This window comes from Carassius auratus, chromosome 28, assembly GCF_003368295.1.
Source record: "Carassius auratus strain Wakin chromosome 28, ASM336829v1, whole genome shotgun sequence".
Taxonomy (NCBI): Eukaryota; Metazoa; Chordata; class Actinopteri; order Cypriniformes; family Cyprinidae; genus Carassius; species Carassius auratus.
Window position 1 is genome coordinate 13,472,792 of NC_039270.1, and position 142,786 is coordinate 13,615,577.

General features: G+C 39.3%; 11 protein-coding genes across 22 annotated transcripts; 8 read left to right on the forward strand and 3 right to left on the reverse strand.

The window, feature by feature from the left end:
* Positions 1–13,201: 13,201 nt before the first annotated feature.
* On the forward strand, positions 13,202–15,739 carry LOC113046853 (migration and invasion enhancer 1). The gene is made up of 4 exons (XM_074559825.1): positions 13,202–13,329; positions 14,571–14,668; positions 14,765–14,841; positions 14,943–15,739. Exons 1-4 carry the CDS (start codon positions 13,301–13,303, stop codon positions 15,024–15,026), a joined length of 288 nt encoding a protein of 95 aa, XP_074415926.1. The 5' UTR covers positions 13,202–13,300; the 3' UTR covers positions 15,027–15,739.
* Positions 15,740–16,702: 963 nt separating this feature from the next.
* On the forward strand, positions 16,703–19,078 carry LOC113046854 (migration and invasion enhancer 1). The gene is made up of 4 exons (XM_074559826.1): positions 16,703–16,858; positions 17,552–17,649; positions 17,795–17,871; positions 18,466–19,078. Exons 1-4 carry the CDS (start codon positions 16,830–16,832, stop codon positions 18,544–18,546), a joined length of 285 nt encoding a protein of 94 aa, XP_074415927.1. The 5' UTR covers positions 16,703–16,829; the 3' UTR covers positions 18,547–19,078.
* A 4,368-nt stretch (positions 19,079–23,446) lies between these two features.
* slc4a1a (solute carrier family 4 member 1a (Diego blood group)) lies at positions 23,447–34,939 on the forward strand. Its single transcript, XM_026207906.1, has 21 exons — positions 23,447–23,602; positions 25,037–25,102; positions 25,220–25,275; positions 26,289–26,386; positions 26,477–26,523; positions 26,608–26,773; positions 27,848–27,983; positions 28,208–28,277; positions 28,723–28,765; positions 28,857–29,041; positions 29,145–29,346; positions 29,812–30,015; positions 30,473–30,621; positions 30,723–30,917; positions 31,016–31,261; positions 31,419–31,508; positions 32,188–32,354; positions 32,613–32,854; positions 33,005–33,174; positions 33,862–34,035; positions 34,252–34,939. Exons 2-21 carry the CDS (start codon positions 25,076–25,078, stop codon positions 34,297–34,299), a joined length of 2,715 nt encoding a protein of 904 aa, XP_026063691.1. The 5' UTR covers positions 23,447–23,602; positions 25,037–25,075; the 3' UTR covers positions 34,300–34,939.
* A 699-nt stretch (positions 34,940–35,638) lies between these two features.
* Positions 35,639–46,579, forward strand: ubtf (upstream binding transcription factor). Of its 6 annotated transcripts, none has more exons than XM_026207907.1 (22): positions 35,639–36,594; positions 37,390–37,496; positions 38,998–39,048; positions 39,377–39,549; positions 39,742–39,825; positions 39,920–40,075; positions 40,370–40,434; positions 40,521–40,644; positions 40,736–40,846; positions 40,930–41,063; positions 41,443–41,584; positions 41,706–41,747; positions 41,846–41,959; positions 42,072–42,227; positions 42,325–42,471; positions 42,865–42,975; positions 43,058–43,146; positions 43,269–43,458; positions 43,538–43,585; positions 43,834–43,899; positions 44,025–44,135; positions 44,351–44,458. In XM_026207907.1, exons 3-22 carry the CDS (start codon positions 39,012–39,014, stop codon positions 44,456–44,458), a joined length of 2,208 nt encoding a protein of 735 aa, XP_026063692.1. In that variant the 5' UTR covers positions 35,639–36,594; positions 37,390–37,496; positions 38,998–39,011. The 6 variants fall into 6 exon arrangements, with proteins under 6 accessions (XP_026063692.1, XP_026063696.1, XP_026063693.1 ...); XM_026207908.1 differs by lacking the exon at positions 35,639–36,594 and adding an exon at positions 36,606–37,039; XM_026207910.1 differs by lacking the exon at positions 35,639–36,594 and adding an exon at positions 37,273–37,291.
* A 199-nt stretch (positions 46,580–46,778) lies between these two features.
* Positions 46,779–56,162, forward strand: atxn7l3a (ataxin 7 like 3a). 3 transcript variants are annotated; one of them, XM_026207915.1, is made up of 13 exons: positions 46,779–47,021; positions 47,633–47,750; positions 47,897–48,029; positions 48,876–49,047; positions 49,336–49,433; positions 49,558–49,580; positions 49,684–49,729; positions 49,851–49,888; positions 49,984–50,052; positions 50,302–50,345; positions 51,462–51,533; positions 54,390–54,526; positions 54,609–56,162. In XM_026207915.1, exons 2-13 carry the CDS (start codon positions 47,700–47,702, stop codon positions 54,854–54,856), a joined length of 1,131 nt encoding a protein of 376 aa, XP_026063700.1. In that variant the 5' UTR covers positions 46,779–47,021; positions 47,633–47,699; the 3' UTR covers positions 54,857–56,162. The 3 variants fall into 3 exon arrangements, with proteins under 3 accessions (XP_026063700.1, XP_026063701.1, XP_026063702.1); XM_026207916.1 differs by having other exon boundaries at positions 47,659–47,750; XM_026207917.1 differs by lacking the exon at positions 51,462–51,533.
* Positions 56,163–56,221: 59 nt separating this feature from the next.
* Positions 56,222–60,346, reverse strand: tmub2 (transmembrane and ubiquitin-like domain containing 2). Its single transcript, XM_026207918.1, has 3 exons — positions 60,199–60,346; positions 58,195–58,710; positions 56,222–57,655 (listed from the first exon to the last, which is right to left on the reverse strand). Exons 2-3 carry the CDS (start codon positions 58,692–58,694, stop codon positions 57,268–57,270), a joined length of 888 nt encoding a protein of 295 aa, XP_026063703.1. The 5' UTR covers positions 58,695–58,710; positions 60,199–60,346; the 3' UTR covers positions 56,222–57,267.
* A 516-nt stretch (positions 60,347–60,862) lies between these two features.
* On the reverse strand, positions 60,863–66,195 carry asb16 (ankyrin repeat and SOCS box containing 16). Of its 4 annotated transcripts, none has more exons than XM_026207921.1 (7): positions 66,060–66,195; positions 64,146–64,527; positions 63,796–64,063; positions 62,273–62,681; positions 61,876–61,959; positions 61,674–61,787; positions 60,863–61,499 (listed from the first exon to the last, which is right to left on the reverse strand). In XM_026207921.1, the coding sequence occupies exons 1-7, from the start codon at positions 66,060–66,062 to the stop codon at positions 61,314–61,316; spliced, it is 1,446 nt and encodes a 481-aa protein (XP_026063706.1). In that variant the 5' UTR covers positions 66,063–66,195; the 3' UTR covers positions 60,863–61,313. The 4 variants fall into 4 exon arrangements, with proteins under 4 accessions (XP_026063706.1, XP_026063709.1, XP_026063707.1 ...); XM_026207924.1 differs by having other exon boundaries at positions 64,146–64,432; positions 66,060–66,177; XM_026207922.1 differs by lacking the exon at positions 66,060–66,195 and adding an exon at positions 64,779–65,077.
* LOC113046857 (uncharacterized) lies at positions 65,446–76,311 on the forward strand. 2 transcript variants are annotated; one of them, XM_026207920.1, is made up of 6 exons: positions 65,446–65,950; positions 66,075–66,274; positions 70,510–70,616; positions 70,750–73,566; positions 73,711–73,928; positions 74,863–76,311. In XM_026207920.1, the coding sequence occupies exons 2-6, from the start codon at positions 66,091–66,093 to the stop codon at positions 74,963–74,965; spliced, it is 3,429 nt and encodes a 1,142-aa protein (XP_026063705.1). In that variant the 5' UTR covers positions 65,446–65,950; positions 66,075–66,090; the 3' UTR covers positions 74,966–76,311. The 2 variants fall into 2 exon arrangements, with proteins under 2 accessions (XP_026063705.1, XP_026063704.1); XM_026207919.1 differs by having other exon boundaries at positions 65,447–65,950; positions 66,066–66,274.
* Positions 76,312–76,922: 611 nt separating this feature from the next.
* Positions 76,923–79,009, forward strand: LOC113046860 (probable E3 ubiquitin-protein ligase TRIM8). Its single transcript, XM_026207926.1, has one exon. It carries the CDS (start codon positions 77,462–77,464, stop codon positions 78,353–78,355), a length of 894 nt encoding a protein of 297 aa, XP_026063711.1. The 5' UTR covers positions 76,923–77,461; the 3' UTR covers positions 78,356–79,009.
* Positions 79,010–79,438: 429 nt separating this feature from the next.
* Positions 79,439–105,286, reverse strand: vat1 (vesicle amine transport 1). Its single transcript, XM_026207927.1, has 6 exons — positions 104,837–105,286; positions 98,726–98,933; positions 91,846–92,016; positions 90,121–90,210; positions 87,590–87,831; positions 79,439–84,305 (listed from the first exon to the last, which is right to left on the reverse strand). Exons 1-6 carry the CDS (start codon positions 105,284–105,286, stop codon positions 84,036–84,038), a joined length of 1,431 nt encoding a protein of 476 aa, XP_026063712.1. The 3' UTR covers positions 79,439–84,035.
* Positions 105,287–113,714: 8,428 nt separating this feature from the next.
* On the forward strand, positions 113,715–135,148 carry rnd2 (Rho family GTPase 2). Its single transcript, XM_026207928.1, has 5 exons — positions 113,715–114,083; positions 118,077–118,164; positions 125,399–125,508; positions 133,536–133,670; positions 134,598–135,148. The coding sequence occupies exons 1-5, from the start codon at positions 113,982–113,984 to the stop codon at positions 134,865–134,867; spliced, it is 705 nt and encodes a 234-aa protein (XP_026063713.1). The 5' UTR covers positions 113,715–113,981; the 3' UTR covers positions 134,868–135,148.
* Positions 135,149–142,786: the final 7,638 nt, after the last annotated feature.

Here is a 142,786-nt window from a genome sequence, read left to right on the forward strand (position 1 = left end):
TGCATCAATAATGTTAGTCTGTGATTTTTTTTCCCCTCCATGACAGAAAGTGCTGAGAGTGAGGAGCGATGATCCTTTGTGCTGATATAAGCTTTAAAGGTAACCTAGACCTGTAACATCAGCTTACCAATCCATTAAAGCCGAGCAAGACCTTTCTTAAAGTGGTCTTCCAATAGTCAGATCTACAGAGACTGCTGACTGGCATCAACTCACATCTCAAGATCAAATGACACTGGCATGGGGCTTCGGAAACTGACCGTCTGTTTTACACTTGTTAAAGAGGATTCCAAATATCAGTTCATCAGTGATGGGAAAACTGCTTTTTATCCGTCAGAGCAATGTTTATCTGGCACAGAAACAATGAGGAACTCAATTAGGGTGACATCATTTATAAACATTTGAACAGATTCATTTATACTACCTCTAAGATAACATCATAATTTAAATCAATGATGAAACCGTGAAATGGTAGTTTGCATTCATTTAGACAGCCTGGTGCTTCATTAAATATTATTCAAATGATAATGAATTCAAAAGAATTCTAATTGCATGTTTAATCTTAAAGTTAGTACAGACACTTTTGGTGGTTACTCGACTATAGTCAGTTACAACTGGTGAGATTCAAAGTGTAAATGCATGTGACAATGAGTCTTTAGCTGAACCATTTGGATTCCAGCCTAACATCATCACCACTTTTACAGTCTGGATAGTAGGTGTTTTGAAGTCTGAAGTGTAAGTTACATTAGCTCTGGTATCACTGGGACTATATAGCCAGTCGGAAGCAGTTCTTCATCGATCTGTTAATTTATCAATAAATCCACATCCTACAATGTCAAAGATGACCACCACTACCCCTCTACCCACACACACACACACACGCACACACTCTTGAATTAACTCACTCTCTGAAATTAAGACATCTTGGAAAGAGCTTTGTGATCGATGAATAACAAGCGAGCAGTCAGGAAAGACAGCAAGTTCAGCCTCTTTTTTTCTTGCCAGTGCAATTAATTCAGTCTGGATAATGAATCCAGTCAGGATAAAATTAAATCTGTCAGTATATATTGATGTTCCTTAGCGTCAGAGACATAAAAGAACAATATAATACTCATAATGCACAGTTTGTATTTGAACAGTTTTTTATTGATTAGAATAGTCTTGATATCATCTGGCTCTTTTATCTTTTCTGTTTTAATAATAACACACAGGCTAATTGGGTCTGGTATTACCACGGATTTCTTAGTGCAATCAGAATAGACAGTGTGTGTTTTATAGTTTTCTCCTGCTTTATATTTAATGGTGTAGCTATTACCATTGCTGTCTTGTCTCTTCAAAGCCCTCTCTCCCCTGAGAAAGGACAAGTATGTCCAGATGGAGACCTATTACTCTCATTACAGCAGATTACATGCACCGCATGCCTAAACTGAAAATAGTACACAGCCGTTACATTTGATCTCTCTTAGCAAATATAGATAAACGGCTACACGACTATATGCTATATAAGTATGAATATATGAGTTAGCCGTTTATCACGGCTCCAGTATCAACTGACCTGCTTTATCAGCAAAAAAAGCAACATCCACGACCCATTCTGCCAACATGTGTGTTCAATCTAGTATGAAAAAAGCAGGATTCTTTAGTCCACTATTTGATCTGCAGCCATAGTGTTTATGCATTTCTTTAATATCATCACAGTCCATTGTCAATGAGTTAATTGACAGCAGAAGCAATAAAACAGAAGATTTTAATTGCCATTGTGGAAGGGAACTCTTGAGAAAAATTGAGGGAGTTTTAGCAGATTGGCAATTGCTTGATGGACTGACTTGCAAATATAATAAGACGTTTTCTATTGTTGCTATGCACATATTGATTTTGTAAATGCTTGCACGCTGGCCCTTTCAAGCCAACGGTCTGTTCTCGTGACAGATATGGATCACGCACAAACCTATTTAAAAAAGTTGTAAATATGGGAGCATTGCCAGTGTTCTCCTGAATGCATGCAGCTCACACACACTTGTGGCGTCATCTGATTGTGCCTTCTTATTCATCATCAGTTCATAAAATACAGTTTGTGGGTCCCGCAGGTTGAGCATAATTTATGTGCTGAGTGTTCGCTATAGTGTTGCTATATTTGGACCAGGGAAAGAGCAGGTTATATTAAACAATCAGCTGACACTGTCTATAAGCAACATTAAGACTGTTATCGCCGTAAGCATAACAGAATCTCTTACTGTTTAACACTCCCAGCACACACAAAGAGCCGAAGATAAATATTCTCCAGACAGCATTGCTTCCAACGTTCCCACTGCTGCCTGTTACAAATAATCCACACTACAGATGTGGAGTTTTCCCACCCGGAAAAACTATGCCTCTTTGATTCCATCCATATGACAGACGGATCTAAAGCATGCCGACCCCATGATGCCTTTCGCTTTGCCAGTTATTGCAAACCTGCAACAGAAATGGGTCACCAGCAGCGAAAGATGGTGGTCATGTCCCATCCTGTGTTGTGGCTGAGTGCCAAAGTGATGAGTGAGTGCATTCACAGACAGCTTTTGGTTGCTCATAGATGTTCATGCTCCACTGCACTATTCAGCTGTTTAAGAGAGTCAATCATGGTCTCCTTTCCTATTGGTAGCTGCCACCTACATCAATGCTCATTTTCATGAAGTTCGTTCATGCTTACTTTTATTTTATTTCTTTATGTACATTTATAACACTAAACTTTGTCTTTTATTGCCTTGACATATGGAAGTGATGGCAAATTTAACATCTGTCTCTTGACCAACGAAATCAATCTTTCGATATTTTCCCTCCTTTTGTAATACACGACTGTAGATATTTATCTATCGTGATGACTTCTGTGCCTGAGAACCCTTGAAAGGCAAAAATGGTCCATTCATTTTTCTTCAACAAGCAGCACAATATGAAGGAGCATATCTGAATATGCAAAAACACTCTTTAGCTTGATTATATCTGTGCATGTAAATATGTGACTCTGGACCACAAAACTAATTTTTTGAAATTGAGTTTTTTACATCATCTAAAAGCTGATAGTAAATAAACTTTCCATTGATGTATGGTTTATTAGGATAAGATAATATTTGGCTGAGATATAACTATTTGAACATTTGGAATCAAAGGGTGCAAAAAAATCTTAATATTTAGAAAATCGCCTTTAAAGTTGTCCAAATGAAGTCCCTAGAAATGCATATTACTAATCAAAAATACAATTTCCGTATATTTACAATGGAAAAAGTATCAGATATCTTCATGCAACATGATCTTTCCTAAATATCCTAATGATTTATTGCCAAAAAAGAAAAAAACAAAATTTTCACCCATACAATGTATTTTTGGCTATTGCTACAAACCTATACTTATGACTGTTTTTGTGTTCCAGGATCACATATACTTGTGTGAGCAAGAGGAGTGTTTCTGTTAGTTGAGAGAAAGAGAAATGTGCATCCAAGCGTTTATATCCACCACATGAGAGAGAACATCACCTGTGACTGCTTACTGAAAAGGAATTAAACTTGATGAATATTCCTTCTTTCACAAACTGTGTGTATGTGTGTTTCTGAGTGGAGTCCAGCCAAGCTGTAGGAGAGTGGGAGAGTATCTTAAGAGCACATACATTACCATCTCTTTCATCCTAACTGTTTATCATGCTGTCATTTTCTAGGCCCCCTTATACCTTATCTGAAAAACAGAAGGATAGAAGGAAGAGCAGAAAAGAGGACTTTGGTAAGTGACGAACCCATCAAAGTTTCATCATTGCTTTCCTGTGTGCTTTTCTGTGTTTCTTTCCCCTTTCTAGATATCTCTCTCTCACCAGCACACACACAAACACGCGTTCATCCAGTCACTGCAATTGATTACATGCAGTCTGATGAAATGTTGTCTCTTTTGCTTTGCCATGCAAAATAAAGTGGTTTACACAGATGGTACAATGATTTAAATCAGTGCAACAGTGTTATTTTCAGCTGTACATGTGGTTTGCTCTTATTTGTGCTGATGAAGCAACATTTCTGGCCACCTCAGTTCAGATCCATTGTATTCTCATCCTAAAACATGGTGTGAGGAGGGTATAGACAAAAAAATGACATCGCTGTGATTGGTTGATCATGCTGTGAATAGCATAACGCCCATTTATGACATTCATAACGTGCCTTCAGACTTTCCTGACTGCTTCAAAATGGTGAAAATGGATTGATTACAAAGCAAACAACTCAACCACCCTCACTATTCATCATGTCTGAATTGAAATGAACTTGAAATGAGATGAAACGCATAATGATAAGAACAACATTCATTAACAAATAAAATAAAGCTGCACCTCCAATCCTATGTCCATCAGTGCAAGAACTGGATGGTTAATAACCAAACAGTTAGTGAATATTCATAATAATGTCAGTTTTGCTGTGAAAATACAAAGTAAAAAATGTTTTTCAAAGTTGTTAATAAAACAAAGATTATTGGAATACGATTTCATTTCATCCAAATTTTGCATTTAATAAAATGTTGCTGTTACTTTGTAATTGACTCTGTATTTAATTACTGCAAATAAAAAAACAATTACTAAAAAAGATTTCAGTGTATTTTTATCAGTTCTCATTTTCCATGTAATGTAAAGTTGTTCATGCAAAGAACATGCTGAAAATTAAAATTCAAAAAATATATTAATACAACAAATGTCCGCTGTTGTCTCTTTATGTAGATGCTCCCACACTAAATATAGTCACATTTATTGTGTTGGGTTGTCACTTGATAGCCAGTAAAAAATCTGAGTCCTGAATCAAAACCAGTTGAGATTCTCAGTAGGAAAAGACAACATTCATAAATATCAGAAACAGCCATCAAAGCATTAATCGTGCAAACAATTATACTTCCTCTTCTGGGGTTAAATCAGTTCAGCATATTGCTACAATCCATTATGCTAAACTTCTTTTCTATAGTGTATGACTAATTATCCGGCCTCTGTTTGATGACTGGATAAAGCTTTTATTACCAAGCTCATGATATCTTATTCCATGACTGAAAGTTCACGCATGACATGTAGCCTGGTAATTCTTCGAATCGGTCATTTCTATCGTGTTCCAGACCATTTCCCCCCAATTTGAGCCATAAGGAGAATACACACATTTACACACACACACATATGAGCACCGAAGAATGTCTTTTACTAAGGTATATTCTTGCAGTCCCTCCAGGTCATCCGTTTCAATTGCAGCCAGACATATATTGAGATGCAACATCAAACACGCTGACCCCTTTACAATGGAGCATAAACTTTTCGACTGCATTATTTATGATTAGTCTCAGAGAATCAACGCAGTGAACCTAAAACGCAAATATGTCAGGATAATATACAGGATGGGATTTAATTTACCATCTGTGGAAGGTGTGTGTATCTGACTGCGTTCTGCAAAGGTCAGATGTTTGAATCTGTTATCTCACACACACATACACGCAGAAATAAAAAATAAAAAATACTTGAATGGCATTGTGATCCAGCAAACTATCAGTGAAAATATTACCGCTATCAAATCTATTGCTAAAGCAAGCTGATGCACTGCTGTGTGCTTGTGTTTATGTGTGAGTGTCAAATGGAAATGTATCTTAATAAACCTCATGACCCCTCTGACACAGGTAATATGAAAGGTGAAAGGTCAGGTGTAAGGCGTAGTGGGAGATGAGGTGAGAAGTTGTGAGGGTCAAGGGCCATGCTCATCATGTTTGAGCAGCTAATATGTGATGTATGTCATTCTTTTATATCATTTTCCATTCTTTCGTTATTTATTTCCACCTCAGATTTATTTGTGAACCTCATTTTCTATTATTTAATTGTATTTATTTATTTATTTTAAAGTGGCTTTGACTTTTCTTTGTGAGCTTTTCTTTCATTATGTGTCTTAAACATGTGTGTGTGTGTGTGTGTGTGTGTGTGTGTGTTTGTCTGTCTGTACATGTGTGTGAGTGTGTGGTCTCATGCCTGTGGTCTCCAAACCCCCTGCTGGTGGAACAGAACACGTATCCTTTCTGCCAAAGTTACACACACCATTAGACACCACACACAATCAGTCACATGACTACAGCAGATTACTCCAAAACTTTGTGCAATATGATGAGTTTTAGGGCTGTATATATATATATATATATATATATATATATATATATATATATATATATATATATATATAGGGACTGCATATTTTACTTTTACAGTATCATTTAATATGTTACTTCAATATTACTATACTTTTAGTAAGTTACATATATATATACACACAAATTCATAATATTTTAGTAATTATTTGAATAATTATGATAATAATAATAATAATGTCAAAATTAATCAATTAATTAAAAAGCTAATTAATAAATACCTAAATATAAACTATGTAATAACTGAATATAAACTATATGTAGTTATATACTTTGTGTGTATATATATATACACACACACACACACACAAAGTAACATTTTATTATAATCATAATAATAATAACAAATGAAGTTAATAGAAGTAAAAAATAAAAATAATAATAATATGAAAAAAATGAAAAATGACTATCAAACTTTTTTTATGGAGATATTTTTAAATGTTCAATGCAATTTTTGGGAGAAAGTAAAATTATTTGTGAATTATTTTAACAAATGGGGGAAAATACAATTTGGCTCTTTCTTTTTTTGTCTTCATTTTAGGATGCTTTCACACCTGTAGACTGATTGCTTTGTTCCGAAACAGGGTTCAAAATTATTACAATGTTGCTTTTTAATCTTGGTGTGGTTCACTTTCACATGCAAAGTCTCTAAATGGACCAAATTTGTTAAAACAAGTCACACGCGAGTAAACTGTCCTGTCACTGGTCAAAGTTACATGGTTTATTTTCCGGGATTTCGCTGCTATCCACAGGATGGAACGACAACAGCTTTGCGGGCTTATTATTGCTTTTTTGTAGCTGTCATTATATTAATTTATAATTTTAAGCAGGAGTCCAGGATTCATTGGGAAAACATTTTTAAAATGCACCTACTAGGAAGAAGAGCAATAAAAGTGCGCTATGATTTTGAATGGCGAAGACGTGCTCACCCACAGACATTCACAGGTTAATTCTGAAGTATTAGCAAACCAGCAAAGCTAACGCTTTTCACAGAACTTACGTAATTACCCATTGTACATTGTGATATAGCCGTGTTCATTGGTCCATCAGATCAGATTGATTTCTCACTACAACCAAACTGCTCCAGAGTTAATTTTCAGTTGAGCTGAAACCACCTCGTTCAGGATCCGTGCGCGATTGCAGTGTTCACATATGCCCAAACGAACCGAGGTAAGGTGGGAAACAACGGGCCAGGTGTGAAGGCACACTTAGAAAAGAGCGTCCCAATGGGCCTATATGGTGGTATGTCTGACAGTGGTGGTAAGTCAGTTTTTAAATGAAGTTAATTAGTGTTTCGTTTAAAGTGTCATAGTGTTAAATCACCCTGTCCTCCCTGTCCTCATGAAGACAGTCAGAACTTCTGGATAGGTCCAAGTCAAAGAGAAGGGGAGGCTGCTTGTTTCTCTCAGGTTTTGAAGATATTGCTGTTGAGGTCAATCGGAGGCCACAGAGAGCACACAGTATCGGGGCTAAAGAGGTGGTCACAGGCGTAACATATCAAATATCCATCTGACACTCTTCTATCCCTTTCCTCTTCCTTCCTTCCTACCTTCCCCCAATAACACCCGATCTCATCGCTCTGTGCATCCTTCACTTTGCATTCGCACAAAGAGTGAACACTGTAGCTTGGGGAAGCTGGTATCAGATGCTTTGATAGAGCCAACCCTTTTAGATGGGTTACTCCAGAAAGACATTCTTTGGAGAGTTTGTGTCTGTAATCAAACTATTAGTCAAACAAATGTCTATGTTAATGGACTGTCTAAATATCAACAGGCCAATTAGTTCAGTTCAGCTTCTTTTAATGCACATATTGATGAAGCATTAAGTCGCTGAATACAGTCAAACAATGCTAATTGCTGGCTCAATGCTTACATAAGCACCCTACAAGCTGCATCAATCCTGTTTTATCTGTCTTCTGTACGCAGCATCCAGGTAAATGATCTGGATAAGAGATACTGTAGTGAGCCTTGAGATCAGTAGATTACAATCTATGGATGTTTCAGACGTTTCCAAGTGAAGAGTTGGTTGTCTGATGCTCATCAGAGCCGAAGTAACCTTTAGGGAGCACCAATTCCACTCAGCCATCATGCTCTAGTGGGTGCAAATGCTCTGGAAATCCTCTGTGTGTGTGTGTGAGAGAGAGAGTGTGTTCAGGCCCCCTGTCTGATGTCTGAACTGCCAGATTTATCCAGATTACATAGAAAAATGTGTCTTTGGTTTCCTTTCTCTAATTCTTTCAAGTTTACCTTCCTATACAGAGCTGCACAAACAAGCCACGGATCCTACAGAAAGGTACTTTTATTATATCAGAAAATGTATCTGAAATGCTCAGCAAGCAAGCAAGCAAGCAACTTTATTTATATAGCACATTTTTAAACAACAGACGCTGCCCCAAAGTGCTTTACAAAATTAATAAAATTAAAATCATACAATAAAATAAACATACTTATTCAAAAGCTAAAGAAAACAAATACGTTTTTAAATAGGACTTAAAAGTTGTTACCGATGGAGCTGACCTCACATGGAATGGGAGACTATTCCAGAGTTTGGGACCTACTACAGAAAAAGCTCGATCTCCTTTTGATTTTAGAGCTTTAGATTTGATTTATATTCAATTAGATTAGATTTATATTCAAACCTATTTATGATCATATGTGATTAGATATGAGAGAAAAAGTTATACAAACTGGAAGAACCGAAGTGCATACCACAGATACATTCTGAACTGATTTAAATACTATATTTGTAAATAATATATAGCATTCAAAACAGTAGGTAATATTATGACTGACCCTTGACAAAAAAACACCCTCCTTAGTTATTGTTGCTATGTCCACCAAGCCATGCCGCTCTCACACTACACATCATGTTCTCACTCAAGTTAAAGTACTCTCCTAACTGATTTGTTTGTCGGACAAAATAGCAGATTCTGCGTTATGATTGGTCAGATCGCTTGTCAGTCAAGCTCTTTGCAAATAGTCAATTATTTAGTTTATGAACTAAATCAGGATGCATCTTACATGTTTCCAACAGTGCTATGCTACATTGTTGTCACATTACCTTATCATAACATGGTTAAATAACATTTTTAGACTAACTTTAGGCAGTGTGGTCAAAGCAGAGCAGAGTAAATGTTAAGGCTATGATTTAGCTTAATGCATAATAATACATATACTGCAAAAATAGTAAAAGTGGTATATTTGTATGCTTTAACACATATTGCCAGTCTTTTAGTTTAAAAGTGAGGAAAGGTATGAGGTGTATATACACACAACCACTGAAGAGTTTGGAGGCAAAGATGGAGGCAAGGATGCATAAAATTAATCAAAAGTCATAATAAAGACTTTTACATTGTTACAAAAAAAACAACAACAAAGGTTTTTAAATTAAATGTTGCAATCTCTAAAAAATGTATTAATCAAAGAATCCTGGATGGGAAAATGAATGTATGTAATGCACACAAAAATAATAATAATAATAATAATTACATTTATATATACAAATAAATTCTTGAGCATCAAATCTTCATATTAGAATGATCACATGATACTGAGGTCTGGAGAATTGATGCTGAAAAATCAGCTTTGCCATAATAGGAATAGATTATATTAAATTACAACAAAATGAATGCAGTTTTGCCTCTGGTGGGCATAAGATACTTCTTTCAAAAACATAAAAATTCTTCCTGACCAAACATTTAAAATGTAGAGCATATATTACTCTAATACTGTACTGAAGTAAATTAGATTTGTTGACAGTAATTCCCCTGTGCTTCAGGTATACAATAGCCATCAATAAAGAACATGATCTCAACACTGCCACAGGATAAGATGAATAAACGTCCTGGCTCAGCCAGTGGTGTGAGTACCTGTGTGTCCAAACAATAGAAGACAGAAGAATGATTCAAACTGGTATTTTTGCTATTTTGATTCTTCTAAATACTTAGTCTCAATTAAAGGACGTGAATAAAAAGTCAGTTAACTGAGTTCAAAGAGTTTTCCACATTATTCCCGACCGTATGATTCCTGGTTACAGTTAGTGACTGAACGCACAGAGCTGAGTTTTCATGCTGCCCTGTTATTTACAATGCACACATGCTTGTCTGTTTTTATTTAATCTGAACTATCTAATAATCATTGTCATATGAATTAAGAAGACAGGGCATGTTATAATGAGAAGGGCATTAACATTTCCCCCCTGGAGAGGGGTTTTCCATTTCAATGATAAATAAAGAGCACATATCAGATTAAAATGAGAGAGAGAGAAAAGCAGTGCCTCTTTAACACTGTTGCCATTCAATTCACATGGGAACACTCAAATTAAACTGGCATTATTCAAATTTGACATTTGCCCTTCTGAATCACCAATGTAACATGTAATTGAACAAACTCACTGATTGTGTAAATCACAGACTGGAGCTCAAAGTGCTGAGTCGCCTTAACAGTGATCCAGCCTTCACTCAAAACCTCAAAGCTGGTCTAGACTCTGCTATCCCACCACCTATAACCACCCATAATTGCTTCCTGACCTTTGCCCTGACAGCCTGACTTTAACCTGTCACGTCCTGTTCTGGTTCCCAAAGGTTGTCCAGTTGGGGGTCAGGGTGGGGGACCCCTGAGAACCAGACATGCTAAAAACAGGTCCCATAGTCTTAGTTAGGTTTAGCGGGGTGAGATATATGGGCGCTGGAAAGCATGCTGGGAAAATGCAGGCTGCAGGTGGCTTCTGTGCAGACTAGAGGGTTTCTGATGGTGGGAAAAGTAAGGGTCTACGTTTGTGAAGCCCCTCTAGAGGCCGAAGCGGCAGGTTTAGAGGTACATAAATGGGACAGGAGAGGCAAACACGCTATTTCAGGGGTTCCAAGTAAAGCGGGCCTTTGAGACGGGCCTCTCCTGTGGGTTGTGGCACACAGACAGGAAGCTGAGGATGGATGACTCTTTTTCACCAGGGTCTAAATCATCCCTCGTTCTCTCCCTCCCTTCCTCCCTCCCTCCTCTCACTCCACCTGGAAAAACAGAGGCGAGAGAAATGTGATCCTGACGGAAGGGTAGGCTGTGGAGGGGTGTAGTTGTCTAAGCTGCTTCACGCCATTACGCTAATGGAGATAGATGCGGGCTGGAATCGTCTTCCCGTCTTCACTGCTGGATGGAGAGATTGAAAGAGAGTGAGAGAATATCTGCTTTGATGAGCCGTGAGGGCTGGTGCGAACGAATGTGAGAGAAGGGAAGCTGCTGGGAGTTGAGGACTGATTGTCCATCTCCCATCTCATGCACTTTTATAAGTCTTCACACATTCATGCAGGGAAAGATTATGGCCCGGGCCGATGGAGAATCGGACTTCAGGGGCCTCAAGCTGAGAGAAATCCAGTAATGAAAATTGATTTTACAATGGGTAATAAATGAAGAATATATGAAATATATGAGATATTACCTGTTCCTACTGTCTCCTTAATCACTGGCTGTGTCCTTAAAGGCACAAGTTTGTACCTTATTTCCCCTTTAAAGATGCATACTACTACCGTAGCAATGTTTCACATGTTTGACTATGTAGGAACATACGAATATGATGGTAAATAATAAAAAAGAATATGTAAGTATTTTACATCTAAAGGATTCAGCTGACAAAAAGGTTTGGGAACCCTCTCTTTACAGTACAAATGTCTGCTTATCATACTACTATGACCCTTTTATGAGTTAAAAGGATGCAAAGATGTCCCTTTAACAGGTAATGACCCAGTGATAAGATAATTTTTGCACTTCTTTTCTGAGAGTGTAGATGTAGTTCTTCCATCTTTATTTCTCATATATTTGCAATATCATCTCTTGTTGTTTGGATATACCTGACCATTATTTGTCATTTTTTAATCAAACGCAGGAGAACAATTGGAAGATATAAAAAAAAATTAAGCTAAAAATATGAGGCATCTGTGCCTCTCAAACGGTTCACTTGGCCTGTCAAAACCATTGCGGTGTGGTGTCAGTCGTGAGTCCTCTATGACATCATCATAATGAGTCCATAATGGTGTAATGCTGCTCCAAATCACCGTGTCTCATTTGAAACCCACCTGGCCCTTAATGACAAATGACACAGCAAATCAGTGCACTATTCTGTGAAAATGACTTCAGGAGTGAGTCATCGGTAGAAGCGAGCCGTGTTCAATCTTAACAACAATCGAGCCCAATTTAACAAAAGCTTTAGCCTCTTTTTTCTTTCGTTCTTTCTTTCTTCCTCTTTACACAGGCGGTGATGGAGAAAATGATTGGTGCACGCTTGAGATCTGGTGCTATCATATATTCTCTTGATGTCTTTGCCCCATCAAGGACGTTTTGGATGTCCTACATTATTTTTTATGAGTTATAAGCAGGGCCGTTGCTTAAATTAGTATGCTGTCAAGAGTGTGCTTCAGTTTGCTACCATTTTAAGATGAGCTTGTCTTGTCTGAATTCAATTAACGAGACAAGTAGAAAGTAATTCTACAGTAATAAATCTCTTAATCTGACTTACAGACGTTTAAAAATTGCTGTGGCGTAAATATCACTAATAAAGGTGCATAAAAGTTTCTTCAAATCTTCAGCGATGCCATAGAAGAACCATTTTTTGGTTCCACAAAAGAACCATTAAGCCAAAGGTTCTTTAAAGAACCATCTCTTTCTTACCTTTTTATAATCAGAAGAACCTTCGTATAAAAGAACCTTTTGTGAAACAGAAAGATCCTTCAGATGCTAAAGGTTCTTTATGGAACCATTTAGACAAAAGGTTTATTTTTTCATCTATTTTACCTTTATTTTTAAGAGTCTACCCCTAATTAATAGTAGAGAAACCAGGCATACAACAATTTAAGTGATTTTCTTAAACTGTTTAATATGTTATGTGTTACATGTCATTTTTATTTGGTAAAATACACGGGCTCACTCACAGAAGAACTTGGGATGAAATGTTTTAATAGCTGCTGCCATCGTGTGGCTTTTCAACGACAAGTCTCTGAGTCTGTTGTGCTGCCCTTTTGTCTTCAAGTAATGCCTCTTCCAGCTGATAGAGGGCGCTCGAGGTGTAACGTTAGTTTGATATAAGAGCAGTCAGACGCGGAAGCACACTAGTGTAAAGCACGCAGTGGTGACGCAGCTGGGCAGATATGGGTGTGCAAATAAAGGTTGAATACTGGTGAGTGCTTTTACAATAGGTGTATCTGTAAATAGTATGTGAATTACAAACGTGATTCTCTATTCGAGTAAAATTTCTGCACGAATGTGGTAACGTTAGATTAAACCGCTCATGCAGATGCTCACGCTGTCTTTGTTATTGATTGTCTTTGTTACTTTTCTTTATCTCCTTCCTTTCCTTCTATGTAACGTTGTTCATGATTAAATGTCGTGTAATATACATCATGTTTTAATGTGATGTTCTCCAAAATTCCCGGCGTTTCTCGTAAACCGGTTTGAAAGGGGTTTAAAGATAGGAGCTGGTAACGTTAACTCCGAGATTTAAGATGATCCATCTATTGTGGGATTATAGCCGGAAGACTAAATCCTAAACGGTATATCCATCAGGAAAGGGATTTTCAATCTCTACAGAGTAAAGGAACCTCATCCAGACTCCCAAACAACCCAGGAACCCCTTAACATGCTATATTTACTTTATAGTAACATTCTATAACCCCCTTCCTCAAATCTTGCCCCTGGAGGCCCAATGCTCTGCAGAGTTTAGCTCCAACCTGATGATTTTCTGATGATCCCTTGCTCTGGTGTGTTTGATTAGGGTTAGAGCTAAACTCTGCAGGAAGGTGGATCTTGAGGTCCAGATTTGAGGAACCCTGTTCTATAAAAACTTATTCATTCTGACACACATTCCAGTGAGTGATCACAGTGATACTTCTGGTATTCAGAGTCTGCTTACCCTCCCATAAAGATTAGTGGTCTATATGGAAGCCCCTTTGTATCTTTGAATAAAAAAGGTAATTATGACTTCTTTATCCCCTCTCAATTCTGAGAAAGTCTAAAATTGCAGGATCTAAATTTAGAATTTGGTGATATAAACAAAGGAAAAAGTCATAATTTCCTTATTTATTGTTTATTCAATAGTGGAGTGTTAAATTTGTAAAAAAAAAAACAAAGTAATGTGAGACGTAAATCTAAAAGTAAGGGCTCCTACAGACCTTTTCTGAATTTCTTAGTTTTCCTCAGAAATGCAGGAAACAAAGACCAAATTGTGAGATAAAATGACATAATTATTGAAAAAAATATTTAGTTTATTATTATTACTATTATCCTGCGGCAGAACCAAGCTTCCATAGTTCTAGTCTTCAGGTTAGACAGACAGACATAAACTCTGACACCAGTTACCACCCATTGTCTGTTTGCCTGGATCCAGACATTTGTCAGCTTATGTTCACTGTTGTGTTGCAGCGGCGGATGAGGGTACGAGCCCCGCTTTCAGGAGCTCAAGCAGGTTGTCACTTCTGAGTTCACTGATGCGGACGTGAGTGGCTTCGTCGGCCGCCAAGGTACCTTACACATTTATAGCCTTGCAGTGATTTCCATCTAACATGAAAATATGAATGTGAGCAAACATCATCAGCTCTCCTGTTTCTCTTTTCCAGGGAGCTTTGAGATCGAGATCAATGGAAAACTGGTTTTCTCAAAGCTGGAAACCAGTGGCTTCCCCTATGAGGATGATGTGAGTAAAAAAAAAAACTCCCGCTGTATAACGTTTTCACCTATTAAAAAGTTTGATTTTTCACGTGTATGTGTGCATCTCTCTTTCATCCCATCAACAAGATAATGGATGCTATCCAGAGAGCCTATGATGGCCAGCCGGTGGAGAAGATCACCAAGAGCCGGCCTCCTTGTGTCATCCTCTAAAGTTTCATCACTTGACCCTTCACTTCTGGCTCTGGAAATGTCAAGATATTAAACGGTTCTGTAAACATAGCTTAAACATCTAGAGAAAGGGTGTATTGATGTGGGATCCTTTAACGTCCCCTTCCTCTTCACTCCTCCGGTCTGGGTGCTGGACGTAAATGATTACTGTAACTCTAAAGTGAGCAGTTACTGTATGAGGCCTGCAGTCCACACATCCTTTAAACTGGAGGAGCAAGATGAGGGGATGTTAAGGAGGAAGCCAATGGAAGGGTTAAGGTCTTTTGTTTCTTTTTTTGTCAAAGCCACATTGCCTATTGGGGTCACTTTTTGTCTTTTTATTTTTTGTAGGGGGGTTGAAGAGAATATACTAATGAACTACACCACCCCGTATCAGCATGAAGAGATATCAAATAAATGAATTTTATATGGCTGTATTTGAGTACTTGAATGCTTGTTTGAAGTAATGTAAGGGCACATTCTAGACCAACTTGGCTTGGTGTCAATGCTCAGGTGTTTAGGCTCTTGCAAGCATTTTGTGCTGTAGTTTTTTTAATTATTAATATTTAGTGTTGTAGTTTTCTATCCAAATAGTTGGGCATTTATCTGACTTGCAGGCACTGCAGCAAGTTTTTGTCTGTGTGTGTTTAGAAACTACCGAAGACCCTGTTTTTTTGAAACGACACTCATGTGGTTAATAAAATAATGAGCTCTCATCTGGTTTTGTCCTCCAGTTGTGTTGGGATCTCTTGTTGTCTGGTTGTGCCTGTACCTTTGCTTTTTACATAACATTGTTGCATGTGTTCTGCATTCACCTGTAGTCTGTTAATGTGTGGTCAAGCAGAACACTGTTACACAAAATCTTTTCTTTCAGAGGTACTGGCTTTGGTTTGTGTCATAGAGCAAATGTTTGATTTGACCGTAGAATTAATATTGTTAAGGTAATAGGAAGTTACATAAAGCAATGAGTAGTGTTTTTCAGTCTTTTTAATTGAGGCGGTAGATCAAACCTAATTCAATATAGTGCAGTGGGACGGAGGTTGTGAGGACAGTGATGTTTAGCTGTTTAACTTGGTCCAACTGGTTCTTTAATTTGCTAATATTAAAATACACTGTTCAATTTATGTGAATTCTGGTTTGATGATATGTTCAGTGTGTTAATTTACAGTAAGATTTTTGTTAGCTTATCCTAACTTAAAGCAGTAATTGTCATTTTAAATACATATTAAATCTGTATGTGAACCTTGTAACACACGTCTTTTATATCCAGTGCTACATACTGCGAAAAACAGCTTAAACCTTAAATGCTTTATTGCATTTTAGCTGCCAACCAGGAAAGCATCTGAATGCTGGCATGTCAAACTAGCTTAAAGTGATCTCGTCGACTTAATTGCACAGATATATTTGAACTGAACTGAGCTGGATGATAATATCACTTAACTCGATGAACGTGTTTGCTATTGTGCTTTAGCATTATTGACACACTATTTTCCTATTTGATACTGTAAGATATTTTGACATAATCTGTATTAGCGCTATATAAATAAAGGTGACGATTGCTTAAGAAGGCATGTGTACCCTAAAAATACACATAAATGTTGACATTTAGGCTATTTTGATGGAACAGTGAACTGTAAAGAGGATCATTGATGAGCAGTGTAATCTGTGTAGGCGTGTCGGACAGGTGAAGGTGAGCAGGGTGTAGTCTCTCTGACGCAGTTGTCTCGGTGGATGTGTTGTTTTCTGTCTCCTCGAACAACCAGGTAACCATTAACCTTCTCGGGTCAGAATCTAAAGACAGGAATCATGGCGGTCAAGATTAAAGTCGAATACTGGTAAGTTTCTTTAATTAAGTAGGCTATTCGAGTGCATCTAGCTGTCTTTAAATTACTGTTATTCGTTAATATATATATATTACATTTTTCGTCAGTGTTTCAAAAACCATAGGGAGCTGCATGTGACATATCTGCTCACCAAACACGCACTTTGAAGTAGATGTGATGCCCGAAAAATAAAGTGTATGCGGCATACTCGGAACGAGTCTGGCGATTAAGAACATTTACTGGGAATCGGTTCTTTTGAACAGTTCGGTTAAAGAGCTGGTTGGTTCTAACGCCGATCCACCTCGTCGTGTGGTCCCTGACATCACAGGCTTTTTTTTTTTCCAAGTAAACTCGTAGAATGTGGTCTGATATTTGATCATTTTTCTTTTATTAATAATGGTGTTTATTGTATCATGAGTCCAAGTTAAAGTTTGTCGCAGCTATGATTCAAGAAAACGGTTATCATTTCAATTTACGTTAAACAGTAGTAAAAGTGCAGCGTATTTACAATTAAGTAGGGGGGAAATGACCCAAAGGAACATTCCGTTCGTGAATGGGACATCGCTGGTGTTGTTATCGTGCGATATGGAAGAACCGGTTTAAGCAGTTTTGTATCGCAGCTTCTGAAAATAAAAAAGACGGTTATGCATGCAGAAATGACTTCGCATTTTCCAAACTGAAGTAATCGCCTTCTGTGACCCACAGCGGTGGATGAGGCTACGAGCCTCGCTTCCAGGAGCTGAAGCGGAGCATCTGCGCCAAGTTCCCGGATGTTGAGGTCTCAGGCTTCGTGGGCCGAAGAGGTTGAGTACACCGAGTCCTTCTGTTCTGACTGTCCTCATATATAGACACACTGATCCACATTTAGCATGCTTTACATAAATTCCTCATGAGCTAGCTTGTGGGATACTTGTGCCAGTAACAGTATCACCTTCCTCTTTCCTGCAGGAAGTTTTGAAATACAGATCAATGAACATCTGGTCTTCTCAAAATTAGAAACAGGAGGATTCCCTTATGAAGAGGATGTAAGCATCAGGGAATATCACATTTTGTGTGTGTGTGTATGTGTGTATTGTGTATATTAATACTTTGTAAAGTGTATTGCTATACTTGTGTCCTTTTGGGTTAAATAGCATACAGTAGCCCAGGATCAGGAATACTTTTTAAAGACAATCCTTGAATTTTGCTTGATATACAAAAACGTATAAAAGTGCGATCATGCTTTGTCACATAATGTAAGTTTATTTCTGTAAGACAACATTTTGAAATAAAACAACACAAATTGAATTATGAGACTAGTGGCAAAAATGTGACACAATTTAAAAGTAGATTTCAACTATGGACATTCACTCAATAACCTCACGAGGTACATTCTGGGATGCCATCCCTTTAAACCAAAGTTTTGTCTGAAAAATCTATAGTTTGGTGCAATTTTCCATTGTCTGACTAATTTCAAGCATTTAATGAAAACCTTTAGAAAAGATATTAAAGAGATATTAAAATGATTAATATAATGAAAAAAATACAATCGAGTCGGTCTACAATTGTACCTAGTAGTGTTGTGTGTTGTTTAGTTGTTTTAATGTGCATGATCTATTTTCTTTGTCTAATCTCTGTAGATTATGGAGGCCGTTGTTAAGGCTAAGGATGGAAAGCCTGAGAAGATCACCAGAAACCGTAAAGAGTGCATCATCCTCTAAAGCCCAGTAGCATCTCTTCTGCCCGGTCCACACCAGCATCTTAATGCTCTATTGCAGAAAATGGTTTAATTGTTTTTGAAGCTCTTCACTTGTCTCCTTTATCACTCTAGTTTTTTGGACATACATGATTGCCGTAGTTCAAAGTTCAAAAGTTATGGTATGAAGCTTTAGTCCAGAAAACTCTGAACCTGTGATAAAGAAGATAGTGAAGAGAAGAGTACTTTTTTCATTTTACTTAATGGTCTGTTTTCCTGAGACAATAATCAATTTATTCAGGAGATATGAGGCACATCTTATTCTGATACTTAAAAATTACATTTATTGAGTAGGATTTAAAATATAAAGTTATAGAATGATTTTTAGTTGATAGAAAGACACAAATATTTTCAGGGTAATTGCTAAGTAACTGGTGAAATTACTTAATTTGGGAGAAAAAAAAGTTTTTCTTGGAGTACTGAAACTGTTGATTTAACTAGCTCAAAGATAATTTTGGTCCACGTAATGTAAAAAAAAAAAAAAAATCAACCAATAAATAGTTTCTGAAAATATTTGCAGATTGTTTTTGATATGTTGTCACAAATGCCAACCTAACGTTTAACTCTCGTGAAGTCTTGTCTGCTTTATTCTAGTAAATTTATAGACCTGATACATTTCATAAGTTATCATGAATTATGAATCATATAAGAGTTTTAGGCAGACTAGAAATCCTTCAGGTTGTAAACATTTCTGCCAGCAGTAGAGGGCGTTTCTCTCTGGTGCTGTGTTCTTTCAGTATATTTGCTATTATCTCAGTTTACACTTCATGCATTAACAAAACCTGTATATTTGGAATCATCTATAGTGATAATTTCTTAACTAATTGATATGATTTTTTTTTTTTTTTACCAGCAATCAGTGGTATTTCAGAAGAGTCAGGTGTGTATTAGTGTACTATATACTTGTGCACTAAACAAAAAGAATAAGTATTTGATTAAGTACAAGTCAGGAAGGCCCAGAGTCAATATAACAAGACAAAACACATCTAGGGCATAGACAACCAACATTTGATTATACCAGAGTGTTAAAGTACATGTAGTAATGGTGCATACATGCTTATTAAGGCTAAGATAATATGAGGAAAATTCAGTTAGGAGTTTCCAACACTGCACTGTAATTTTCAAAAAGAAAATTGTGTGAACGCCCTTGAAGCAGCGGGTGATAGTTTGTGTGTATGGTTATCACAGAACAGTCAAGCTGGTGTGTTTTATCATAAAACGCCAGAGACTGGAGGAGGGACACACCTACACGTACACACTGTGTGCTGTACAATGTTATTTGTGCAGTATAGCATGAACCCTGGGGAATAATATCATACAAACACTCTTTCGTGGAAAGGCACACTGGGGTTATTGTGAAGAGCAAGAATACTTTAACAGCAGTGTCAAATAAAAATACATGACAAAGAAAAATCAATTCATTACAGAATTATAATCATTCTAATAATGTCCAATATATTATGGATTCATTTCCTAAGCAAACTTCAAATCTTGAGTCTGTGAATGTCCAACTGCATGTTTTTTTAGCAAGATTTTTCAATGTGGTTGTAAGTTAAATCGTCTATCTAGTTATTATATTGTTGAAAATAACTAAAGTAAGACGGGGTAAGATGCCCCTCCACCTTCATTTTTTTCTTCTTAACTATAGATGGCAGAAAATCTCATCTCAACTCTTGATGAATGATTACACTGTTTTAAATTTTGTAATATAATCTGAATATCAGCATTTTGTCAGATTAAGTCAGTCTAAACCGTTTTAAGGTAATCGATTCAAATGTATGACTCTGGAAAATAGTGATCTTTGACAGCATTTTTTGTGTTTGTTAATTATGGATTTTTGGACACATTTGTGGAGTAAAAGTGGATTTTATTTTGATAGAAAACAATTAAACTAAACTTTTGGGGTAAGATGATCTCCCTGAATTGGCAGAAGGCCCAAGTGGCATGTTTACAAATCTTAAGATTTTGGCAATTAAATATTTAAATATCCATATGCCTGTATCTATACGTCATAGAATAAATTTACCTTATCCCAGACGGGGGCAATTTAGCAACTAAAGCGATAACTACATTTTCAAGCGTTTCCTGTTTCCTATAATAACACATTGGCTGATGCATCATCATCCTGCATTTGCTAAACTTATATCTAAATATGTTACACTTTAAAAGTAAATCCACATTGTTCTTAAGGGGGCTACCAAAATAATCAAGTGTAATCGAATCAAACCCAATATCAGATTCTGTGACGCATTACAGTGAAAACTGTAATCAAACTGAATCATTAAGAGTAAAAAAAAAAACATATTCACATTAGTTTATCCACCTTATTTCTAACACAACAGCCAATATGTCTATTTGTAACTTGAATATGGCAGACGTCTGGTGTCACTTGCTTCCAGTTAATTAGCCTGCACATTATCATTCTGTAATGCTGTTTGATACTACAGACTGGCATTTGTTTTATCATTTCTATCATTTTAAATTAATTTATTGTAGTAAATAGACATACATTGTAGTATGTGTAGTAAACATACATTTTTGGTATAGTATTAAACTACAATGCCTTAGCATTTACACACAGACACACTATATAAACCAAACTTCCTCTCTGGCTGTCTCAGTAATGATGGTTGAGCTATTGCTCACGGGTCATGTGACGCTCCTCTCTGGAGATGCAGTTATTCCATCCTTTAACAGCTCTCATAACTGCAGGACTGAGCATTAATTACTCTTTTAGTCCTGAAAGGTCTCTAGCCACATGAATGCTGACATCATAAATGTGTTGTCAGTGGACTGTAATCATTGCCTGATGTCCCCAGTGAAAACGTGCTCTCATGCACCTGGTATAAAGGTGTGTATTCCTCCCCATGGACTTTAACAATGTAGATATTATTTTAAATGAACACTAGGTAAATTCTAAGTTGACTATATATTATTAGATGTTGGAGAGTGTGATGTTTACCACTTTCCTTTCATTTGGCATTGTCTTTTTCTTAGTTTTCAGTTCTCAGGCAAGACAGCCGCATGATAATTGCGGGGACAGACCTGTCCAGTCCTGCTCATGAAGGCCAGCTCTCTGCAGAGTTTTGCTGCAACCTGTCTCGAAGTCTCTGGTAATCTTGCAGACCTTTATTAGATGGTTCAGATGTGTTTAATTGGGGTTGGAGCTAAACTCTCCAGGAAGGTGGCTCTCCAAGAGCAGGGTCGCTTGTCTAAGAGCAACCTGCCTTGCTCGAGGGCACATTAGGAATAAAACAAGAGGATGACAGAAGTGCTCTGTTTATTGAATCCGTGTCTCTTGGGATTGAACCTTCAAACTCTAAATGGCAGCCCCTTGACCACACAACCACCATCTCCATGCTCCAGGTAATTCATCACATTCGGTCACAGAAATTGTTGTTTTGGATTGAAATACTGAAAATGATAATTAGTTGGATTGAAAGATAGAAAATGTGTGCTTGTGTCTAAAAGCTTGTGGCAATTTGAGCGCAGTCATAAAGTCATGGGGTCATGTGTGGATTGATAATGGGTTTGATTCCAGGTAACTGCTTCTTTCAAAAATCATTTTCCCAGTTGTGCTTACCTTTAACCCAACGTACCATGGCCAAAATTGCTGTAAAATTAGTGGACAGTTTTCCCTAATTCAGAGTTGGGGGCAGTGTTTTCACCCCACGGTCATATATATGTGGCCTCATTATTTCACCTCTCTCAGAGTTTTTTTTTTTTTCCGTTCGAATTTAAATGAATATATTTTAAATATAATTGTCAATTTTGGTACTTTCACTAATGAGAGCAAGTGTAGTTGAGAAGATTTCATCAAAAGTTAATATTTTTGTACTTTTTGCCCTCATTACAGCGCTGAAATATTAATAAGGCTAATGTAAGTGTAAAGAAATACTGGCAAATCATGATCTGTTTGAACCGTGAGACCAAAAACTCTGCTACAATGCCCTCACTTATGATCTCGGAGAGATTAAACTATTATTGTTAAAGGGGGAAATGTCATAAAACTGACTTGAAAGTGAGGGAATAAGGCAAAATATGCATTTTCAGAAAACACATTAAGCATCTGAGAAATGAACCAAGAATCATCACTCTGGATGAAAAGGGGAAAAGATTATTGGCTTGTTTTCTTTATTTCCAGGACTTGAACGAGCTCTCATTGGCTCGAGGGGCAGCAGTGTTTCCGTGACACAGCAGAAAAAAAGGTGACATATCAAACTGATGTGAGGGCCGTGGAGGGGGAAAACCCTGAAAGCACCCCCCAGCCACCTTTACAGGGGTGTCCACCAATACTCTACGTGAAGGGAATCCCAAACCTCTATGCTGCTTGACGTCACAAGGCAAGATAGTTTTACTGATTACTTTTACCCTATACTGATGATGAGCTCCACATTAAAAGTGGAGTAATTAAGCCCTCTCTCTCTCTCTCTCTCTCTCTCTCTCTCTCTCTCAGTGTGTCATAATTTGGCCTTTATCCAGGTTAACTGTTTTCTGGGAGTGGCGTAAACAATGGGTTGTTTAAATGTTATATTAATGTTTTTTGCAGATATCTTTTGACCTGAGGAACTAGCATTAAAGTGCACGATTCACATGAACCCATGCCTTTTGAATCAGTTTAATGAGGATACAGAGTTAACTGGGACAGGTGTGTACCACCAGAGGCCTCAAACTCTCTCCGCCTCTCTTGCTATGCTCTGTCTTGGACTGGGTTGAAGCTGACTGTTTTTGGGAGTGGTGTTAGGGTTGGGGTATTCCTGCTGTAAGGTGGCCCCATCGATAAGGCTGTTTCTCTGATTATGGGGGTCTTATCACTCCCTCCCACTCCTGGGTGCTCTACGCATGCCGACGCTTTTCGGGTTGCCGCGCACTACGTGACTTTACGTATTTCTCTCTTTTTCCATTACCCTCCATCCCCACCCATGCCTTCTGAATCGATCCGAGGTCAGTCTTGAGTTGGGCGCTCAAAGTGTAGACGCGGAAACCCGGCACAGAGACCCGCCAGGACCACCTGGGCTCAGGTAAGGGTGTGCTGCTCTCTGTTAAACTGTCAAATTAAGTGTTTATGAGAAGGAATGCAAGCGAAAACAGTAGGGTTAAAATGAGACACCTGCTAAAGGTACACTGGGAAACAAAATCCAAATAGAAATAACACAAAGATTATTAAAGTCTGTTTTACAGGAAAATACTAATTCAGTTTTTCTACTTAAAAATGTCATGGTTAATTCAGTGTGTTACTCGCTGTGTCTTTGTAATTGCTTGTGAACTATACCAGCAATTTCTGAGTGAAATATTTCTACACCATTTTTGTTTTATGTTTTCAGATCTCACTGTTACTTGCAGCAGTAATTTATCAGTCATTTTGGAAGGACTGCTGGAAAAAACTTAATATTCTATATTTTCTCTATAAATACTTGTATTTCTAAAAGACTGAGACTGAAAATAATGAGCTTTCATACTGGAGACCGTGAAGCTCACATAAAGGAGTTACATGTTTGTTTTATAACTTCATATTTGCCGTCCATTTTTCAATTGCTAAAACTGCTAAGTTAAAGATTTCACAAATTTTGACAAATTTAAATTGGTTTATGTAAGTAAATCTAAATGTTACTAATGTTGATCTTACTGAACATCATTTGTCTTTCTTTAAAGTGGTGCAGTCTGGTGTGTTTTGTTTATTGAAAAGTTGCACACTGTGTACACTTCTGCCTATAGAGAAACTTTCTTCAGTGTATTGGTTGTTTATAAGCTTCTTAATTAACCTAGGGAAAGTCACATACCATATTTTAATAATCATTCTAATAAAAACATTTTAGGATGCAGTGTTCTTCTCTCCACTAGGTTTTTTATTGCTTAAATCCCAACTTATGTGGAACTTTAACACATTGGAAATAGTTGATAGTAATTTTCTAGCAAACGTTGATAAGACTTTTGTTCAGTGAGGAATATATTTGTTTACCAGCTTGGTCAATCTGATGTGCTCTATCTGCCTCTGTCCATGAGGGACAGAAGAGCCCTTATCATTCACGAGAAGCTCAGGCTTCAGATAATTGTCTGTTTGAGGCTCTCACACACCCTTGTGCTAGTTCAGGGTGAGTCTCGGTCTCGAGCCTCTGAAAGACACAAAAACTGGGATCTGATCCTCAGCGCTTGTGAACGGAGGCCTTGATTTATTTTCCCACTTATATGAAAACATACAGAACATTAAGAACTGTATATTTTTATAATTCGTGTTCATGTATGTTATTGCCAATACACTGTAAATATTCAATGCAAATCATCTGAAGTCAAATTTACTGGTAAAACTCATACTAGTCAATCATACGCTGTCGAAACGTGTTTGTTATGTTGTCTTCAGTAATACTTTAATAAAGGGGAGTATATGAATGAGCCTGTAGCAGGTGTGCAGTTCTTACAGTCTGACTGTGTTATTTTGTTTCTCTGTGTGAATGAAGGTTGTGTGTGAGTACTGGGACAGAGAGAAGACAGTCTCAATGATGGAAGCTGTATCATTTGAAGAGGTGAGGAGCGTCTTATCACACGTGAAGTAGTTGATGAAGTTCAAGTGCAAGATGTTTTATTGGCATGACATTTGTATCATAGGATGAATAGATATCTCTCTTTCTATCTCTCTATAGGACAATGACATGTCCTATGAGGACAGTGAGTCACCTCTACCATCTCCATTCACTTTGTGAGTATCACACGACGTAACACACACTGATAGAAATAAAATAAAGTTGCATCTGCTTCACTGCATTTCTCAGCCACAGTTAGAGATTCCTGCTGTCAGGTGTAGCAATTAAAAGACGGGTATATATTTTTTTAAAAATTATTATAATGATTAATACCCCCAAACTGTCATTACCATGGTGCATCTAGACAATTTGATGATTATTTTATTAGGTCCTTATGATATAATCTCTTTTTATATGTAAAGTAACTGTATGTAGTTTGCAAGCGTTGCCTTTTTTGAGGAATTTCATACCCATTGACCAAACTTATATACTCCCAGAACAGATGTTTTTGGGGGAAGCGTTCGCTTTAGTAGAAGTACCATCAGCATGATTTTGAAAACTGATATTTCTAAGTAAAAAATAATTAAATAAATAGAAACACTTAGGCCTGCAGTTGTTTCAAATTATCATGAAATAAACCAAACATGGTGTGTAAAAAATGCAATTTTGTAATTTTCATGTTTTTACTTTACAACAATGAGAATAGGATTTTACAAATTAATAAGATATTGACAATTAATAATTGTAAAATTATTCAGACAAAGTTGTCAATCAGAAAATCGGGGGAAAAGACAAATTATTTAAATCTCTAACAGTCAGAAGTTATTTTTTCACTTTAAACTGCAATGTTGTGTGTGGTGATGAATGATCACAAGCCCAACTATGTGCAGTTTAATAAATAAATACAAATAGTGGATTACAGCACACTACAGTAGGCTTCTTCAGGATTACAGACAGTAGCCTAAAGTTGTAAAACATCGCACCCTTGTGGCCGAACAGGGCAGTGCGAGGGCTGGACAGAGTGAGGTTTATGTTTCTTGTATCAGGCATGGCTTGAGTCGCTTTGTAAGAGGATGGAGTTCATTCTGCCCTTTGGTGCATAAGATATGGTGAGTGTGTGGAGCCGTGACAGTCGGGTCTGTACCCTGGTGTGTGTGTTGTAGTGTTTGTTCTCTGTCGCCCTCTATAGGACCCCTGCGGGACACAAAGGCAGCTATGACTTAGAGCAGATGAGGCAGCAGGAAGAAGAGCAGCATCAGACCTTCACCTTCTCTAGAGACTTAGAGGGTGTGTTGCAAATATATCAACAAAATACAAATGCATACATAAATGCAAACCTTACACCTTACTGATTTACTACTCATTTCCCTTCTTCAGCTGCACGAAATACCAACACCAATGCCATCAAGAGAGGAGATGCAGAGGTGATGCACACAAACACATTCATTTACTTACTCTTAGCTTTGATTCTTTGTAAAAGCCTTATTAAAAATTCTCGCCCACACTAGGCATACGTTGAGCTAAATGAGCTACGTGGGGAGGTGTGGCAGGAAATGGGACGCTGGCTGGGTTATGAGGAGAACTTAAGCCCTGCCACGGGACAGTGGAGTCAGCCCCACATTCCCTATCTCACCTTCAAAAGTCTCATTCAACTCCGCAAGGCCATGAGCACAGGTGAGACTACAAGTGACATGTTTCCTCTGGCCTTCAGACACTTTCATTAAATAAGAAAGTAGAGAGAGGAAATGGGTAAGTGTGGTGCCCACATAAACACTGAAATATGCTTCTAACTGAAGCCCATATCTCCACCAGAGCATGTTCACCTCAGTGACTGCATCGAGACAAACACACCAAGCTAATCAAAGCTTCTTTCAGAATTGTTACAATGACATGACACTATAACATGGTATACTGTGAATAATGTCAAGCAAACATGATATCACAGTTATATTTTTTAATAGTGCTGTCAAAAGATTAATTGTTTTACATGTCTATATTTATAATCATAAAACTGGCAGTTTTTTTGCATTTTTGTCACACTTGAATGATTCAGATCATCAAACAAATTTCAGTTTCACACAAAGATAACAAGATTAAATATGAAATGCAGTTTTAAAATAATGATTTCATTTATTCAGGGAAAAAGCTGTCCAAACTCACCTGGCCAGGCAGGTTTGGACACCTTTTTCCCCTTAATAAATGAAATCATTATTCAAAAACTGCATTTTGTATTAACATGCAATTTCTTTTTGTGTTATATTAAAATTTGTTTGACGATCTGAATCATTTAAGTATGACAAATATTTAACAGCACTGCATTTTATATTATAAATAAATATATTTAATATATAAACATAACCTATTTTTCTGATATACATGCATGTGTGTGTATTTATATAGACATGATAAATATACACAGCACGGATACATATATAATGCAAACAATTGTTTTTTTTTTTTTGAATGCGATTAATCACAATTAATCATTTGACAGCACAATTTTTTTTAATTATGAATAACTTCTATGGCAGCAGTTCTGAAAATTTTGATTCCACACTGATCACAACAATACTTGAACACCCCCCCCCCCCCCCCCTGTTGATTTTGATTGACCGATTAAAAAAAAGGAGGTCCAAAGATTAAAATTAGTAACTAAAATAGTTATAATAAAAATGATATAATCACATTTTAGAATTCCAGGTTTTAAGTTTTTGGGTGACACATGTTCTTTATGGTGACTGTAACCAGGGGCGGTGCTGCTAGATGTTGATGACAGCAGCTTATCAAGCGTTTGTCAGAAGATGGTGGAACAACTCCTGCTCAAAAAAGAGATCCGGCCCACTGACCGCGACACTCTTGTGGCCGTACTGCAGCGCAAGCGCAGGTCAGGCTCCATGCCATCTGTGTTGATCTGTGTGCGTGTTTGTGTTTATGTGGAGGAAAGTTACTTCAGTTTTTATCGCTGTATAAAGTAGTCCTGGAAACTGTTTCTTTGTATTTGAGAAATCCCCATTATTTGCTATATGAGTCACAAGGGTCTATATTAATAGCCAAATATGACTGTATATGACTATCAATTTTATATGACTTGTTGTATCTGCTTCACAGTCAAATAGAGCCCACTACAGCTCCTGGTTCAGCAGACATAGAGCTGCAAACATTCTCAATCCCCAAACAGGTATCTGTCTGTCTGTCTGTTTATCTGTCTTTCTTTCTTTCTTGATGCTCCTGCAGCAGTCACATCAACCATTCTGATGTTAGAAAAGGGTAGAGCTGATGTTAGGACACTGCATAGTTTATCATTCCCTCTTAATGTTATCTAGTTAAAGTTTAGGATGAAGACTATGATGACTTGATAGGACTGTTGTTCCAGGACCACCAAAACATTTTGATCTAGGATGTCCTACTGGTTAAAATCACAGTCACACTATCCTTTTGTCTTTTCAGTTTTAGAATTTAAAGTCAGATTCTTGGACGTGACATGCAGATAATTAAAAAAGAACTAGCTTCTGAATAAACATGAAAAATGGATCATTACAGTACAGTTTTCCAGGCCTGTTTTAAACTGAAAATACTCTGACAGTTTCAACTACTGACTTTTGGACTTCTCTGTTCCTCCTCAGCGAGACATGGTTGATCGTGTGGAGGCCTCTGTGGTTTTATCAGGTGAGAGTACATCCATTTAGTGTTCTATAATAACACTTATTATTTTGCTGTATAGCATATTTCATGCCCTTGTTTCTGTACCACTCTTAAGGGGTTGTGGAGAACCTCCAGAAACCAGTGGTGGCTCTTGCACGTCTACGGGACTCGGTGGTGATGGAAGGGGTTCTGGAAGCTTCCATTCCTGTTCGTTTTGTCTTCTTCCTCATGGGTCCCAGTCACAGTGGCATGGACTATCATGAGAGTGGCCGGGCCATGGCGTCTCTGATGGCTGACTGGGTAAAGAGGAGCTATGGACTGGCACTGAAATATTATTAAATAAATCATTAAGAAAAATGAAGGCTTTTCCAATGTCTCGTCTTACTTCTGTACCTGCATACAGGTGTTCACTCTGGAGGCTTACTTGGCTACAAATGAGAAGGATCTGACCAATGCCATGGCAGACTTCATGGACTGCAGCATTGTGATCCCACCCACAGAAATCCAGGACGAGAGCATGCTTAAGCCACTCATCAACTTTCAGAAAAAGATGCTGCGAGATAGAGTCCGCCCATATGACACCCGCCTCATGATCGGGGGCAAAGGTCAGGCTTTATACAATAACAAGGTGTTAACGCTGGTGTCACTGCATTCATTCAATTTGAACAAATCCTTCAGTCCTGTTGTGTGCTTGTTTTTATTAATAATCCGAATATTATATTATATTAAGCTCACAGTTATTTAGCAGACACTTTTATCCACTTGGGGAACGACCAATGTATCATGGAAGAGCCAATAATGTTTTAAATACTGCATTGGCAAGCTTCTTTAAATAAGACTTAATCATATTCATGTTTTTGGCTCTTCATACATCACAAGTATGTTTTTTTTTTTCTGTACACATCTTAAGGTTTAATTATCTTAAAAATAACACCCTTAAAAACTTCAGACTAGATTTAGATTTATCACTAATGGCTACATGGAACAGTCTTCCTCTGCGTCTATCTTGGCCATCCTAGTGTAAAATCTGGAATTGCATGGAGTTAACTGTGTTTAATTGTGTTTATTAGGCCCATCTGGACCTGAGAAGCCACGGGAGGATCCACTGGCCCGTACCGGCTATCCGTTTGGCGGTATGGTCAAAGACATAAAACGCCGCTACAGGAATTACCTTAGTGACTTTACCGACGCACTGGACCCTCAGGTGCTGTCTGCTGTCATCTTCATCTACTTCGCTGCCCTTTCACCTGCCATTACCTTCGGAGGACTTCTTGGTGAGGACATTCACTGCCAGCATAGACTAATCACACCACTGAAAAAGATCTAAATTGGTCGCATTTATCGTAAAATCTGGCATTTTATCATATTATGGCCAAGAACTGCCCACCTAGACTGGATGAAATTAAAAAGATCATTAAAAAAAGAGTGCTTCACCCAAAAATGGAAATTCAAACCCTCATTACATCTTAGATGTACAGTATATGACTTTCTTCCTCTGGTGAACACTACATATGACATACATATGACTGCAACAGATGAACCGACCTTCTGAAGCAAAATTTGTGTGTGTGTTTGCGTGCGCGCGTGTGTAAGAAAAATCTGCTGTATGTTTCCTTGAAAAACCATTGGAAGTTTTCCATCCAATGCTTTTCTATATTGGAAAAAGGTTCTGCAGATTTTTGAAATGTTCTTCAAACTGAGAAAAACTTTTTCAATCTTTCTATGTTTTAGCGGACAAGACGGATCACATGATGGGGGTCTCTGAGATGATGGTCTCTACCTGTGTGCAGGGCGTCATCTTTTGTCTTTTTGCGGCTCAACCAGTACTTGTCATTGGGTTTACTGGTCCACTGATGGTGTTTGAGGAGGCGTTCTTTCAGGTGATGCTTTTATTGGTGTGGATTGTGACTAAATAAAGTAGATTATCAGCAACTGCATGACTTTTCTCATCCATCTAAATGCATTTATCTTTCCCATTCAGTTCTGCAAGGCTAATGGCTTTGAGTACATCGTGGGCCGTGTCTGGGTGGGCATGTGGTTGATCGTCATTGTGGTGGTGATTGTGGCAGTGGAAGGGAGTTTCCTTGTCCGTTTCATCTCACGCTTCACCCAAGAGATCTTCTCCATCCTGATCTCTCTCATTTTCATCTATGAGACCTTTGCCAAGCTTATCAGGGTATATTCAGTCTTCCAAATGGGCACACACTTCATTTGATTAATTCATATCACATGATTTGTCACCAAATCTTCTTCTTCTCTATCAATTCTTCGCAGATTTTCCAATCGCATCCTTTGATTTTGAACTACGAACACTTGAATGATACTTTGGAAGACCCCTTCCACCCTATCAAAAAAGTCAACATCACAGTTCATCCTGATGGCAATATTACTGAACATCATGAGATAATAGAGAGGGCCTATCCCAACACTGCCCTGCTGTCCATGTGCCTTATGTTTGGCTGTTTCTTCATTGCGTTGTATCTCCGTGGGTTTAAAACTAGCACCTTCTTACCCGGTCCAGTAAGTCTGCTCAGTTTACCTTTTTTAATTTAAAACTCTTATACTGTTTAGCCAAAAATAGGTTTAAAGGTTCTGGATTTTAGGCATTTATTATACCATCCAGCCAAGCCTTTAAATGTACTGATCATGTTACTATTAAAATTCTATACACCACCAGATCCGTCGAATGATTGGAGATTTTGGTGTCCCCATCGCCATCTTCTTCATGATTGCTGTGGATATCAGCATCAGCGACGCCTACACACAGGTTTGACAGACACTAATCATTTGGCGTAGTTTGCTATTACAGGTTTTCTCAATTAAAAGTAGTAACTCAAACTATTATATTCTAGCCTCAAAAACAAATGGCACCATTTTTTTTGTCATTGTGTGAGCTGTTCTGGTATTTTCAAATATTTCAATGGTTTTTACAGTGGCAGTCAACCTTGGAAATGTTTGTTATACACAAATTACATTTTTGTTACAAAGAAAACTAACTACAGGTTGCAAAACCTGGTGTGTAGGGCTGTGATGTTCCTACATGTTCAAAACAGAAGTGATTGTGCTATATGACAGTTTCACTAAGAATCAACTCATCAGTTTTGCACAGCAAGCCACGTGCATTTAGTTATTGCGTAAACTGTGGACAGCTGTACTTTCTCTTTTGCACACAGTTACCAAAACACATACAGTTCGCTTATACTAATTAAAAAACAAAGCAAATCTGGTGTGAAACAAGAAATTAACTGGTTGAGAGATTTGAACTTAGCGCTTGAAGAACAAATTAAAATGAAATCTTATTAGATAATTGACCCATGCAGAGTGAAATGAAGATAAACATGTTTTGTGCATCTTGACCCATGGCATAAAGGACTCAATGGGATTTTGAACATTATTATAATGGATAGTTCCATTCATCTGTGCAAATAATAACCTTCCTGCTTTAGAAACTGGTGGTGCCAAAGGGGCTGACTGTGTCCAACCCATCTGCTAGAGGCTGGATCATCAGCCCATTTGGTGAGAATAAGCCATTCCCTATCTGGATGATGTTCGCCTGTGTTGTTCCTGCCTTGCTGGTCTTCATCCTTATTTTCCTCGAGTCCCAGATCACTACGTGAGTGTGATATTCAGAACAGAACACATTTCAGTTCACACTAGAAGATACGATACTATGACACAGTGAAGTTATTTTTGATAGAAGTATTATGCTCACTGACACTGCATTAATTTTATGCAAAAATACAGTAAAAACAGGAATATTGTGAAATGTTACTATAATGTAAGATGCAATGAAGATTTGTGCAAGGATTTTGGTTGTCATAACGTTGGTGTGGCTACTGCATTAACCTCACACCTTTTCCTTACCATCCAGCCTGATCGTGAGTAAGCCTGAGAGAAAGATGGTCAAGGGCTCTGGTTTCCATTGGGACCTCCTCCTTTTGGTGTTCTTGGGAGGAGTTTCCTCGATCTTCGGTGTCCCCTGGCTCAGTGCTGCTACAGTGAGATCTGTCACCCACGCCAATGCCCTGACTGTCATGACCAAAGGCCCCAGACCTCAGATTGAACGCGTCATAGAACAAAGAGTCAGTGGTATGTTGGTGGCTGTGATGATTGGTGAGTTGCAAGCTTTTTATCTGATATAATGACATTTAATAAACACAGTTAGATTTTAATTGCCATAATAAAATACAAATAAATCGACAATGATACATAACAAAATTGTATTGAACAATGCACAGAATCATTCTAATTCTTTCCCCACAGGGGTCTCAATTCTCATGGAGCCCATCCTGAAGATGATTCCTATGACGGCTCTGTTTGGCATCTTTCTCTATATGGGTATCACTTCGCTGAGTGGCATTCAGCTTTGGGACCGTATGCTTCTTCTTATTTCACCGAAAAAGCATCATCCACCTTTTCCATTTGTCACCCGTGTAAGATTTAATTACAGAAAAATATATTCACTACGTGGATAAAAGTGCACTTTTGTTCAAAAGTTTGGGGTCCATTCACTTTTTTTTAAGAAACTGACACTTTTATTCAGCAAGGATGCTTTACATTTATCAAAAGTTACAATAAAGACCTTCATTGTGATAAAGACTTTTACTATTACAAAGAAATGCAGTTGGTTTGCACTTTATATTCATAAAAGATATGTATCACGATTTCCACAAAAATATTAAGCAGCACAACCACTCTCAACAGTGCTAAAAAATATAATAGAAAAATCATTAGAATGATTTCTGAAGGATCATGTGACACTGAAGACTGGAGTAATGATGCTCAACATTCAGATCTGCCATAGCAGGAATAAATTCAATTTCAAAATACATTCAAATAGAAATAACTTTTTTTTTAATTAGTCATATTTTACAACATTCCTGTTTTTACTGTACGTTTGATTCAATAATTGCAGCATTGGTGAGCATTATAGACTTCTTTCAAAAACATAATTAAAATCACTTATCAACAACAACCTTTTGAACATGTATGGTGACACCCAAACTCCAAACAACAATAATTTTAACAATAATAATCTGTCAATCAATTGATCCATCCATCTACAGCATCTAGTTACTGATTTCTCTCTCTATCTCTTTCTGTTGTGTGTTTCTATACAGGTGCCCACTATGCGTATGCACTTGTACACTTTGATCCAAGTGATTTGTTTGGCGATTCTGTGGGCAATAAAATCTAGTGCGTTTTCACTTGCCCTGCCCTTTGTCCTGATCCTCACGATCCCTCTGAGAATGTTCATGACCGGTCACGTCTTCACTATCATGGAAATGAAATGTGTAAGTATCTCTTATATAGGCCTAAGAGCCCTAGGCCACCATGTTTTAATAGAAAACAAAGTTAAAATGTGCTATATGTACACATTATATATTATTTTATACTGAGTTTTTTTCTTTATTGTTTTATTTTTCAGTATAAAATTTAGATGACAATTACACCTATGGGTTTTTATTTGTCTATGTTATGACTGCATATGTTATGTCATATTTTTGCAGCTGGATGCAGATGATGCAAATGTGAAGTTTGATGATGAGGATGACTAAAATAACCCCAAAACACCCCTGGACAACTTTCTTGAGCCACTATAAATTCATCTTACTGTGTGCATTAAATGAGAATATTTTGCTTATATTTTTTAACTGTTGTACATTCAGTTCTTAGCTTAACCAGTCAATGTTTCTTTATACCATTAAAGTTTTAGAATGCAATTAATGCACACCTAAAATTCATAAACTGTTCATATACATGCCATAGTTGTTTATCACAATCTTCTTTCTTTTCTTTTGTGTGCTTGTGTGCCTGATAAGATATTTGTTTTTGTTTTTCATTTGGGATCTATACATCCTGGTGTTTGTTTGTTTTATGTATTCAAGGTGTCATGCAAGAAATCTCATGTCACTGTGAAGCATGTCAGCTACACACCAGCCTGATTGTAAATCCAATCCTGTTTTAACAGGTGATGCCTATGCAAAATGTGCCTTCATATAGAATTTCAATGTTTCAGGGACACCATACCTGTAAATATTATAGGCTTACAAATACAGAATGTTAGCATAAGTTACTATTGCAAGGATTTGCTACTTTAGAGTATAAATGAATATTTGGTTTTATGTATGCTTGGTCTGTTATGGTGTGTGATTATGTGTGTTTAATGATTAAAATTCTTTAAAACATCTACAATAATTCTTAGTAAAGAAAGCCTTACATTTGTGTCCTAAATTAGTCCTGGGAGCTTGCAAACACATCCACTTTTTCAGCAGGCTTGACTTCACAGGAGCCCTGGGCGGGACTGTCCCACCCAATCATGAGCTTGGCCCACCCTGGCAAGAACCCTCCACCCACCTTCTCAAGTTTCCAGCCCATTCTGAGAGTCCTACCACCTTCCTTACATGTTAAAGACGGACCTGCTTTACTGAAAATTAAAAAAGAAGAAAACTAAAACAGTGATTCACAACCAAGGATACTTTAAGAAGACCTTTTTTTTTTTTGCAGAAAATGTAGAAAGACTTCAAATGTAGTGTTATCAAAAGGTTAAAATAATCCCTTTTTAATTTTTTTTTTCTGTAAAGTATACATACTTTACAATTCAGAGTAGGAGTTAGTATATGATTTTTTTATATTATTGTTTTGAAATACCAATGTATTCTTTCAGATAATTAACAGTAAAAGGTGTAATTGTGTGAAATATTAGAATTGAAAATTACTTTTAATTTAAAACATTTGTATATCATATATGTTCAGCCATCTAACATGAGAAATCAGAAATCATTCTAATAATGCTGATTTGATGCTCAGGAAATATTTATTATTATCAGTGTTGAAAACAGTTTTAATAATCATAAATACATTTCCTTAGTATCAAAACTTGAAAAAAAAACTAGATCATGTGTTTTATTGAAGGGAGATCCTGCAACAGTTTAAGTACTGATTGGGTGAATAGTTTGTATTGACGGTGCTAAATGATTTCAAATATCTAGTGAGTTGATTTTTGGTTTGGTGGCAGTGCAGATGTAACGTTACCGATAGGTCTGTAGCACTATAACAGCCAGAGGCTTGGAAAGCACTGGCCGGTGTGTTGTTTCCGGAGGCAGGCGCGCTCGATCGCTGCTGGACTGTGGCATCCCAATAAAATGCGCACGTCACTGCTCTGATGTTTAACGAATCAGCGCGCTCATTGGAAAATCATGTTTTCCCCAAATCAGAACGTTTTGATTGGACCGCGCAGGTGACGCCCACAAACACACAAGGTGGAGTTTAATTATTTAACGAGACAAAAAGATGTAGCTGTCAGACTGAATATACCAAAAAGATGTTTAAAGTACACAACAGTAGCTCACTTCTAACATCATGCATGCACGTGGGGAGTTTGAGTGAATTCAAGAAAACTGCTTTTCTTTCTTTATTTAAAAAGCATAAATCAAAACAGAAATCACTCTGGAACATATTCAATCAAATTCACTATTTATAAAAACTTCATATGGTCATTACGGCTACACAAAATGTGTTCAAAACAAGCCCGAGAGGCTACATGCGCATGCAGGTTTGAGAGCGCCGAGTTTATAATCCAAATGGAAGCGAGACCCAGGCGACCCATTCGTGATGAGAGCAGCTATAGCAGCGGAGAGATTGAAAATGCGGATGTCTCTCTGGAAAGAGAAATGAGCGGATCGAGAGAGCTGCGCGCTGACTGGAAGGAGAGCGAGAGAGATGGAGGCGGGGGGAAGTCTCTCAGCTCTGCGGGGACTGGAGCGCCCGTGCCCTGGACCGGCGGCGCAGTGCTGGCTAACATTCAACCCTCCCCTTGTTCCACCACCAGTTCCACACACAAGCAGCGACAGGTAAGAGCTAACCAGCGCCTCATCCTACCAACCGTCGGGTAAACAAACCTTGGGGGGAAAAAGAACTTAGATCCAACGCAAAAATTCTAAACATTCTGACTTTAGAACGTTGGTGCGCTTTGTTTTCGTAAAGCCGCCTCGTTTAAAACCGCGTTGACTTGGTGCAAAGCACGGTACATTCCGAGGTCGCCTTACCCGAATTTCCCGTCTTGTGACTCGGGGAAAAACATTATCCGTTTATCTACCACATTTTAATTTCCGAATACAACTCCAGGAGCCGCTATCCTCGTTTTAAGCGCGCTTTGTCGTGTTTGGAGCCCTCGCGGTCGCCTTCATTTCCGAGTCAGGACTCCATGAGTAAAGGGAAGAACCAGCCGCCTCTGGTTCGCCATCTGGGAGCTCGGTTATCTCACCGTGTGTGCTTGTTTTCGCGTGCGCCTGCCGTGTAAGCAAAGTTTGCGATTACATTTGACAGTTTTTTGTGTGTTATCTGTGTTTGAGGAGCGTATTGGGTGAGTTTTGAGCCGTTCACGCTCGTCTTTCTCTCGGTGGAGGAGGTGAATTAGGCTCGCGGCAGCAGCGCATGGAGGCGAGTATGGCGGCTCTAGAACAGTCGTCACGCCAGTGAAGCGTCCTCTGTCTCGGCTGTTGCGTTTTTCCATTGTGACTAGGAGCTAAATGACACGTTTAGAGACCAGTATGATTCATTTCTAAACGAGTGGATCTCGCTTTTCATAACCGTGATTCAACCACCGCGTACTCGGTGAAATTAATCGTATATTTCTTCCATTTTAGTTTTTCAAGCCTTTGAAGACCCTGCTGCCATACGGCTGCACAAACCGTCCTCTCACCCCGCATTCCTCGCCACTCGAAATCGGGGTAAACCACCGGATTTCTTCACGGTAAGAGGACAAATGGACGCCGCTTACAAATTATTTTTATCAGCGTATAAGGCGGCTTGATTTTAGCCGCGTTTTAGGGTTATTTTTAACGACTGTCGGTTCAGCTTTCACCAGGACTTTAGGGGGATTCAGTGCTAGTTATAGCCGACTAGCTCCGGTGTAGGTCGGTTTAACAATGTATTTTTTTTCTTCTCCTCATTAAACGCATTTTCAGACATCTCCGAGGCTATCATTTGTAGCACTTCCACGCGTGGACACAATGTTGTCGAGTTTATAATTAAATCAGTAAAGCGTAACTTTAAACATCCAACAGCAACAATTATATAATTTAATGAGGTTTTGATATGGAAATGTTCTTAAGTTTAAGCATTTTAAAATGGACTCTTATAAATACTTAAACACTTCGACGTTAAGTAGAGCTTTTTACTCTAAATTAGATTCTTTTGTTCAATTCTTTTGTTCATAAATGCGCTTAAAATATACAAAATAGATTTCCTGAGCATTTCTATCGTAGTAACGCTCAATTCTTCTCAAACGGGGTCTGATTATCATGTCACCCACTTTATTTAGTAACATTTCATGGTGGTGGTAAAAATGCCCTTCAGCTAGGGTCTATTTTAAAGCTGGACTCTGCTGGCTCACGCGCCGCCATGACACATTCAGCGCCTCGCCCTGGAAAAAGAGTCGTGCCATTTTGTGACTAATTCGGTCGGCGCACTCGTTCGCTAAAAGACATCCGATTGTGACTAACCCTCCATACTCAAGCATTTTAAAACAGTCGCTATGCATCAAAGCTGGCGACCCTGAACGCGTCCGTGGCGGAAGCAGAGCCCCGCGCCCCGTCGGTCTGGAGGCAGACTCTGGTGCTGCATGCTGTAGCAGTCACTCATGATGATCCCTGGCTGCGTTTCCCCCTCGCTCTCGACGCAGACCGAAAGCAGATCCCGATCCGTGGTCAGCTGGTCCGTCTATAGACAGCCGCAAACGCTGCTTCCTCCTCCTGTAGTACCTCCCAGTATCCACTCGTCCGCCGAAAATATGCTCCAGTTTCGCCTCGAAAAGCGCGCAGGAAGCAGGAGAAGCCGCTGCAGGTCTTAGTAGTGTAGACAAAATGGAAGATTAGACGGATTGGCTGCTCTTGCTGGTGTCGACTGCAGAGTTATTTGAGATTTGAAGCCGTCACAAGCAATGGGCTCTGTCTCATCATGGAGCGTAAACGCTTAGGGGCGGTGTAATGAACATCAAACATTATGTGTCGGGCTGGAGCTCAATTCCACTCTTCACGTATCACTTTTACGTCAGGGGAATAAAAAACTAATTTTCACAGTATAAACACGTTTGAGTCATTTGACGCAAAATAATTGATATTTAATTTATAGTTACTGAAAATAAACTATTATAGGTTTAAAGCCACGAAAACATGATTTTCAACTTTTGTAGTCCTTAATATAAAGATGGAAAGCCTTATTTGAGCCTCTATTTTTATTTTTTATTTATATAGCGTGATTCCAGACAATGAATGGAGAAATGGACCCCACTGCTAAAGAACCCGGTAAGAAACATGAATCGTTTAGATCAGTGGTTTTCTAAATATCTGTTGAATTGATGGTTCAAGCAGTAGAGCAATGCCAAAATCATTGGTTTGATTCCCAGGGGATGCATTTTCTGATCAAATATATACCATGCATGCAAAGTAAGTTGCTTTGAATAAATGGGTTCATACTCCTGGCAATAATCGCCTTGTAAAACAAATTGTTCTTGGCATAAACCATTTTTCCCACTGCATGTGAACCTGTGTTTAACCTTTGTGTTTGCATGAAGATTGTGTGCATTCGATCTCAGAAATCTTTTTTGCCATAATGTTTTTTATTTTTTTACAGTTTGGGAGCAGGATGACCTGTTGAAGCTGTTGGAATGCATGAAGGTGAACCTGCCAGAAAAAGATCTGTCGAAGTACAAGACGTCCGAGTCCCATTTGGACTGGGAGAAAGTGGCTTTCAACTCCTACTCTGGGGAGATGTGCAAACAGAAATGGCAGGAGGTTTCACGTGAGGTAGGCTAGTCAGTAACCTGTGGGTTTCAATTGTACTGACGAAAAGCTTCAATCAAAAATGTTAGTTGTTGATCAGTAGATACTAGGATTTGAATATTTGATTAAAAAAAAAAAAAAAAAACATTTGTATGTGACAAGCCATAGGACAATGATTATGCAGTCATCACATTAATATTCCCGTTCCTCATTCAGATTCGCAAATTCCGCACCCTTACTGAGCTGATCGTAGACGCGCAGGACTACGTCAAAAATCCGTACAAAGGAAAGAAGCTGAAGGTAGACGATCTTAATAGCTCCGTGCTGAAAGCTTGGGTTAAAATGATAGTGTTTTTTAGCAAATACTAACTTTCTGTCTTTGTCCCCTCCACAGAAACACCCAGACTTCCCTAAAAAGCCGCTGACACCGTATTTCCGTTTCTTTATGGAGAAGCGTGCCAAGTACGCTAAACTACATCCAGAGATGAGCAACCTAGATCTCACAAAAATCCTGTCCAAAAAATACAAGGAGCTCCCAGAGCGTAAAAAAGTGAGTGCAATAAAATGAAAAAGAAACCTCACTTAAATGCAGTCTGTAACATTTTTAAGAATAACTATAAAAGAGGAATTGATATGGATTTAAGCAAATGGGAAATGATACTGTAATGGTCTATTAGCTAAAGGTTTAGGATTCATCGGCTGTTTAGTGGATTTCAGATTTGTGGCTGCTCTTTTTTTAAAAGAAGCACATTTTTCTATTTGGTCTGGATCCCCTATTGTTTTGAGTTGTTTCTAGATCAGTCAACAAAGCAGGCATTGTTTTGACTGAACCTTTTGTCAACAGGACAAATATGTGAAAGACTTTCTCAGAGAAAAGGAGACTTTCATGCTCAGCATGATGAAGTTTAAGTAAGTGACTAACTCACACTTTACCATCACATTTACCTTGTTAAATCCTGGCTTTTCTTAAAGAGTTTGTTTGTGTTTCTTAATAGGCACGATCATCCCGACCTTCTAGAGAATGTTAACAAGAAGTCCAATGGTCCAGAGAAGCCCAAGACGCCCCAGCAGCTGTGGTACTGCCATGAGAAGAAGGCCTTTCTCAAAGCACACCCAGATGTACGCTCTACACACACTCGCACTCATAAACAATGATGCTGGCTTCTTCATATACATGAAGACCGTAAAACACTTCTGTTTTAACCTCAAGGCGACTACCAAAGACATCAAGGACTGTATTGGCAAGCAGTGGCCACAGCTCTCAGACAAGAAGAGGATAAAGTGGATCACAAAGTCTCTGGAGCAGAAGAAACTGTATGAGGTAAAACGTTTGCATTTTACGTGGCACATTTTCCCGTAGTAGCGGCTTCTTTGTAACCTCTCCTCTTTCTCGTCGTTGTTTAGGAGAAGATGCGCGAGTATATCCAGCAGCACCCGGAGATGCACATGACGGAGGAGAACATCGTCAAATCCACTCTGACCAAAGCAGAGCGACATCTCAAGGACAAGTTTGATGGGCGGCCAGACAAACCGCCTTCGTAAGTTCACCTGAGAAGAAGTTTTGTATTCTTTCTGCCAAATATGATTTCTTTTTTGGGGAGTGAAATTAGACCTAGAAATCTTTGCGTTGGTTTTGTATCTGTTTCTCTTGTCAATATTAGTTAAGTATTATTAATGTATTTAATTTAATCCATTTATAATCTAATGGTCATTTTTATGTGCTTTTGTCATGGTTTTATTTATACATTTATATTTAGTAATTTTATTATTTAAAATTGTAAATGTTGCACTTCAACCAAAATCAATTGAATATTGTTATATTTAAATAGTTGTCGTAACAGTAACAGCGTGTTTTTTTTTTTTTTGTTGTATAAGTTTATATATGGTAAGTGATGTTTTTCCTCATCTCTCTTTCAGTAATGGTTACTCTATGTTCTGTGCTGAGCTGATGTCCAGTATGAAAGACGTTCCCAGTACAGAGCGTATGGTCATGTGCAGCCAGCGCTGGAAAGTCATCAAACAGAGTGAGAAAGATGCCTACCAAAAGCGCTGTGAGCAGGTATGGAACACATTGCCTTCCTTCTGTTTGTAACATAGTTATTAACGTAAACAAACCAACATGGATGCGTATGAAAGTTTGTCCATCTCGTTCATTCTTTTTTTTCTTCTGCTCTACACAGAAAAAGAAAGAATATGAAGTTGAGATGAATCGTTACTTATTAGTAAGTACACTTTTATAACAACAGACTCTTGGCTCTGCATTGTTTTGCACCATTTTCTGTTAGGTCTGCATTTTAAACATGTTGTCTGTGAATCCCAGAGCATCTCCGAGGAGGAACAGCAGAGAATCCTGTCAGAACAGAAGATGGGCAGCTTTAAAAGAGGAGGTGGAGGCAGTAGTCCCGCTTCCAAAAAGAAGAGCTCACAAGCAAAGGTCAGTTCAGCTGTCAGTCATTTTTGGGTAAAGTAAAGAATTAGTATTTTAAGTGAGCTTTAGTCACTTAAGCTTCACTTCTTTAATTCACCTTTCCTCTTTAATTTTACAGTCCAGTGCAGAGAAGCCCAAGCCTCCTGTGTCTGCCATGTTTATTTTCTCTGAGGAGAAGCGCCCAAAACTTCAACAGGAAAGGCCTGATCTTTCTGACATGGAGCTCACCAGACTACTGGCCCGCATGTGGAATGATCTTACTGACAAGAAGAAGGTAATCATGACACTTCAGTGACCCAGAGATGTTAATGTCCTTCTGTTACTGTATTAGCCAGTTCAGTTGTGTTCAACTTCTGTGATCGTTCTTGTAGGAGAAGTATAAAAACCTGGAGATGACGCTAAAGGCAGAGTCGGAAAAACAGAGCAAAGAGGACAAAGGGAAACTACCAGAAACGCCCAAAACGGCTCAGGACATCTGGCAACAAAGCGTTATCGGAGACTATCTTGCCCGATTCAAGGTATGGAATCATAATTGCAAGAAATTCGGTGGAAAGAGCTTGGGTCGGTCTATTTTTATTTATTATTTTTTTTTATGTTCTTGACTAGAAGTTTCTTATTCCCACCAGAGTAGCATTTAGTTGCTCACAAATACACTAAAAACCGTAACATGAACAGAAGTAATTTGAAATAGAAATCTTTTGTAACATAAATGTCTTTATTGTCAATTTTCTGTCACTGCTCTCAACTGAATAGACAACATGAAGCAGGTATTAAAAAAAACAGGTGCAAAAAAGCATTTAACAGTTTTTTACGCCAATATATCCTGTTATACCACCCAGCACTATATGAAAATAATTTATTATCAAGTAATAGATTATCCACTGATCTCTCCCTCTTCTTTGCTTTCTCAGAATGATCGAGTTAAAGCTCAAAAAGCCATGGAGGGCACCTGGAACACCATGGAGAAGAAAGAGAAGCTCATGTGGATCAAGAAGGCAGCAGAGGACCAGAAGAGATATGAAGTGAGTCCAGACACATCCAAACATTTCTACATCTCTGTGTGTGCCAGATTTCACACTCCGTTTATTCTTCTGTTTTGTTCAGAGGGAGCTGAGCGAGATGCGATCTCCTGCCCCAGTCTTCACCCCTGGGAAGAAAATGAAATTTGAGGGTGAACCTAAGAAGCCACCCTCGTAAGTTTGTTCTGTGTGTGTTGGTTATCTGCAAGTCTTAAAGCTGTTGGTTTGTTTGAGGCAGCTCGCTTGTCTTCCCATCCCACTGTTTCTGCTCATGGCCTCTTCACCTGTGTCTTCAGGAACGGTTATCAGAAGTTCTCTCAGGAGATGCTGTCAAACGGCGAGCTGAATCATCTTCCCATGAAAGAGCGCATGGGGGAGATCGGAGGCCGCTGGCAGGCGCTTGCTCAGAAGGAGAAGGACCGTTACAAAAGACTGGCAGAAGAGAAACAGAGGCAGTACAAAGGGCTCCTCGAGGAGTGGCTTGCGGTATGTAGCTTTACTCTTATTTAACTAGCACAAATAGCTTAATATAAAGATCTAAAATCATATTTTTTCCCATTCACAGAGTTTATCATCACAAGAGAGAGTTGTTTATAAAGAATATAATTCTCTGGTGAGTCATACATTTGGATCTACTCAGTATTGTAGTCTAACTTTTCAAAGTAGACTTGAATTATATACCTGAAGGTTTTTTTTGTGTTTTTTGTTTCTCAAATCAGTGTTTATATTTTGTATTTAAAATAATTTAAGAAGAAATATAACAGTGAAATGTTTCATTTCAGTAAATTTGGCTCTTCTGTAACACTCCCTGCCTGCAGTTCTGTCCATTTCATGTGTTTTTTCCTAAAATTTGTCCTGCAGAAACGGAGGAGCACAGCAAAACCAGGTGGGACCGCTGCGAAAGCGAAACCCAAGGCCAAACAGTTGGTGAGTTTGATCAAGCATAGTCTTAAATCACTCTTTATCGCGTTTATCAGTCACGGTTTACATTTCTAGCAGCTTGTAGGCCTTACTGATTGATTGTTCTGTATCAATTGTGTCCTTGTCCAAAGGAAGTGGAAGAGGATGATGACGATGATGATGAAGAAGAGAAGGAATCTGATGACGGATCATCCTCCGATGATGACAGCGATGATGATGACGACGACGATGATGATGATGATGTAAGATTCATAGCGTGCTGGTCACATTGCTCTTTTAGCATGTGTATATGATATAGGATCAGCCTTTGATTTTGCAATATTGGTTTTGTCGTTGATCAAAAATATGGAGAGCAGCAATTGGGTTCCAGAAAAATACTATTAGTTTTCTCCATAGGGAATTTTTAACAACAAACCATATTCTGAATGAAAGATCATCTCTCCAAATTCCCTTCCAGAATGACGAAGACATTGAGGACGAAGAGGTTGAGGATAAAGAGAATAAATCGGAAAGCAGCAGCAGCGCTTCCAGCTCTGACGATTCATCGGGCTCAGACTCGGACTGAGCTCACAGACTGCCAGACATGCTGTGAACTGAGCCATGAGCCGGGGGTCTGAGCCTGCTCTGCACTGAGCTCTTCTCACCACAGGAGGGGCTCACCCCGCTGTCACACCTCTCACACACTCTTTTATTCTGTTCTGTTCTCCCCTGCACTTCTGCTTTTATTTGTAACTCCCTCGATGAATTGGCTCGGCAGGTTTTAAGGCATTTTAGGCAACGTGTACGAGGATGTATGGTCTAAATTCCTCCCAACACTGAAGAAAGGGTGCAGTGCTCTGCTGTTGGCTTGTAGTAGCGGTGAAGCGTTATTAGGACGCCCCGTGTTTGTTTTAGAGGACAGAGAGAGCACCAGGTGTCATTTTCTTTTCCGTGAATGAGCCAAAGAGTCTCTTAGTTTCACAGATTATTTCGGGAGGTACAGGGGACCAAATAATTGCACTCTGAAGAATGTTTGCTTTCTTTTTCTTCTGTCTGTACCTCTCCTGTTCTTCCTCTCCCTTCTCAGCTCCCTCCATTTTGGCTTTGGTGTTTGTCTTTGCTTTTTCGGTTCAAAACATTGTGGTATTTTCAGGAACAATGAAGCCATTTTGAATGTGGCCGCATGGCCCCCGCTGGTCTCGCACGCGGTTCTTGTTCAGCAGGCGTTTGTGTGCTGCCTTTACCTGCTCCTGATGAGGGGTTCATGGTGAAAATGGACTATTTATTTTTGTCCTGTTTTAGGAATGCTGCCCGTGACGGGTTTGAGTTTGCTGTTCGTTCAGATAATAAAACCGACTGATGTTACATAACGAGGAGGACTTGTTTATCAGTTAATTGTTTGGCAACGCAAGCAATGTTCTCGCAGAAATATGCTTGTCTTGTTTTTGTTTTTTTTGTGGATAGGGCACCAACATATTTCTCTCATTTGTTAATAATGGTTATGTGTTGTTTGAAGCTGACTTTTAGTTTCTCTTTCCAACCACTGTTTTATTTGGTGCTCCAAAGAACTGATTTTCTTTTTAAAAACAGTATGTTTTAAATATGCATGGATGTGAGTTACCCCACAATTCAGTGCACTTATGATGGAGTCCCTTGCTCACAAGCCCTGTGTGTTTGTTTTTTCAGTATTCTTCTTTCTGCATTTCACTCATTCGCCCATAACCTCAACCACTTCACAGGTCTTTCACGCACCAGCTCAAGGAATGTAATGGAGATGTTTTATTTAAGAGAGGGATAGCGTTATTTGTTATGCGTTCGTGTGTGTCTGTGTATATATATGAGCAGTTTTGAGGGTGACTGGTATATTCTCTCATTCCAATGCTCTGGCCTGAAATGGCAACTAAATGTAGTTAAACCCACAACCCAGCATCCTCTGCTGAGCTACCACCTTTTACTCAGTATTTTTATGCAGCCCTCAATTTAATCGGGGCAATGTAAGTGATTTTTTTTTTTTCCCCCTCTGTCTAAAATGTTGAGCCTTGGTAATTTGCATATAAAGACAAGTGTATAATTATTATTATTATTATATATTTTTTATTTTTTTATTTTTTTTGTGTGTGTGTATTTGCTGTACCAGACATGTGACCTTTATTCTAGGCACCCGAAATAATTAAGGCCTGTATCATGCAAAAAGTTGTGTTCTTTCAGTTTGAGAAACATAATTTGATTCTAGATGATTTGAATGATGGGCCGGGATAAAAAAAAACTCCTGTGGACCTTTCAAGATTTGTTAATATTTTATAGGATTTTGAGTCTCGCAAATAGATTTGGGTTGGGTTCAGTGCTGTTGTAAGGTATTTGTACATATAGCTTTCTCTTTTTCCTTTTTTTTTTTTTTTTTTTTTTTTTCTTTGTAATGAGTGAACATTATTGCGTTTTGTATTTTCGGTTGGCTAAGCAATATTCTGCTATAGCCAAAATGAGTGTGTTTGTCAATTAGGGACATGTTTTTAATTTGGTAAGGTTTAGTTTTTTTTTTTTTTTTTTTTTTTAAACCCCTTTCCATGTTTGTTTATTTGTAGAAATGGCAAAAAAATATATATACATTTGTACTACAGATTTGAAACATTTGGACGTTTTCTATAGCAAGAGATGTTCTTTCCCTGCAATTTACAATTTGAGCAAATAAACCTTCTCTTAAACAGAATTTGTGTTTGTGTTCTCTTTGTGTGTGTACATAATTGATATATATTTTATTAGCAATTACATACTTACGTAATTGTTTTATTTATGTGACTGCGCCGCCACATGTATCGGTGTACGTATAGTCCTCATTCGTCAGTGTTTGTGTTTACGTACTCACGGTGATACGATGTTGGACAGAGTTCGAGGCAGATCAATCGATGTGTCGTCTCAGATCGGTGATAGGCTAGTGATGTCTAACCGGAGCCAAAATGGCAGCGTTGTTTTATTTCCAAACATCATCTGTACTCAAACGACTTATTCAACCAGGCATCTAATCATTTTTGTTACATAATATTCTCGCTATTTTCATATGTACGTTCGTTTTGAGGATGTTTGTTGTATGTGGTCGTTGATCTAGAGAGCAGCGGGTCCGTGAATGACAAGACCCGGCCCGTTCAGTCTTGGTAAGTAGAGATACAATTTAAACAAGAGCGCAACAAAATATGCTTTTCTGCGCGCGGTGTCAGTTTCCTACTTTGTAACAGTGTTTCCCAAACCCGCTCATATGGAAAGTAATATAACAGAGAAGACAGGGCTGTGCCACAGTTATACCTGTCAGATGTGTTTACAATGACATATGTGCTTTCAACAGTTTTATTCGGTTTAAATATAAACGGGTTATTAATTACTGGAGATCGTTTATATTATTTGCCTGCTGTTTTGCTGAATGATTGCTTGTCCCGCCCATTTTCACAGTATTCCCGTTATGTATCAGCTTGCCGAACATGAGACACAATTTATAAACATAACGCATATTATAAAATGGACCTTTTATATCCTAGAAAATGCATTTGAGTTTTAAGAACAAACATTGAGTTGACAACATACTTCACAATATGATCAAATGTGGTTATAAACGGCTTTTTAAAAAAAAATTCTGTTGCTTTTCTTATTATTTTGATATGTTGAATCTCTCTTTTTGTGTTGAAAAAGCATACTTTTATCTTCAGGTAGTAGGATGATGATATTATGATGTCACACATGATGTAATGTGCCTTTTGTTTGTGTTTTTCAGTGTTTTTCCAAATTCTGCTCTTTCAGCATTGTCGACAATGAGAGCTCTCCTACAATAGTTGCTGCAAATGAGAATGGAGGATATGTCTCTGTCAGGCCTGGATAACACCAAGCTAGAGGTAAAGGGTTGCAGATAATGAGTTTAATATATGATACATACAGAACGGTGTATATTTAATCTTTTATCTCAGGTCCAATAACTAGCCTGTATCAGACAAATAAGATGCATGATGATAAGTTTAACATTTCTCTGCTGTTGTTGTAGGCCCTGGCTCATGACATTTACTCGGATCTAGTGGAAGATGCCTGTTTAGGGCTGTGCTTTGAGGTGCACAGGGCGGTCAAACAGGGCTATTTCTTCCTGGATGAAACGGACCAAGAGAGTATGAAGGATTTTGGTGAGTCAGTCATAAAAATAAACAATTGAAATTTTTCCAAAGCCTGGTTGCATGCTTTTACAGTGACTACTTTTACATGAACACTTTTTTGTTCAATCGACTGAATTCATTACGATTGATGAATCTGATTGTAGTGTTTACATGAACACTAAATAAAGTGATCGGGTTGATGTGTGGGTTTATATGTCACAAGCCACAAATCGGAATAGATTTTTTGACGTGCACACTGCTCAAATAGTGAAAGTGACATAGATAACATAGAGTTTCTCACCATTTGCACATAATAACCACTCTCCTACACGGTTTCTTTATTTGTTTTAATATTTACCTGTTTATGGATAAATATACATGTAAACCACTTTGCTGTGCTGCTCATATTTATCACGCAAAAAAAAAAAAAGCCCCTCCCCACGCCCAAAACAGGTTTCCTGTGGATGAGTCTCCAAAACAAGGTTGTCCTGCTCACTTCACAGCTGCCGAGTGAAAGAGTTTTATAATGACAGGACACACATTTATTCAACACTTAATTAAAAAGGAAGAGCTGCTTGTTCTGTGTGTCATACGTCATTACGATATTTCTGCGTCATTGCACATGCACAATCCTTTCAGTTTCGTGGTTCAATCCGATCGAGTGTTTACATGCATGCTCAATCGTATTAGAAGAGGAATAAACCACCCCCTTCAATCCGGTCGAATTTAATTCGGATCGAGCTCAATCGGATCGATTTAGGTGTTTATATGAACGTTTTTCATTCTGATTGAGCCGTCTATCCGATTACAAACAGATTATTTGGGTTCATGTAAACGTAGCCAGTGTGTCTCTACCTTATGTTCCCTCTGATGTAGAAATAGTGGACCAGCCTGGTGTGGACATCTTTGGGCAGGTGTACAACCAGTGGAAGAATAAGGAGTGTGTGTGTCCCAACTGCAACCGGAGTATTGCAGCTTCTCGCTTCGCTCCTCATCTGGAGAAGTGTCTCGGCATGGGCCGCAACAGCAGCCGAATAGCCAACCGCAGGTCAGCGGGCTGTGAGCTCACACCAATTAGCTCATTATTCAGTGAAGGGAATGCTTAAAGCAATAGTTGACAAATGATTTACTCATCCTAATGTCTGACCTTTGTTGTTTTACTTCAGTGTTTTAGTCTATTGCCATGTACTGGTGGGAAAATGAGTTGGGGGTGTCACATTTCTAACATTTATTTTCCAAAGATTGCACTTTCTGCCAGACAAAGAGATTTTATTGTTCCCTGAGGGGAAAATGCCATTGACGTTTCAAAGCATTGATCGTTCTGCTGTTTCTACAGAATAGCCAGCAGTAACAACACAAGCAAGTCAGAAAGCGATCAGGAAGACAATGATGATATCAATGACAATGACTGGTCATACGGTTCAGAAAAGAAAGGTGAGTTTAACTATTTCCTCTTACTTCCTACACCACTGTTCGTCTCTAAATGTTGCTCTTTTTTTATCTATCATAGGCCTGATTTTAATAACTAATGATAACGTGTAATCTCTTATTTTCACAGCCAAGAAGAGAAAGTCAGAAAAGGTATTAAACGTTTAGCAGATATGAACGTGTGGAAAATGCAAGCCAAATATTCTAAATGAGAATACATTGAAAATGATATTTAAAATAGCTCTGTGTGTTTTAGAATCCAAACTCTCCCAGGAGATCCAAATCCCTAAAGCACAAGAACGGTGGGTTTTGTTCGTACTGAATCTAGCTTTCAGGAGTTGTTTAAAGGTAGTTCACTGCATGACAGACAGCAGGCTTCACTTGAATGTGTTGTGAGTCTTTTTGTGTGTTGTCGCTCTGCAGGAGAGCTCAGCAGTAATGTCAATCCAGACTTATATAAGGTGAGATGATTAATTACTTTAATATGTATAACACTGGTTCTTGCTTTCTCTTTTACATCAGTTACAATGGTTGTTTCTCTGTCTCACTCTTGCAGTATAACTACAGCTCTGGCATCAGTTACGAGACTTTGGGACCTGAGGATCTGCGCTCCATACTGACTACGGTAAATTATTCTAAATTATTATTATATTCTTACATAGAGAATATATTATTATATTAAGAATATATCATTAAGGGTATATTATATTCTTATATAATCATTTGATTTCATTTAATATTATATAGACTTAATTTATCTTCAGTGCACAGTACTGTTGCACTATGGGTATCCCAAATTTGAATCCCAGCTGGAGGACCTTTGCTGATGCACTGGAGTTTACCTCTTGCTAACATGCTCTCTCTCTTTCCTCAGCAATGTGGGGTCGTATCAGAGCACACAAAGAAGATGTGTACTCGGTAAGAATTCAGTCCATATTTGTGAACCAACAGGAAACCATGAAAATAAACATCTGTGATTTATTCTTACAAATGCGCACTGTGGTACACTCACTGGCATTTAGAGTTTGTTTCCATTACCTTATTGACTGAAAGTCACCAAGTTTGTTGTCTTCCCTGCCAGCAAAGAGTAAGTATTTTTCCACACCAGGTGTATATTATGAGAAATAAAAACTTACTGAAGGCTGAAACATCTGTGAAACCAGTCTAGGAGATAAAAGGGCTTTGCACATTTTATGCCTGGCCTAAACATCTTTTTTATTATTATTCTATGTTAAGGCTACTTATAACCCTGCACTAAGGAACATTTAGATGTATAGATGTTTGTAGCTTTTGAAGTGTTCAGCACTTACTGTATGAACATATTTTCATAACAAAAAAGAAGAGCATACTGTTGTAATTGTTTAAAAAAAATCACTAATATGATATATTTGACAGCATGAAGATGAATAAGTGATTAAAATGCTAATTTTTGAGTGAACTATTGCTCTAACGAAGTCTGTCATGTGATCAGAAGTACAGTGAAATGGTACAGTCAAAAGGGATGTAGTTTTTCACTGTTTCACTGAGTGTCAGGAATGTGTAAGTGTTAGTGTGTGCTGCTGCTTAAGAGCCAAAGATTGATTGTGCATGTGATGTGTGAACGCATGATCTTTTTCATTCATGTAAATGGAAACGATCATGTTATGTTGGGACTGATTTTACGGAACACAACTGGCAACTACATATAAACCCCATATTTTTGATTGGTGTTCACCTTTCAGTTTTCTATCCCGTGTCATTTCATTTGGCCTCACTTTTGTTAAAAAATGTAATTGAAATAATCTGTCTCCATTCCAATTGGACATAAAAGTGCACCATAATTTCTCAATTGGACAGTCATAGGTTGTTTTAAAGCACTGCCTGTTTTACGGAGCAAGAGACTTCTTGAACCTCAGCCAGCACTGAAACCCTTTTCCCTAAATGCTAATATCTGACCCTAGAGCCCCCTTTCCAATCCTGCTGGTAGTGTTCACCCAGTCTCTTGCCCGTCATTGTCTCTGGTGCAGTGCATAATGCCACGTTGTGTCCTGGCAGGTCCCAGCGGTGTCCCCAGCACACGGACGAACAGAGGAGGGCAGTCAGGGTCTTCCTCCTTGGGCCGTCCGCGTGAGTTTCACCCCTTCTCCCAACCCTGACCTCTTCCTGTCAGAAAACAATTAGTGTACCCACCTGCTTTCCTCTCCTTTCATCTCTCTCTCTCATAATATACCTCTTTTCATCAAGCTTGCGATCATTTGTAGCAGCTGCCCAAACATAAAGGTGAAAAACTAAAAGGTCCTAGTATTGAGACTTGAGGCACACCATCTGGAGTCAGTGTACAGCTTAGTCCGCTGTGATTTTTAATTTTTACAAATAGGTTTTATTTGTTGACAAACTAGTAATAAACAACGCAAGCATTTATTAACCTTAGTTGTTACATTTACTAATACTCATAAGTCAAATGAGTCAAAATTTGCATCTATTGTTAACATTGGTTAATGCATTGTGAACTAAAGGCTGGAATACACTACTCAATGTTTTCCCAGATTTTTTTCACAATCTGCAGTCTGGAAGAGTCAACATTAGTTGGAGAAAGCCACAGTCAGTCTGCAGATTTTGGGCAGTCAAAAGCTAACAAATTTCACAGGAAATCATGTAGTGTATTGTGTGCAGACTTCATGATTCCATCCAGACGGTGCATATCAAAGATGTTAAATATTTTGAGCCAATTTTCGAAATCACTGTTTTCCATTTAAAGGTGTTTCCTAGCAACAAGAACGGTTTCACTGTGATTTTGTGGTGTTCTGAATGCCTTTAAACTTTAAAGGTTTAGTGAATGAAAATTGTCATTTATTACTCACCCTCATGTTGTTCCAAACCTGTAAAACCTTCATTCGTCTTCAGAACACAAATTAATGGGGGTCATATGATGCGATTAAAAAAATTCCTTTCTCTTTGGAGTGTTACAATCTCTTGGTTCATAAAGAAGATCTGTAAAGTTGCAAAGACTAAAGTCTCAAATCCAAATAGATATTCTTTATAAAAGTATAATCAACCACACCCTCCTTTAACAGGTTGTTTAAACATGCCTCCACATGTCTACATCATGATGTAGGAAGATTTGCATAACGCCGACCAAATGTTCAGGCAAAGAAAGAAGGCGTAGAAATTAGAAATCAGTTGTTAAGTTGTATTTACAACACTGTTCCGGAACAGTTCAACCCAAATATTCAGATGTGTGCTGCGCATTTTATGGAGGATGAGGACTGTTTCCTGATCCAGTAGCCTACAATGTGTCTGTGGCACAAAGGCTATTTCTATAAAGTGTTTCTGACTCAAAGCATATAAGTACATTTTTAAATAATGTAATAATTTCCAATGATGATCAATACGCCTAATAAGTTTTGAGCAGTGTAGAGTAGCGTTTGTCGTTTCTCCAGTCACAAATGCAGACATTGTTTATGCAGTGTGATAAGCAACTCAACACCTAAAAAGACAGTATAATTCATTATAATCAGTAATAATGTCCCCACTGGATGCAACAAATGCCTAGTTTGTTATGGGTTTTATTGTTTTTGTCTCGTCTAGTGATGTCCAGATTGTGAATGAATCATTCTATTTAACTTGATAGGGTTTGATAGGGTTCGCGTCTCCAGTATGCAGTAATTCCGTTCCTGACACTCCCTCTGATGCGAAATAAACCAATATCCCAAGTTATTCAGTTACTCTTAACTACATTGACTGAACTGCTAAAAGAGAACCGATGATGGGATGTACACGAGCAGAGCAGCTGGACTGAGTCTTGTCCTGCTAGGACACAGCATCACAGTACGTTAAGGGCTGTAACATTTCCGTCACATGCTTGAGGGATTCACAATTCACTGGCTATGACCAATCAGCACACACCTCGCTTTTCAGAACGATGTGCTTTGTAAAAATCAACGCGTTTCAGAATGGCAGGGCATAGAAGAGAAACAATAATGTACATTATATGTAAATTATTATTTTTTTTTTACTTAATTGTAAACAGCTTGTGCTGTTCTGTGGATACGTTGTTTTCGTTCAGACCGCGTGGAGCAGCTGACACAGAACAGCATACGTTGTTTATATCCAGTGGATACTCTCCAAAATGGTGCCAGTATGACATGGAGGAGACAAATTTCTGAATAAAGTCGTAATAATTTAATTTTATTTTTTTCACACAAAAAGTAATCTAATAGCTACGTAAAATTACGGTTGAACCCCTTATCTCACATGGATTATTTTACCAATGTCCTTTCTATGTGTCTGAGCCTTGATTGAGGTAATTACATTGCTGTCTATGGGAGGGACAGAGAGCTCTCAGAATTCATCAAACATATCTCAATTTGTGTTCTGAAGAGGTCTTACGGGTTTGGAGCAACATGAAGGTGGGTAATGAGTGACAGAATTCAAATTTTTGGGTGAACTATCCCTTTAAGGGGATGATGCAAAGTTTTTCTCAGTAACCATTTATATGTTGGCAAATGTTTAGTGCATTTTTGATTAGTATAAAAATCTGTTAAGCAACTAATAGTCATATAATGTATTCCAGACCCAACATGAACAATGAACAACTGTATTTTTCTGAACTAATATTAACAAAAGTTGATGTAAAAAATGTATTGTGAATGTTTTGTGCGTTGTTAATTCATGTTTGCTAATACATTAAGTGATGTTAACAAACTTTTTTTCCAAGCTTTTGTAGACTCATTTACATTTAAGGCAATTTGCAGATGCAGTTATCCAGAGCAAGTTCAAGATTTTAATAATGCTTGATGAAAACTCAATGTGCCATATTAGCCTGTGAAATAAAGGGTGACGAAAGAAACCGTGGCAGCTCATCTGCAAATGTCTCTTTGGTTTAAAATCCACTGATTGTTTCTTTAAACTGAGGTCTTTGTTAAATATGTGCTTATTCAGTATTTGTCTCCATGTAGTCATATCTTGCTTCCTGCTTGATAGGTCGACGCTGCCCGACTCTGAAACAATGCTGGAAAACGACGGCTATGATGCCCCTGATGGCCAGCTAATAATGTCTCGCCTCCAGTGGGACGGCTCCTCTGATATCTCGCCATCAGACTCTGCATCTTCAAAAGCCAGTGAGTTTTTCATGAACGCTTTTAAAAACGACACACTCTGTCCATGTTTATTTCCCCCACTTATTCATCGTCTCGTTTTCAGGCACCAATAACTCTGAGTCTAAGAGGCCTAAGAAAAAGAAAAAGCCCAGTACACTGACTCTGACTACCACTGGAGGTGGAGGAGAGCGGGACAAAGGGCAGGAGCGAGAGCGAGGAGACCGAGAGAGAGCAGTAGGCAGTGGGAGCGGGAGCAGCAGTTCCCAGAACCCACAGGGCCTGTCCATTCGGAAAAAGCGACCAAAACTGCCCATTCCCCCAATTCCTAGCATCTACGATGACCTGAACTGAGGAACAGGCAACATATTTACACACAGAGTTTGTGATCATAGCTTTGATGAGTTCTTATGTGATCTCCGGTCTCCACCATTTCAAGGTTTATGAACCAGATGAGACGCCTCTCTGTTGAATGTGTGTAAGAGAGAAAATATCTGAGGACCATTTCAGACATTTGCATCTGGGGCACAAGAGAGTGCATTTGTTATGGCACAGTGTTGCACAGTGAAAAGTGAGTGTTTTTGTGATTTTTTTCTTTTTAATATATTTTTTTATGTGGATGTGAGCTGGAGCAAGCATTTGTTTTTATTTTACTATGCAGCTCACTGTCATTGTGTTACTGCTTACTCGTGTGTGTGTGTGTGTGTGTGTGTGTATACACATGAGGTATGGTTTACAGTGACTCTGAAAATGTGACATGGTGTGCATGGTGAATTTTGGACAGATTGTATGAATGTGAATGGGATGTTGCAAAAATGTTGTTCCCTGGTGGCTCTTGTTTTACTGTCGGTTCATCTGTGCAATGTCCTCTACTGGTTTTAAAGGGTATCTCTCTTTCATATCGTCTCCCTAATGATACTGCAACCTGTTGATCTCTTCTCAGCTGCTTTCTGCAAGCGAAACTACTATTCATACTCTGCTAAATAATGGACTTGCATAGTTAGTGCCAGTGACAGCTTTCTGCCAAATCTGTGGATACACAATCTTTTGCCTTTTGTGTCTCTTTTGAAGTTAATATTCTTTTTGTTGTCATGGCTAATATTCCTTGTCTGATACTCTATTTATTTAGTGTCAATGTATTTTTTTTTATTATTATTTTAAAATCATGGCTTTTTGACTGCTTTATCTGTTACATATGCATTTTCTCTGAATACAAAGTTGTACAAAGAGTACAAAGTCTCTGAATATAAATGGCTGAAGAGTTCAGTGAGCCTTTATAGCACTTATGTTTGATGTCAGCTTGCTTTGTATAAAATATGTTTGGTTAAAAAAAAAATCTGAAATGAAAATAGCAATTGAAGATGCACTTAAATGGATAAAATCCAGCCCTCATAGGCGCTTTTTTGTCTGTCTTTTCAGTAAAAAAAAATTGTCATTGAGCTGTCATTTGTGAATTTTGTTGCTGAACATTTAAATGATCTGAGAGTTTCTCTGAATGTGAATTCAAATGTCTGCATGATGGAAAAAAAAAAAAAACTTGGTACAACTTCTGATATACCATTGCTGTGGGTGGATGTTTCTTCTATGATGCTCAGTTATTGCTCTGATTCTCAGTGAACTGTAGTAGCTCTGTAATAGTCTAAATAAACATTTCTCAGGATTCGATGTTCTTACACTCATTCTGTGTGTTTGTGTGCGCATCAGAAAAAAAAAAAACAATTCAAAGATGAGCAATTTTATTCTGAATTACTGCATCAAAGCAAAAACAAAAAGCATTTTAATGAATGAGGTGCTAGTTGCCTGTTATAGCAAGAATGAGAAGCTAAGACTAGTTTCCCCATAACATGTAAATATTGCTGACGATTCTGAGAAAAGTGACCCATTCATACAAGAACCATCAAACTTGTCAGAGAGCATTAAGGTTCCTCTACGCCCGCTTTGATTTATCTACAGTAAATTGCTTATATACAGACTTTACACAGGAGAAAAAATATTTGCTTTGCTATCGGCGTCACATTTGAAATGCCTTATGAATGCAGTGAGTTTCCAGCAATCTCTTTAGAATACTCCAGTATGTTTGCATTTAAAATCTTCATCATGTATAAAACTATTATGTCCTAAATGATAAGCTGTAACTCGCAGCAGACATGCCAAACCAGACTGTTATGTAGAAATAAGTGTGAAATAAATACAGATTTCAGTGACACTGGCAAAAGAAAAAAATAAATCCTTCTATCACAAACATCAAAAACGAGGTTGAGTAAACTGATGCCTCAAAATATCAGCTAACTAGCACATCACATCTGTTATTTGTGTACTGAGATCTGAACAGAAGACATTTTTTGTTACTACGGAAGATAGTGCTGCTATTACCAGTGAAGAAGACCAGAATTGATAAAACCCAATCAGTCGACACAAACTGTGATTGCTCTAAATGAAAAGCCCAGTCAGACGTGGGATCCTTACTTCACTTCACAGAGAAGCTACACTTTAGGATGAGCTAAAACAATTATAAAGCTATGTTTTCCCCCCAAAAAGCTAAATGACATAGCAGTGTTACTTTGTGCTGCTCACAAATGAAGCTGCAAGCACTAGCACACATCCCCCCACACACACACACAACTTCAGTCTTCTGAATGGCACCAGGACCCTCGAGGGCTCCCTGAGAACTTTCTCGGCTATCACTGATTGGTTACTTTCAAGTCCTATCGTTTCGTTTTCCTTCTACCCTAATATTGGCTTCATTCCGCTGTTCATCCGTCTTCTCATCGACTGTGCATGCCAAAGATGAGGAAGCTGAAGAAGACCGTGACCCCGACCAAAGAGATGGTGGCCGGGGCAGTGAACAGCTGGCGGTAGTTGATTCGGAAGTACCAGATGACGGCGAGCAGCACCACGAACACAGGGACCACCAGGCTTCCAGTGCTGAGAGCCAGGCCGGCCGAGCGCAGCCCCCCGCTGAGCCTGGAGCCCCTCCCAGCTCGAGGGCTCTCCTCTGCGGCCACCTCGCGCAGAGCCTGGGCTTGAGAGACGTGACAGTGGAGGACGCTGTTGTGGGTGATGTTGAGGGACAGGAGAGAGCGCTGAGGGTCCTGCAACAGCTGACCCTGGTAGATGAGCTTAATCTGATGCTCCCGGCCAGAGAAGTATTTACTGATGGAGAGACACAGAGGGAGGAATCATTTACAACAACAGAGCTGTGTGTGCAATTAAACCCAAACATGTCATTTTAGAAGAAACACATAAAGATCTATGTGTATTCTGAATACAAATACCAAGACAATTAGATTTTTTCTTTTTTTACAGTAGGATGCATAAACTGCTTAGATGGTCACACTTTAAGGTCGTATTCTCGCCATTAACAAACCATTTTGCCTCAATAAACTCCTAATTTGATGCTTATTAATAGTACATAAAGTAGCGGTTACATTTAGGTACTGGGAAGGATTAGGGGTGTAGAATATGTGCTTATAAGTACTAATAAACAGCCAATATGTTAATAATAAGCAACTAGTTAATAGTGAGAACCGTTCCTTATAATAAAGGGTTTTTAGATATTTTATAAGAACTCCCCTATGTTTAAAGTTTAAACAGAAACTTACGTTCAAATCAGATTTTAAAAGAAAGTCTTTTTGGGATTTGTCCAATTCCTCTATGAGAGTTAACTTTCTTTTTGTGTGTGTTTGTCTCACCTCTTCAGCAGTCCAACGGTGTCCTGTGGTCTGAGTACTGCCAGCTCCTCCGTGTCATTCAGGAACTTCAGTCTCACAGTGATACTGGCGGCCTCATCCTCTGCCTCCTCTTCGGTCCCTTCCTCCTTCCCCTCTTCTTCTTCTTCTTCATCACCCTGGACATAGCTCACTTTCTTCCTCCCACCCTGAATATCCAGCAGCTCCTCTCCAGGCACATCCTCTCCCTCTTCCTGCTTCTCCTCCTCCGCGGGCTCTTCGTCCTGCTGCTCGCTGGGCTCGGAGCTGGGCGGGGGGCTCGCGTAGCTGTCGTGACCCCCGAGGCCGATGAGGGAGGCGTGGGCGCCCACGGTGAGAATGGTCCCCAGGATGTGATCTCCACGGTCGGCCACGTGGGTAGACAGCCAGGCAAAAACCATGGCCAGGAACAGGATGACCACGCCGCCCAAAGCCGTGGCCTCCTCGCCGAGCCCGTCAAGCACAGTTAGAGCACACACCGCCATCCCAGCCCCTCTCCACCTGCGCAGACAAGAAAGAGAAAGACCAAGTCAACCTTAACCATCTTCACAACCCTCTGTACTTCCATCGTGTGACAAATTACCAATCAAAGCAGGATATTTAATTTCACTGCAAAAAGAAGAAGAAAAAAAAGGCTTTTCTTACTTGTCTTGTTTCTAGTCAAAATATCTAGAAAATCTCAAATGAAGATGCATTTTCTAGATGAGCAAAATTACATCAGATATTTAATCTTGTTTCCAGGGGGGAAGCTAAATTAAGTGCATGTGTACAACTATCTCTGACTGGTAGATAATTGTACTTGTTTTAAGCAAACTGCACTTAATTTAGTTCCCCCAACCACCCCTGGAAACAAAACTAAATATCTTGTGTAATTTAGCTTATCTAGTAAATGCATCTTAATTAGAATAAGAACTTTTATCTTATTTCTAGTCAAACTATCTACAAATTCTAAGCAAGTTGTGTCTTTTCTGCAGTGTAGTCAATATTATCCAATTGGATAAATGAGGCTCAGTGATGTCAGCCAAAAGGGAGGTTGTTTTAGAGTTGATTTCTGGATGTGAGACAGTACTCTGAAATAGGGGTTATTAAGGTTTATTAAAAGTAAAACCTGACGGAGGGGAAAAGAAACACGGTTTCTTGAAATAAAATATACATTAAACAGACTTATAGACATAACAGAAACTAATAAAATCAATGACCACACAAACTTTAACTGGAATTCAAAAGAAAATGAAAACTAATTCAAAATATCAAAAACTATTCATAGCATCTCAACGGATCTATTGAGAAGTCTCTCATAATAAGACCAGAAAAGTGCATTAAAAAGCAAATCAAGCTTAGAAGTCATCTGAATTTTAGTGACCTGCTTGAATCTGTCATCTAAACTAGGTAATTGTTGTTATTGAATGTTATTGGACTTTAATTATGAGTTACACTGTTAGAAAGCATCAACTGTCTGGCGGTAAAGCATCGGTCGGGGTGTGTGTGTGTGTGTGTGTGAAGACCCGCAACTCTTGTTACCTAACACAAAGTGACACACTTCTAGGCTGCATTAGGAAATAAGCCCGATGACATTAAGTACTGAGTGACATATAGATGTCTTGCATTTAAACTATAATTATCCTCTGTTAGCTAGGTTTTATATTAGTTCATTAATAATACATTATTATCAGACAGTTTGTACATTTAGATGTTCTCTCGCGATTTCCGCTCAAGCCTTGAAATCTTGATCAAACCTTCATCTTTACACGTTTAATGTCACCCGCAGGGCCTAGAATGATCTACAGTCGATACAAGACACAAATGAGACGAAATGCCGAAAAGAAAAAATATATACATTTAATGATAAAGTATCTGCTTTGTTTTGTCTGTCTGCAAGGGAAGGAAGCTAACCTAATCATGTAACGTTAGCGGCGATGTAAGGGCGACCTTGGTTCGCAAGTTTTAACAGAACATGTGTTCTTTAAACAGACATTATAGCACATTTACCTTCTCTTAGTTCAGATCATTCTGGATCGACGCTGTTTTAATCCCTACACCGGCTGAAAGACGAAACGCTTGGCTCAGAAATAAATAAACACACGTACGACCTCACGCGCACGCGCACGCATACAGCTGACGCTCCGTCAGGGTAGGAAGGATCACATGGTTGGCGAAACAAAAATTCTGAATGTCTCACATTCTCTCTTCAGTCTTAAATAAATTAATAATAATAATAATAATAATAATAATAATAATAATAATAATAAGAAGAAGAAGAAGAAGAAGAAGAAGAAGAAGAAGAAGAAGAAGAAGAATAAAACGTAAATTAAAAATTAAAATAAAAGTTTTTTGTTTGTATTGGCAGATGTCTCTAAATTATATATAGAAATGTATTTATATAAATAAAACCACACTCAAGGACAAAAATGGTTGTATGAGGCCCTAAATTTTAATTAAATTTCAAAATGACGCAATAATAATTACTTAAAACTTTAGCTCTTTGTTTGTTTGTTTGTTTATTGATTGATTGACAAATCAAAACTTCTATTTCCCAAATGTGGTAGTTTACAAATAAATCTGGTGTAGATCTACAATATACAATATAATTTCTTCATTTTTCAAAATGTAACAAATAAACTAGAAACTGTGATAAATAAAGAAATGGCACTGCAACAGTGAGAGTGTATATTTGTATACAACATCAAAATAATAAATACATTATAAATACAGCAATAATGCATTCAGTTAGTGCCAAGAGTGCATTTTATTAATTTATTAATAACACTTTGTTTATTTCACATTGTGAGAGCCGCCACTGGCACATATTAAAGCACTTCCCCACCTATCAGTATCAATATTACATCTGCAGTGCTTTACTTCTGTCTGTTAAGCCGCTGTGGTCCTCTCAGTTCAAAGCCACTGATGGTCAAAGTCCCCAGGGCACTGTCCCATTTGGCCCGGGGCCATTAATCCTCATTACTTCTATTGTCAAGAGGCATCCAGAAAGATCTGAAATCATTAAACATCAATTTATAACAACATATGTTTATCACAGATGCTAAATATTGTGCAAAACAAATTAAACCCATTGTCAGCTATTTCTGTTTGTCAAAAAATGCAGCTCAGCGGAGCAGTCCCTCATTACGCAGCAGGAGATAATCTTTTAAAGTGCTGGGAATGTTGAGCTGGACTATTGCGAGGTGACACAGTGACCGGAGGTGTCTGCGGAGCGCACAGCGGCAGAGGTGCTGAAGAGAGCGCGGCTGACCTATCATCTGTCTGACCGCGTCGAAGAAACACTGATGCTCCTGAGAACACAACAAGGGTTTTCTTCATTAGGATGAGATATTAGTTTCTGAATGAAAATACAAACAGCTCGACCACTGTTGATAAAAACAGCAGGCAATAACCAACCAAAACGAAAAGTAAACTTACTTTATAAAATGCAACTAATAATACTTATACAAGACAGACAGACAGACCTTTAGTAGTTCCTCTGGTATGTCCTCTAACCACTCCTCACACACTGGGATGACTGGGTAGCAGTTCAGCATTACCTCCAAAGTGGCAGGAGAGGGCAGGCAGAGTTTCAGCATCTGGGATAAATACAGGCAGATATATAAAATAAGGATTCATAGCAAAGTGTAGGTAAAGTAGGTAGGACACATAACAGTCTGTGCTCACTCTAGGGGAGGGTGGCTGTGCTCCATAGTTAAGAAGAGACTGAGCCACGAGCTCTGGCTGCTGGTCTGGGTAATCCTCTATTACCTGCCAAAATACAGAGAGAAGAATTCAACCTTTTGGATTATGTTTCTTATGTTCAAATTAAAAATAATTGTTTTCTATTTGAATATTTCTGTAAAAGTAATCTGTTCCTGTGATGACAAAGCTGTATTTTCAGCATCATTACTCCAGTCTTCAGTGTCATATGATCCTTCAGAAATCATTCAGCAGATTTCAAATTTTGGGGTGAGCTGTGTTAATAAAAGTTGCTCTCAATATTTTATGGAAATCAACATCTAAAAGTAAAAACAGGATCTTGCAAAAGTCTTCACCCTCTATCCCATCATCATCATCGCACCTGTAACAGGCAGTCCATGGGTGTGTATCCAGCACAGTTAGCTACGTCCGCACGAGCCCCATGTTCCAGCAGCAGCTTTACTATGCGGGGACAACAGTTTCCACAGGCGTTGTGCAGGGCCGTATGCTTCTTCCTCCCAGCAGTCTGTGCATCAGCCCCGGCCGCTAGCAGCTTCTGCACAGTACGCAGATACCGTCCTGCATCTGCAGGTCTCTCCGCCCCTGCGCAGGCTGCGTTCAAGGGCGTTTCGCCCTCTTGGCTTCGAGCTGTCACGTCTCCTCCATAGGACAGGAAGAGCTCCACGTGGTCCTCCAGTCCTCTCCTGCAGGCCACGTGAAGAGGGGTGAGACCAGAGTCTCGCTGGGCCACATTCACCAGCGCACCACCCGTCACCAAGTGCTCAGCACACCTGCAGAGCAGATGACAGTGTGGCATATTGTGTGCCAGAGGGAAAAAAAAGATAAATGTTGAAATTGGAAAAACATTTTTAATGTTTGCATTGAGAAAAAAAAAAAGCTCTGAACTCATGCCAATATCTCTATTAGTGTTTCACAAATGAAAGACAATAATACAGGTCAGAGTGATCATTCTAATTCACTGAATTGGTGCTCAAGAAACATTTCTTATTAAGGTAAACTAACTTTAAACCCAGTTTATAAATGCTGAAAACGGCTGTGTATTTTGGTAAATAAAAGGCTCTAAAGAACCACATTTATTTGAAATGGAAATATTGTGTAACATTGTAAACAGGGGTTTATAATCAATAAAAACTAAGACCATAAACTAAGACCATAAAAAAAAAAAAACTGTTGTTTCTTGAAATAAAATATTACAAAGAAAAAAATAAACCTTCGGTAACACTTTACTTAATGGCCTTATTGCATTATAAAGGGTTAAAGTGTATAATGCATTATAATTATTCATAATGTGCGTTTTAATACATGATATATTATTGTAATTAATCAGAACCAAATTTAAAATGCATAGTGTAACAATGAATTGATAAGTGTGTTAATTGTATTAACTGTTATTACAATTATTCATGAGATTGCACAATGCATTATAAAGTGCATAATAAGGCATTATTATTGCATTAAAACCCATTTTTATAATGCATTGTACATAAAACCTTTAAGTAAACTTTCACCTAGTTGCCAATGCAACATTTCAATTTTACAAATTTATCGTGATAAAATAACCAAAACTGAAATAAAATAAAAACTTAATAATAATAAAAAATATAGATATAGAAAAAATAGTATGAATGGCAAAACACAAAACAAAATTAATGAAACTCTAACTAAAATTACAATAAAAACTAAAATGATTATAAATGTCTTTACTGTCACTTCTGAACAATTTAATTTAATTAAAATAAATAAATAAATAAATAAATACAAATCTTACTGACCATTAACCTACTTTACATTTAGAAAATGTTCTTTAATCATTCATTTTGTTTGTTCGTTTTATTAATTACATTTGACATTTTGTTTCCTCTGACTGTGTGGAGGCCAACTCACTGATATGTTTCTGCTGCATTACAGAGGTGCAACGGGGCATTGCCGTCTACAGCAAGCAGGTCTGGATCAGCCCCGTGGTCTAGGAGCAGGCGCACACAGATGTGATGGCCTCCAGAACAGGCATCATGTAAAGCTGTACGGCCGCCGGGGTCTGCATCCACCTCTGCTCCCCTGAACAGCAGCTCCTCGACACAGCCGGAGTGTCCCCTGCTGGCAGCCAGACGCAGCGCAGACGTCTGCTTTACCTTCGAGGTAAGAGTCCACATTCCTGGAAAAAATGAGTGGAGAGAATTCACCCAAATGCTTATGTTTGTTTGTGTGTGTGTGGTGGCCGTCTTTAAGAGTCCTACCCATTTCCGGTGCCCACACCATCTCCTCATGTACAGTCTCCATCAGTGCATTCACCATGCCTGCGTCTTTGAGGACCGTATACACTCTCTTCATATCTCCACACATAAAGATGTTATGGATGGCTGCGTCTCTGCACTGTATTTGGGGTGGTGGAGCACGTACCGTCTGGATCCTCTCGTTTCCATGTCGGAGTCTGGGGGCGGCGGGTAACGGACGTCTTATCATAGCCCTCCTGTGTGCCAGAGCCCGCCTGGCGTCCTCCCAGTCCTGCAGCTCCTGCTCCAGCCTTAAGGAGCGCAGAGAGGCAGAGGTGAAGGCAAAGGTGTCCCGGGACATCCCAAAAAGAGCTTTTGTGTTTAGAAGCCTCCTAGAGTTGTGCGCCTAGAGCAAAAAGTATTGGCACAGAAATTGTGGCCTTGTGCTGTAGGAGTGTTTTAGTAAAGCAGCATTGCCCAAGAGGCATAACCTTTCCAATCAGCCACAGGAACACAGTTGAGTAAGTAAAACTCATATATATGGTACCCTGCAAGTTTTGCTTCTGAGTATAAGGAACAGACTAATAAATCACATTGACAGCATGCAATAATAACACTGAGAACAGTGTATATGCTCTAAAGATAAGGTCTTCCTACCTTGAACGCTCTTCAAGATTCTCAATTACTGGCAATACTCCAATAAACAATGATAAACTTGCTTAAAACATTTGTTTGGTATTTGTAACAGGCAAGGCTGGAAATATTTTCAATTTCTGTTCATAAAATGACCGCATGCCCCTTCGAGAACGAAGCTGCCTGTCACAAGATATTGTTGACCTGACACATGGTGGAGCTCTGAATATTAATAGACTAGAATGTGAGCAAAAATGTCCCTGCACTAGCACGATATCGCCTGTAGATGGCGCGTCGAATTATTGTTTTGTCATATCATTTGTCCTGCGTTAAATTCAAAACAAAACATTTGTCACTGGCCAAATATGGGTGTTGTGGTTCATGAAAATTCAGTACGCAGTCACTGCAAACTATTTAATGCATTCAGCAGAATAATACTTATTATTATAACTGTATTAAATGTATAATACCTGTATAAAATGATTTATGTTTTTGAGTTAATGTTTTTTTTACAAAGGCTGTAGAAAACTAAAGATTTGTGCCTTGACATGCTTAAGTGTACCTTTTGTGTTGTAATGTTTATATATTCATAAGAAACTACAGAACTTTTAAAAGTAGTAGCATGAATAATATCTCAAATATTTGTGCTTATTAATTTTATGTAAAAGACATTGCATGTTGCTGACCCATTTTCTTTTCTTTTTAATGGCTGAGGGGTTTTAAGGGTAAAATAAGACACGACATGGGACATTAATAATTTATAAAAATAGATTATAAAATAAATAATGGGGAAAAAATAATACAATAAATAACTAATGCATTAGGCGCACGACTTTTACTCCTGATTTTCCAGTTTGAAAAAGAAAAAGCTTGGAAAGTGGGTCAGTCTAACCATTTCTCATCGTCTGCGTTCTTACTTTCACTTTTATTTCTCAAACGCTGCCAGGCATGAAATGACGAAATATTTTTTTTAGGGGGGAAAAGGGTAAATCCTCTCTTTTAAAATAAGAACAGAACGACGAGACACAGGTGAAAAAAAAAATACATCGCCTAATCATCTTTAAAAAAACGACGGTGTAACGGAGTCTCTTCTCACGAACTGTTGTTAGTTACACTTCCTGTGCGCTCGAGCTCCGAACACAAACAGTGGAGAGGACAACGACTTTTACGTCCTTTTGGTTATTGCAATGAGGAAGGTAGTAACTGACAAAGCTGTAAAATATATTTCGATATTTTTCTGCTCAAATGGCTTGTTTGGTGACACAATAATAATTATACCACCCTTATCTGCTCGTGTTTACTCACCATCAGTGTTTATAGGTGGCAGCCCTGAAGGATGGCAGAGGAAGGCCGTACATTGTGCGTTCACGGTTTGCCAACAGACGTGGATCACGAACGGCTCCGGGACAAACTTCTGATTCACTTCTTACGCCCGAGGAACGGAGGAGGAGAGGTCACGTCCGTCACCATCATCGCGCGGACACCTCCACGTGCCCTCGTCACGTTTGAGGAGAGCGCAGGTATTTACAAGACTGACGATGACTGCTGTTCAACATCAGAGTAGTGCTGTCAAAAGATGAATACATGAATAGTGGTGAAATGACTAAGGAAAAGTGGGGTAAACTGTGCCACTTTACAGCCTAAGTTGTCCTCTAAATATTAACACAGATAGTTGTTTTTGCAAAACAAATGTAATTTAAAGTTGAACATCCTGCAAGCTAAATAGTTTCATTTCACTAGTCCATCTCTTTTATTTATTTGCTTGTTTGTCTGCTTGAACCATAACTTGAAATTGCAGGGAAAAGTTTCTTCAGTTATTGAACTGAACCTCTGATTTATTTATTTATTTAAGCAATAGAATAGTCCACATCATGCAGGGTTGCTACGTCATAAAAATATTAAAGGAGTCATCAGATGTCCATTTTCCATGAGTTGATAATATTATTTAATGTTTTAATGAAAATTCTACATAATTTGGTTAACATTTATGAGTGGTAATGTAAAACACCCTTTTTACCCTGTCAAATACAGCTCTGTTAACAACAACCCGTTTTGATGCAAGTCCCTTTAAATGGTAATGAGCACTGCTCACCCCGCGCCTTTCTAATGTTGGTTGATGAACCATTCTCTGAGACAGAACTTGCTAACTGGCGCATTATTAGGAAAGGTGATTCACTTCTTCTGGAGGTGAAGCTGGATCACGAATGATTTGGGCACACACACATGCATCTAAGTTGATCGGGGGGTGCATTCCCTTGAAAAACAAATGTAATCCTCTGTGTCTTCAGCGGCTCAGATGTTAAGAGTAAATGACGACTGCTATGTTCATTATTACATCCGACAAAAAAAGCCCTCAATTGCATAGGAGCCATACTTGTTTACAACCAATTTCAGTGTGGAAACAATGGTGGACTGTTGAAAGCTCACTCAGGGTGGATATGTGCTAAAACGCAGTGTCAGTCAGCAATCATGGGAGGGGCTTGTGCAGTACTACGTCAGTCTGCCAAAAATCTGTGAGCGGCTTGATTTGAGAAAGGGGTTATGATTTATGATCCACTGGGTGGATTTTTATCATCATGGTGGTTGTGTACACACTACACACACTGCCAAGATACATTGTAGAATTTTGCATCCGTCGACCCCTTTAAGGTAGGGCTGTGCGATTAATCGGAATTGAAATAAAATCGCGTTTTGAGTGTGCACGATTTCTAAATCGCTTTATAACATGATTTTCCGCAGCCCCGACCTCCTGCAGTATGTTATCTGAACCAATCAGGATGCAGTGCACCTAAGTGGAGTGCGAGAACAGAGCTCCAGGTTCACACACTCTGTCTGTTCACACACTTTCGAGCCCATGTTAACGGAACAGGACATTCACACTGCACGCGGTAAAAAGATGAGAACAGAAAAGGTTATAAATAGAAAGGTGCAAAAAGATTTAATATCTTGCGCATGAGCACAGAGAGAGTTGTGAGTGCACAGGTCACAGGTTGAGCAAGAGGAGACACGTGCCTTATACAGTCTATGATCTGAGCACGTGCATCTGGTTTTGTTAACAGTGCAAAATAAATCTGCGTGCGAGCGGATAGATTCGCGCTCGTGCATTAATTTAATGTGCTTTCGCGTTACAATAATGCGCTCTTGTTGCTGCTACTGAACCGCGTACACATAACTTACTGTATACGCACTGCAGACAGAGTACGTGTGAACCTTGGGCAATAAATATATTGGGCAAAACATATTACACCTGAGGCACCGCTACAGCGAGCTTTATGACCGATGCATGGCAAAAAAAAAAAAAAAAACATCCTTGAACGTGGGTTTTATTTTTATTTTTTATTATAATTTTTTGCCATATGTCTAGATTTTGTTTGACATCTTTGCTTAGTGATTATTTAGACTTAAGTCTGTTCTAGAGACATGTTACAACTTTTTGATAAAGCTCTCATTGGTTTTCTTTTGGAAATATGTTTCAAATTTATACTGAAGGCATTTATGACTGTAAAGCATGTCTGTGTGTGTCAAAATCGTGATTAAAATCGAAATTGCAAAATTGATCAAAAAATCGTGATAAACGCAAAATTGATCAAAAAATCGTGATAAATTTTTTGTCCATATCGCAGTCCTAAAGGGTTGTATCTAGCCTACATTACCTTAATTTACTTGCAGCATAATTATAAAAAATTTTTTTTTAATGACTATTCAAAAGCAAAACAATTTACATGGTTTTATCTACCTTTTCATCAATACGGAAGTAATCGAGTGTGTGAGAGATTTCCAGTTCATTAACTGTTATAGGAAAATAACTAAAAAGAATAACAACTTGCAGTAAATGGTAAAAGTGTTTGCACTACAAACCAGTGTGATAAATAAGGTAAATACATCACAATAATATGGTAGGACCAGAGATGTATAAAGTACTAGAGACCCAGACTTGAGTAAAAGTACAAGTGCTCTATCAAAAAAGTGACTTGAGTAGAAGTTGAAGTGCTCTTTAAGCACCACACTTAAGTAGAAGTACTAAAGTATTCAACATTTTTTGTACTTAAGTATTGCAAGTAGTCTATTTTAAAATTTACTACTCAAGTACTGAAAGTAAAAGTAGAAGTATTGTGTTATGTAGCTATTAAAGAAAGTAGTCAAAAGTTTGAACATATTGTTTTTACTATTTCAAATGATTAACCTAAAGGACAATCACAATTCATTTGACTGTAACTTTTTGTAAACAAAAAACGGTTAACGTTACTAGGGTTAGTTCGCCCAATTTGCAAAATTATGTCATTAATAACTTACCCTCGTGTAGTTTCAAACCCGTAAGACCTCCGTTTATTTTTGGAACACAGTTTAAGATATTTTAGATTTAGTCCGAGAGCTCTCAGTCCCTCCATTGAAGCTGTGTGTACGGTATACTGTCCATGTCCAGAAAGGTAAGAAAAACATCATCAAAGTAGTCCATCAGAGGGTCAGTTAGAATTTTTTGAAGCATCGAAAATAAATTTTGGTCCAAAAATAGCAAAAACTATGACTTTATTCAGCATTGTCTTCTTTATTCAGAACTGTTTTCTTCAACTGGTTTATTGAATCGAACAGTCAGAAAGAACTAACGTTACTGGTCATCCGAGAACCGATGCAAGTGCAACCGGTTCTTGACTCGTGAACGAGTCATTATCTGGCTTGGCTCGGTGTTCATTTCTCTCTTCGCAGCAGTCAGCAGTCTTAATCGCTTGTTTCGCTCAATGATGTGCCAGCTTCATCAAACCTGCCATCTACAGTTCTGGCAGTGGTTTGTAATGGAATGATTCGTAACATTTTTATAATTGTAACGAGTAATGATACAGCAAATAAAAAAAATATCGGAGTAAAAGTATTAAACTCAGCGAAAATATGTACCGAAGTAAAAGTGGAAGTAGGAGAAAAAAATAATACTCTAGTAAAGTACAGATACCGCCTTTTAGTACTTAAGTATAGTAGTGAAGTAGTTCTACTTCGTTACTATACATCTCTGGGTAGGACACACCAATTTTCAATATCGAGCAGCAAAACAAGCTGGTTTGTACAGCTTAAAACAACTGGACGCATATGAGACCGGGAGCTTGAATTAAAAAAATGTCTTGCCTGCTCTTACAGGAAGAAAAAGGTGGAATTTACAACATTTTATGAGACTGTATATTTTAGTACCTGTATATGTTTGCATTGCTTTTTTCTTTGGCATTTTTAGTTTTTAGCATAAAATGTTGACCAAACACACCCAACTTTTTATATTTCTGGTATATACATGAATGCATTTTAATGTCATTACCAAAGTAGCTGGTAGTTGGAACAAATCCAAAATGCACTGATTGGCAGCCAAATGGCTGCCATATACCTAATGAAGTCTCTGGCTCTTGCTAGACGATCAGTCTGCCAAGGCAACATTTAAGTTGTGTAGTCAGTTTGCTGATAAAGTGTGTGTGTGTGTGGGGGGGGGGTTGGGCAGGTTGTGACAGGGTATTCTTTATGTCCTGTCAAGCTTGATTAAAAGTGAGTGAGTTTTCACTGTGCTTGTGTGTGTGACTTGCAGCAGAGTCAGATAAGTGAGAATCTGTGTCTTTAGTGAGACAGAGAGAAAATGGCAATTGATACTTTTATTGATCAGACTTTATGAAAAAATAACTTACATCTGTGTGTGCAAACATCTTATTTGTTAGTGTATAGACTGCTGAGCAAGTATTTGCAATTCAAATGAGATTGATCCTCTCTTTCTGGTTTTATTTAGTGGTCCAGAGCGTACTTCGTCATCATCCTCACATTTTACTGCTAGATGGTATGAAATATGAACTTTCCCTGAGTCTACCAAGACAAGACTCCCAGAGTCTGAATAAGGTTTGCTGACTGTATTAACCTTGCAATTCACTGATAAAAAAAAAAAAAAAAATTCCATTCCTCAATCGTATCTAGTCTAGTATTCATTTTGTTTTGACACATTCACAAAGTTGATGTTTTTGCCCTCCTTTAGGTGATCCTCGATATCACTGTGACTATAGATTGCAGTCAGCTTCCTCGCGGTGCAGAGACTCTGAATGTACTGCGCAGTGAGTTTCCTGGTGTACGTATACAACGTGGCTTATTGCAGGACACGCGCACCTTGCAAGGCAACTACTCTGATTTTCAAGGCGCCTTTCCTTATATGCAGACGTTATTTAATAATAACCTTTCAAAAGGCGAAAATCCTGATTTTAACGGAGACAGAGGTCAAAGTCTTGAGAAGAGGGAAGACCTTGCGAGTGTAAAGAAATGGGTCAGCTTTGCATCCCGGTCTTCAGGAGATGTCAGCTCTATATCCATGGGAGGCTTAGGACATGTGCACTATGACCGGCAAGACAGCAATGAAGCCCTCACTGAACGCATTACTCGGACTAAGAAAAGCAAAATGGACGAGGGGGCAGAGTGCAGGATAGATGAAGCTAATTTGGAGGATCTTTCGATCATCATGGAAGCTGATGTGTTTGCGTATCTGCAAAGCATTAAGGAGTACAAACAAATTCTGGATATTCATGGAGTACAAGTGGTTCCCCTTACATCCGAGGGGGTCACCACCCTGTACCTACAGTCAGAGGTCCCAAGCGGGTCGGGGGTTAAACAGAACATGTGTCAAGCCCATAATGAGCTCAGGCAGCTTTATCAACAGATAGAGGGTGGTCTGAGAAAAGACCTGATTAAAAAGGATGCTCTTTACATGCCAGACGGACTGAATACGGCATTAAAAAAGGTGCAGTCAGTACTGCCTAATGTTCTGCTTAGTTATGACCGGGACAGCATTTATATAGTTGGAGAAAAAAGTGAGGTGTCTCAGGCCAAACAAATGCTACTGCTTGCGGGGGAGGAAAACGTGATGAGGAACTTGACAGAAATGCCAGCATCCTCTTCCAGTTCTCCATCAGCATCCCTTGAATCCTTAGGGAGAGAGCAACAGGTTAAGAGAAAAAGTGAAGTACACACTCCAGTGCCCCCTAAACTAATTGGCTCCAGCACTGAACGAAAAGGGGACATTGGGAATACAAAAGAATACAAACTAGCGGCTCGGTTTAAAAGCTCTGGGCTAGGAGAGATGGGTGGCGACATAAAGAGTCTCACAACTAAACTGGACATGCTAATGTTAGACCCAGCAACACCACCCATAAGATCTTCGCTTGGCACTGCAGGCATACTCAGTAATGAACTGACCAGGGAAGGAACTGAAACATTCAGGGTGACAAGTCCAAGCTGTACAGGAGAGGATGTCCTGTTTAAAAACCAAGACCCGCTATCTGGGAATACATTTGGTGGAACCACCTTCAACACATCCAAGGCCAAACCAGCCACTGCCGCTGGACTCACTTCAACATTGACCACAGGAGTCACCAAAGTTTCAGTGAACACAAGTGTGAATGCCCTATCAGCCAGTAACACTGAAGTGAAGACAACTTCTCCCTCCTCAACATCTCTGTCCACTTCCAAATCCCCCTTAAGGAGAGCCAATAGTTTCTCAGGTCGGCCCCCCCTAAAAGATCAGGTGAAAAATAACCAGATTACAGCTAAGCCAATGATTAGCACACATGTTTATCAAAGAGCAAGATCCAATAGCCTCAGTGGTGGAAAACCCAATGAAGATTCTCCGATTCCTACAGTAGAAGCAGAACTTACTGTGTCTTCAGTGATGTGGATGTACATGAAGGAGGTCTACTACAAGCAACTGGAAGCCATGAAATCTGGCTTAGAAATGACTGAGCAACAAGCAGGCAAACATGAGACGAGCGTGACACTGAAGGGCACAGATTCATCAAAGGTTGGAGAAAGTCATCGGCAGCTTCAGAATCTAGTGGCTATGATAGCTAGTGACTTTTGTACTCAGGAGTTGAGTTTGACAGAGCTTGGCGTGGTTGAAAAAGATAAACTGTTTGAAACCTGCTGCTTGAATGTGCGGTCACGTTTTCGCAAGGTCTTCTTGCAAACCAGGAGGAACAGCATTTACTTGCTTGGCCCAAAATTGCTCTGTTCTCAAGCCAGTGATGTATTTAAAGACATATATCCAGGGCAGAAGTATCCTTCCTTACCACAGATGAAGACCTTGCAGGAGGGTGTAGATCAAGGAGCAGCCAAGTCTTTTTTGAGCATACGGTCAACAAAAGCTGATCACTCCAAATCTGATCACAGTCTGAAGGAGTTTTCTTTCCAAGATTCAACTCAAGTGGCTCAGTCTAACAGTAGTCACAAGAGTGAAGGACTATCAACCAAACCAAAATCATCTACATTGGAAAGGTTGGAAAACCATAAATCTACTAAGGATGAATTAAGCAAGACAAACTCACAAAGCCAATTTAATTACGCCAGAGAAGACACAACAAGACAAAACAATGATCGACCAACTTCTTTACCACTTGAAGCATACAAAAAACAAGATACCTCAATGACTTTAAAACAGACCAACCTGCTGTCACATAGTGTTTCAGAAGAATGCGTGTGTGGAGCAAAAAATGCAAATGTGAAACGGACCTCCTGTGGTGTCATCCTTTGCTCTGACTGCCTACACCTGCATAAATACTGCCGAGTGTGTGGAAAAGAGGAGTTAAACTCTGGGAAGAAGTTTCTAGGGGATCCGGTTCAAAGTTGTAGCTCGAAAGATACACAACAGGAACATCTGACTCAAGAGCAGCATTCACGACAAGAGGACAGCACAGAACATAAGGGCATCCAAGGCACTATGACATGTGTGGAGATGACTTTTAGTCTTCCAGGTTATAACAAATACACAACGGCCAAGATCACATACTGCATACCTGATGGGATTCAAGGGGTATTCGCTTTGTGTATTATATCTTAGTTTATTAAAGTAAAGCATTGCAGACATATAGTTTACAATTGTGCGAAGTATATTATAACATCAGTTATATAATATAATATTACCTTTTAATTCCTGTGCCTTACAAATCTCTTCTAGGATAAGGATCCCTGTCCTGGGTCACCATTCGAGGGTGGTCAATTTGTGGCTTATTTGCCACTCAACCCAAAGGGGCGGAGTTTATTGCCTCGCCTGGAAAAGGCATTTAATCAAGGCCTAACATTTACTGTTAGCTCAAGCAAGAAGGCTGGTGGTGATGCAAAAGTAACCTGGGGCAGGATCCCCCACAAGACCAGGGTGGATGGAGGGAAGAGTGGGTGAGTCCAGATGCTAAGCTGAACAAACACTACGCTTGCAAAGATGGCTGGTGGCATAGACATGTTGATGTGGGATTTCTATGATTTAAGAGAGTGCTAATTATCTTATTACTTATGCTATTACTTGTTAGCTAAACCACAAGGGTGTCTACAAACTAGGATCTCTTTTGTAGTAGAAAGTAGTCATTTTTATTATTAGTTAATAATCTGTTACATGACTGTGACAGGATATCCATAGCGTGGTTAAAGCATTTGCTGTCACTCAGACATTGCCAATTGAGGTGTCATGCTTTTTTAAAATTCAAGTTACATATTTGAATTAAAATTAAGTTCGCAAAAGGGAATCAGTTGTAATTTAAATTTGATAAGGAATTAAATTCAAATAGATTTATAGAATGTAAAATACATTAACATATTTACTGTATGTACTTACTAAAAAATACCTTACAGTTGTACTTTTAGTATATTAAACTGTTATATACTTATACTTGGTGTCTGCTAAATTGGAAAAACTATTATTTACTTAATGCACTTTAATTGTGGTCCAACTAAAGACATGGGCTACTGAAGTATATCTGATTGTGTATACTTCAGGTACACTTTAAATATCTTGAATTTAAAGACTGATATTATAAAGAGATCATACAGTCCTTATTAATAGTGATATTAAAATAAGTTAGCCAAAATATTATGAAATTTGCATTGTGCAATAAAGAAATATTCCAAAAAAGTTTCCTTATAATTTTGTGTCAGTAAGTCTTGAGAGATGTGTCACTAAATATGTTATTGGATTTTTAGTATAGTTAGTGTGATATAAATATGTTTTAAATAAACAATGGGATAAGGTTTTTTTTACTAGGGGCATTCATTTGACATTTAAAATATCCAATTCCGCTTGTTGTGTGAATGTGAAATATTTGTTTGTGTGCAACAGTGGATATCCAGACTCGACATACCTAACTCAGTTGTGTGAGGCACTGATGGCTCATGGGATTGAAGGAGTACCTGCAATTAATCAAGATCAAGCCAAATCCTGACCTTTGAGAGTAACACAAATCATGAAAAACATGGCATACTTCTTTTTGTACATTTCCTAGAAAAGTAAATCAAGTAACAATCAATGTAAATAATCTATATATAATACTGATTGTAAAAGACTACTTCATCTTTTTATTTGAATTATTATGCAGTATTTCTGTAAAGTGATTTGTTGTTTGTTTTTGTACTTTTATACTCATTTTAACGTGTCATTTTTATTGTATAATCATGTCTTTAATCTGTATAGCATCAGTAATGCTCATCATAATGCTCTGTATATTCGGAATCAGTTGAATATGCTTTTAATTGAACAATGATCTTCTTTGAGGGTGTGTTTGTTAGTCACTTTGTAATTCAATTCAACAGTCCAGCAAATCTCTGATCTGTCAGACTGTTTCACCTACTCAGGCTTTTGTGAGTGGTATGAATATTGAATCTGTGTATTATTTTGTTGTAAAACCGTAAGGAAAGTGCATCATAATATGTAATAGATTTTCAATAAGCAGTAGGTGGCTCGCTAGATTTTATTTTATTTTATTTTTTTTGCAAAACATGCAACCACAATGCTAGGGTGTTTTATAGTTATTTTGGCATTGCAAGATTTCAAAGGTGCACTGAATACTAAATAGTTATCAACTCTAAACTCTTGTCTAAAATTACCTTCTTAATTTTTAATAACCCTGCTTAATGAGATGGCTCATATGCCTGTATGGTGAATAAAATTAATTCCAGTAAAATGAGTTTTTACTGTGCATCATACCGTATACACATGAATCTTATCCATATTTTCCTTGTTCCTTCTTTCCAATGTACAAAAACAAGTACAGCAACATTCCTGTGCTTTTTCCTAAAGTGTCAAAAGCAATCTCGGCAACAGGGTTATATTCGGCTTTTCTCTGTCTTTCTTTTTTGAATCGGTCCTAATCCAACATAGGCTCATAGAGACTGGCTCAGTCATTGACTGTCTGGAGCTTCTCCAGGATGAACACTGCTGTACGGACTGCATCAGCAAGAAGCGACCGGGCACAGCTGCCCTAGTGCAGAAAGACATAACACTGACTGCTACAGCCATCAGGACATTTAAAGAGACAGCTTAAAAAATTCACCCTCAAACAAACCATTATGTTGAATGTAGTGTCTGCAAAAGGACAAAACCCAACTGGGCATATGAAGTCCGCGTTGAGCTCTTATCTCCATAAACTTATGGAGCTGCTGGAGTTTAACTGAAATATCTGCATGAATCAGTATTAATATTTGTGGCCAAGTCAGTATAGATTAGATAGATAGACAGACAGATAGAAAGATATGTATAGATAGATAGATAGATAGACAGACACAGAGAGATGATATATATCAGATAGATAATAGATAATGATATATATTTCAAAAGGAGCACGTTAGTAGCTTTCCAAATAAATGAAATGTTCAGCATTTATTTCAAATAAACTTGATATTGTGTCATCACATATTGAACGTGATCAGTTTGTACCCTCTGGGATGTTATTTTCCCAGCCAGCACAGATCCCACACCCCCAGTCCTCTGCTTTCATATTCCTGGTCTGTCCACTGCATTGTCTTCATCAAAATGGCTGAGCTGAGAGATCTCAGCGGTCCTGCACCGATTCCCTGTGGACAGTGTTTGTGCTTGGACTGCAACAGCAGCTGCTGGCGGCACAGAAGCCCTGCACTTGTGTGGGGTTAATATCGTTGATACACTTCTCATTTGGAACATTGTTACCACACATTGAAGATTTTAATAATTTTACAAATATAGCTACAACATTGTTTTAACAAATTATTCTTGATTTTATGTAAATTAACACTATGCACTTGATTACAGTGTTGGCAAAACTGAATTCTGTAGCTGTGCGATGTTACACAGGAGGCCAGTTTCAACAAAAGATTTGTTTTTCAAAGACATGCTATAATATACATTTTAATAAATTTATATAAATGTAAGAATCATGAAAATGATGTTTCCCTAAAAAATATTAAGAAACAGAATTGTTATGAACATTGATAATTGAGCAGCAAATCAGCATACTATGAGTAGACTCAGCAAGACTTGAGTAATAATGTTGAAAATTCAGATTTGCATCGATCTATCTGTCTATCTTGCAAGCACAAGAACAAGGATAACTGTTAAAGAAGCTCAAAATAAGTTAGTTTAGATTTTTCCCCAACATTTATTTTATCTAAAAATAAAAAAAGCAACCTGTTTTTTTTAGTAGTTTTAATGACCTTTCTAATCTAAAATGTAGGTGGGGTATGTCAAAAGTTTTAGCTGTTAGTGTATATTTTCCAGGAAAAGCAAATGAAAAATACTTTGTTGTCGGCTGAACCGGTCAAACAGGTTCCTGTACACTAAACACATACCCGTTTGTTTCTCTTGCACTCACTTGCTCGGTATGGAACTTGATTACGTAGCTTACGGTGAAGTGAGAGAAAACTGAATTTATTACAACTAATTATTAGTTCATAGATAACTGCGTGAAATGGCAGAGGAGTGTTTTGAAGACCTCGATCCATTCAACTGTCCCATCTGTCTGGAGGCACTCCAAGATCCAGTGACGATTCCCTGCGGACACAACTACTGCATGAGCTGTGTTAAAGACTACTGGGATAGAAATGGCAGCAAAGACACGGGCTACAGATGCCCTCAGTGCAGGAAGACCTTCTCGCCTAGACCTGTCCTCAACAAAAACACCATGTTTGCAGAAGTGGTGGAGCGGTTTAAAAACACAGGCCTTCAGGATCCTCCACCTGCACGTTATGATGGACCTAGACGCACGGAGAGAGAAATCCACACAGCAACAAACTCCAAAAACGTCAAGATGTGTCCAGAAAGTGAGGATTTGTGCTGCAGGGCCCAGCTGAGATACCATAACCGTGACTATCCCAGAGAAAAGCACACAGTTATTGTTGTAAACGGGGAACCTAAAGGAAATATTTGTTTGCAGCACAACAAGCTACTGGAATTTCCTTGTCGGACAGACCAACGGTTCATCTGCCCACTGTGTCTTAATGAAGCCCACCAAGGACATGAAGCCTTTTCATTGGCACCTCAGAAGACAAAAACACTAGAGTGCAGTATGACTCTAGAGAAACGAGAGCACAGGAGTAAAGACAAAACAACTGGACATGGTAGGGGACAATGTAAAAGGAGGACTCATGGCTCTAGGCATAGACATGGACACAGGAGCGGACAGACCCGGGGCTCACGTGCTAAAATAGGGCATCAAACTCACCGGCATAAAAGCAGTAAACACAGAGATCAATTGCATGGGCACAGTCATGGTGCTGGACACCAGAAGAGACGACTGGGAATCATGGTCATGACAGGACCTGGCACTAGAAGAACCTCTGCGGATCAATTTAGAGCTGTTTGAACCTTGATTTTGAGCACAATGTTACAAGTGCATTTTTGTTATCTAGAGGAATGTTGCTTATGCTGGATTCAGACATGGACTGAAAGCTTGCGTCATTTATTTTGTGAGTCAGCAATCCATTTCTGGATGCATTTTAGGTTCATTCTATTGGATTGCGCATGATTGTTTGATGCTGTTTGTTCTCAATTCAGTGAAACACCCAACACATCTAAAATAACTAAGATCACATTTGTTATTAATACTGAAAACAGCCAGTTTTGAAGAGTTATGATGTTTCCTGAATGTTGTATCGGTTTTATTTTTATTTTTTAGCACATGTATTAGGGATTGTTTTCTTTGCAGCTGCTTAATTACTAAAATGGCTTGATTTTGTGACAACTTCAAATTAAAATTTCATGACTTTTCAGTTCAGTGCTCATAACAAAAATCTATTTCTTGCAGAGAGAGAGAGAGAGGGGAAAAAAAAGTATTGAGTAAAGAAATTCACATAATTGTTTCCTGGCCTGGAAAAAAACTAACTGTGAATTATTTACTGTTTGTATTACTACGGTTTGGAATTTCCCATTTTTTCTCAATAAATAAAAGGATTATTCAGTGTCTTTGATTGGTTAAGACAATCTATTGGAAACATCCCTAAAACATTCAAATGAGAAGGAAAATTACATAATATATTAATTCCTATTGTACCGAAAATGACTGTGGTTTGTTAAAAAAAAAAAAAAAAAAAAAAAAAGTACTAACACTTGTGATAAGTATGAAAAGGTTACCGTTTTCCATGTAAATTAAGTTCTTACCACATCATTAATTTGCAGTCTAAACATATCTTGTGTATTTTCCCTTTAAAAAATTTTGTAATATGGTCACACTGGAAAACTTAAACATAAAATATCAAACTACCCAGTGAGAACATGATGTGTTGTAAATGACACTTGGAAATGAGATCAGATCGGATTACACTTCTCTCTCTACATTACCTCAGTTGAGATTGAAATAAAATCCCCTTCCATTAAACCTGAATAACATGTATCTCTCTATAGGCATGTATGGCTGAAGCATGTTTAATAACGACGCCGTAAACACCTCTTTTAGTTATGCTCTTTAATTAGTCCTGGAAAACATGTAAGGCAAAATGGTCACATCACACACAAAAGCGTTATGAACTCTACGCAGTCCAACCAACCCAGAGTCAAGCACAGACACAGCAGCACTTCAGATTCTCAAAATTAAATGAAGAAAATTGATGGAGGGCTTTAAGAAACAACACAAACAACACAAACAACCCGTGGTGCTTCTCTGACGTGTGTGGAGGGGGAGGAGCCTTAATGCTGATGATAGGGGCGGGATTTGAATTTAGAACCAATCAGTGAACAGGAATGTAAGCTGGTGCCTCTGATTGGCTCTTCAGTCAAAAAGCCAAGCAGGAAAATTGGAACGTAAATTCACAGAGTGCAAACGGAGCCTTTTGTGACTCGAGAGCTTTCTGAAACGTCTCTAAAGTCACGATGGATCTTTATTAGCGCAATAATGCATCCGAATGTACATAAAGAGTGCATTATTAAGCGAGATGTGTGCAGTGTGCATTTGCTACACAAAGATAGACCTGTTACACTCCGCATGTGTGGGAAACAGTCCACAATGACTCACTGTTTCTCATATGTGCCAGACAAAGAGAAGGAAAAGACATTGGCCATATAAATTTAGAGCTAAAAGCCTTTCGAAGCTTCGTTTCATTAGTGGTTTCATTAACGCATAAATTAATAAATACATTTCACTGTAGGCACACCAAACTGCACTATGTTTGCGTATCTAACATCCTAAATAATGTCTAAGCATGATGCGATTTAGCGCTGGTTAAGGCTGCATTTGCTGCAGGAATTCTGCCCTCTGCAAACCTGAGGGGCGTTTCCTGTTCTGGGAAAGCTATTGGACTGAGAGACTGAGGAAGGAAGCAGCTTGGCTCGAGCCGAACCTCTCTGTGGTTCCCAGTCACACAATTCCATATCCATGAGAGACCCTCGCACCTGCAGCTGAGCTCATTGTGGACCCGTTGTGAGCTCCAAAAAATAAAAATAAAAAAAAAATAAAAAGGGGAAGAATACTCCAAACCATCACGTTATAATAATAATAATGTCTAAACCTTGAGAGATTTAAAGTTAGCATTCCCAGCACAGATGTCATTGTTTCTGGGTGTGGGTGCTCCGAACGGTCTCTGAACGGACCCAGCGGCGCTTAACACTAGCCAATGCAGACAGAGCTAAGGACGAAACAGAATCGACAGCCGCTCTGATGTCATCAGCAGCCGAGATGAGTTCCAGAATTGGAATGTCGCTGCTGGATCGTCTGGAAATGAAAACACAGCAGGGTTTGCTCGTGAACGGGCCTCGAAGACTAGATGTCAAAGGCACATTTCACCCAAAAATGGAAATTCTGATTATTTATGGTCGTTCCAATCCTGCATGACTCTTTCTTCTGCACAAAAAGAGATTTTGCAGAATGTTGGGAACAAAACCCTTTCTTTTGGTTACCACTGACTTCCATTGCATGGACAAAGATAACTTCTTTTATGCCTCACAGATAAAGAAAGTCTCACAGGTTTGAAACGACGACAATTTTTATTTTTAAGGTGAAGTATCCTTTCAGGATCGCGATTAATGACTGTACATTCACTGAGAAACAAAGAACAACCAATAGCCAGCAAATCCTGAAACGACTTGGAAAACTACACCGACATGAATCATTCGTTCGTTCTGACTGCTGCTGGATCTTTTTGTTGGGTTACCTAGGGTCATAGGTTAGAAAGTGCGCCTCATTTCCTACAAACACCCACATGATACACAAGTGCATCCGTAAACAACAGTACACCTGATCTGGGGGGTTTCAGATCAGTGGGAATGAGATTCCAGCCCTTCAGGACAGCAGAGCTGAGACGGGACAAACTACGGTCTACGTGCGTGGAGGCAATCTGGTGTTGGTCTACGACTGAGGCACAGTGAGAACGAGAGGTTTTGCATGGATGTGAACGTTAGCGGAAAAACAAAATTCGGAAATCTGTCAGCACCAATAATATTCAGGGCATAGTCGACCACACACGACAGGAGCAAATTCAGAATCGAGATCTTTTACTGCAAGGTCATTTTGACAAAAAAAAAAAAACCCACAGACGGTTAGGTTTTTTTTCTTTATCTTTCATTTTTTTTTTTTTCTTCAGTACAGCAAGCACAGTTATAGCGAAGGTCATGCCTTCACGAAAAAGTTTGGCACACTCGGTCAGGACCAACGAAATCACATGATTCATCACATTTTAGAGGAACTGCAGCAAAGCCATTTGAACTCAAACTACTGAAATGCAGATCACAAAAACAAACATACAAAAAACAAAAATGAAACCTAATACAAAGAGGACGGAGATTTTTTTACTGAAGTGTTAGTTAGGGTCACCATCCACAGGAACACAGGAAGAGAGCCAGCGGAACACAACAAGAAACTGAAACTCAATCCCTCGGATCCGGAACTCAAAACCGGATTGGGATTCAGTGAGTTGGAACATGGTGACTCTTCAGACTAGAATGGCCGTTCCACACCCACCCCAGTGCATTCTGGGCCTGAATGGTTATCTGCACTCGTAGTGATTATGTAAACACGAGCATGCATCGAACAATGCAGCCTTCTGAGCATCTCCATGCACATTCAAACACTTGTTTCTCGGTTTTAGAGGCGCATACAGAATGAGTTTGTTGGTGGGAGAACAAGAATGTGACTGAAACGGTGTGAAAACCCGGACGGGAACCAAAGATACAGTGGATTGGGTGTGGAACCACCATTCTCTATAAGTGTAAGCTGAGTGCAAACGATAGCAAACCAATGCAGGCCGTTCACGGGGGCCGGAATATTCAAGAGTGACGGTGAGAGTTAGAAACTGACAGAGGAGGAGAAAGAGACGGTTAAAATGCCAGACGGTAGCATAAGGTGGCGTGAGGGAGGTAGAGAAACAGAAAGAAAGAACATTTGAATCTAAATCCGACAACAAACCTGAGGACAGAAGGTCAAATACAGAAACACACGTACTCGCACACAACAAACGCACATATAAAAGAGGGGATCTGGTTTTGTTTCACATAAACACTCACTGAAATGAACCAGACTCACAGTGTGAAAAGAAAGGAGTGCGGTCAGCAGGTGTCTTGATTACTTGAATGATAGCACTGCACTGCATATAAATCACCAGCGGAGGCAGTGGATTACTGCGCTCTGAGAAACCAGGGAGGGGGAGGAGCCAGAGGGATTGATTGACAGGTCTAAGAGAGGGTGTAGCCACATTCCTAAATGCATTCAAATAAAACCACCAACGTTTATGGTATAAAAGAAGCTGCGAGTGGTTGTCTGTTTGCATTCGTCTGCGATGTGGGGGTGAGACCTAACTGTCATCTCGAACTAGCCTAACTGCTGTTGCTATGCCAACCACAATGACGAAATGGGAAGAGAGCGAAAGAGAGTGGAGTTAGAAAAGCCAGACTGGTGTGGAGATCATATTTAAATGCGAGCTGCAGGTCAGCATGATCGTGTGGTAAAGCCATCACGGGAACGAGGGGCGGAAAGCGTCAGGATCCTGAGGAATCCTGGAGGTGGTTCTGGAATGAAAGGCCACTCCTGTCTTTACGAGTCCACATCTGATACAAGAGAAACGATGGGAAAAAGGCTGGGAGAATGTTCTCTATAATTGGTCCTGCTTGCCAAGCTAGACTCATTAAAACCCTGCCGCTTGCCCTGTTTTAATGACATGACACATTGATCAGCTGAGGCCTAAAGCACCCTTGTTAGTTTTCGGGGTAAAGTCTGCGATGTGCACGTGTATGCATAAAAGAAGCCCGTTGTCCCTCTCGGCCAATCAGAAACTGCCCTGACTCCTCCAGGGGGCGGGGCTTGAGTACATGTCAGTGAGTCTGGCCCAATAAGGGGAAAACAACATAAACAATGGGAGTGTAGGTGGGTGCGCTTGTTTTTGCATGCCAAAGTGGGCAGAGAAAAAAAAAAAAGCTCTTTCACTTTTGATGACGTATGGTGAATCAAACAAGTGCACCCACTTCAGAACAGAGACGAAAAGGGAACAGAAAAGCCAATCTCACGGTGCATACGCAAACACACGGAGGGGTGTAGAGAGCGAATGAGGTGGTTTTTGGTTTGCGTCTACAAAGAATATTTCAGTGGTATACAATTTTATAGTGCATTAGTTTGGCAGGAATAACGTTAGAGGATAGGGTAGTACGATTTTAAAGGGTGAAGAGTAAGGTTATTTTGTTATATAAAGACGTTGGTTGAGTAAACACTGCAGTGATAGTTATAAAAAGGATAATACGGCCCTAGCATGCCTTGGTGGCATGCAGTCATATGAAATAGTTAGAAAGGACACAGAAGAACCGGGAATAAATACTACCGGGTTACAACAGAACGTAAAGTGGTGTGTTCCCTTGGTGTATAAAGTGTGTGTGTGTGTGTACGCAAGTGGTTGTGTGAATTCTGTTGATTGAATGATTGCAGAAATGCAGGTCTAATGTCAGGAATCACCTGGGGTTAAGCGGATTACACTATACACCCCTCCATACACACACACACACACACACACTCAAACCACTCCCAAACCGCTGACACAGACACAAAGCACATCCACAATGTTTCTCTCCACTCAGTTCTCCTCTTTCTTGGCCTCTTCCTTTTCTTCTGCTTTCTTGTCATCTTTCTTGGCCTCTTCCTTCTCCTCCTTTTTCTCCTCCTTCTTGGCATCGTCCTTCTTCTTGTCTTCCTTCTTCTTGTCATCCTTTTTCTTGTCATCTTTCTTCTTCTCCTCGTCTTTCTTGGCTTCCTCTTTCTTCTCCTCTTCCTTCATGGGCTCGGTGGTGAGGATGATTTTACCAATGTTGTTCCTCTCTTGCATCCTACGCATGGCATCACCAACCTGAGCGAGAGAGAGAGAGAGAGAGAGAGAGAGAGAGAGAGAGAGAGAGAGAGACTGGTGAGGGTGTGGATGAGGAACTGTAGAGAGAGCAGCTTGACTGACCATCTGCTGTGGTAAGAATATCTAACAAGCTGTTGACAGTTGATCTAATACTAAACTTCACGCGCACACAAACACACTTTTATGAGATTCTTCATGTCTCCAATTTACTCCGACTCCAGAGAGTAAGGTGGCAGATGACCTCTAGCTACAAGCCTTTGGATTCACACCAGTGAGAACTAGGAATTGCTAAACAGAATCTTATTGAACAAAAAATTGGAAACGCCCCTGAGTACCAGAAGTCTAGAGGCTCTTCAAAAGGCTGAATATCAGCAAAGTATTGTTCTATATATTGTCCATCAATGTTCTTCAATCGCCAGTACTCAAATCTACATAGCAGTATGGCTTTAATAATTTATAAATATTTATTTTATTTTTGCGTTTATATTTTATATAAAAATAAATTCATTCATGGGTTATTACATATATATATACTAAAACTTTATGACGTTGTAATTGTCATTTAAATTTAACGCTTATTTAACCTGTTAACGGTCACATTTTTGAACAGACTTGAAAGTGCATGATCCAAACCAAAATTTTTATAAAAATCATGACCGAAAACATTTTGTAACATGATATTGATGTACCATTTTAAAATGGGTTTCAAAGGATGAATTCTGAGATTTTCTGGTTTTCAAGTGATATATACTTTATGATGATTTCTAAAGTGTGATAGAGAAAAAGGCACAAAGACTTTTGTTTGACAAAAGGTCAGAGCTCCTTTTATAATGTAGGTTTCTGAGGTGCACTCTTGTCATTAATTAATTACTACTTTTCCTACATAATTTTTAACAAACACAAGATTGGTAAAATATCTATTTAGGAGTCTTAGAACTTTCAGATGATGTATAGTTTCTCATGATTAGGATTTTATTGTAATATAGTGAAGTAAAAGTAGGCGTCCGAAAGAGGGGACGGGTGACAGTTAATTTGACAATTTTATGTTTCTATTTTATATTCTAAAATTGTTGATTCGCTCTCTCTCCATCTATCTATACACACTAGGGATGGGCATTCGATTAAATTTTCTTAGTCGATCGTCGGGAGAATTAACGATCGATTATCGATTAATCATTAATATTTTTATAATATAATTATTTAATTTTTATAATAAAAAAATGCAATGGATACAAAAATACAGCGTGTTTTTCCTTGGTGAGACCTTTATTACAAGATCAACTTGTGGCAGACAGTTAAACTACGTTCAGGCAAACCGAACATATATCCGCGTGCATATGCAGTGCTCTAAAGCAGCGGAACCTGCAGCTGCTAGCAGGCGTTCTTAACCCTTTCAAGTCGATTAACGCATATATGCGTTTTGAGTCTGAATAAAGTGCTTCATTCTTTTTTCTGAGGAAATCCATTTCTCAAATCATCAACCACATCACATCTTTTTGGGGTGAATTATGTCTTAGTCCTCTCATCGCGAAGCAAACAGTAAAATAAAATAAAAACTTGAAGAACAGTCTCGCTGCCTTTTCTTCTGTGTGTGTGTGTGTATTCAAGCCGCGCGCTTCAGTTTGAATCTGAATAGCGCGTTCAGCGCGGGGGCGTGGTCACATTAAATATAATGAAGGAAGATATGAAAAACAGACATTGCGTTGTTTTCATATGGATTACTTTATCTCAGAATATTTGTTTTTCGGAAGCACTTGTTTAGTTTAAAAGTAGACATTCCAGGCTTTCTATAGATATCTATCTCATGTCTCTTCGTTGAGTATTCACGGAGTTACGGTTCATTTTAATGAAATGTTTGTACATGACGATCAGCGGAGACAAAGACTGTAGACAGTGCACCTTGTTTGTTATCTTTATTTTATAAGTGCACAAAGGTTTTTTGTTATTATGTCTGTATCCAAAAAAAACTAGACCCTTTACAGATTCGATTGATGTATTGCTCTTATCTGTACGATTAAAACAGAGTGTAATTTATCAGGGGTTATCAGGAGAAAATTACTCAAAACGCATATATGCGTTAATCGACTCGAAAGGGTTAAAGCCTCATGAAAATTTGCCGGGATGCATAGGTACATCATTTGAGTCGTGGCCGTGTTGTACTTAAACACGGCATCGCAATGTTTGCAGTTAACTAGTTCGCTTTTTAAATCAAAATGGTCCCACGCCACACTTCGCCGTGACATCTTCATGATTATTCTTTGAAATCAAAACGGAAGATCACAGATAACCGAGTAGGGTGTCAAATATTGCCCCATGGTGGTAAAATATTTAATTGCTGCCACACAGTGAAATTCATTTAATTGCTTGAAGACTCGCACTACGCAACGCAACCTGCATTAGATTAAAAAAAATGCTTTAGATTAATCGATAACAAATTAACATGATCGAGGAAAATCTTAACGATCAATTATCGATCGTCGATTAATCATGCCCATCCCTAATACACACACACACACCATTTGTTTAATTAGCCAAGCAACTATAGTTTGATGTCAATAAAGTCAGTATATCCAACGATCAATCATCTAATGCTATGAAGATGCAGATGCAGATGACTGTGTGTTCTTCCTCTTCTGATGTTCAGTTTATCAGCTAGTCTCTGGTCGGTCCACCTGTCTCCCGCTCTGTTTTCCCCCCAGTTCACCTCTCCACCAGCCTCTAACAACCAGCGCCACAGCAACGGCCAGCCATCGCATAGCAACAGGGAAAAGCAGCCTGGCCCTGACGATTGACTCGTGGAAGAGAATGAGACGGGAAATGAGAGCAGGGAGATCAACATACACGGAGCGCTTCAAACAGCTCTTCTCCTCATCAGCTCAAGTCTTGAGAAATATTCGCTTCAGTTCAATGCGAGAGCACTTCATAATTCCTTTTACCAATTTTCAATAACACCAAAGTCTGACGAGGCTGATAAAAGCCTGGATCGTCATAAAAGCATCAGCTCGCAGTCGCACTCACTTACTGGAAGCAGGAAGAGAGACGTCTCCATAGCAACAGGAGAGATAAGAAAGGAGAGGAAACAATAGGGAAAGATGGATGAAAGAAGAAGTGAGGAACGAGGCAAGAACGATTGATCAAACGGTGGAAGGAGAACGAGGCATGGGTGGTGGTTGAGGTGACACCCTCGCATACAGTTAATCTTCCTGGCATAAATACACTTCCAGACATAATTATACTCTTTTCCCCAAAACACATCAACTCTCGTGGGACGCTCATTCATTCACCTGTTCTAGGTGGTAGGTGGAGTCGATTCGGGGCTTGATCTTGCCCTGTCTGTACAGGTCCATAATGACTGCCATGGCCTGAGCGATGAGCTCCGTCTCAGAGTCCAGGTACCCCAGGTGAAATCCACACACCGAGCGGTTTCCCTGGATCAGGCTCAGGGTGTGTACGGAGAACTGCTGGTACCAGGTCTTAGCCACCACAAACAGGTTCTTCTTCTGACCCGCCAGCATGTTAGCGGCACCTGCAGGGTGCAGACACAAACATGACACATGGACATACATCAGTGCATTGACATCAGCATTTTGGATATTACTATGATTTATGGGATGTTATAACAGCAAAGTAATTTTCTAATCACATTAAGAGAAAATATTATAATATACATATACACAAGCATTATGAGCCCAAAGTTTTAATATAACCCCTGTGGTGTGCAGTGAAATTGATGGGGGGGTGGGGGGGGGGGGGGTTAACCGAGAATGAATGGGAGAAAGTTACGAGAGAGGAGGCAATGATTCCATAGCGATATGATCGTGATTGGTTCATGCAATAAATCCCGCCTCTAGTGATCGTGTGTGTTCGCAAGTCAGTCTGAATAAACAATATAAATGGAGTTAATGGACAGACGAATTAAAAGATAAATGAGTAAACAACTCAAATACGGTTATAATAACTTTGTTAGGTCTACATATGACTTGAAAAGGCCCAAAAACTTGATTTGTGGGAGTTTTTAGTGAGCAATCAACTTAAAATCTCTTATTGGTCTGTGACCAACAGACCTATATTTACAGCGTTTTGATGACTGATGACCCAAACATTTTTTCCAAAAATTGTTACAAGTTAACTGTTAAAAAGAATAGCTGGACAAGTTCAACAATAAACATCATTTTGTCATTTTGAATTTAAAATGCTTAAAAACACTAATTTTAAGAGATTCATGCTTGGCTTTAATAAACAGAATATTGATTACACTAAAATGTAAAAATATAAAATAGTATTGTTTTTTTTTATTTTTCTGATAGTTTAAGTTTGTTTAAACATGAAAATGTGACCATGACATGAATTTGTAATATACATACGTTTTTTGTTCCCACTTTTATTCAGCAAGGATGAATTGATTGAAAGTGACAGTAAAAACATTTATAATGTTAAAAAAACACTTCCAATCCAAGTGAATGAATCGAGAAAAACGTGGTTTCTACTAAAATGTTTTTGTAAACTGCAAACACTTATTTCAACACGTACAATAAAAAGATGAGCACCAAATCAACATATTAGGATGATTTCTGAATGATCAAGATAAAAAAAATATATTTATAGCAAAATAATAAGTTTCTTAGGCATAAGTCTCCTAATAAGTTTAAAACTTTTCTTTAATAGCTACACTAGTAAACAAACCCAAGCATTTTGGCACCTATTAATAGCAAGTTATTCCTTGTGCACATCCTCGTTTTGTGTTTTTGTATGTTTCCATGCGTCTTCACTGCCCTCACGTGTAAATAAAGTAAAACATAAGGCAGAATAAACCGTTCATAAACACAGTTCTACCATCATACCACCCATTCCTACGTCCTATAGCATGTAAAAATGTCTTTGTGTGTGTGAGAGAGAGGCGTCTGAACTGTGAGCATGTTCCTCGAGCATGAATAGGTGTTTGTGTGTGTTTTCTGCATGTAAAATGTGTGTGCGGTTGACCGACGGGTGAATTACGGCTTAATGGCTCCCACAGTGAGCGTTCTTCATTTACAGAGGAATGACATGCCTCTCTGGCCCTCCTTCTCACTCGCTTTCTCTCGTTTCCAACACTGCACTCTTTGACCCGTCTTCATTCGCTCACTGTCCGCACATCCCCTCGCGTCGCTTCCCATGTCTGTCACTCCCTCGCTTGTTTTCTCCCTCTCGTTTTAGTGTCTCTCCACACGATTATCCCCTTCATTTCGCACGTCTTCTCTTTCATTCTCTAACCATCATTCTCTCGGTTCACTTCAGAGGTGGCTTATTAGCATGCAATAAGATAAAAACGCCACATATTGGGACGAAAGAAGGACATTAGAGTAAATTACACCCCATCATACCATTAGCGAGGGGGAAATGTACACATAAAGCAATGACAACCCTCTCTGTCTCCTTCTCTCACACACACATATTCACACAAAGCGAGCTCTGAGTTGGCCTGTGATTTGGACCTGGCCCAGTCTGCTACATTCGGACACATTCTGGGTTCTGTGTCAGATAGAGGAGCCATTGTTCTGATGAAGCAGGATAGAGGAAGAGAGCGAGCCAGAGAAAGAGATGGCGGGACAAAGACAGTTGTGTGGGACTTCAGGACGCCATGTTGTTGAGGGGGTCTTGTTCCGGGTATTGTGTTTCTGAAGTTGATTTACTGTAATACGTCACTGTAAAGCTATTCAGATTTGTCTGCTGGGCTTTACTCAATTGAAGCAGTAAGCCCTACAGAGTGAAACTGTAGCATTTGGTCGAGGTGACATGGAAACACGTAATGAGAGGAGAGGAGTGTCCGCCAGCTCACCGTAGCTGATGAGCTTCCCCATTGGTTTCAGAAGGTTGTAGCCCTTATGGGTGTCAGAGCCTCCCAGAGGATCCAGAACAATATCCAAGCCTAAAACACACAGGAAGAAAGACACAGATATATCATGTTCTTCTTGCATTAATTCATATACGCTGCATCTATAAAACTAACGGTTTGTCTGATTAACAGAAAGTCTTCAAAAGAGTGCATTGCGTGAATTAGAAGCAAATCTTGTGTATATTTATTTTCCAAGGATGTAAATCATCATACTAGAATGATTTCTAGGATATAGTATATGATTTTCAAAGGTGATTTTCAAAATGCAAATATAACAAATACAATAAAAACCAGCAAACAAAGAAACAATTTATAATTAGATTTTAAAAATACATAAAAATAGAAAACTGTTGCTTTGAATTGTAACCGTATTTGATAACATCAATATTATTAATTAATTATTAATATTAGTTTTTTTATTTTTCAAATAAATAGATTAACTGAGCATGAGACTTTTCAAAATCTTTTTTTCTTTTTTTAACTGACCCGAATATATTTTTATGAAAGAATCTTTATTTTATAAGAATGTTTATTTGATCATTTTGAGGTTTTCAGCAATGCACATCGATTGTGCTGTGTTTTAGCAGTTAGATGCACTGTAAAATAATTAAAAGCTCGATTGCAACAGCAAGTTTAGCACATCAATGTATTGCTGAAGTTCCTTCAACAGTTCTTGATGTGTTAACTCTGCTATCATGTTGACCCGAGTCTGGGTTTCTACATTTCAAACACTGTTATGGTCAGAGGAGTACATCAAATAAAATGTTCGGTCATGGAAAAGAGCCAAACAAAAAAAGAAAGAATTTGTTTTGTACGTGTTTGTGATAAGAGAGTAAACAATGTTTTATCGGACACCGTGTTAAGAGTTACAGCTGACACACACACACACACACACACACACACACACACACACCAAAACCTCAAAAGACACAACCCAAAAAAATAATAATAATGTGAAAGGCAGAGTTTACAGATGGACTTTCAGAGTTTTACATACACAAACGGTCTGCTAACAGCAAAGCAGAAAGCCTTATTAAAAGATTTCCATTCTGGCACTAGATTCACAAGGCTATTTGTGCACATAGCACCCAGAGTAAAAACGACAAACTGAAACCATTTACATAGATTTATTTGTGGTGATTAGTCAGTGAGGAAACGTGCTGCATTAAAAATGATGTTTGATTATTAGCATATGGTCTTAAAACAAGTGTATTAACCACAGATAAACTACGGTTCAAATTGTAGGTAAGGCTTATTAATGAAAGAAGTATTTTATGCTCAGTAAGGCTTCATTTATTGGATCAGAAATGCAGTAAGAACTGTAATATTGTGAAATGTCACTACAATTTAAATAACGGGTTTTAATTTCACTATATTCTAAAAATGTAATTTATGTCTTTCATGCAAAGCTGAATTTTCAGCATCATTACTTCAGTCTTCAGTGACTCCTTATCCTTTAGAAATTATTATAATATTCGGATTTGGTGAAGAAACATTTCTTCTTATTATCAATGTTGAAAACAGCTATGCTGCTTATTACTTTTTTGGAAACATTTTTCCAGGATTCTCTGATCAATAGAAAAAGCTCAGGACAGATATCTTCATAAGATCCATCTTACTAAATAAAAGAAAAAAATCTTGACCCCAAACTCCTGAATGGTAGATTACCTTTGGGGCTGATTTTCCGGACCTCCTCCACATAGTCACGTGTCCTGTAGTCAATGGGGTGCGTGACTCCGCCCTGGCTGATGACCTCGTGCTTGCTGGCCGAGGCGGTGCCAAACACGGTGACATCACTCACCGTTTTACACAACTGAGTGGCAGCGATGCCCACCCCACCTAGAGAGGAAACAAAACTAATTATGAAACGAGAAGAGCCCTGAACACAACGCATTTTCCATCTCAAAACAAGAACAGAACCACGCAAGCAAAGGGCACTACAGGACAAAACTCAGTGCTGCCATATGACCTTAAAGATGAGCACCCACCCACACATGAACAAACATTTGGACCTTTGTAGAGGCCATTATCCTGGGTTAACTTGCAAAGGCAAATAACTTTGATCAATTTATTAATGGATTTTCTAATGTTTTTCTTCTGTTGAGGATCACAAATTAATTAGAGAGAAACTCAGGCTCATGAACATGAAAGCTTAATGGTTTTAAACACGGTGGTTTATGAGAACGGTTTACTGCGTACACAGTCTGCTACCGTTACTACTGAAAAACAGCAACAGCAAACATCTTTAAGTCATTTCAAAGCATAGTATTTTCAGTGCCAAGCTTTAACCTCAAGACTGAGACAGGCTCCAGGACAGCAGGTCACCAATCACCAGCTCTGTCTGACGGCTGACGTCTTAAAGATGCCATTTACATCAGACAGAGATTGGGAGCAGATCCATTTAATCTCAATTTTTACTGCGCGTCTTGTTTGTGTGTGTTTCAAAGAGAGAGGCAGAGCAGTGTGTTAAAAGGTCACTAGTGCATGAACCTACAAAGGGTAAAGCTTATCTAATGACAAAATTAATAGAGCACACATACAGTAATATTTATAAATGTGATCAAGTGCTCTGGGCTTTGGATTGTGAGAAATGGTGCTTGCAAACAAACACACTTTTTCTGGCCCTTGTGATGAATAGGATACATAATTAACGCCCAATTATCTAAAAAATTAAATTACATTTAAAACGCCAGAATGAGTAACAGCATGCAAAAAATTGTAAAAAATAAAATAAAAAAATCAATTAAATAAAAGTAAAGTAAATAAAATCATATATAAATCCCTAACTCAGTACTGGCTACCTAGTTTATCAAGAACTACAAATCATCTTTTTTTACAAACGTATTTGTACAATAACACTAATAGCAACTGCATGGTTGAGGTTGACTCGACAATGTGTAAAAACGTAACTTGTCTTCCCACTATGCTTTAGAAAGGTAGATTGTTACTCAGTCCACAGTGTATAAAGCCATGTATACATACAGCGAGTTAATGAGCTTTTACTCGGCCCGATTGAATCAGACGAGTCCCTGTAGAGCTCATATACAGTATCTTCTTCATTAAACGGTCCCTCTCCTCCTCTCCCTCATTCACTCGCTAGTGAATGAAGTTTGTGTTGCCATGGTGACTCAGGATGAGTTGGTCTCTCTGAAAGCAGCGGGGCCGCCATTTTCTCTGTCAGAGAAACACACGTCTCTTTCACATCATGCTTTTAACCTGCCGTCTCTCCCGTCTCGCCTCCTGGACCTCGTGTGGGGCGTGCGGTGCCAGGCTGCCCCATGACCACTGAGCTCCGATCACAAGACCTGTGAGAGAGCGGCCAAGAGATCCCCTCAACCTCACACACACACACAAAAATCAACCTCTTTCATGGGTTCTCATATCTGCTAATCTCCAAAAATATGTGCACTTTACTCTCCCTCACCGCTAACTTGTGTGAATTTTATTATTTCTGCTCAGCTAGTAAAGACACACTAGGCTCAGGCCATGGGAAACTACATCGGACCCAGGGTCTAATAACTGGGGTGTGTGTGTGTGTGTGTGATCGATTATTATTAAATGCAAGGCTGCATTTAAATACATTTTATATTTCAAATTAATATAATAAATGATTAAATATAATTCAAATAATAAGAAAATATGTAAATAATGTTTTTTCGGCTAACATTAATATGTTTGCCATACTAATTGTGTTCACAAAACATCAGTGGTAAGGACGCATCTCTCTATTATTTAATGTTTTAAACGTTTTTTCCTCCTTCACTGGTTTATTATTGTGTTTATTACAGATAAACCCGCCTCTAAATAGCATGCTAAATCAATAACTGTAGTTTTTCGCTTCAGGAGGTCTCTTTCTGTCCAAGTGGGCAGTTCCTGGCCGAATAAGCTGCAGTGAGGACCAGACCATATGTCGTTCAGTCAAAGGTCTGGCTATAAGGGAGGCTTCTTTCCCAGGCAGCACTGTAATTGAAAAGTAATCGAAACAAAGGGTTTCTGAATTAAATATAAGTGCACTGATCAAACTGACTCCCGGCTTGTGGAGAGCAAGAGAAGAATGAATCCGTAGCCACATAAGCAGATTCTCCCGTTTAATTCCATTTGTTGCGCTTAGGATCGTGTGGCATTTTTATTTAAGAAAATTAAGTGCAATGTTCATCTAATCAGGTCGGTTTACCCGAGGGCATACGAGGCTGAAACACACACACAGTGAACTCTTTATGCTTCCTTCTATCCACACTTTCAAACACACACACACACACACACACACACACACACAGAGTCTTGGCAGCCAACAATCTTGGCCACAACAATATCACGCTCCCAGTATCACCCTCTTCTAGCGAGAGTGAATTTTCCCCCAAAACACTGAGGAATTCTGCAGATTCCCAACATACGAGCACTCGGCCCACACCCTCAGTGCAAACAGAGGACACCCACACACACACACACACACACACACACACAGAGAGAGAGAGAGACTTATTTCACTGCGAGCTGTTCGACAGGATTCAAAGTGGAGGATGTAAATTTGTGCTAACCTATAAACAGCTTCTCGTGTCTGACTCTTACGGTTCATTCTTTCAGAACGGATCTCAAATCAACTCTAAAGGCAAAGGTCCAGCAAACCAAATAAAACGGCTAGTGACTGGTCAGTCGAATTCAAGTGAGTCTCTCACACACACACACACACACACACCAATCAGACAGATATTGTAGTATTTGTCATGAGGCGCTGTCACAATGAAGAGGCTGTAGTCTGCTCGGATTTGTTCTGGCTGCTTATAAAAGCAGCAATAAACTACTAGATCACATTTCCACATGTCCAACCTTACAGGGGAGTGAGCTTATGCTCAACAACTGGAAGGCTAGAGATGTAATGTAAAGAACATTTCACACAAAATTAAAGTGTCAATTATGACACATCAAGTTAAAAATGTAAAAGTGCAAATAAAACTTGACAACTGTGCAACGTCGTCACTGTGAACTAAAACTAGATCAGTTATATTAGATAAAATGCATAAACAAATTCAATGAAACAAAAGAAAAATATCTAAAATTAATAATCTAAAATTTAAATGAAAACTGAAGATATATTTTAAAAAAGCCAACAATAACGCTGCGGCTGAGGGGAAGAATTTCTGTGGTTGTAACTTTTTTCCCCCTCACAAAAATCTGTTGCATGCATTTAAAAGTCATACTTTGTCTAGTATGGAAAACTTTGTCAAAGTCATGCAGTCTACTTTGACCTTCGTGTGTGTGTGTGTGTGTGTGTGTGCTCCATACAAGAAACCAAAGTCTGAAGTGACATGGGAGTGAATAAATTACAGAATTCATTTTTGGATTAACTAATCTTTAGAAAAATGACAGGGGAAGGGGACAATAAAAGATCATTAGAAGTTGACTTCATATACCATAGCAGATGGGGACTGCTCTTCGTTGAGGTTGAAATTCTTAAATGTTGTTTTTGGTTCGAGTTTAATGTTTGTTTTATTTTACAAGCGAAGTGCCCATTGACATCCATGGCTTTCCAGACACAACAGTCTATTATAACAAGTAGGCAGTTCTTCACTCTTAAAGCGTTTACACTACAAACACACTGTAGTCAGACGCACTTCCAAATACCTTTGATTGATCCAGTCACAAAACATTTTGGACCTTGTTTACACCCGTGTTGATCAATGTCGGTTTGTGATCAGATACTTTCATGCAGCCTTCAGTTCCCTTGCACTGCAGCTGAACGGAAAAGAGTGACAAGCATCAACTAATGACTAAAACTATTTTTGAATTTGGAGGTAAAATACATTAGCCTAAAATCATGCAGCATGCTCCATATGAAGGTGCAGTGCCATTCCTCACGTTCAGTGAAACGGAGGAAACACATTTCCATTTTTACAGCGAATTCAAAAAACATCCTGTCCACTGAGATACCAAGGGCTTCCTGAGCGCACACACACACACACACGCTCACACTTGAGCATTCACAGACACACGCTTAAACAATCTCAAGAACAAGAAAACATACAAGCTGAAACAAAGGCCGATGGATAGAATTGCGAGAAACATGATGCGCTGCAGAACTACACACTCCTCATCTGTGATTGACACCCCATTCCAGAAATGACAGACCAGAGACCTCCATTTATTATGAGGGTTTTGGTTTGATTTCTCTGCAAATATTTGTGACTACAACTAAGTTCTGCCTTAAAACATCCCCTCTTTTCTCTTTTAGGGTGTGGTGGCGGTTCAAGGAGACGTTTTCCAGATTGTTTGAGAATTCTGGTTTCTGCAACACTCCAGTTTGGACGAGAGTGTTTCCTTCCAGCCCGAGCCAAAGCTTCATCCACACCCACACTGTCTGATGCATATGTCCATAAGCATTCACAGGGGATATCAGACGCGTATCAGACCCCAGAGAGGGAATATGAGAATAGTTTGTTGGGCCTCATTCATGAAACACAAGCAGAATTGATTCCACTGTATAGAATTAGCAAATCCAGTCTTACGTAAACTGTCAAACAAAATTGAATGCTGCAATTCAAGAATGGTTTTCATTCAAGATTTACACAAAAACGCACGGTTTGTGTGCGTGTTTTTTTGTGCTCGTTTTATACTTTTCCAAATACTGGAGGAGTATTTCAAGATATCAATGATTATACAAACACGAGTAACATTAGTTCACTACGAGTGCACTGAAACCAATAAAACATGGAAACCATCTCATATGCTTTTTAAAGGATGTGCCTGACTTCCCAAGCAGCTAAACCGAAGTCCTCAAGGCACTTCTCAGGAAAAGTTAATCAGCTAATGTAAAAGTGCTGCATACAAAACACCGCAATACCTCCGCCAGGTTATTTCATCACTTTGAAACTGAAAAACACAATGGCTTTGTAAAAACTGGCTCCTAGTACTTGAAAGTCCCTTTCAGGGCTTAGGAGTCTCCATTAAACACATTTTCATTAGAGAAACAATAATCTAGCAACTACTAGCTACAATTTTTGTCATGTAACTTGGAATCAGTAACAGACTACAAACTTCAAAATAATCTACCCAACCCAAAATGACAAATGTGTTTTTTTTTACCAGTAGTTTGTGCTGTGAACATGGGGTGCTTGGCTCCAATTTCACTTACAATCAATGGCTTTAACTGTTGTCTTACAATGAATCTCTTTAGCTTGTTTAAACAATACCACACATAAATACTTAGACCTCAATTACTTTTTGCCATTTTCCATTTTTGAAACACTTGAATTGGATGAATTTGAATTGGCCGTAGGGTTTCTAAGCAGTGCTGTCAGGCAGGAAACGGCTGCGTGTTAGACCTACTTTTCATTTTGATGTTGGCAGTTTAAATGCTGGTATTTCGCGGGTATGTGGAGGGCGTACCATACCAGAGCAGTTTGTTCAAAGTTTGCAGATTTTGTCAGCAATTTTGATGCACTTAGCTACTCCCCTCAGTCTGACTCCAGCCATTTCAATAGCTTTCCCAACTTTTTTTTCCCCAGAGGCAGATGTGATATCACGGTTTAAAACAGTGGGGGTTTTTTTCATATTGACACCACAAAAATGGTTTATCAGCCTGAAACTGTGTTTTCCCTCACTTTGACTATTAAATATAATTAAAAAGACCCTCATTAATAAAAATGCATGCTTAAAAACCCAACACCGCAATGTACTCATAGACTAAATAATCAAAACAACACCACACACACATACACCATTCTATTACCACTAGAAAACCCTTGATCACTATAAATGTTGCATAATTAAATGAATAATTGTGTAAATCACTGTTCAACCAAATAACTATCATCCCAATATCTGTCAGTTTTTTTATACAGCCAGAGCACGGTCTTCGCTGGGAGCAGAACACTGCCTAAATGTTTTGAAACTAAACAGCTGCCAAGGGACACGCTCATATGAATTTACTGATAAGAGGTTTGTTTGACACCTACAGGAATATCCTCGGAGAAGAAACAAACTATTCAATCCTGCACCTGCACTTACAGGGTCTCCCAAAGTTCATTATTTAGAGAGCATGGTTTCCCAACACACCCCCACACATGTGTACACCTGCAGAGAGAGAGAGAGAGAGAGAGAGAGAGAGAGAGAGAGAGAGAGAGAGAGAGAGAGAGAGAGAGAGAGAGAGAGAGAGAGAGAGAGAGAGAGAGAGAGAGAGAGAGAGAGAGAGAGAGAGAGAGAGAGAGATCCCTTCGGGGCTACACTTGGAAATAGTTAATTGCCACAAGGGACTCACTGATCCACTCCCACGAATGATGATGGGAGCACATCAGTAAAATGTAAACCACTGCTGTACTCCCTCGCCGCTGTAAAAAGCCCCAGGGCTCCCTTTTGGCCAGCTGCAAGAACCGTATACACACACACACACACACACACACACACACACAAACACTTACGCACACCTGAACATGATGGATGTGTGCATTGTGCTGCAGCTAATGACAATATAACTGAATTAGGCTGCATGTAATCCCTGTTATGAAGCCTGTTATACATTTGCATGGTCTCCCCAGTGCACACACACGCTTACCTGCAGCCATATGGATGAGCACGCTCTGGTTCGGACGCAGGTGTCCAAAGTCGAAGAGCATCAAGTAGGCGGTGATGTAATTGACAGGAATTGCCGCTGCCTCCTCAAAGCTCATGCCCTCTGGCATCAGGAAGGTGTGTGTGGTCGCCACCACTACTACTTCCTGCCACATACCGCTCCGGTTCAGAACCAGGACCTTATCACCCACCTACAGACAAGAAAACAGAAACATTCAAAGAACGTTTGGACAACAGCCCTGGAATGTTTCAGCAACAATATGCCTTTCAGTGTTTCATGCCACAGTCACCATAGCAGTGCTGCAACAATACTGAATACGTCAATAAACATTTAGAGTGGATTCGAGAAGATGTGATAATGCTCAGAGGAGCTGTACAGTTATTTGTTCATCTGCGGTTTTGCAAAAGTATTGGAGTTTAAAAAAAAAAAATATTGGCAGGACAATTGCCCAGCTGCACAGATCTGGGAGATCTTGTGTATGTTTTGTTGTCATTACCCTTCAGAACAGTTAGCATACCTCAATGAAATAATTGAACCTGTACTGTTGGCCAGCTGGACTGTTTTGTGAATCTTTGTCTTGGAGCAGATAAATGTGCTCGACTTAGAGTTGTTCAATTATATCATTTGTAACGGAAAATCCTTCAGTTACCTTGGTGACCCCCCACGAACACACACACACACACACACACACACACACACACACACACACACACACACACAGAAAGATACAGGAAAACTCATTGAGCAGACTTCCACTACTTCCTTTGGAATGAAGAAAGATAAGGAATGCAAACACACATTTGTAGCACATAAACCACCAGTGAGTTTGTGCAGTTGAAATTGAGCTAGTGGTTTGTTGCATAATCAAAACTATATATGACACTGCATAATCGAATATTTTGTGAAATGGAAATTCACTATTTCCTGCATGCTACTAGGAGCAAATCATCCATGCTTGTTACTTTTTTATGCTTGTGATTTTTAAATCAAAATTGACTTTCAAAACTTAATCTCGCAGTGAAAGGATAGATTTCTTTCTGGTTGAGTATATGCTGGACTTCTCCAATCAACCACAAGCATTCAGACCAGCCTCCATCCAATCAACAACCAATAGATAGAACCAAATCCTCATCCTATTTTTTTTCCGTTTTTCAATAAGTGGTCTCTTTCAGATGTTGCAGTTAAGAAGAAAAGGTCTTGCGCTTATTCCATTACCTCACAATTTTAAAGGCGTACACATGTCAGACAAAGCAAAGCTACAGTTGTGCTAAATAGGTCTTTTAGTCTGAATTCACAAAAACCTGACCAGTGCTATTTTAACTGGACTTATGCATTTACATGGAATTTTATTGTCAATTTCTCTAGTCCAACTTTTACTTTTATTATTTTGGACCCCATTGCCATTGACTGTATTGGCAAAAATAGCTGAAACATTCTTCAAAATATCTTTGAGTTCCACAGAAGAAAATGACCGGTTTGGAACTACATGAAGCAGAGTAAAATTATGATTTTCATTTTTGGGAGAACTATCCCTTTAAATGCAGTACCACTAATAACCCTCTAAGGGAATTGCACGGTCTAATATCTGCACCACTAATGGCCCATGTTTTCAAATCAATGGTTGAGCCAGTGTTGTTATATCCAACTCAGTCAAGCTGCTAAAAAAAACAAAAAAATCATTGCCATTCTGTTTGATGTCACTGGCGCCAACAAACGGCACACTCCACCTTTAAGAGGTTTACAAAATTCATAAGAGCAGTGACACTGACTGGCCCGACCTTTGTAACATGCACAAAAACACTCGACACTTATGTCCTGTCCACCACTTGTGTATTTTCTCAATCACTAGCATCACAAACATCCCACTTCCTCCACCACTCTTTCTCCTTCTATCACTCCTTTTCATCTCTCATCTCCCCCTCTACCTCCGTCTTGCTTTCTTTATTTCTAAAGATCAGTTCCTCTCATCGGGGGGCAGGCAGATCCTTCAGCCTCAATGAGCTTGAGAGAAGACAACACACATACACACAGCCGAAAAACCAACTCTTGCCACAAATGAGCTTCAGGAACCACACATACACAAGCTTTCCTCAAAAGCAAGATGCAAACACTAATATACCAAGCGCTTCCTTCACAGACAGGAAGACACAGACAGTCTAATAGGCCCCAGGGACGCATGGGCATCTTTGTCTATACAGTCCAATTAGAGAGCGGGACTACTCCCAAGCCGATACGTCTGTGTCCCAGTTCATCTCTCCTCACGGTTTGCAGTCTTTCCTGTCTCTCTCTCGTCTCATCTTTCACGTCTCAGTCTTGCTTTCTGCCATTCTTCTTCTTCTTTCTCCTTTAATTGGACTCTCTGCACATCACAGATCAATGGACACTTAAGTCTCGGCCAGGAACTGGGATCATGACTCACCATACGGGGAAATCAGCCCTCTTCCCCCTCCTTTTTTCTCTCTCTCCTGCTCTTTCTTCATCAGACTTGCAAAACAGTCACACTTGTGTCACTAACTCATCATACTTTGTATTCCGTGCTTGTGCTGAACAAACACACTTTTAAGCTGAGATTGCAAAGATCAAGGCCAACTGAAGGTCTTGTAAGAAGTCTGTCACTGGCTGTGATCCTCTCCCATGTCTCTCCGGTCTCTTCCTGTCCTGTATGCATGCACGTACACACTTAAACACACATGCTCTCTCTCACACACTACCTTTAAAGGGTAAAGTGGCTCTCTCTAATGCATTTGGCTCATGCAATACATCTGTCGGTGAACTTCTAATCTTGTTGCTGTGGAAATGAGCAGAATTTCTGCTCCATAAAGCTTTGCCGTCTCCCAGCGCTGATTTTGTTTATTTGTTTATTCTGTTTGTTTGTTTTGTATGTGGCAGCCGTAGCCCTGCGGTTGAGGCTCTGGGCGGCGAACACAAAGGACGGCAGCTCAAAATCCCACGTGGGGTGGAGAGATAGAGATCACAATCCTGTTTTATCACCACTGTGCCTTTGAGCAAGACGCTTAACCCACGCATGCTCCAGGTGGGGTGCAGTCCATCTAAAAATACACTGTTGCTTTAAAACTGGAAGCATGTATGAAACCGCAACTAATTATGGAGGAACTAGTTACTAAATATTTCTGCTACATTTTAACTAATTACTGAAATATTCAGAGTAATGATTATCTAATGATTATTTTAATATTAATGAATATGAACAAAAAGCTTATTTTTCACTTGCATGTTTACTTGTCTCCAAGCATTGTAAAGAATTGTTATTTTGCTAAAATAAAATAAAAAGTATTGGGAAGTTATTTTACTGACATTTCTTGTGATGTGAACATGCTTTACTCTCCTTAAAGTTATTTTAAATAACTATTTTTAAATATCACAATCATTTTATAATAACTATTCATGCAGCTTAATGAGCTCACATTAATTGAGAGATTACAGGGAATATTTTTTACTTTCCCCCTCAGTTTGTTTTATTTTTTCTTTCTTCAATTTTTCTTCTCTTCTGGACCTGCAGAGATCCTAACCCTGTAAGAACTAGAAAATGCAATAAAGTAACAAAAACTTGCCATTCAGCAGCAATGTTACCATCTTTTACTCAGAAATAATATGTGCTTTTTTTGGAACTTTTATTTCCACATAAAATCTATTTTTATACTTTTAAAACTATAAAAGTATTATGTTGAAAAAAAAAACTTAAAATGTTAAAAAGTTAAAATGCACTGTAAGGTACTGTACTCGCAGTTTGACTTGTCAACTTCATTATTTATTATTGCTTGCTTTTATGCTGCACCTAATAAAAATTAAAAAAAACTGGTCTTAGAGAGTCATTTTATTCTCATCTGCGTTGTTCATACCCTACAATTGTTAAATTAGGTCACACTGCCATTACAGCACCAGTTCGGTTTCCACCTCTGTAACCACTCTCTGCACATTGTGAAACAGTTACCGCTCTTGTTGTATTGTGACATTACGGCTCAGTGAATGTTTTTATTATGTATTCACATTGAAGCAGCTCTAACATGTTGATCACTCTTACATTACCACTAACTGATCGAATCTCAGCTTCCGCCTAATACACCCATAACTGTTCCTGTATGGCGCCGTTAAACTGCTCTTAAATGAGAGTACGTGAAAGAGAATGTCAGGTTTCCATGTCAAAATCTAATGGTTAAAACGGTTTCTCAATCTCAAATGTTACACAGCACCATCAGATTCAGCAATAGAGGCTCGTGTCCCTGCTGTTCACTTACTGATATTCACTGCATCGCTGTTTATCATCGACCTGTCAAATCACACACACACACAGAGGGAGGGAGAGAGTGAGAGACCGAGAGAGAGAGGAAATTCCAGGCTGACAATGTGGTCCAGAGAAAGATAATTGTGAACAGATGCATCTGATCCTCGCAGCAGAACTCTGACGAATATTGTGTGTGGACACAAGCAACAAGTTGCATGAATTATTCATTATAAGAATGCTAATATACACAGAGTGGGCACAAGAGAGCGGTTTCTGAATAACATCGGTCAGGTCATGTGAGAGGATGTCAGGGCCTTTAGCATCCACCTCTACAGCGATGTGCATCTCCATCTCTTCCTCCAAGAAAAAGTCAGTTTCCAGACGCCACAATCAGCAGATTCCTCACCTCACATGCTCACCAAACAATGTCAGTTTTGCCAAGCACTATCAGGTCTCACAGTGTGAGAAGAACCAATTGTTTGCTTGCTGACACAGTAATACACAGAGAGAGAGAGAAAGAGAGAGAGAGACCGGTGACCTTTTAAATTCAATATCGGTGACAGACGAGGCTGAGGAAGGGCTGCACCATCATCATCCTCCTATGCATCACCCCGCAGCCAACGCCTAGTGCTCGCTCCCTCTCTCCCTCACACACGCTTAGGCTTTAATCTGCATTTCACACAATTATTCAACATCTGACCTCGACTGCTTCTCATTAAGCGTGTTTATTCTCGGTAATACAAATATCAAATCCTTTCAACAAACTCTCACAGAGAGCCGGTGCATGACGTTGCCATGATACGTTGCCATGGAGCCCAGCGCAGCGACCACTAGGCATGACTCATCGATTCGTTCATATGGAGCACATAGAAAGTCAATTAGTCCACGTCATAGACGCCGCCGTTTTCTATGGAGCTGAAAAAGTAACCCAATAATTAGATTTATTGATCTTATTTAATCGTACAGATAGCTGGCCAACTGTATCAAATATGGTAGTAATAAGAAATTGTATTGCATTGCCACCATGTCCACAGAAACAGGCGCTGACGTTTATATAAAAGGGAAGAAAATAACGAAGAGAGAAAGAAAAAAAATTCTGGCAGGAATGATGAATGATGTCAGAGTGTATGTCGGTGTCACAATGCGCGAGGCAGATGACAAAGGGCGCGTTCGATTAGCATTTTCCCCCTCTCGCGCCTCGCCCTTTTCACTGCGCGTGGAGAGTCTTCCACGCGCACACTTGACACCGCTCACAAAGAGCGCTAAAAGTGCATTAAACCCGCCAAGAGCAGAATTTCACTACTTTTTTAGAACGTCTGGAATTGAACGCGCGCGTGCGCGGATGCTGCGCGTCTCAGGTGCGACTTCGCGAGCGCGGAGAGAAAGAGGGGCGGTGGTTCATCCACACAGAGAGGCGATCAACTCAGAGCTTCCAGTATAATAAACGACAGAAGCTGTGAACGCTGTGTTTCCATAACGGCGTAGAAGAAGTGGCATATCTTCAGGCAGTTACTTTCAACTCGCCGCGTACACAAGCAAAGCTCGCTCTCCCGTGAACGTTTAGCGTTCCGACCCATTGCTCGGGTCAGCGCGACAAGAGCCCCGGTGATTCTGAAAGGAGGCTATCGGTGCCCCTCCCGCTCCTCTTTTGTCTCCGGTGGCGAGTGAATGTGAGAAGAGTTTGAGAACGAGTTGTCTCTTTGAATGTCTGACATTATTTTTGCACAAAAGAATGAACTGTAAACATTGTGGAAACATTTTCAAATCAACAAACGCGTTAAATGTGCAATAAAATAACACCGTGGATGAATAAACGGCTGTATGGTGAACTAAGCGAAGAGTTTACTCACTTTTCTGTCAGTCACGTCTTCACCGACAGCCTCGATGATCCCGGAGCACTCCATGCCCGGGGTTACCGGCGGGGAAGGGAGCCGGTCGTACAGTCCCTGTCTCGCCATCAGATCGGCGAAGTTCAGCCCGCACATTTTCACGCGCACCATCACCTCGCCGCTTTTGAGAGCTGGCTTCCCCTTCTTCACTTGGAGCTTCACCTTATCATACCCGCCGTAGCCGGTGAGCACCAGAGCCCGGTAGCTGAACGTGTCCTCCTCTGGGGCTTTCTCCGCGGCGGGCGCTGGGGTGTCGGCGGCAGTGGCGGCCTCGGCGGAGGCGCTGCTGGGCGGTGGGTCTGGTTTGCTCTCGGTTTTGGGGGACTCGGCGGGCGTCTTGGTTTCTTGCTGCTGTTGCTGCTTCTGCTCCTCGGCATTTTGCTGCTGGGCGGGTGCGTCTTCGCCGGACATGGTCGGATTTTGAGTCGAGAACTTTTGAGGAGAAAAGACGCGTTTGTTTTCCTGCCTCGAGTTTACGAGCTACTTCGCGGTCCACGGTTTTCTCAGCCTTTGCAAAATAGATGCTGGAGCCTGAGAAGGTGAAGGACAAGGAGACAGAGAGAGAGAAAGAAAGGGAGTGGAAGATGCCTCACGACGACTAGTGAGTGACCTGAGGCTCTGACAACTATTGAGAATAAACGAGGCGTGGCGAGCTGCAAAGCCCGGAGAAATGGATTTAAGGGGGGGGGGGGGGGGGTAATGGGTTGACGAGTCCAATGAGGGAGTTTGTGTGCTGACAGGCAGCTGTGCTGACTTCAATTTAGTAAATGCAGTAAAGCTGTTTTTACTATACTCAGCTGAAATTCACACAAGAGAATGAGAGGAATTTTGGCTGAGTGTTAAATACACTTTCACAAATTAATATTTATCTTCTTTAGGAATGTGTGTCGTTATTGTTTAAGCAGAAGCCGTTTTTTAATCAATGCTTCATAAAATTTTATTTATTGGTTGATTTTAATTAAACTTTAGAATTTTTTTGTTGTTGTTGTAAAGATCTATCAAAAAATAGAAAATCAAAAATATGAAACAAAATAAATTTGGTAACAAAATAATAATAATATAATAAAAAATTGTCACTTCAGACAACAAAAACTGATTTAGTTTTTGACATTAAAATAAAATAAATAAATAAACAAACAAACATAAAAATTATTCTCTGGCAATGCAAAAATAGTCACCAAGAACAATTAATCTACATGGAGCTCAAATTGAAGTCAAAAGTGTATAATCATATTTTGTTATATTTTAAGACATTACATGACATAACATTACACTTAAAAGCTTAAGACAGTTTAAAAAAATGTAAATATGGTACTTAGGCTTGATTATTCACATTGCATGCTTTCCCCCCTCAAACCACCAATATTTCCCACATTAATTTCATTAAGTTCCCAATTTAATGTAAACCCAGACCAATAAAGATTTTATTGGCTAGCTCAATCACCTGCAAACAAATCAGGTCATATTGTGACAAACAGTGTCGTTATCTTTTAGTTAGGGGTTAGTATTTGTTTCAGTGTTGTGTAGACAATCACCACTGTGACTGACCAATGAAATCCTTAGAATCGGATGTGGGGCAGGTTTTGTGCTTTTTTTTTTTTTTTTTTTTGGGTGGAGGGGGGTGTCACATATTCATATTTCTGTCAATGTGCGGAAAGAAAAAAAAATGCTTTCCTATGAAATCAAAATGGTGCACAATGTTTGGGTGCTATTTGTGTAAAAAACGAGGTGTGCATGCACACAGCTGATAGCAGCTACACTGTCTAAGTTTCAAGTGTTGTTTTTGTTAGCATGAATGTAGCAGAACGGATGTGTGCATCTGCGAGCATGTGTATAGAGGCGTGTACGTCCTTCGCGTGGTTGTGGAGGCGTGCTTATGAGCATGTTTGTGTGCAACCAGAAGGCCAAGAGGAAATGTCTATTTATTCCTTCTATTCTCCAAGACCGATCTGGAAATCACAGTAAATTCTCAAACCATTGTTAACACTTGAAGGCGGTGCTTTGCACTCATGTGTTTGTGAGTGCTCTGACAGAAAATAAGGAACAACATCTGGCCAAAGCAGGCATGCTTTTTCACTCTAAATCAGCCTCCACACCCCTTCACGCTCACACAAACATGCATACAGCCAAACCACTGCAGTAGTAAAGGTCACTGAAACTGCACTCTGAGTCATCTACAAGCACAAAGGAAGTGCTTTAAGAGAAACAGGAAGTGAACTGTGGGTCACGGGGCTGAATGGGTTTAGAAGCTTTGCGGATCAAGCTATAGGAAAAAGACTAAATAAGTGGAATTCTATTTCCTTTTATCATGTCACCAGCATTCTAGAAATGCTGACAAAAATACTTTGCTTAAGAAATCTGAAAACTAGTGTTCTTGGAAAACACCCAATGTCTGCTACTAACCGTGGCTTAGCTGCCTGAGCGCTGGTCCTAAATCTTTGCAAATAATGTCTGGTGTTTGTGTGCCAGTCTTGCCGTACCCGCCAATGGTGACATAAATCCTCTAAAGGCTAAAGAGTCAGGCAAAGTCCTGCTGGAAGGCAAACCCTGCTTGCCAAATACATTTACATTTATTCATTTTGCAGATGCTTTTATCCAAAGCAACTTACAATTGGGTAATACATAAAGTGATTCTTCTTAAAGAGCCCAACAGACGCTATGATATGAAAGTCAACTGCCTCAAGCAGTAAAATATGAACAACTAGTAAATGGATGTCTCATAGATTTCATTCTTTTTGTTTTTATAAATTATGCTTTTTAGATGAATCTCCATCTACAATTGAACCATAAATATGATCGTTTTAATGATAAATGTAATAAGTTATCATTTTAATTATGCTTATTTTATTTATTTGAATTTATTTATTATGTCAATGCAAAATAATTGTTAATCATAAATATAATCATAATCATGATTATCATTTTATTATGCTTATTTTAACACTATCTATAAAAAATCACTATTAATCATACATATAACTGTCATCTATTATCATTTTAATTATGCTTATTTTAACAATATCTATGCAAATTAACGCATATATAATCATAAATTAGAATTGTATTTAATAAGAATTGTTTTACTAATATTCATCTATGCTAAATAATTGTTTAATAATAAATATACTCACAAATTATGATTACAGTCTTAATTATATAAAATTATTGTTTTAATTCTTAATGTAATCATAAATTATAATTATAATTTTAATTATGCTTATTTTCTCAATTTTTATCTTTGCAAATAATGCTGATTCAAACTTGAAACCTAATTAAAGCTGCCAGCAGTAATGAGAGGAACCTCACCCCGGGCTCACAGCAACAGCTAACAGTGGGTAATATGCATTTAATGTGGTAAATACAGGAGGAATATATCAGTCATTTATATGTGCCAAACTTCCTGCTGCCAGCTGGTGACGCTATGATTATAACTGAATGTTGGCATGTAGTTGTCTTCAGGCCAGGACTTTTATCAAACATGTGATGTTTGAGGCAGATTGAATATGGTATATTTGAGTTAGGTAAATCATGACATATCCTGTTGCCAAAAGGTGGCGCTAAGATTATAAATGAATATTGGCCTTTAGATGTGTTCAGGCCAGTATTCTTACCAAACATGATGTTTGAGGCAGACTGAACATTGCGTTTTTAACTTAGTGTAAAGCATGACATATCCTGTTGACAACAGGTGGTGCAATGAATATTTCTGAAAACTGGCCTTTAGATGTCTTCAAGTCAGGACTCGTATCAAACAAGATAGTTTGGTAAGAATGGACATTAAATGCTTTAGTGTAAAACAAGTAGTTTCCTGTTGTCAACAGATTGCTCTATGATTATAACTTAATATCGGCCTTTAGATGTGTTCAGACCAGGACTCTTTTCAAACATGTGAAGTTTGGGGCAGATTGGACATTGTATGCATGAGTTACACCAACGTCCTTTTAGAAGGCATTAATAGCATGCTTTAACACTTAAGTGTTTCCTGCATTTTTATGCACGTTTCTAGCATGTTTAGCACATAATTGCATATTAAACTGTGTTGCTAATAGTGCATTGCAGTGTTAATGTCACTTCCTATTGACAGCAGGTGGCGCTATGACTATAAATGAATCTTGGCATGTAGATATGTTCAGGAAAGGACTCTCATCAAACATGTTAAGTTTGAGGCAGATTGGACATTGTATGCCTGAGTTACATCAACTTCTTGTTTCACTGCATTAATAGTATGCTTTAACACTTAGCTAAGTGTTGCTAGCATGTTTTATGGCGATGCATCAAACTTTGTCAGACCGCCAGGGACACGCTCTTTGACGAAAACTCAAGATCCTTGCAATTTAACATCGCAAATATAACAAATTATGATAACACTCAGCAAATTTGAAGATGATCCGATTAAAACTGTAGTAGGAGTTTGTTAAAGTAAAAGGCCTGAAAATGGCAAAAACTGCACACAAAACAAATCCACAGGAAATTCAATATAACAGACTTCATGTTGGGTTTCGGATTTTGTACCAAGATATTTTTTTTGCAGGTATTGGTGTTACATGTGTCTACCAGGTTTCCTACATGTACTTGAAACATAGCTTGAAGCGCGCTCCATTTAAATTTTATAGGTGGCGCTATCGAGCCATTTAGCCACAACTAATTCTGAAACCCATATCAGACATAAATTTTGGCCAGTACTGACATGTGTGCAAAGATTCATGAGTTTTGATCATATTTAGGCCATCAAAAATGCAATTCATTTCGGAGAAGAAGAATCTGAGCAATTCCATGTAATGCAAAATAATTGTTATAATCATAAAATCTTTAATTCTACATGCTAAAGCCTCTAAGTGCTGTCTTAAATTTTCATCTAAACTGAGCATTTTTTTTATCAGGCTCCTATGTTTAGGTTGAGTCATTTTATTCTCTTGTCAATGTATAGGCCCTTTTGTATGCAATTTATTTAAAATAACAGAACATAAATATAGGAGCCTGATAAAAAAAAAATGCTAATTTTAGAAGAAAATTTCAGACAGCACTTAAAGGCTTTTGCATCTGAACTCTTCATATATTCATATTTTCTTCTATACTTGCTTTGTGTCAACAATGGTCTGAGCTATGAAAGTGCAACCTATGAGCAATAACATTTTCTCAATGTATCCTTCTGGTAATTAAAACATCAAGCTTAACCTTTTTCCTGGTTGACATATAATGGGTAATAAAAGTTTACAAGGGCATCTGATATGGAGAAGAGAGAGAGAGTTATCCTGACCATAGATAACCTTATAGCTGTGTGTGAATAGCCTCCCTTTGCAGTCTGGTTAAGCTGTAAGTGGGTTAGACTGTGTGTATCTGATGCATTCTGGGCTTGATATAGGCTCTGCACACAAAGAAAGACCAAAAGAAAGAGGCTGGAGTGTTGGATGAAAATGAGCTTTCCTTGGCCCCTGGAGAGCCAGAGATGCGAGGAACATGCACACACTTACACTTCAGTTGTAAATTAAGTGGACTACTTGTTTAAACTTGCTCAGACTTGTGCCAGATTCACATACACAACAAAAAGAGGATGACACTACTGTTTATAAGACGCTAAGACACCAAGATACCCACTGACTGCTCTTCCTTCCACTGACCCTGAACATGGCCAACAGCCTTGCAAAAACGCTCCAACAGGAATATATTTAGGGAGACAGTCCTTTATGTAACCAGGTTCACTGCAAACTCACATATTTAATGCCTGACTGGGGAAAAAAAGCATAGGAAATTGACATGAAATTATAAGTGGTGAAAGGAGTTTCCTTCAGTGTGACATCCTATGATACTGTGTTAAAGGAATAGTTCATCTAACAACAGATCCTCTGCAGTGAATGGGTGCCGTCAAAATGAGAGTCCAAACAGCTGATAAAACATCAGAATAATTCAGAAATAATCCACATGACTCCATTACATCTTTTAGCATCTTGTGAAGCAGAAAGCTGAGTGTGTGTAGGAAACAAAATCATAATTTCTGAGTTTAAAAAAAAAAAACATTCACTGCAGAGGATCCAGTGCTGAGCAAGTGATGTAATTCTATTTATTTTATTTTTTCTAGTGAAGAAGGAGAGTAAATTTCAAGCGAATTTTCATTTTTGGGTGACACGCTCCTTTTTCCATTACACATCACTGTTTCTGGGACCAGACGCTCCTTCAGTTCCAAAAAAAGAGTCACCTTACAATCACTCAAAAAATTCAACCACATAGAAATGCAGTAGAAACACTTAAAACACATCTCTCTCTCTCTCTCTCTCTCTCTCTCTCTCTCTCTCTCTCTATATATATATATATATATATGTGTGTGTGTGTGTGTGTGTCACAACAGAGGACCATTAAAATGAACAGACCTCAAAAGAAAACCCTCAAAATTGTGAATAACCACTTAAAAATGTGTACTTTGTATATTTGTACATTAATATAAAATTGCAGCCTGTGATTTTGATATAACATCCATGTTATCACATTATGCAAAGTTGTTGCTTTTCATGTGATTATATGCAAAACAGTGAAGTATTACAATAATATAGATGGTAATGAGAGCATATTTAAGTTCATTAAATAGTAACACACATACTTAGTATACACTTAAATTTTGCACATAATATACATGTACATACATGACTGCATTTTGTAATATACCTGCCTACAATTGTCATTTGTATATTGTCATTCACTATCTACTTATTTGTATTTTGTATTCTTTTATTATGTGTTTTATGTTCTATCTCTGTCATTCTGTTTTACTGCGGAGCTTCTGTCACGAAAACAAATTCCTCGTATGTGTAAACATACCTGGCAATAAAGCTCATTCTGATTCTGATTAACATTTTTCTCTTTCTTTCTTGTATTTGGTATTTTTGTTTATCTAACGTTACTAATGTATACAATACAACATCTGCATGTAGGAAACTCTCACATACCAGGAACCGATGCTACATGCCACAAGGTGCAGCTGCATTTACAGACGACAAACAGAACGGACTTTACAAGAAATAACACTGAAAAGATATCGTGAGCACGGTTACGCAGTTCAGAAGGTCAGAAGCCCATTGTGTGAAAGTAAACATCCACGGACAGCAGGAATGCAGTAACCTCCTGTGGGTGGTTAGTAATGGACCTTTTATTACAGTTTCTAAAATTGCTTGTGACTACAAAATAATATAATTATGTGGTTTTTCGGTGCTGAATAAAACAACACAAAATGCCTGGCTAACGCGTAACGTACTTACGTGACACACGTGCTCGGTCTCGTGGTATTTGTCTCCCCCAGCTGGTAAAAGCGGGACAGCGCGTGATGGGTGTGGCTGGCCGAAGGAACCCGTCTGTGGATGATGGTTGTCAATAATGTTTGGGTTTAGGGCGTGAACTGAATTCCTGAGCGAATGGCAGATTATAGAAGTATTCAGAAACTCTGAATACGAATTCCATTCCTGATCAAAACTGAATTATTTTTTTTAATACGATTTTAAAAAGAGGCTTAGGACCACACCACTAGCTTAAAACGCAATATAATAGCCCATTTAAAGAAGCTGAGAGCTCACAAAGACCATTAACAAATAATTAACATATATATATATATAAACAGACCACGTAATAAATCGGAAGACCAACACATTTTAACCATAGATTTTAACAGTGAAAATTCTACAGTACCAACATTTAACAGCAGATGGCAGCATTACATGAAGGAAAAAACAAAAGTCTCGCAGATGAAAACTTGCATTGAAGCGTACATGTAAATTAAAACAAATTACAATAAAATAAATTAAAATAAAGCCATGGAACCAAAACGTATCTTTTTTATAACATGCTGTTAAAAAAAGTAAAATATTACAACGATAAAATTTGAATGTTTTATATTAATTAGATATAAACATAGAAGGTGCTGTATACATAAAAGGTGTATAATCATGTACATATACGTGACCATATTAATGAAAGTGTTGTAGAAATATTATTTATATTATTAAAAATAATAATAATTAATGTTACTAAAATTTAATAATTAAATATTTAAAATAATGATTAATATGTTTCTATTCTTAGTCTAATTATTTTCCAATTATTTGAAAAAAAAAAGAAAAAATGTAAAAGCAGAACTGATAACTTTTCATTTTTGTACTTTTTTAAATTATTTGCATAGTATTATTCTCAGTAATAACATACATTATTAAGTCAACTAAACATATAGCAGTTCAGTGTCTCACAAAATAAAACCACATCCCTATATCTTTATCAATTTACTTACAAAAAAAAAAAAATTGAGTTTTTATGGTCCTAGGATGATAAAATTATCACCCGAAAAGCCAAAGTGTGCTGAAAAGCAATTAAATTAATCAAAGATAGACAAAAAGCTTTTCAGATGACTCGTGCTGTTCTTTGACAAATCACCATTTTCCACTTTTCCACTAGAGATCCAAGGTAGGCCTATTTGCAATCTAACCTAATCTAGTCTGGTTAATAAAGTGACCTCGCCTGAACTTTCTCAACACTCTGAAACTAACACAAAACATTTAAAGCATTTAAAAACGAATGTTTAGAAACACAAATATTTTATGTAAAATATGAATTTAAAATCAATTTAATAGAGACTGCACTCACAACGAGCAATGAAACCTCTTCCCAATCAAATATTTTGGAACGCAATGCATTCACCATAGAAACTGTGACATTTTATTAAATTGCACTAATGTTTCAAGTGCATGGCTTTTAATTTAATGACATTTTCTTGATTTTTTCATGACCTTGGGAACCCCGGATGGGCGACCCAGTGAAGTGTTAAATCACATCGTTAAAACAATTTCCATACACGAGCCAGAGGGGTCGCTTAATTTACACCATGCCCAAACCACAGGAGGAAGGCAAGGCAACAACATCGTGTCATTATAAATCAAGACTACTGAGTCAAGAGAGGTGAGCCTCGGCGCGTGGAGTCACCGTGGGAACCGGAGACTGACAGGCGGACAGGGGAGGGGACTCTCTCCCTGCACACCCGTCCACTCACAGGCACTCTCACGGTCTCTGCTCTGGATCATCAGGCGGCGGATGGTGCTCGTTAAGCGCTAGGACAGAGCTGACAGTGGCGAGGATGGAGGGACAGTGCAGCCGCTGTAAGATCGTGGTGGTCGGTGACACTCAGTGTGGAAAGACGGCGCTGCTGCATGTGTTCGCCAAGGACAGCTACCCAGAGGTGAACGCATCACGCGAATTATCATTAACACTGAAAAGGAAATAAGTTACTAAATATGATGGACAGAGTGATGGGTTAAGTGTGTGTTAGAGTAGAATAATAGTTTGAATGTTTTAAACCGACGAACGTAGGTTGCATTAAAAGTTGTGTGATTTAAGTTCGGGTTTTATTAAACTGCATGCTTGTCTCTTATGGGACTGGTCACACTAGAGTGCAAATGGACAGAAAAATGAGCAGGAGCCTCGTTTCTAACTTGGCACAGATGCGTTCACTGCATGAGACGCTGAAGTGAGACTGTGCCGTTTCTAGGCATAAAATCATCAACGATATTAGATCAATGGGCTTCAAGGTAGTGCTTGGCAAGACTTTTATTTCATGCAATAAAGCTAAGTTCAAATGCCAATTAAAAAAATTGGTACAGGAAAATTGTTGATAAATGCATTAAAAACAGGCAGTTGATAAATCATGTTGCGAGATTTGTCCAAAAGGTGTGCGTTTTTGCGCCAAAGCATTGTTAAAGGATCAGTGTGTCATGTAATATTTCCATATAAACTTTAACAGTCAATTAAAAATATTGGTATAGTAAAATTAGCTAATTAACGAGATCAGTGCATCCTTTATTAAACCTCTTTGTCGAGTTGAATGCGTCCTTACAGAGGTGTCGAAATGCTGAATCAATTAAATCACTTCTAACAGCACATAATGAGAACAGCATCATTCACAGAGGCAAGAGTGTCACATTATTTAAAGGGGAAGTTCATGCTTTAGTGAGTAGCAAAGGTTTAAGTAGCTGATTACTTTTATGCCACTCATAGTATATATCTATGTATGCCACTGATCAGGCTTTTACAACCTGACTACTTCAGACTTCATTCACTTCACTTCCGCTCAATTTCAGTTAGCTTTCTGTAATCAGTCAAACTATCTCCCAGATTTCCTCCGGCTCTGCACCAGCCACCCAATCAATGAACAGAGGGCGGGCTGAGAGCCATGACGTAAACGCTAAGATAAGTGTAAGCGCCGAATTTAATATTGTAGTTTAGCTTGGTAGGGAAATCGAAAACGACTGCGGATATGGAGACATGGGATGTTATTCAATCTGTTGTGAAGAACATTCCCTGCATTTGCCAACTGAAGCCCGAACAAGAAGAGTGTTTTTTTTTCACATTTTGAATGGAGGTGATGTTGTGGCCCTACTCCCAAGTCCCGACAGGTTTTGGGATAAGTTTAGTTTATCAACTGTTACCGATCATCAGCGAGAAACTGGGGAGGCCAAAGTTTGTGATTGTGTCCTCCTTGGTTGCTCTCATGAAGGATCAGATTAAGGAGGCAACAAAACTCGCTCGATGGTTTTGTTTTCACAGATTTTAAACTTCAGACAAGTGCCCCCCAACAAGAAAGAAAACATTTGTCAATTATGCCCTTCCAGACTCTGTCTACAAAGAAAAGCGAAGTAGCAGAGTTTGGTATTAGCAGGCTAGCTTTTATATGTAGTTTGGGGTAACAAAGGATTTATAGGGTTGACTGAAATAATAATGCATTAACTGACACTTTAAATCTATGTTTCAAGCAACAACAACAAAACAATTGAACAAAAAATAGATAAATACAAAAAGTAGCCAATGATAATATCTAAACATGTATCAAAATCCAAATAAAATCAATTTATGTGTGATTTTAAGTGCATATTATGTGTCAAATTGGCTAGAAATGGTCCTGCTGCTAGGAACCAGGGTGAGAATTAAGATGGTCTCTCATTATTTTAACCATGTTTTCATATAACATTTCACTGCAAAACTATAAAAGTTATAGCTAGGCTTTTAAAAGTTAGGGCGATATGCTAATTATAAAATTATAAATGTTTTAAACCTGACCCTTAAACTAGACCAGGTTTTTTTGGGCAACTGTTTTAAATAATAATAATAAAAAAAACGATATTTGTAAATTGTTACCAGCACACTCTTAACACGATTGCTGCATCCCAATTCGCCTACTTATACTATGCCCTAAAAGTATACTCTTTTTGTGAAGAGAAAGTACATAGACAACGTTTGATGTAGAAGAATAGTAGGCAAGCTTTGGGACATACTACCAAAGTCTCTTTAAGACAAGTCCTGTCTCTGAGCAGTCATCTTTGAAACGCCTCTCGGACATGCAAAGTGCAGCTCCTATCTCTTTGTATGGGGAAACATCAAAATCTCCCAAACTCTTCACTAAGCTTTTGATTAAATTTCATATTTCAAATCACCAAAGAAATCTGACAGAAACTGTATCATAAATGTTGTTAATTTTGCTCAAATAGCATTATAAAAAGTATACTTTTCAGGCAAGATCAGTCAGTGTGCATGTGCAGTTCTAAGCGCATGTCTCAGAATGCTGACTGTTTCTATAGCAACCGAGACACTTCTAACAGCAGTGGTAGTGACAGCTGACTTTACCAATTAGCGATTGGCTCTTTCATTTATAAGGCGGGGCTTCCTGTGATTGAGTGGCCATATTGAGAGTTGCATTTTTCCCCACTCAAAAGTATACGAGTGACACATCTTGGGTGTTCTATTCGGTTAAATGATGACGTAAGAAGCGCTGTTTTCGGGTCCAACTCGCTTCAATTGAGAATACTACCTCAGCAGCCGTTTATGAGCACTGTTTATTCATATAAACATTTAAGCTAAAAGTTTTCAAATTTATGGTGAACACTACAGTCTCCATGCTCACAGCGTCCCAAACACAAATAATCTTTATATTTATTTATTTTCATTCATATTTTCATTCTCTGACTATCTGCGATTTTGCAGTTAAAGGCTAGGATTATAATTTTTTTGTTAGTATTATATCGCATTGTGAGAGTATATTAGCACCTTTTGTTGTATTCTCGTGGTATCTGATAGAGCGTTTGGACACGGAAGAGGTGACACGTGACGTCAGACTGAACAAGCGAATAGTCTTTGATACTACTTCGTCATAGCTGCTTCTTTAACGGACACTCTGTTGCTTAGTTATGTGCATTCTGTCACTGTTTAAACTGCACTGTCATTCATCTTGTAACAGTTAACATCATCCACATTTAGTTTAATTTGAATTCCTACCATATTGAAGAAAAAGGAAGGGGCATGCCGCATGTTGTTCTGCTAGTCGTGTGTTTATCATGCAGAGAACTTTGCTCATGTCTTTGCATAATGATGCATTTTAAAGTTAATGACCAAAAGTATCATTACAAAACTTTACAAGTCATGGCCTAGTGGTTAGAGAGATTGGCTCCTAACCCTAGGGTTGTTGGTTCAAGTCTTGGGCTGGCAATACCATGACTGAGGTGTCCTTGAGCAAGGCACTGAACCCCCCAACTGCTCCCCGGGTGCATCGATCTTTGAATTCTAACCGGAAGTAGTAGACCATCCAGGAATCTTTGGCATACTTTTTTAAAGGGGAAATATGATGTGATTTCAAGTTTTTTACATTTACATTTATTCATTTAGCTGACGCTTTTATCCAAAGCGACTTACAATTGCTATAAATGTCAGAGGTTGCACGCCTCTGGAGCAACTAGGGGTTAAGTGTCTTGCTCAGGGACACATTGGTGCCTCACAGTGGATTCGAACCTGGGTCTCTCACACCAAAGGCATGCGTCTTATCCACTGTTATCCACTTATCCACCCCACTTTTCCTTTGTCTTTGGAGTGTTACAAGCTGATTGTGAATAGATACCATCCTTGAAGTTGCAAAGACTTAAAGTCTCAAAACCAAAGAGATATTCTTTATAAAAGTTAAGACTCTGCCACGCCCCCTAAACACATATGACTGCAAACACATATGAGATTAATCACTGTGTCTCTAAGGTGACTAATGGTAAGGGTTTTAGGGTTTAGTTTAGGGTTAGGTCTATGTTTTGGACAATAATGTTGATCCAGGGTCAAAAAAAAACCTGTTGATCCAGGAAAATGTCTTACTTGGTAAAATCACGGTAATCATAAGTATGTATGAATTTTTTGATTGCAGAATTACGTGCCCACAGTGTTTGAGAACTACACAGCCAGCTTTGAGATCGACAAGCACCGCATCGAGCTGAACATGTGGGACACATCAGGTGAGATCCAGCTCGGCATCAAAATTACTATCTTGCTACATACTACACATAATATTTCTGCAGTTTGCATACAGTACATAGTAAGCAAAATTGTATTTAAGTATTTTTGAAAAATCAAACTTTTACCCAATGCTGCAGTATACCACAGGGCATATGGTTGTATGCTATATCACTTGACATGAACAAGAAGTAATCTCAATCTGATTTTTAAGCTTTATATTTTGACTCATTATCAATTCACACTCTCAAACACTCAACAACATGAGGTTGAGTAAATGACAAAATTCAAATTTTGGGGTTAACTACCCCTTTAAATAAACATGCTTGTAATGCAGTAAATATATATATGTATGTATGTATGTATGTATGTATATATGTAGGGTTATTAGGCTATATTAAAATCCTTATAAAATCAGGCAGTACACAAAAGGTGATATACTAGTATTCCAGTGCAAACATAGCCATTGACTGTAACTCAAGCATTGTGCTGTTTAGTGGCGTCAAACTGATTTGGAAAGTCTGGGAGTGTAAATTTTGAAACCTCTTCATGGATAGATAAACAGATAGATGAAATTGCAAAAGTCCTACTATAATAAATCCTGGTGCCAGTCTCGTCTATGCATGGACACGCTTCGTTCCTGTCCCTCCTGGCTCTTGATCGCTCTCATAGCCTGGCTGACCCCCCATGTGAAATTGTATGAGAAAGATTGAACATGGCTTTTTGGTTCTCTGGAGCTTCTCACAAGAGAATGTTGTTTCAGCAACATTTTCTCAAATATGTGATGTCTTAACTACAAAGAGTCAGGAAGCAGAACTCTCGCTGCTTTGATTGAACAATACACAGAAGACAATGCAGAGCTTATGAATACAGAGCAGAATATGATCCTGTTACATTGCTCTTGAGTTGTGGACTGTATCTGTGGGTGAGATCTCTAATATAAATGGCTTTGTGTGGATTCAGGATTCAGGCTTCTCATCTATAACGCAACAGACCAACAAGTTAGCCAGAAGTCAAGTAATATTTTCAAAGCTGTGCATGCATGTTTAGACAGTGCTGTCAGTGTGGATTTTTGCACACTTGGTGTTAAGCTACACCACTGCTGACACACACTCGTCCTGACACACACTTCAGGGGTTTCTCAGCAAGCGTGACCCATAAATCCCCGCTCTAGGCCTCTGCATGTTTCCCCACCCTGCTATAAAAGTCCTTTATGGGAACTTCTTTTCTTGTCATCTCCATTTTTAAGTTCCTATGGGAATGTTTTCTTCTCCTGCTGTTGTTGTTGGTCTGTAGGGTTGTGCTGGGTTAAACTGTCACCCTGCTGAGAGTAAATCTTCGCTTTACTGTAAGCGCTCTCATACCACGGTCTGGGACACAAGAGTCTGTTTTTCAGTGTGGAATGTGTGTTAATACAGTTCAGCTGGTTATGAACTTTATCACTGTTTAGAAATGTTGTCAGTTCGCCCTTTTGACAACAGCCAGGCACCCAGCAGCTTTGTGTGCAAAAAGTATAAGTGTAGTATTTACATCTATTTTATTGAACGATACTGTCATACCAAAGTGAGCTAAAATGATTCAATCTGTAAATTAGTGGAACAATTTAAGATATATTGCAGATTTTCAAATAGTTGTATCTTGGCCAGATATTGTCCTACATCCTAACAAACCATACACCAATGGAAAGCTTTTTTATTCAGCTTTCAGATGATGTATAAATATCAATTTAAAAAAACTTACCCTTATGACTAGATTTGTGGTCCAGGGTCATAAATGTGATTTCTGTATCAGTTGTGCCACTAAATGCATTTGGAAAATGGCTATGTTTGGAAATGCATACTAGCATATTATTACTACTATTATTACCATTACTACTCTTGCAATTTCTGTAGTATGGATACATTTTCCATGCATATAATACCCAGGTGACCTTCTACATTTCAGAAAATGTGCAGTATACAACAGAGCTCACTGCATGAAATACTGTGTCCCACAATGCAATGAACTTGACTTGACCTTCCTTCTCTAGCGTGATGAACGAGCCAGACACAGAATCAGATATAAAATCTTTTTTCATGATAAATGCTAGTAGGTTTTTCAACCAATTTTTTATTTTTTCCCCCCCAATTAACAAATGGTTATTGGTGTCTCCAGCTGGGTTAAAGGAAGCATTTTTACATTAAAATAATTAGCTTTAAGTGCTAGAAAACTATATAAGCATATGAACAAATCTGTCCCTAGAAGTGTGCTAAATCTGATTTAAAAATGGCACTTTAATAAATATATATATATAAAAAATATGTATTATCAGTTTCATATTCATGATATTATTATTATATACAGTAAAATTATAAATATATTATTAATTGATAACGATGATAATAATACGATAACAACTGCATATAGTTGTCTCTGCACATTAAGCCGAATTCCCTTTCGAAGGGTATTAATATGCACCAAACTAAAATGCATGTTTTAAGTAAAAATATGTACCTTTAAGATTCTAATATGCATCTTTTCAGAACTAAATAAGTGTACCATGCCAGTAATACTTTTTTACTTTTTTTCGTGATGAAAGGAAGTATTTTGGCATGAAAGCTACAAAAAGATATAACTGTGGATAAATCTTCATTTGTCAAAATGTCAAGATTTGTTGTGGACTTGTAATGAATGTGTGTGAAAGCTGAATTTGCAGTTGTAAAATGGAGAGCTGAATGAATGTTTTGGCCCGGCCATCTGGAGAACTAGGGCAACTAATGATTTGATGACTAATGAGAACACTGAATGGTAATGAGAGGCTCCCTTTGTTTAACTGTGTGTGATTTGTTTGGTTTATGTTGTGTGTGCTTTCTTCAGCATTTTCCTCAGATTGTTCAGTCATTTTTGGACTGTTCTTCAGTTTGTAAATCCAAACAAACAAACAACATGCTGACAGAAATCCACTTACCAGAATCTGTAGGCTATAATCATACAGCGTCCATTGTATACACATATCAGTCAATACAGTTTTTGTTTGTTTTGAGATACTGAGAATCGAGTTGAAAATGGTAATCGACAGTAGGCTACATATTGCTGATAGAGCTTAAAGACAAAATTAAAGGGCACATATGACGTTGCTAAAAAAAAATTACTTTGTGTATTTGGTGTAATGAAATATCTTTATGTGGGTTCTAAAAGGTTCTAAAAGCACATTTTCCACATACTGCATATTAATGTTTCTCCTCTATGCCCCGCCTTTCTAAAACACATCAATTGTGCTCTGATTGGCCAGCTATCCGGTGCTTTGTGATTGGCCGAATACCTCGTGTGACGGAATTGTTACGCCCCTCACCATACTGTGTGTCCCGGCGTGACCAGAAAAAAAACAATTAAACCTATTCTAAACTAGGCATTTGTTTCCAAACTTAAACAAAACACAGTGACTCTGTCGAAGGGGGTTTAGTTAAAATCGCTGAACATAATGAGTCTTTGTTCATTGTAATATCGCTTAGGTATCGCATAGCGAATATCAAATGCACAAGATGCAAAACACTGCTGTGGTTACCACTGTGTCAGTCCTCCTAGTTTTGAGTTTGTTCAATACACATAAGACTGTAACTAAGCAGATTCACTCCCGTATTTAAATGTGGTTGAAACGATACAGTGTGTATGTGGAAATTGATACTTCCTGAACCCTGGTAATGAAATTTTAATGCACCATTTCAGTAATACAACCATCAGGCATTGTTTCTGCCAGCATAACATCCTTCTTTTCAGTCTAACCTTTTCATGCATTGCCCTTAGGCCTGTTTAGATCTAGAAAAATGCAAACATAAACAAATATTCACATCACACAGGTAATCACGCTGTGTCTCTGATGGGTCTTAATGAGGTGTCTGCTACTGAGCTGACTGACACTCTTGTGCTTACGGCTACATCTTTAACAAACTGTAATGACATCCCATAGAGTTCTGCTTCCTCCACACACACACACACACACACACACAAACAGCTGCACAGCTGGCGAGGGGTGAATCTAGGGACTGGAGGAGGAGAATGTTTACTGGCAAACATTCAGGTCAGCGTTTCATGCAGACACACTGTTCTTAACAAGTCACAAATTATGTCTAGCACTACAGACGTAATCACAGTAATAATGTCTCGACGATAAAACAAAGAAAACAACCGGCCGAGATTTCTGTGGAGACATGTAACACCCACTGCAAACAAGACAGGAAAATAAGTGTTTTTTTTGTTTGTTGTTTTTACATGGCATGAATGTTTTTGGATTGACAGAGGAGAGTGTTCATAAATGGGAGGGACTTCAAATGATTAAAGGGGTGCTATTATGCTTTTTCACCTTTTCAACCTTAGTTAGTCTGTAATGTTGCTGTTTGAGCATAAAAAAGATCTGCAACGTTGATTTTGGCACAATATTTACACTGAAGCTTGCAGACGGCTATGGTAAGGGGCAGGACATTTCCCGACCAGGTGCCGAGTGCTGCCAATCACAACACACGCTGGCCCGGCTAACCAATCACAGCATGTTTCATATTTCAGAAGGCGGGCCTTCATTTGATACAGAAACTATTTGAGCCGTTCATGCCAGTCTGGGGACAGTGGTGTTGTAATAATGTCAAATATGTGAAAAATAATTTGTTTTTCGAACAACCTAGTCTGAGAGCCTGTTCTAGTACACCCCCAAAACAAAATCAAAACCCTGTAAAAGAGCATCATTTTCCCTTTAAATAGAAAAACTGACAAAAAAAGAGGTAACAGGAGTGTTAAGAAAAGAGCAGACACACATACAAATACACACAGGCTGAGATGCAGAGCATCTGTGTGTGTGTGTGTGTGTGTGTTTGTTTGGGTTTATTCAGCTATACTTTGGGGCCAAATATGTCCAGAGAAGGGAGCTTAATCTGGTATGAAACAAATCTGACAATGTCCCTTTGTGGCATATGTATAAAATATAATAATAATAATAACACATTATTGTTATTACTATTTCAGACATTATTTATTACATTACATTTTATTAAAATTGTATAAAAATAATTTGACCTTTTGTTGTTATTATAACTCTTTGATTAAATAGATTTCCCACATTTAAATGTGTCAAGAAAAAGCACTATATACATGTCATACATTATTATTATTATTGTTATTATTATTATTACATGGAATGCATGGAATACATAATAATACATGGAATGTAATAATTGTAAATTCAATTTACATGTGTGTATGGAATGAAAGGAAAATAATTCATACATAAAATACATTTATAATAATAATTATTATTAGATAAATGATCACATATATAAGATTATAAATATTAATTTCCCTTTTGTTGTCATAATTATTACTCTCTCTCTCTCTCTCTAAATATATATATATATATATATATATATATATATATATATATATATATATATATATATATGAATGCGTGAATCATATTTGGTGATTATTATGGGGTTTATATAAAAATAAACAGCAGTCTATGGTATGTCATCATTAAAATAGCTAAGTAAACAAGTTTATTTTAGAAGCTGTTGAGTGGAGAACAGAATAAAGTGCTTCTGTGTCCCTGTGGACTAGCACGCTCAAATTGGCAACAAAAAACAAACAAGCAATATGACGACAGAAAATGCCTTTTTTCATTCCAATCTGTCTCTCTGAACACTTTTGTTAGTTTGATCTTATCCTTATTTGCACTTTGAACTGGTAAATTAGTTTTGACCATCTTTCCCTGGCTGTGGTTGACAGAGCTGCCAGAGAGGATTGTGGGACATGCAGCTCATGAGGTGACTCCTGAGGCCAGCCCATAATAACTGATAGCTTTGATCAGTGCTTCAAACACTCATTGTCACTTCACACTTCCTCTCTCTCTTTCCCTCCCTATCGCTCTCTGTCTATGTCTGGGTTTGTGTCCTCACTCGAGGGAAGGACAGAAGAGTGAGGGATGAATGCAAAGTTCGACAGGAAAGACAGAAAGTACACCAATTTTAAACAGTGGCTTTTCACAACCCCATTCAAAATATTATGAGCTCACCTTGACCGTCTTCTTTTTTTAACATCATAAATGAATGGGAAACTGAAATATTATTATTTTTTTTAACATCTTTTTTTCGCACTGACAAACAAGTTAGCCAGTATAACACAAAATCTAATTTCAAATTTAATTTCTTTGATTATGACTGGACAATTAAATATGCAATTCATTGAGGTCATGTGACAACAACAGCATAATACTGTACTAATATGCTTCTTTAATAGAAATGTAGTGTAGTTAACTAAAACTACAACCATGGATAACTGAAATAAATAAAAAATTATAATAATTAAAATATAAATCTGATTTCATTTCATCCTGTTTTCATTTAGTTACTTTTTTTCCACATAATGTTCAATTCATAGAATTACTAAATCACTAACTAAAATTTTAATTTAAAAGAAAAGTTTAAAAATAAAAATGCATTCAAAATATTAATAAAAATATAATAGTATATCAATGATACTAAAATAAACACTGGTGATGACCTCGTCACATTGCATTAATGGTGTCCAGTTATTATGTTCTAAATAGAACAAGTTAAAATTGCATTACAAATGCAAAATGTGTCAAATGTTCTATAAATACAAATAGAGACATGCTTTTGGTTAATTTCTATACACTGTAAATGTAAGCATGAAGTTGGGCACATTGCATTGTGGGGAAACACGAGCACTTCTGAACAGACACTGAACTGAGCTGAGTTATGACTCGATTGTGTTACAGAAGCATTCGATTTTCTTTGCATCAAGTCCTGTTTTTTCCTGTTTATTACTGTGAAGCTGCTTTGAAACAATCTGTATTACATCAGCCACTATAGAAATAAAGGTGACTGCACTTGACTGAGCCCTGGGGACAAGAGTGGCTTAGAAATTTCACAATGTGCACAGTATACATACTTTATTCTGCAGATTTAGTATGAATGCTAATGTTAAAAATGCTATTCCGAACACAGCCAAAGACAACCATTTTATTGTGCTGGAATTAAACTGACCTCTCCTTCCTGTTCAGACACTCACCACTGTAGAAACATCAGTCTTTTATATCATCTGCCCTGCTGTATGGCCCACTGTACATCATTTGTACGTTACACAGCATTCACAAGCACCATTAGCAGTGTTTCCTCTTTGATGTGAACATCAGCGTTATCATTATGAAGCCTTTTCATCCTGACCCCTCGCTGTGCTTGTGTTCGGCAGGGTCCTCGTATTATGATAATGTACGGCCCCTGGCGTATCCAGACTGTGATGCTGTGCTCATCTGTTTTGATATCAGCAGACCAGAGACACTGGACAGCATCCCTAAGAAGGTCAGCATCTCCTCTTATTTCTTTTTCTCTTTTCCCTTACCTTAAAAAAAGAGAAATGTTGGTGCATGTTGGAATGACATTACAAGCTGTAGATGTAAACACGCACATACTTTCAGCATTAGTCTCTCTGTGAAAACAAAATGTAATTCTCGACTTATAGAAGTTTTTGTTTGTGGGTGTTTAGCGGTGGGAGGATGACGGCATTGTGAATTTACCCAAAAACACAACCTAAACACAGATGCCAACAATTATTTGGTGATGAGGGTGTGAGTCTAGCACTGAAGGGTTTCAATGGGTTGTTTGATTTGAAGTCTCTTGAGTATATGTCTGGTGAGATAAAGATATATTCAGATGGTCTGTCTGAATACTGGATTTTGATTGGTTGGCAGGTTTGCATTAAAACCGTTTAATGCTCAGGTAGCTCCAAGTCAGTTTAATCACCGTTCAATATTAATGCACTGCTTTAATAGACACACACAAACCCACACACATCACTCGCACACAAACACACACACACACACACACACACACACAGAGAGCGACAGAGAGAGAGAGTAGGAGATCGCAGTTCGCACATAAACTTGTTGTCAGTGCTTCCACGTGATTTTTATTAATAAAATAGCATAGATACTAGATTACTACATTATATTCCTCAGCAACAAGGTGTAAAATGGCTGTTTTTTGAAGTAATGAATTGTTGAAAGAGACAAGCAGACGCAGCATGCAGTTAATGCACACATAACTATCATCTCTCTCTCTCTCTCTCTCTCTCTCTCTCTCTCTCTCTCTCTCGCTCGATCAATAATTAATTGAAATAAATGCTATAATTCATTCAAATAAATGTGATTTTACCGCAATATTTCATCTCTGTGTCTGATTTGAAATGGGCAGAATGCTAGTGTTAACAAGCCATAACTGATGAAAATATAAATTTTTACCCATGCGGTCAAATATTGCACTTCAAAGAGCAAAGCTAGTTTTAACTTTTCTATGGAACCATGGAATGATCACTTCGCATTGGATGGTTCTTGGCCTCCACGTCTTGCATTTAAAATCATTTAATGCATGGCAAACCATTGATTATCCTTTACATATCACATATTTATATCACAGAAATTGTAAACACTACCAATTAGAAGATTGTGGTCAGTAAACTGACATGAGTTAGTCAGTAGACATGATTAACTAGTTGTATTTGTCAACCAGTAGAGATTTTTCATCTTTCATCTTTATCGTGGTTACACGCTTCATGGTCTCTAAAAAATATAATTTGCTTGTTTTTACACATTGCAGTTTAAAGTGATTGAAATACAAACAGTAACGAAAGAGAACTACATAATATCTGATTTTTGCAATCTGTTTTGAATGACATTCATATGTGGTTTGAATTTCCTATTCAAATCACATTCCTAGAAATCTGTTTCAGGCAGATCACTGCTCTTGACTAAATCACTTTTGGTATTCTAATAAGAAGAAATATTTATTTAATTAACACAATGAAGAATATGCAGTGTTTATATATATATATATATATATATATATATATATATATATATATTGTCACGGGGTGAAGAACCACTCGACAAGAGGCACGTGAAATCAAAAGCCCCGGAGGGTGGGTTTATTGAAAAGTGAAGGGTGCCTGGTGAAGTGTCCTGATCTGCTTTCCGCTGGTTGGTGCTCCCCGTGTGCTCTCCGTGCTCCTCTGTGCCAATCAAGGGGAAAGTGGGTGTCCAGACGTGCTCCAAAGGGTGTGGGCTGTCGGTCACTCGCTGCTTTCTGTGGGGATAGGAGAGAGGGGTTAGTCCAGCTTTGCATTCTCTTTGAGAACCTCTTCTCAGTGCAACATGTGCTGCTTTTCACTGTGCTGGCTGATGGGGAGCAGCTGTGACCGATCAGCCGGTGACGAGGGCGTGCAGGTGTTTTGGTTTGGTTTCCAGGGCGACGCTGATTCCTCTGGGAGTGCTCGTCACATCCCCCCCCCCTAAGTGTCGTTCTGGTCCTGCGAAGACATGTAGAAAGTAGGGGTGAGATTAGGGGAGGGTGGGGAATGACCCCTGACAGACCTGCATAAGCTGTCCAGATCCGGGAGAGGCCATCGGCGTTCGCGTTGGCGGCCCCAGCTCGATGGCGGACTTCGAAGTGGAAGTCCTGGAGCGCTAGGAACCAGCGAGTCACCCTGGCGTTGGTGTCCTTGGCGCGGGCCATCCACTGTAGGGGCGCGTGGTCGGTTACCAGGGTGAACTTGCGGCCCAGGAGGTAGTACCGGAGCTCCAGGACTGCCCACCTGATGGCCAGGGCTTCCTTCTCCACAGCGGCGTATTTCCTCTCGGCGGGGGACAGCTTCCTGCTGATGTAGATGATCGGATGCTCCTCACCTTCCTGAATTTGGGAGAGGACCGCTCCTAGTCCTGTGTCGGAAGCATCCGTCTGCAGCAGGAAGGGGCAGCTAAAGTCCGGGGCGCGGAGTACCGGCGAGGACGTGAGTGCTGCTTTCACCTGGGAGAAGGCTTCTTCCGCCGACGGGGTCCAGCATACTTTCTCCGGCTGCCCCTTCCTGGTCAGGTCTGTCAGGGGGGCGGCTAAAGAGGAGAAGTTGGGGATAAAACAACGATAATAACCCGCCAACCCCAAGAAGGCTCGTACCTGGGTCTTTGTCTCCGGTCTTGGTGCGGCGTGGATGGCCTCAACTTTCTTGTCTTGCGGCCGGATGAGTCCTCGGCCGACTTGATAGCCCAGGTACTTGGCCTCAGAGAGGGCTAGGTGGCATTTTCGGGGGTTGGCGGTAAGTCCAGCCCGCCGGAGCTCCGAGAGCACCCTCCGCAGACGATCCAGATGTTCGTCCCACGCCTCGGAGTGGACCACGACGTCATCCAGGTAGGCGGCCGCGTAAGCTTGGTGAGGCCGCAGGAGGATGTCCATCATCCGCTGGAACGTCGCGGGGGCCCCATGTAGGCCGAAGGGAAGGGTCCGGTACTGCCAGTGGCCACTGGGGGTGGAGAAGGCGGTTTTCGGCTTGGCGGCCTCGGAGAGCGGTACCTGCCAATAGCCCTTGGTTAGGTCTAGGGTGCTGATATACCGGGCCCTTCCTAGCCGGTCCAGCAGTTCGTCCACCCGAGGCATGGGGTACCCGTCGAATTCGGAGACTTCGTTCAGGCGGCGGAAGTCGTTACAAAAGCGGAGGGTGCCATCCGGCTTTGGGACCATCACAATGGGGCTGGACCACGGACTCCGGGATGGTTCTATTACCCCCAACTTTAGCATCTGTTGGACCTCTTCCTCAATAGCCTGCCGACGAGCCTCCGGGACTCGGTAGGGCCGTTGCCTAACGACGACTCCTGGGGGCGTCCGGATATGGTGTTGAAGCACGTTGGTCTGCCCGGGCTGAGAGGAGAACACATCCTGGAACTGACTGACCAGGTGCTGCAGCTCCGTCTTCTGGGCAGCCGAAAGGTGGGGGTTGATATCCACAACCACGGGCTCGGTGAGGCTTAGGGCAGCTACTTGGTCCCGGGTCCCCACCCATTTCTTTAGGAGGTTGACGTGGTAGAGTTGCTCCGCCTGCCGTCGTCCCGGCTGTCTCAGGCGGTAAGTGACCGGTCCAACCCTCTCGACGACCGAGTAGGGCCCCTTCCAGGAGGCCAGAAATTTGCAGGCGGAGCTGGGGACCAGGACCATGACGCGGTCTCCCGGTTGGAACTCCCGTGGCTGGGCTGTCCGGTCATAATGACGTTGCTGCGCTTGTTGGGCCCTGGTGAGGTGTTCCCGGACTAACGGCATCACTCGGTCGATCCGTTCCCTCATTTGCCGGACATGTTCGATGACGGTACGATGCGGGGCCGGCTGCTGCTCCCACGCTTCCCGGGCCACGTCCAAGAGGCCCCGGGGTTGACGGCCAAACAGGAGCTCGAAGGGGGTGAAGCCAGTTGAGGCCTGGGGAACTTCGCGGATCCCGAAGAGCACGTAGGGGATCATGAGGTCCCAATCCCGCTTGTCCTCCGCCGCCACACGTCTGAGCATTTGCTTGAGGGTCTGGTTAAATCTCTCTACGAGGCCATCAGTCTGGGGGTGATAAACAGTGGTCCTCAACTGCTTCACCCGCAGCAGCCGGCAGAGGTCAGCCATTAGCCGGGACATAAAGGGGGTTCCCTGGTCAGTCAGGATCTCTGAGGGGAGGCCGACTCGGCTGGCCAGCAGAAACAGCTCCTGGGCGATGGACTTTGCGGTGGCCTTCCGCAGGGGGACTGCTTCTGGGTACCGGGTGGCATAGTCGACGATGACCAGGATGTGCTCATGCCCTCGGGCAGACTTCGGCAACGGCCCCACTATGTCCATTCCAATCCGCTCGAAGGGCACCTCGATGATAGGCAGCGGGATGAGCGGGCTGGGGGGAGGAGTCCGGGGCGACGTGGCCTGACAGGTCGGGCAGGCCTGGCAGAACCGCTTTACCTCGGCGTCCAGGCCCGGCCAATGGAAACGGTCGCGGATGCGTTGGGCAGTATTGGCTGCCGCGAGGTGTCCTGCCATGGGGTGGGAATGGGCCAGCTCCAGAATGGTCTCGGTCTTGGCGCGAGGCACAACTAGTAACTTTTTCTCCTCCCCCCTACGCTGGGCGACACAATACAGCAGGCCATTCTCTACGACAAAATGTGGGAGAGGGTGGGGCCGGGGGAGGACGTCCTCTCCATCCACGACTCGCACCTGGCTCCAACAGTGCTTGAGTCGGTCGTCCTCCCGCTGTTCCTTGGCGAAAGAGCCCCCTCCAGCGGCCTGTTGGTAGACATCATAAAACAGATTAGTAGATTGGGAGGGGGCCTCACCTTCTCTCCCACTGTCGGAGACGAGCAGGGCCGGTCGGCGGCGGGGTCCAGGCGGCCGCCTCGGTCTTCGACGGTTCCCCTTGGGGCTGGCAGGCTGGGTAGCGGCGGACAGCAGCTTCTCGAAGCCGGGCCAATCCCTTCCAAGCAGTACGGCCACCGGCAGGTCCTTCACTAGGCCTACCTCCACTGGCCAGGTGCCTTGGGGGGACGAAATGACCATTTCACGGGCCGGTACTTGACAAGTGTCTCCGTGCACACAGGTAATCGGTAGGAAGTTTTTCCGGCCGCTTCGCGGGGCGCACAGCCGCGCCTGGATAAGGGTGACCGCACTGCCTGAGTCCAGCAGGGCCCGGAACCGTCTTCCATCCACCCTCACATCTGCTTCGGGGGCTCCCGCCGGCACCCGTTGGTGAAGGATGCAGCCTGCCAGCCAGGCTCGCGGAGGCGACGGTGGTTCGGCACTTGGCATGGGCTCATCTCGCGGTGGGGGAACCGTCGGCCTGCTGACGGGTCGCGCGGTGCCTTCGAGCGGGCGTCGCTCCTGGACCACCCTCCGGGGGAATGGCGGCAGCCGGTCCCCTGCCCCGCTGGGATGAACGGCATCCGCCAGCTCGATCGCCTCCACTAGTTCCCGGACGTCACGTGGGTCCCTCATGCCGACGGCCTGTTGGTGGGCGCGTGGTAGTGCGCGCAGGAGGCGATCGACCACCACTCGTTCCGCTACCTGTGTTGGTGTGGGGTTTCCTGCCAACAGCCAGTGCTGGGCGAGGCGGCTGAGTTCGGCTGCCTGGGCACGGGCTGGCACCCGGGGCTTGTATTCCCACTCGTGGAACTGCTGGGCGGCACTTACAGGGGAGAGGCCCAGCCTCGCCAGGATCTCTCGCTTCACTTCGACATAACTGTCGGCACTCGTCAGGGGGAGCGAGAAGTAAGCCCTCTGTGCTTCACCGGTGAGTAGGGGTGCCAGCGCACGCGCCCACTCGTCCTCTGGCCATCCCTCTCGGTGGGCAGTGTTTTCGAAGACCTGAAGGAAGGCTTCCACATCGTCATCGGCCGTCATCTTGGGCAACAGACGGGTGGCTTGTGCCCGAGGCTCAGGTAGCGGAACGCGCTGGGCCGCGGCCGCCCGGACGGCGGCGAGTTCATCCTCCGTCCTGCCCAGGCGAGTGGCGAGGTGTTCCGCTATTTGCTGCTGGCGGATGCTAACCTCAGCGAGGCGTTGTAAGACGTCCTCCATCGCGGGGCCGCGCGTGCCGCCTTCCGTGGTGCTGCTGACAGAAAGCAAAAAAAAATTAGGAGTTGGGGCGGCGACCTTGTCGGTGATTCCTCACTGTTCTGCCCGCATTCTCCACCACTGTCACGGGGTGAAGAACCACTCGACAAGAGGCACGTGAAATCAAAAGCCCCGGAGGGTGGGTTTATTGAAAAGTGAAGGGTGCCTGGTGAAGTGTCCTGATCTGCTTTCCGCTGGTTGGTGCTCCCCGTGTGCTCTCCGTGCTCCTCTGTGCCAATCAAGGGGAAAGTGGGTGTCCAGACGTGCTCCAAAGGGTGTGGGCTGTCGGTCACTCGCTGCTTTCTGTGGGGATAGGAGAGAGGGGTTAGTCCAGCTTTGCATTCTCTTTGAGAACCTCTTCTCAGTGCAACATGTGCTGCTTTTCACTGTGCTGGCTGATGGGGAGCAGCTGTGACCGATCAGCCGGTGACGAGGGCGTGCAGGTGTTTTGGTTTGGTTTCCAGGGCGACGCTGATTCCTCTGGGAGTGCTCGTCACATCATATATATATATATATATTCAATTTATGCAGCATTATTTATTTGTTCTACTATAGTTTTTTGTCCTATTGCTTGTAATTAGTTTATTATGCTTATTTAATTGCTGACTGTTTACTTGTCCACAGTGAGCTCAAGTTTCTTTTTTTCTTTAGGCTAGTATTAGCTTTTTGTGATATTGCTGCTGACAAGAATTATGGAATTTCTATGGAATCAAAAATGTTGATATTATGAAGACCTTATTTAAAGCAAAAATAACCATTGTGATAATTTGGTTATTATTATATTTTTTTTAAGAAATGAATGCCTTTATTCAGTAAGCATGAATTAAATTGACCAAAAGTGACAGTTGCATATTTTTATTTAATATTTTCTATTTTAACTTTCTGTTCACCAAATTAAATGTATCACACAAATAATATTCAGCACAAAGGTTGCCTACACTGATAACAAGAAATGTGACACTAGCACTGGAGGAATGATACTGGAAATGTATATATGTGTACATTTTAAAATATATTAAAATAGAAAACAGTTATTTTTAGTAGTAATAATATTTCAAAATATTACTGTTTATATTGTATTTTGAATCAAATAAATTTAGCTTTAGTGAGCATGAGAAACACATAAATAGAGGCTTAATGAAGCTAAACATTTGAACAATAGAACCTTTTTCAATTTTCATGTAATTATAACGAAATTTCTCTAAGCCTTTCATCTCTAAACCAACACTGTTGTTCTGCTAACCCTTGTGACAGCAGACACACTGAACGTCTTTACACCAATGACTTCACAATGTCAGCTCTGAGGCCACAGAGGCGGAGCTAAAGGCCGTTGTGGAATGTTGAGAGGCAGGCGGTGACCTCCCATTGGCCAGTTAACTGTGGCATTTAAGGTTAAAGATCACAGCACTGTCTGATGGATGACTGAACACATTCAGAACCTGTGAAATGGTGCCATAGCTGAGATAGCTGAACCCTTGCAGGGGCTGGTGAACGCCACACAAGCTGTCTGTATAACTGGCTTTAGATGGTTCTGCATTAGCAGTAATGTTCCTGAAAGGGCCTTGTCAGGGTCCGTTTACGGTATGTTGATGTGAAAGGAGATTTAAATCTGTTGTTGTTTACTCCGCTGTATTGCTAATTGGTTAAAATCTTGTAAACATTGTGCAATTTGATTTAGATGTGCATCAGTGTGAGTGTTTGTAAGTAATCATGCAATTACAGTTCAAATTGCTTCACTAATTCTCTCTCAGATGTATGCTCAACTACATTATGCACCCATTGTGTGCACATAAACTACAAGGAGCAAAAGCAATGTGCCACAGACTCACTGTGAACTTTTGAACGGTAGTGTAGATCAGTAGGTAGGTAAGTAGATGGATAGATTTTATCTAACATGACTAACATATGACAGATTCTTTCTTTCCTTCTTTCAGTGGCAGATGGAGGCTCAAGAGTATTGTCCTAATGCAAAGTTGGTGCTGGTTGGCTGCAAGTTGGATATGAGAACAGATGTCAGCACCTTACTAGAGCTGTCCAAACAGAGACTCATACCTGTCACTCACGAACAGGTGGGCGTACGTACACACACACACACACACACACACACATTGTCCCACAGAGATTGTGTTAGAAGGACATTAGTGTTTATTCAGCTGCTGCTACACAAACATAACACAACAAAGACACATAGTATTATAAAAACATACCTTTATGTTTCATGTTTATTAAGGTTAAGCCCTGCCTTCCTCAATGTCTATATTAAAATACTGTTTAAAATATTTAAGGATGGAAGTATAGCATCTCACACTGCAGTTGACTGATGGCACAGTTTGAAATGTCATGTCAGCTGCTTATATTGTGTTTTTTAAGTGTGCACCGGCACTAGAAGAATGCTCTGTAATTACAGACAGAAACCGAACTACAGAGAGAGCAGCAGAAAATGTTCCCTCTATTACGTCAATGCTCTGAGCGGGTCAACTCGCTGGAGCAACATTTCATTATAAAACACCTAGTTCTCTCTGTAATTCTGCTCTGTAATGAGAAGAATATACGTCACTTCACATGAAAATGGTGCGATTCAGTGTCCCGCTACTTTTATTTTTAAAGCGTTAGAGGCACAAATGACATGTTTTTTGTTTGGAGGACAATTAGATATGTTCATGTACCTCCACTGACCTTTTGTTTGAGAAAAAAATGACATATTAGCAGAGTTTCATGTATTATTTGTGCACCCTTTTCGAGAAAAAGACATTAGCTGACATGAACAAAAAGTGTAATAAGGGAGGGGATGAAAAAATGTTGAGTGGCGTGTTTATTTTTGCTTTGACTTTTGGTTCAGCTTTTGCTGTAATTCATATGAACACCAAACAAGAGTTTCCATTAAAGAGCGTGAGAGAGAATGCAGGGACAAGGAAATTGAGAAATGAGAAGGTAAATTCTCTCTGATAATTCTGACACAGTGCCTTTAAGCTGACTTGTTTCTTTCCGTCTATCAGGGGAGCTCACGAGCACGCGAGCTGGGTGCAGATGCATACGTGGAGTGTTCCTCCCGAATGTGCGTGAACAGTGTCCGAGACGTCTTTCACATCACTACGCTGGTGTCCGTCAGACGTGAGGCCATCCCGAGCCTCAAGAGAAGCTCCTCACGTCACGCTCTCAAGCGCATATCTAATCAGCCTCTTCTGCCAGTCAGCTCACAAGCCACGCCCCTTGAACCCACGCCGACCCTCAGGGAGGACAGAGCCAAGAGCTGCACGATCATGTAGACTAATGCACACACAGTCACTGTGGTGTGTGTGTGTGTGTGAATGAAGATATGTGCACACAAAAAAAGAGACAGATTCTCTGTATTTATGGGAGAGTCATATTGTCCCATATATGGCCCATGGGATTGTACAGATGTGTGAATACATTATACAGAGGAGTTCTATTTATTAACTTCAACTTTGCTTTTATTTTTATCATTGTGGTATTGCTTAGCTGACCTAAGTGTCACAATCTGTGTAAAGCAGATGCGAAAACAATAATAAAAAAAAAAGGGGTTGGATTTTTTTGTGTGGACAGCTTCAATTTACCTTTACTAAAAAAAAGACACTACTTTTTGTTTTCGTTTTTTGGTGTCATGCTTTAATTTTCTCTCTTGGGCCACTCTTCTCTGGAGATCACAGATCTGTAGCTAGCTCATTCGTGTGGAGCTAAGTCCCTGGAGTTTGAGAATCTTTCCCCAGCTTTAGCCATGAGTAGCGTTAGCGTTAGCAGAACAAAGACATCTGTGACTTCTGCTGTTCGCTCCTTTACATGTGTGACAGCACCATCAGTCATGCTCCGTGACATTACAAAGACTTCATTCACACTATAGTGAAACACCAACACAAATGCTGTCTGAGGATAGACGTGGTGCATTTTTGTGAGGCGGAATTTTATGAAGTTAATGTGGGAAGCTGGAGTCTTCTAGGTTGCATACAAGGTATAGTTGGCCAGAAATTTGAATTCTGTCATTATTTGATCACCCTCATGTCGTTCCAAACCTGTATGACTTTCACTGCATGGATTAAAGAGCACAAGGAAATTTTTCAGTATATTTACTTCTGTGATCCACAAAAGAAATGAAGTCCTACAGGTTTGGAATGACATGGGGGTGAGTAAATGAGTAAATCTGACAAATTTCAGTGGTGGGTGAACTATCCCTTTAAACTGTGTTGATTGCAATAGAAAATAATTTCAACATGTCATTCAGTTTGGATAATTAAGCTCTTTACACTAAGGTTTACTCATTTTGAACAATGCAGTTACAACGACAGTTAACTGGGTTAAAACATTACACTGTATAAAGGTTACAATACACAGTTGAATACACAGTGAAAATACTAGTGAACTTGTAAAGATGAAGTCAGAAGATTTCAATATAAGCCACATTAAACTTTGCTCCAGTTAACAAATGTTGTTTTTCCCCGAGACTCACCAGTGGATGCGCAGCGCTGACCTCATACGTCATTCCCCCAGCTTCTGTGCACAACTGTTGGCAAAAATGTAAGTGATTATTACGTTTTGAATATGGATATTTTTCTCAGAAAAATGCATTGATTCGCTACAGGAGGTGTTTTATTTAACTTCTTTTGGACTGATGCATGCAACACCCGCTGAGTACCATCAAACAGCTTGAAAGATCAAAAACGATTTTTTAAATCACTCATTAAATTTGTCTGAAAGAAGAAAGTTTTTCTGAGTTTAAGTGCTATAATAGGGTGCCCATACACACCTATGAACTGGTATGAGGGTAAGATCAGACCCAGAAGGATTCAACTCTGATAAAGCATTCCTGTTAATTTATGTTACATTTTTATAGAATTTTAATGTTTTCTGTTACAAAGTGCTTTCTGTGTTCAGGTTTGAATGTAGTAATAATAATGCAACAAAAAAACAACACTTCACACATTGTGGTGACATGTTTTTATATGGTCTATGGGTGACATTCCATAGGAGTAATGGGTTTTATACTGTCTCCCCCTACACTAACCCTACTCCTAAACCTACTTTTACAAAAAAAAAAAAAAAATTCTAAATAGACCCAAAAAAGCACAATAATTTCAGATATTAGCATCTTTGTGTGGACATTTTGACCCCATAAAATAGACCCCATGTTCTATAGAAACTAAATATCTATGGAATCTATATCTATAGATGCACCAAATAATTCACTGATTAACCATTAATATGAGTTCAATCAGGACCACTTCCGTCAAGTATATTTATGACAATTATAATTGCATACAGTTAGTGTTGGCGGTAGGGTTATGTTCTGGGCAACACTCCTCACGCCTGTCCATGCAGCCATGCTTGGACAGAGCGGGGAAAGCAGCAAGACAAACCCCCCTGGGGTACAGAACAGAACCATTATAAGCATAAATAATTACAATTCACAATTACATGAGTTGTAAACAAAATTCCATAGAGACTGCTTCCGTTGAAGAGACTGTAAAGAAAGAACAAGTTAGATCAGATTACAGGTTCAGTTGGTGGAGTTGGGGTTGGAGGAGGGAGTTAATTGCAAGCAGCAATGCGATGGAAGAGACACTGAAGAATGGGAATTTAAATAGACCGCAGGTGATAGGTGTCAAGACGGGATTGGTACACGTCAGGAACAGCTGACTGTCAGCTGATGCAAGCGTGACTAACGTGGCCTGACTGAACTAACGCGATGCTCAATTTCGATTAAATATTAGATAAATGTATTCAACTGTAAGAGCTGTCCTGCTAATGAAAAGTTTGATAGTGATAGCTTTATGAAAGGCAGTAACTGTGAATGAAACATAGATGAAACACTTATTTTGTGTAGTGAATTTTTGTGATTGTGTGTATACTAACACAATTGAAAATGCTGAAACAGTGCACTTTGATGATCTGTTGTGATATTAGTACTAAGAGTATGAAAATGTACCAATTTCTTGTAAAAATTGCGCCAAAGCAATATTTTTTTATATATATAAACTATAAGAAAGAAAGAAAGAAAGAAATAGAATTACATAATAATTAAAATGATATTATTATGAATTATATATATATGCTTTACCAAATATATGAATTGGCATTGCTTTTAAATCTTCTATGCCTTTTACCATAGATTTCCATTGTAAGTCTGATTCTACAGAATTGTAAAAAAAAAAAAAAATTGCTCTACCTGGGCTTTAAAGTGTGTAAAATTAATTGTGATTTGTCTCAATGTATTTCACTCTAATTTATATTGTAAAGGCCAGGAGAATATTGTGATTTATATGTCTATTCCAATTTGGAATAAAACCATAATCCAACCTCAAAGAGAAGCAGCTCAAGAAATCCGGCTTTGTGCAGCATTACAATGTTCTGGATACAACAAACAGTAGTTATTTCTGTATGCTAATTCTCTTGGAGCCAGTTAGATGCACGAAAAAACCACTAGGGCTTCATATCAGAAGTATGCAGTCATTGCCAAGGCAACTGTGTACAGCCCTTTGTGACATCACAACACAGTCTAGCATGAGGGGATGCTGTTGCCGTGGTTTCTGGAAGGTCTATGAAGAAGTCAGTCTATTTGAACAAACAGAGAAATACTTTTGAACACACACACAAACTGAGGTCGTGCATCCAAACCCAGAATGACGGATGTGTCAGAATTAGTTGTGTTTGATTAATTTTACATGTTCCGTGTTATTGAACATTGGACACAATCGTGTTCACTTTCCGCCTTATGCCTCGGACACACACACACACACACACACACACACACACACACACACTGAGAAACATGTGGCATGATGAGCTTCTGACAGCAGCAGGTAGCAGAGGCTGCCAGAAACAGTCATGACCAGCCAAGCCCTACAGCTCAGGCTGAGAGTAAGAGGATTAGTCCATGTGTGTGTGTGTGGGTGTGTGTGTGTCTGACAGTTAGTCATCATGTGCTCTCTGAATATTCAAAGACACATTCTTCCCTTCAAAGTCCTAACACTGTTTTGACTCTGGAATGTGAAATTGCCCATTTGCTGAGCAAAACAAAAATGATGAACTAAAACGAAGCATGTAAATGCACACAGTCCTAAAATGATTCACAAGCCAAAGATGATCAAGTGTGTCTCTAGAGTGTGTTTATGAGTGTATCCATTAGGTTTTGGCAGTATTATGGGAACCAATTGTCCCTATGAGCATAGTTGAACCTAAAAATAAACACAATGGACCTTGTAAGAAAAATCACTTCGTAAACACATTAAACAATTGTTAATGACAACATAAAAATGCTGATTGATTTGCATCAGGTTTAGGGGAAGCAAAATATAATTAACTTAGTATATAACGGTAGAAGTCAAGACCCTATTATGATACAAAAACAAACGTGTGAGTGTGTGTGTGTGGCTGGCAGATCTTGTTGAATGGCAAAATGCCCTTTTGTCTGCAGGAAACCAAATGAACAGACAACAGGAGTGAATTAGCATTCGCATTAGTATTCCTGACTTAAATGTACTATTTCAACTGAGAGTTCACAGGTGCGACGAAAGGCAAAACAAACACAAAACTAAATATGAAAACCTGTGTGACAAGGACAACGTTTCTGTTCATTCGCCATGCTCTGATTGTTTATGAGCGATTGTTTACCCCATGATTTAAAGTTATGCTAACGCCAACCATTCTTGTAATGCAGTATTTACAAAAAAGTGATTAGCAAGTTGTTTGACCAAAAATAATACATTAATACAAGTATAATTGACAAAAAGCAGCCATAATTGCATAAAAAGTAATATCAAAAAAAGAATGCTGTTAAAAATCAGCAGGACTAGGATTTGGTCCCAGGTAATCACAGACTCATTTTCACACCAGTGTGTGTTAACACAATATTATTCACACAATATTGAGTAACTCACATTTTAGACACAACATTGTCAGTTAGTTTGTATATTTGTGCTCCGCCAACAAACGAATCAAGCCACTGGTCTCTAATCGCAGTAGCCACCTTCTTGAAAGAATCAATGTGAAATGAATCTGTTGCATGACTGATTCAATGACTCACTCGCTTATGAAGTCCACTTGTTTGGTTCCTGAACGATTCAGTCTGTTTGAACGAATCAAATGACAGGATAAATGAATAAATGATTCACTCATAAAGATATCACTTGTCGCCACCTTTTGACCTAACTTATTAGCTTATTGTAACTTATAACTTATTGTGTTCACATTCATTTATTATTCATGTTAACTTCAAATAACAATGTACATTCAATTTCCAACAGTCTAGCCAGCTTATTAGCACACAGTCTAGTTTATTTCAATGAAATAAAAACCAAACAACAGATTCAAACTTATAGATTGGTGACTGTAGATTTTGATTTACTACTTAAAAGTTGCAGTCACATTTAACATTGTTCATGTAACATTGAATTTTAGAGGGGGAGAGTCTAGTCTTTACAATAATTTTGTGTTCACCAACAGAAAACTTCTTGTTTTGAAGGTGTGCTTCATAATTGCTACATTGCTTACAAAGTGATGCGCCTTTAGGGAAGTTCCCTGACCACTGAGGTTTAAGGTAATGTGTGCTGAGGAAAAAAAACACCTAGTCTTAGGTGGTTTAGCAGCCTGGTCAGACTGGTATTTACCTGGCAGCCAGCCAGTCAGGCTTGGAGACCAGCTGGCTACGAACTAAACTCCAGCTTGTGCCCAACACCCCCTATGAATCCAATCAGACAATCTAACCATTGTAGGCTGGTCTAGCCTGTTCTTTTTGGCAGTGTTTGTGCGTGTTCCCTCGTGACAGATTTTGTGACTGATTTTGTCAGTACAGTCTGTTTGTGTTTTGGTTGATTGACACATAAACACAGAGCTTGTGGAACACTCGCCGGTCAAACTGAGCTTCATTGACACTAAGTGAGTCTCTAAGCGCACTTTGCTCTCTGCATGTGTCCACAAATACATGCAAACACACTTACAGAGTAAATAAACACTGATGAAACACTTGCTTTGGTGTTGCCTAGGAAACTTTCTGTCTGCATTACTGTGTGTGTGTGTGTGTGTGTGTGTGCATGCCTTGACATTGGAGTTCAGAAGCTGAATGATGGATAAGAATGTTGATGTGTTTTCCAGACGCGTTTTGCTGCTTCTAAGTATGCAAAGAAGGTTTACTGGTGTCGCCCAGGCAAGAGGCCAAACCTGGTGTAGGAAGAGACTAAACAAAAGGAGAAAAAGGGACACGAGAGAGAGAGAGATGAAAATGATGTCTTTGAAGAGTGACATGCACACTTGACATGCACAACCACTGTCAACACACACAAACATTCACAAGCAAATATTTAGACGTCCTCTCCCTCTCAGCCGTGGCACTGATTGGTTCACACAGATGCTCTCGCTGTCTCTATCTCTTTGGCGCGAGCGAGTGGTTAAAGGTGAAGGCTCAGTGAGATTTTCTAGTCTGTCACCAGTCTGTCTGACTCCTGAGAGCAGTCAGAAATGAGTCAGGGGTTAAAATGCTCTTAAAATGTAACAGAGAGAGCTTTATAATATTAAATATTGCAAGGACGGAATATATGAAACATTTGCATGGATGAATTTTTCACAATAAGATCAATACCATGCAGTTATAAAATGTGTTTTTTCATAGCATGATGACTTTAGGTAACTTAAGTCTGTTGTCATCTTTCTTTGGAACATCTCAGATATTCACACACACACACACACACACACACACACACATATATATATATTCAAGAAAAAAAATCCCATAAAAAAAACTAAAACCTATTTTAATTGGAAGGCTTCCTTTCATTTGTCTATGAGTCTTCTCTCTTTTTTTCCTCATATTGTCTCTGCTAATTGTACAGAATCCAAAGCAAGATAAACACACACACACACACACATTACAGCAAAAAATGAGTGCGCACATTGTTGACTGCATAATTATTGAGGGCTGATACTAATGTTAGTACTAATTAACATTTTGAATTTAGTTGCTGCTATCGTTTGCTTTTGCTGACATGTTAGGAAGAGTTCATCCAGAAGTGAAAATTCTATCATCATTTCCTCATTTTGTTCCAAACCCGTATGACTTTATAGAACACAAGAGAAGAATATTGAGGTTGCTCTTTTAATGAACAATGAGAATGAAAGGTGAAAGGTGAAAGTGAACCATTCAAGCTCCAAAAATCACAAAAGAATAAGGCTAATCTAATTTTGAAATAAAAACAAAATGTTCATTTTTGGGTTAGATGTTAATGTAAGCGTTCCTGCGGCTCATCTTGTCTTAGCATGGTCGTTTTGGGTGAAATCATTTTTGTCTGAGACTGAGACAGGTTGAATGTAATTAGGCAGAATGCCCCACCCATCATGGCTTTCAGCCAATCAGATTCTCTCTACTAGGTGATTGACACAGCTGGAGTGCAGAGGCGGTCCCATATTGGCTGACACCTGCTGCTTTACAATATGTCATCCTGTTCCTCTGAGAGCACAAGAAATCATTCATTCACACTCCAGACCTTCCTCTCATTTAATGTTCGTCTACGCTGTTTTTCACACCTCCCGTTTCTCTCTCTGCATACACACACACACACACATTTGACTGTAAATCTCATAGTGGCAAAGCACCAGGGAAATTACAGCAAATCAGTCAGCCTTCACACCTATGCTTGAACGCAGCCTAAATCATCATCCATATATCACTGTCTTTCTACACACACGCGCACATTCTCCTTCAAACCTGCACACGCAATCACAAGCCTCTAATTCAATCACTCTGCCTCATTTCTGTTTGCCTTCGATTAAACCTTTGAGACAAACAGAAGGAGACACGTACAGTGTGCAGTATTGTGTGGCAGGGCTTTAGGGCTGAGTTGACAACCACAACTGCAGTCAGTGGGCAGCAGCTGCTATAATACAAATGTACAGTTATCTGCTTTGGGACAAGAATTTTTTTTATATCACTCTAAGATAAGCTGAACAGCTCTTTTTCTGTCCTTTTTCCTCAGTCTTTGTTGATACACAGGAGAATATATGCTCAGTGAAATGCAGTGGTCTGGTAAGGCAGCTTATATTGACAGAGCATCTATTCTAAATTTACTCTTTACTCATACACGTTTCCAACTAAAGGCCAACTTTACAGCTAAAAAAAAAAAAAAAACTGGTTTACAGCCTGTTTCAAAAAATTATTTTGGTCTATTTTGCCAATTTTGCCCTT

What these genes read in the sequence shown, in the direction of transcription:
- ubtf (XM_026207907.1), top strand. Translation starts at nt 39,012, where the DNA reads ATGAATGGAGAAATGGACCCCACTGCTAAAGAACCCG. An exon ending in AGGACCAGAAGAGATATGAA is followed by an intron (nt 42,976 to 43,057) that starts GTGAGTCCAGAC and finishes TGTTTTGTTCAG; the next exon opens with AGGGAGCTGAGCGAGATGCG. An exon ending in AACCCAAGGCCAAACAGTTG is followed by an intron (nt 43,900 to 44,024) that starts GTGAGTTTGATC and finishes CCTTGTCCAAAG; the next exon opens with GAAGTGGAAGAGGATGATGA.
- slc4a1a (XM_026207906.1), top strand. Translation starts at nt 25,076, where the DNA reads ATGATGGAAGCTGTATCATTTGAAGAG. An exon ending in GTACTGCAGCGCAAGCGCAG is followed by an intron (nt 27,984 to 28,207) that starts GTCAGGCTCCAT and finishes TCTGCTTCACAG; the next exon opens with TCAAATAGAGCCCACTACAG. An exon ending in CGTCTCTGATGGCTGACTGG is followed by an intron (nt 29,042 to 29,144) that starts GTAAAGAGGAGC and finishes ACCTGCATACAG; the next exon opens with GTGTTCACTCTGGAGGCTTA.
- rnd2 (XM_026207928.1), top strand. Translation starts at nt 113,982, where the DNA reads ATGGAGGGACAGTGCAGCCGCTGTAAGATCGTGGTGGTCGGTGACACT. An exon ending in GAACATGTGGGACACATCAG is followed by an intron (nt 118,165 to 125,398) that starts GTGAGATCCAGC and finishes TGTGTTCGGCAG; the next exon opens with GGTCCTCGTATTATGATAAT. An exon ending in TGGACAGCATCCCTAAGAAG is followed by an intron (nt 125,509 to 133,535) that starts GTCAGCATCTCC and finishes TCCTTCTTTCAG; the next exon opens with TGGCAGATGGAGGCTCAAGA.
- asb16 (XM_026207921.1), bottom strand. An exon ending in CCATGGACTGCCTGTTACAG is followed by an intron (nt 61,960 to 62,272) that starts GTGCGATGATGA and finishes GTATTTTGGCAG; the next exon opens with GTAATAGAGGATTACCCAGA. An exon ending in CACAGCCACCCTCCCCTAGA is followed by an intron (nt 61,788 to 61,875) that starts GTGAGCACAGAC and finishes TATTTATCCCAG; the next exon opens with ATGCTGAAACTCTGCCTGCC.
- vat1 (XM_026207927.1), bottom strand. Translation starts at nt 105,286, where the DNA reads ATGTCCGGCGAAGACGCACCCGCCCAGCAGCAAAATGCCGAGGAGCAG. An exon ending in AAGACGTGACTGACAGAAAA is followed by an intron (nt 98,934 to 104,836) that starts GTGAGTAAACTC and finishes TCTTGTCTGTAG; the next exon opens with GTGGGTGATAAGGTCCTGGT. An exon ending in CCGGAAAATCAGCCCCAAAG is followed by an intron (nt 90,211 to 91,845) that starts GTAATCTACCAT and finishes TGTGTGTTTTAG; the next exon opens with GCTTGGATATTGTTCTGGAT.
- atxn7l3a (XM_026207915.1), top strand. Translation starts at nt 47,700, where the DNA reads ATGAGAATGGAGGATATGTCTCTGTCAGGCCTGGATAACACCAAGCTA. An exon ending in TGGATAACACCAAGCTAGAG is followed by an intron (nt 47,751 to 47,896) that starts GTAAAGGGTTGC and finishes CTGTTGTTGTAG; the next exon opens with GCCCTGGCTCATGACATTTA. An exon ending in ATACGGTTCAGAAAAGAAAG is followed by an intron (nt 49,434 to 49,557) that starts GTGAGTTTAACT and finishes TTATTTTCACAG; the next exon opens with CCAAGAAGAGAAAGTCAGAA.
- tmub2 (XM_026207918.1), bottom strand. Translation starts at nt 58,694, where the DNA reads ATGGCGGTGTGTGCTCTAACTGTGCTTGACGGGCTCGGCGAGGAGGCC. An exon ending in ACCGTTGGACTGCTGAAGAG is followed by an intron (nt 57,656 to 58,194) that starts GTGAGACAAACA and finishes TCTCTCCATCAG; the next exon opens with TAAATACTTCTCTGGCCGGG.
- LOC113046857 (XM_026207920.1), top strand. Translation starts at nt 66,091, where the DNA reads ATGGCAGAGGAAGGCCGTACATTGTGCGTTCACGGTTTGCCAACAGAC. An exon ending in CACGTTTGAGGAGAGCGCAG is followed by an intron (nt 66,275 to 70,509) that starts GTATTTACAAGA and finishes GGTTTTATTTAG; the next exon opens with TGGTCCAGAGCGTACTTCGT. An exon ending in GTGGATGGAGGGAAGAGTGG is followed by an intron (nt 73,929 to 74,862) that starts GTGAGTCCAGAT and finishes TGTGTGCAACAG; the next exon opens with TGGATATCCAGACTCGACAT.
- LOC113046860 (XM_026207926.1), top strand. Translation starts at nt 77,462, where the DNA reads ATGGCAGAGGAGTGTTTTGAAGACCTCGATCCATTCAACTGTCCCATC.